The 117,702-nt window shown below is 42.7% G+C and overlaps 1 protein-coding gene, 1 long non-coding RNA gene and 2 pseudogenes across 2 annotated transcripts; 2 read left to right on the top strand and 2 right to left on the bottom strand.

The window, feature by feature from the left end:
• Nucleotides 1–2,500: 2,500 nt before the first annotated feature.
• LOC119841602 lies at nt 2,501–3,443 on the bottom strand (annotated as a pseudogene).
• Nucleotides 3,444–28,398: 24,955 nt separating this feature from the next.
• Nucleotides 28,399–46,807, top strand: LOC122456500. The gene is made up of 3 exons (XR_006275420.1): nt 28,399–28,497; nt 45,024–45,028; nt 46,796–46,807. It is a non-coding gene; the product is annotated as an uncharacterized LOC122456500 (long non-coding RNA).
• A 1,848-nt stretch (nt 46,808–48,655) lies between these two features.
• LOC119841600 (cytosolic phospholipase A2 gamma-like) lies at nt 48,656–81,969 on the bottom strand. The gene is made up of 14 exons (XM_043496162.1): nt 81,799–81,969; nt 79,492–79,629; nt 78,151–78,267; nt 77,024–77,166; nt 73,365–73,563; nt 72,614–72,731; nt 70,439–70,579; nt 67,308–67,361; nt 66,113–66,169; nt 65,569–65,625; nt 61,532–61,594; nt 59,290–59,310; nt 54,062–54,250; nt 48,656–49,199 (listed from the first exon to the last, which is right to left on the bottom strand). Exons 2-14 carry the CDS (start codon nt 79,513–79,515, stop codon nt 49,027–49,029), a joined length of 1,356 nt encoding a protein of 451 aa, XP_043352097.1. The 5' UTR covers nt 79,516–79,629; nt 81,799–81,969; the 3' UTR covers nt 48,656–49,026.
• Nucleotides 81,970–106,340: 24,371 nt separating this feature from the next.
• LOC119841599 lies at nt 106,341–107,274 on the top strand (annotated as a pseudogene).
• The last annotated feature ends 10,428 nt before the right edge of the window (nt 107,275–117,702 follow it).

Below are 117,702 nucleotides of genomic sequence, written 5' to 3'. Positions count from 1 at the left end.
CTTAGGATGGAAGAATCCAATGCACCGCTACAGACTAGGGACCGAATGGCTCGGCAGCAGTTCTGCGGAAAAGGACCTAGGGGTGACAGTGGACGAGAAGCTGGATATGAGTCAGCAGTGTGCCCTTGTTGCCAAGAAGGCCAATGGCATTTTGGGATGTATAAGTAGGGGCATAGCGAGCAGATCGAGGGACGTGATCGTTCCCCTCTATTCGACACTGGTGAGGCCTCATCTGGAGTACTGTGTCCAGTTTTGGGCCCCACACTACAGGAAGGATGTGGATAAATTGGAAAGAGTACAGCGAAGGGCAACAAAAATGATTAGGGGTCTAGAGCACATGACTTATGAGGAGAGGCTGAGGGAGCTGGGATTGTTTAGTCTGCAGAAGAGAAGAATGAGGGGGGATTTGATAGCTGCTTTCAACTACCTGAAAGGGGGTTTCAAAGAGGATGGCTCTAGACTGTTCTCAATGGTAGCAGATGACAGAACGAGGAGTAATGGTCTCAAGTTGCAATGGGGGAGGTTTAGATTGGATATTAGGAAAAACTTTTTCACTAAGAGGGTGGTGAAACACTGGAATGCGTTACCTAGGGAGGTGGTAGAATCTCCTTCCTTAGAGGTTTTTAAGGTCAGGCTTGACAAAGCCCTGGCTGGGATGATTTAACTGGGACTTGGTCCTGCTTTGAGCAGGGGGTTGGACTAGATGACCTTCTGGGGTCCCTTCCAACCCTGATATTCTATGATTCTATGATTCTATGATCTAGGAAGAGCTGGGAGAAGTGTGCTAAGGTGGGCAAGACTCAGAGGAGATGGGGCAGTTTGGGGTGTAGGAAGCTGGAGGGAAGATGTCCATGTTTAGTTTTGAATTTAAGTTAATAAATTAAAATAAATGAATCCTAAATGGGGACTGTTGTTATGAGACTGGACAAACCTGTGTGGAGTTTATTTAGGGAACAAAGAAGGGAAATTGAGATGAGGGGCTACATTCATGCCTGCCCTAATGCCTCTAGAGGATGCCTGAAGGGGCCACTCATCTACTCTGACTGGTTGCAATTATACTGATGTACAACTGCAGATATCAGTATAGTTGATCCCCCTATGGGAAGGAGAATAAGCTATACCAGCATTAGGTACCTCAACACTGGTAAACTGTGTTCATACTAGAGGTTGTACTGGTAGAATGATTTCCATAACAGACTCACACCACTAACCAGAATAGTTATACTGGTGCAAAATCAGTGTGGAGACCTTGCACAGGTGAAGATACATCAGTGCATTCATGGCTTTGAAAAGTACTCTGGTAATCCAAGGAAACTGGATTTGCCTTAAAATGGAATGCTTTTAATCTACGCTGATTAGCCAAGTCATAAGCGGCTGACTGTGATGGAAAGAGGCCTGAGTGAATAATTCACAGCTAGGCACTTGGGGTATGTCTACACTGCAGTGGTGGGGGTGGGAGGCGGGGAGGGAAGCATTGAATGGACAGTAGGCATCATTACTGTAGCTCTACTTTAGCTAGCTTGCAAAAAATACAAGTGAGGAAACCACAGTATTGGCTTCAGGGCCGGCTAATCAAGCAAGAATGTGCCCTGTGCAACCAGATGTGCTTGAGCAGCATTGCTGAACTCTGCATTGTGGTTAGCAAGGGTGAGGGAATGAGAAAAACACACTTCACTGTATAATGGATACTTGGGATAGCAGAGAATGAAGGCTGGGAAAGGGGTGGCTATGGTGTATAATGGGCACTATGGAGAAGCCAAGGTTAATATGGTCAGTGTTCTATGTATTCTTTCTTATGATCATTAGATGGCAGCTGATGATAAGGAATTACAAATGGACAGGAATTAATACAAAACCTGTGATTTCAGTAAAAAAAAAAATTGCATAAGTGACTAAGAGTCAATAAACTTGGAACTAAAAATTTAAGCCACAGTGTGATACAAAATCTTAATACAATATGGTTCTCAAATATTTTGCATACTCCACTGTTCCAAACTCCCTCCCCCCCCAAAAAAATCAACCACCTAACCAGTAAAGCAAAACAGAGCAAACAAAGAAACAAAATTGAGACAATCAAGCAAAGAAACAATAATTTTTGTATCCCAAGCAGAATTTTTATCCCCAAATAGAAGAGCCAGAGACTCCAGAAAGTCCACTAGGGACTTTGTTATGGCTACTCATTTTATGTACAAGGTGCTCAGATATTGTGGTGATGGGTGGCAATATAAAGTCTTAGATAGAGTTGATCATATTTAGCCTGATGTAAACATAGAATAACTCCAATGATTTGAGTGGTGGTTCTCTGGATATTTATTCCTCCCTGTAACTACCAGATTGTGAAAGGTGGAACTGCAACATTTCTTGGTCAGAATGCATTTTCTGCAGAACTTTTTTTTGTGCCAGATATAAATTCTGCATGTGCGCAGTGGCACAGAATTCCCCTAGAGGTAGATTATATTTATAACAAAACACAGAATGAGTATATGGTCATGGAATAAAAATGGACATTATATTCCAGGGGAACTGCTTCAACCAATCATTTTTCAAAGGGCAGCTTTGATCTCCTTGTTCCTTGTGCTGTAAATTACTGGATTCACCATTGGAGGCACCAGGGAACAGAGAACAGCCATTGTGACATCCAGAGCTGATGTTGAGCTGGAGGTGGGTTTCATGTAGGCAAAGGTGGCAGTACAAATAAACAAGGAGATCACAATGAGGTGAGGGAGGCAGGTGGAGAAGGCTTTATGCCAGCTCTGCTCAGAGAGAATTCTCAGCATAGTTTTGAAGGTCAGGACATATGACACAATTATTAAAACAAAGTAGATTAAGGCTAAACATGCACTAAAGACAATAATCCCAGTTTCACCAAGATCTGAATTAGAACAGGCAAGTTTGAGTAGCTGGGGGATTTCACAGAAGAACGGATCCACTGTGTTCGCACCACAAAAAGTTAACGCAAAAGTGTTCCCAGTGTGCAGTGGAGTGTAGAGAATTCAACTGGTCCAGGCACTGGCTGCCATTTGGATGCAAGTTCTCTTGCTCATCACAGTCCCATAGTGCAGTGGCTGGCAGATGGCCACATATCTGTCATATGCCATGATGGTGAGTAAGGGAAGCTCAGCTGCAGGAAAGATAACAAAGAGAAAGACTTGGGTGACACATTTAGAATAGGAAATAGATCTGGTGTTCATGAGGGAATTCACCATGGATTTGGGGACAATGACAGTGATTGGGCCAAGATCTATGATGGACAAATTCATCAGGAAGACATACATGGGAGTGTGAAGACGGTGGTCAAGGACTACAACCATAATGATGAGGAGATTCCCTGTCAGGGTTGCCAGGTAAATTACTAGGAACATGACAACATGTAAAATTTGCAGCTCCCAAATATCAGAGAATCCCAGGAAAAAGAACACAGTCACAGTGGTTCTGTTGGACATTTTCCTCTGGAGTACATCATGTGCTGCCTGTGGAGGGAAGGAGAAGGGCAGTGGTCAGGATTAGAGTGATGTGAATGTCGGAGGCTCACCGCACACATCACTTCCATTGACAAGGGATGGTGAGTGCTCCCCTGACAATCAGAACACTACTCTGGCGTGTTTTCACACAAGCGTACATTGGTATAGCTCCTGGAAAGTTAATGGAGCAGAGTATATTTATACCCTCTGAGGATCAGATGTGATCAGGCTGTGGCTTGATCAAATGCAATATGAAGGATTGAACAAAGTACAACCCAAATCCAGCAACGCTAGTCAAGCTGTTTCTCCTGTGGTGACAAACAGCAAGCTGACCACTTTGGCATGAAACGATGATACTAAACACAGCCTGATTTACAGGGAAATATGGCACGGACACATGAGCACCCTACGTGTCAGGTCATCTGCGATAGTTCCACACCAATGACACATAGATAGCCTGGTGCCTGGTGACAAACTGATCTATGGCACTGGATCCCAGCTACACTCCCCTCTCTGGGTCATGATTGGTTAGGACTATCGCTCATTTAGTGCTGTTTTATCATTTTCCCTCTATGACTTAATGTCTGTGCTGTGCAGGTCAGAGGCTTTCAGGAGACTTGGGTTCTGTTCTTGAGACTTGGGTTCTGCCCCGACCTGCTCTGTGACCTTGGGCCAGTCACTTTTCCTCTCTGTGCCTCTGTTTTCCTGCCTCTCTTTCTCTGCCTTGTCTCCTAGAACTGTGAGCTGCTTGGGGGATGCTCTTTGTCTTAGTTTTGTATGTTCTGTGCATCTGTCAGCAGCATTTTTATTTTGCTGGCAGCAGTGTGGGACAGAGGATATGGTGCTTTGACAGGAGATCTGGGTTCTAGTCCCATAGACCTCCTTTGTGTTCTTGGGCAGGGTGAGGATAGACAGGCTTTGGCTGGGGGCTTCATCTCTCTGTGTCTCATCTTCAAGGCACTTGGATGTTTAAATATATATTCTGTGGGGAATCAACTTTCCTATGTACTCAATTTTTCCATCCTGCAGCTGCCCTTTGAAACAGACATCAAAATGGTTGCAAAAGAGTGAATGGGTTTGAAATTGTAGTGACATTGGACAATATCAATGGTCCTCAGCCTGGCTTAAAACTAAATTTCCAGTTTGGAGTAATCAGATATTTTCTGCATTAATTATTTCAAAGGAAAACTAGGTTTTCAATTTTCATTTGAAGTCTCTCCTATCCTCAAAAAACCTATATATATATATATATATATATATATATATATATATATATATATATATTACAAAACTTAAACCTATTTTTACTATGGCTAACTCCCCTCCCCCCCCCCCCAATTTTCAGCAGTTTTTAGCTGAATTTGTTTGGTTCTCAGTTCCCAGATACCATTTTTTTCCTTCTGAAAAACAAAACATCTGAAAGGCTTTAGGCATATTGATTAAATTGACAGTAAAAGTCTTAAAGAGTTCCAATTGCAATTCATATTTGAACTCTTAAATTTTCCCAATTAATTCCTGAACATATTTAATTGAAATAGCAAACTTACTGTGGTAGTTTTTGTGGAATTTTTCCCAGTTTATAACACATTTAATCCTCCAGTACTACGAATCATTGGTCATTATCTCTGTCTCTCATGAACACATCACTGTGTTATCCAGCAGCTGTTTCCATGTCACGTCACCAGTTTTCCTGGGTCTCTCTGCAGTTGGACCTCTACATTCCATCCAGCACAGCTTATTTTACCAGCCATTAAACAAAAGGAAATCAATCTAACGCATTTCTAGCTAGATTACTTACTAACTAACAGAAGTTCTGAGACTGCATTCCTGATCTTTTCCTGGCAAAAGCATCACACAGACAGGTGAACCTTTCCCCCTCCCCCCCCCATTTGAAAGTATATTGTCTCCCTATTGCTCATTTTGGTCAGGTGCCAGCGAGGTTATTATAGCTTCTTAACCCTTTACAGGTGAAAGGGTTTTGCCTCTGGCCCGGAGGGATTTTATAGCACTGTATACAGAAAGGTGGTTACCCTTCCCTTTATTTTTATGACACATGTGATCTACAATAGCTCAGAGCCTAGCAGCACCAGAAGCACAACTGGCCTGGAATAACCTCTTCTTCATTAATTCCACATAATTACTGCTGGGGGAGGAGAGATGTTTTTCTCCTACATTGCATCAGCAGCTCTTGGGATGCAGCAGAAACCCACAGCTCAGGCTGCTCTGGCTGTTTGAGATGGTTACTTAAGAGGTACCCAAAGGCAAACACTAAAAATAAAGGGTCATGTCCTGAACTGGTGCAAATTAACACCATTCTATTGACTTCAGAGTAGGTAGAGCTATTTATGCCAACCAAGAATCTGGCTTTTTGATTTCCATGGAACTACAGCTAATTTACACCAGCTGGGGATCTAGCCCATGAACTCCAATGGAGCTATGGCTGATTAACACCAGCTTGGGATCTGGCCTGCCATGCAGTTTCAAATCCATATTCTTTGCCTGTCAATCTGAAACAAAGATGGGACAAAAATTCCTAAACAATCCGCACTTGGTTAGCTCTTTGTCCCATGGGATTAATTACAAGAGAGTAACTGTTAATGGTTACTGAATAGTTCATTCCCACTTGGTACAGAACTTTGGAGGAATTCAGTGTTGGGGAGATTTTCTGTATCTGATCTTCAGCTTTTGTTAGGATGAATGGCCCAAATTTATTCTCTTTCTTTCTTTCTTTCTTTCTTTCTTTCTTTCTTTCTTTCTTTCTTTCTTTCTTTCTTTCTTTCTCAGCAGCTATGTGAGACAGACTGCACAAATATGAAAGGCTAGTCAGATCCCCAGCTGGCATAAACCAGCCATAGCTCCACTGGAGTCAATGGGTCAGCTCCTTAGCTGTGGAAATCGGCTGTACTTTTGTTGAACTCAGTGGTACCCCAAATGCTATGCCAGTTTCTATGAGCTGAGTATCTGTGTTGTGATATCAATTTTTAGGTTTGTTCCTGTATCTGAGATTCTTATTGTTTAGCACCACCATCCCATTTTAATACCCATGGAGGATTCTGAGATCTTAAGATTGTGGTTAACAGACAGAAATCTGCAAGATGTGCACACAGTAGGAAACGGACAAATGAATATAGAAACACAAGGCCTTGGGCCACTAGAAATTATACCAGGGATGGAGAGGGAGCAGAGACAAAGACAGGACCCAGCAGAAACACCTACCCAGGGGAAGGACTTACTCCAGTGGGATGCAGACACCTCAAAGGCACCACAAGAGAGAGTGGGGAAAAGTGGTGTCACTTCAGTAATAAACTGGGTTGTATCACATGTAATTACCCCATCACTGATGGTGAGCGCAGTCCCGAAAGGGCAGCCTGTACCTCAGTCTTATGGAGTTAACATTCTCTCTAGCTCGGGCTCTCTGCAGATTCAACTTTCAATGCGGCATTGCTCACACTTGTGGCAGCTCCCCCACTCGCAGAAACTGACTCAAGCTATCTGCAGACTCAAGCAATATCACTGCATTGGTTACAGTGGGGACAGCTCCCCCCACACCAGCAAGTGGATCAGGTTCTCTGCAGACTCAGGCAGATCATAGAATCATAGAAGATTAGATTTGGAAGAGACCTCCAGAGGTCCAATGCTCTGCTAAAACCAGGACCAACACAAACTAAATCATCCCAGCCAGGGCTTTGTCAAGCCTCTAAGGATGGAGATTCCACTACCTCCCTAGGTAACCCATTCCAATACTTTACCACCCTCCTAGTGAAATAGTGTTTGCTAATATCTAACAATATGCAACAAACTGCAACTTGAGACCATTGCTCCTTGTTCTGTCATCTGCCACCACCTAGAATAACCAAGCTCTATCCTCTTTGGAACCCCCCTTCAGGTAGTTGAAGGCTGCTATCAAATCCCCCCCTCACTCTTCTCTTCTGCAGTCTAAGTAAGCCCAGTTCCTGCAGCCTCTCCTCATAAGTCATGTGCCCCAGCCCGCTAAAAATTTTCATTGCCCCCTGCTGGACACTCTCCAATTTCTCCATATCCTTTCTGTAGTGAGGGGCCCAAAACTGGATGCAGTACTCCAGATGTGGCCTCACCAGTGCCGAATAGAGGGGAATAATCTCTTCCCTCGATCTGCTGGCAATGCTCCTACTAATGCAGTGTAATATGCTGTTAGCCTTCTTGGCAACAAGGGCACATTGCTGACTCATATCCAGCTTCTCATCAACTGGAATCCCCAGGTCCTTTTGCAGAACTTCTGCTTAGCCAGCCTGTAGCGTTGCATGGGATTCTTCCATCCTAAGTGCAGAAGTCTGCATTTGTCCTTGTGAAGCTCGTTAGATTCTTTCGGCCCAATCCTCCAATTTGTCTAGGTCACTCTGGACTTTATCCCTACCATCCAGCATATCTACCTCTCCCCCCAGTTTAATGTCAGCTGTGAACTTGCTAAGGGTGAAATCCATCCCATCATCCAGATCATTAATAAAGATGTTGAAGAAAACCGGCCCTAGGGCCAATCCTGGGGCACTCCCTTGATAGCAGTTGCCAACTAGACATTGAGCTGTTGATCACTGCACCTTGAGCCTGACAATCTAGTCAGCTTTATATCCACCTTATAGTTCATTCATCCAATCCATACTTTTTTAGCTTGCTGGCAAGAAAACTGTGGGAGACCATATCAAAAGCTTTGCTAAAGTCAAGATATACCATGTACACTGCTTTCACCACATCCACAGAGCCAGTTATCCTATCATAGAAGGCAATCAGGTTGGTCAGGCATGACTTGCCAGTGGAGAACCCATGTTGACTGTTCCTGATCACTTTCCTCTCCTCCAAGTCCTTCAAAATGGATTCTTTGAGGACCTTGGTTTTTCCAGGGACTGAGGTGAGGATGACCAGTCTGTAGTTACCCAGGTTCTCCTGCTTCCCTTTTTAAAATATGGGCACTATATTTGCCTTTTTCTAATGGACTTCCCCCGACCGCCACAGGTTTTCAAAAATAATGGTCAATGGCTCTGCAATCACATCAGCCAATTCCCTCAGCACCCTCAGATGCATTAGATCTGGACCCATGTAATTGTGCATATCCAGCTTTTCTAAATAGTCCTTGACCTGTTCTTTCACCACTGAAGGTTGCTCACCTCCTCCCCACACTGTGTTGCCAAGGACAGCGCTGACCTTGTCTGTTGACTCATATTCAATTTGTGATCCACTATATCCCCCATATCCTTTTCAGCAGTACCATCACCTAGCCAGTTATTCCCCATTTTGTATTTTCATATTGACTTTTCCATCCTAAGTGTAGTACTTTGAACTCTTCTTTACTGAATTTCATCTTGTCTATTTCAGACCAATTTTCTAATTTGCCAAGACCACTTTGAATTCTTATTCTCTCCTCCTAAGGCCAGGCCTACACTATAAACCTACTTTGGTATAATTATGTTGCTCGGAGGTGTGTAAAATCAGTCCTACTTTGAGCGACATAGTTATACTGACATAATCCCCGGTGTAGATTGTCAATATGAGGGCATCTCCCATTAATAAAGCTACCACCTGTTGTAGAGGTGGATTAGCTGCGCCAACAGAAGTTCTCCTATAAGCACAATATCAGCTTCCCTGAAGTGCTACAGTGGCGCAGCTGCATCTGTGTAGCTGCGCCAATGCAGTGTTTTAAGTGGAGACCTGCCCTATGTGCTAGCAACCCCTCCCAGGCTGATGTTGTCAAGCTGTCCTGTCGTGGCTCAAGAGCATGCATACCGACCTCAGAGCTACAAATCAGGGCACAAACCCCAAATTGGCTGTGAGCTCTATACTTAGATTTCAACAACCAATTATCAAGTGTAAACGCCTCAACCACTATAACAGTCACAGACAGTCCCCTTGGGTACTCTGGTCTATCTTGCCATCCAGGCAAACTTGTCTTTGTGATAGATGGTGCCTTGCACCAAAAATCACAAGTATTGGTTATTTCCACTCCCAAAGGACCAATCACTTATTCCAGGTCAATTGCAACTTAGATGTCATACCAAAGACCACACCTGTAGCTAATCCTATAATAAACTATATAAAGATTTATTAACTAGGAAAAGGAAATAAAAGAGTTATTTACAAGATGAAAGCAGGTAAAATATATACATACAAATGAGTTCCATTCTTATGATTCGAAAATTAATGGGAGCTTCTATCATAAACAAGTTCTATATGTTCTTTAGGGCTAACCAGGCCAAGTACTGGGGATCTTTTGCTCATGCTGAGTAATCCTTGCCCCTCAGAATCCAACAACATAAAAGATACAGTTCCACCTTGTTAGGCCTTTTTATTCCTTCCTCCGTTCTGCTTCAAGTTGCAAATTCAGCTGTTATAAGGACTTTGCTTGCAGATCTGTTCTTTAGGGACATGGGGAGAGCAATCAACAAGTCTTTTGTCTTCAGATGTTCCACAATGATTAGTCTGGTGTTGATGGGCCTTCTTTGTTGAGCAGAAGATTACACTCCTGTTGGAAACTATTTAACACTTGTTAATGGTTCTCTCCTGTCTGGTGATTTACAGTTACAGAGAAAACACTTATATATTACCTTATATACAAATATTACAGGTGAGGTTAATGCAGGCAGCAACTTATCATGCATTTCATAAAGTCTAAACACTAAACACATTCTTATAATTCGAATGTCTATTTTAACAATACCAACACACAAGTGAGCCAGAATGGTTTCAGCTCTGTATTTGTCAGTTTTCACTTGAGAACTAGGGATCTTGAACACCACATGCAGGCTTGGTTACCACATCTCAAAAAAGATTAGAAATGGAAAAGGGTACAGAGAAGGACAACAAAAAATGTTTGGGGGTATGTTACATGGGGAATTATTAGTTGAATTGGAGAAGATGGGGATCTATATGAACATCAAAAGGTGGATAAGGAATTGGTTAAAGGGGAGACTGCAACGGGTCCTACTGAAAGGCGAACTGTCAGGCTGGAGGGAGGTTACCAGTGGAGTTCCTCAGGGATCGGTTTTGGGACCAATCTTATTTAATCTTTCTATTACTGACCTTGGCACAAAAAGTGGGAGTGTGCTAATAAAGTTTGCAGATGATACAAAGCTGGGAGGTATTGCCAAATACTGTGTGCAGTTCTGGTCTCCCATGTTTAAAAAGGATGAATTCAAACTGGAGCAGGTACAGAGAATGGCTACTAGGATGATCCGAGGAATGGAAAACTTGTCTTATGAAAGGAGACTTAAGGAGCTTGGCTTGTTTAGCCTAACTAAAAGAAGGTTGAGGGGAGATATGATTGCTCTTTATAAATATATCAGAGGGATAAATACAGGAGAGGGAGAGGAATTATTTAAGCTCAGCACCAATGTGGACACAAGAACAAATGGGTATAAACTGGCCACCAAGAAGTTTAGACTTGAAATCAGACGAAGGTTTAACCATCAGAGGAGAGAAGTTTTGGAATAGCCTTCCAAGGGAAGCAATGGGGGCAAAAGATCTAATGTGGTTTTAAGATTCTACTCGATAAGTTTATGGAGGAGATGGTATGATGGGATAATGGGATTTTGGTAAATAATTGATCTTTAAATATTCAGGGTAAATAGGACTAATCCCCTGAGATGGGCTATTAGATGGATGGGATCTGAGTTACCCAGGAAAGAATTTTCTGTAGTATCTGGCTGGTGAATCTTGCCCATATGCTCAGGGTTTAGCTGATTGACATATTTGGGGTCGGGAAGGAATTTTCCTTCAGGGCAGATTGGAGAGGCCCTGGAGGTTTTTCGCCTTCCTCGGATCATCCTAGTAGCCCTTCTCTGGACCTGCTCCAGTTTGAATTCATCCTTTTTAAACATGGGAGACCAGAAATGCACACAGTATTCTAGGTGAGGTCTCACCAGTGCCTTGTATAACAGAACTAAAACCTCCTTATCCCTACTGGAAATGCCTCTCCTGATGCATCCCAAAACCGCATTAGCTTTTTTTCACAGCCATATCACATTGGCAGCTCATAGTCATCCTATGATCAACCAATACTCCAAGGTCCTTCTCCTCTTCTGTTACTTCTAATTGATGCGTCCCCAACTTATAACTAAAATTCTTGTTCTTAATCCCTAAATGCATAACCTTACACTTCTCACTATTAAATTTCATCCTATTACTATTACTCCAGTTTACAAGGTCATCCAGATCCTCCTGTATAATATCCCGATCCTTCTCCGAATTGGCAATACCTCCCAGCTTTGTATCATCTGCAAACTTTATTAGCACACTCCCACTTTTTGTGCCAAGGTCAGTAATAAAAAGATTAAATAAGATTGGTCCCAAAACCGATCCGTGAGGAACTCCACTGGTAACCTCCTTCCAACCTGACAGTTCGCCTTTCAGTAGGACCCGTTGCAGTCTCCCCTTTAACCAATTCCTTATCCACCTTTTGATGTTCATATTGAGCCCCATCTTCTCCAATTTAACTAATAATTCCCCATGTGGCACGGTATCAAATGCCTTACTGAAATCTAGGTAAATTAGATCCACTGCATTTCCTTCATCTAAAAAATCGGTTACTTTTTCAAAAAAGGAGATTAGATTGGTTTGGCACGATCTACCTTTTGTAAAACCATGTTGTATTTTGTCCCATTTACCATTGACTTCAATGTCCTTAACTAATTTCTCCTTCAAAATTTTTTCCAGGACCTTGCATACTACAGATGTCAAACTAAATGGCCTGTAGTTACCCGGATCACTTTTTTTTCCTTTCTTAAAAATAGGAACTATATTAGCAATTCTCCAATCATTCGGTACTACTCCTGAGTTTACAGATTCATTAAAAATTCTTTCTAATGGGCTTGTAATTTCAGGTGTCAATTCCTTTAATATTCTTGGATGAAGATTATCTGGGCCCCCTGATTTAGTCCCATTAAGCTGTTTCAGTTTCACTTCTACCTCAGATATGGTAATATCTACCTCCATATCCTCATTCCCATTTGTCATGCTACCATTATCCCTAAGATCCTCTTTAGCCTTATTAAAGACTGAGCCAAAGTATTTGTTTAGATATTGGGCCATGCCTAGATTATCTTTAACCTCCACTCCATTCTCAGTGTTTAGCGGCCCCAATTCTTCTTTCTTTGTTTTCTTCTTATTTATATGGCTATAGAACCTTTTACTATTAGGTTTAATTCCCTTTGCAAGGTCCAACTCTACTCGACTTTTAGCCTGTCTCACTTTATCCCTACATGTTCTGACCTCAATTAGGTAGCTTTCCTTGCTGATCCCTCCCATCTTCCACTCCCTGTATGCTTTCTGCTTCTTCTTAATCACCTCTCTAAGATGCTTGGTCTAGAACTCCTTCCTATGACTTTTTTCCGCTTTCTTGCGATACAGGCTTCTGATAGGTTTCAGAGTAGTAGCCGTGTTAGTCTGTATTCGCAAAAAGAAAAGGAGTACCCGTGGCACCTTAGCGACTAACAAATTTATTAGAGCATAAGCTTTCGTGAGCTACAGCATCCGATGAAGTGAGCTGTAGCTCACGAAAGCTTATGCTCTAATAAATTTGTTAGTCTCTAAGGTGCCACGGGTACTCCTTTTCTTTAGGCTTCTGATAGCTTCTGCAGCTTTGATTTAAAGTAATCCCAGGCCTCCTCTACCTTTAGATCCATAAGTTCTTCAGTCCAATCCACTTCCCTAACTAATTTCCTTAATTTTTGAAAGTCAGCCCTTTTGAAATCTAAAACTCTAGTTGCAGATTTATTTTTATTAATCCTTCCGTTCAGTTTGAACTGAATTAGCTCATGATCACTTGAGCCAAGATTATCCCCTACAACCATTTCTTCTATGAGGTCCTCGCTACTCACCAAAATTAAATCTAAAATGGCATCCCCTCTAGTCGGTTCAGCAACTACTTGAAGAAGGAAACCATCAGCTATTGCATCTAGGAAAATCTGAGCCCTATTATTATTACAAGCACTGGTCCTCCAGTCTATATCTGGGAAGTTAAAGTCTCCCATCATCACGCAGTTTCCATTAGTATTTAGTTTATTAAAAACATTAAAGAGGGCTCTATCCATATCCAAATTAGATCCCGGAGGTCTATAGCACACCCCAAGCACTATCGTAGGAGAGGCTTTACTAGTTATCTTCCCCAATGTAATTTTTGCCCAGACGGACTCTGTCTTATCCATTGCATTGCTTCTTATTTCTTTACATTCTACCTCATCATTGATATACAATGCTACTCCACCCCCTTTACCTTTGTTTCTGTCTTTCCTAAACAGCACATACCCTTCAATACCTGTAGTCCCAGGCATGACTACTATTCCACCATGTTTCTGTTATCCCTATAATATCTGGTTTCACTTCCTGCACTAGTAGCTCTAGTTCCTCCATTTTGTTATCTAGGCTCCTTGCATTGGTGTACAAACATCTTAATTTTTGCTGTTTGGCCTCGCTCACATTTTGTACCCTATTAGGCACAGTCATTCTACAGCCAGTATAACTAGTATAGACTAGTATCCTTGACTTGAGGGAGGCTTCTCTGCTCCTTGAAGTCTTTAAACCACGATTTGAGGACTTCAATAGCTCAGACATAGGTGAGGTTTTTCGTAGGAGTGGGTGGGTGAGATTCTGTGTCTGCGCTGTGCAGGAGGTTGGACTAGATGATCAGAATGGTCCCTTCTGACCTTAGTATCTATGAATCTATGAATTTCCTTTTCAGACTGGGACCCGTCTCCTCAGTTTAAAGTCTTTGTCTTCCTAGCATTCTTTTTGTCTTCAGCGTAGGTGGGGAGGAGATAGGTTGCCTCATGATGCCACTATTCCTTATTTTATACTCTCAATTGATATCCGAGGAAAGATATCGGCCCAGGCAGGTTAATGGCTACTCCTTTTGTGACATGTCCCAGGGCTCAATGGATCTCTGCAGAAGGAGAATTTCAAATGCACAATGGACAGTTTGGTGCCTTCATCAATTGAAGTTGGGCAACAAATGTCCATGTGTGCCTTAGAAAATAGAAAATAGATCACAGCAAAATAAATTTATTTTAAACCTTAACTGAAAGATGAACATTTGGTAGCCTTGATAGCTTTGATGTGTCAAGTAGCAGGGTGAATATTGGCCCATAGAGGAAAATGTCTCCTACTGAACCATTGTGGGTCAGTAATGTCTTTTATTGGACCAACTAGTGTTGGTGCAAGAGACAAGCTTTCGAGCTTATACAGAGCTCTCCTTTGAGTCCTACTGAATCACTCAGATCTATCCCTGTGGAACAGCTATGGGCTGCTTTGAATCTTCTAGCTCTGAGCTGGGGTATTGGACTCAATGTGCCATGTTTGATGCATGGTTTTGTCTGTAGGCTGAGATTTTTAAAGGTGCTTAAGTGAGTTAAGTGACCAGCTCATATTGGCTTTTCCAGGGAGGGAAAATCATGCTCTTTTAAGCTTTTCTGGGTTTCCTATGTAGATAGAAATGGGTTGCTACACAATTATTCTTCCTATTCCAAGAGCAGAGGGTATGGTTTCCACTGGAGGGCTACTGCTTAGTCAATTTATTAGAGGACTCAGAGAGAAAGTTAGACTTTTTGTGTTGTGAGCTACCTGGTCTTGAATATTTGACCTTCTGTGGACAGCAGTTATTTTAAATAAAATAATCAGGACTCTCCCTTATTCTTAGGCACTCAAGAAAGCTGCCAAATACTGTAAAGAAAACTGCCTGCCATTTCCTCATATAGACTAGAAATTGTTCTAAGAGCCAGATAACCCCTCCGACTGCTTCATCTTCAGAGGTGAGGGTGTAGCTACCATCATGCATTTCCTACTTTTAAACAGAGTGAATTTCCTATCTTACCCCAGAGCAACTTTAATGGGTAACTAATATCCTGGGTAACTTTAATTTCATGCCAACTTTCTTAAAGGCTCCTGAACTCACTCTAATTTCACTTGCTTGGGTAACTTAAATACAGCTGAGTCTGGTTTGCTCTGGGGTAAGATAGCAAAAGGGCATAGGGATTGAGATAAAACTTCAGATCAGTCTAGTCCAGTGCCTTATGTTAGAGGGTATCCAGTGATAGAAACTTAAGTGGAAGTTAGGAGAAATGACAGAGTAGGTAGTTATGGAGTTATCTGCCCATAGGGGATGTTCGTTACTAGCCTCTGGTTTTTGTTTTTTTGTTTTTGCTCTGATTTGTAAACCTTTTTGTGTTAAATTTTCAAAGATATTTAGGTGCCTACAGATGCAGGTAGGCACCTAGTGGGATTTACAAAGTGCCTAGGTGAATTAGGTACCTAACCTACTCAGGTCCATTGAAAATCTCACCTTTACACACCTCAATACATTTGAAAATCTGGGCCTATGTCCCTTCCATTGTTTTAATTAACTAATCACTACATGTGAATCTTCAAAATATTCATAAACATTCCTACCTGTGTTTGGAATCCTACCAGGCTCTTGGCTTTAATCATATGTGCAGTGTATTTCACAAGTTATTTTCTATTTTTGCTTTTATGATTTTTACATTTGCAGATTTTCAGTTTCATCAAATGACTCCTTGAGCTCAGAATCAGGCACCTTCTTTCTTTAGCACCAGTAAAGACACAGGGGCCAAATCTTCTCTCTGTTACACATGTAAAGTCAAAGGAATACTAGTAGATTTGTACTAGTACAATAAAGAGATTAGTCTGGCATATTAGGACAAATTCAGAGAGGAATGCAAATGAGTCTAAAAGATAGTAAACGTTTAACCTTCTGTCAGCAGTCTGGGCATGTAAGTTACACCAGCTGAGACTCACATACATTCTGCATAAGTTCTGTTATTCTTCATCCACTATGAATGCAGAGTGTCACACCATTAGGTGTTTGGCTCCTATAATGATTGGAGTCTTATAAGAACTTAGGAGCAATATTTTTAAAGGAACCTAATGGAATTAGGCATCCAAACACCATTGTTTCCATTGAAACACTTAGGTAGATAACCTAGTGTGCAATCTATCTAGCTAATTTACCTTAGTGAAAATGAACAGAATCTGCTCCTTGTTTTTCACAAACATTCTGGGTGTGGGACACTACACAGAAAAGGAAGTAGGGAAAAGAATAGCTGGGGGAGGAGTAGGAAATGGGGAAAATAGGAGAATGAGTTTGATAGAATTAAAGGAAAGTGTCTGAGTCTGCAGACAACCTGATTCAATAGCTCTGAGAAGTGCAAAGTATCCATTTCAGTTCAAGAGGTTGTTGACTCTTAACTATAAAGATGACGGCTAACCCAACTATATGAACTATGTCACTGATTGCTGATTGCTGTGGACAAAACAGCCAGATGCTTTGGGACTGGGAGTAGAGCATTTGTGAAACCCCTTTCCCCATACATAAGACTCACTTGATTCTTCTCCTTATGTCTCAGAATCAAGATATCCTTCTCTCGACTGCCTGGGAACCCTAGAATACAATCATAATGATAGTACTTGTTATTGACACTACATAAGTAATATTAATATCCTCATCCTAAAAATATATTCATATCTTTTCTCTTTGCTTTCAGCCTGTGACAGAATGGAGAATTAGATTCAACACTGTTCGCTTTTTCTACCATGAGGGAGATGTTCAGAAAATCCTCCAGTCAGCCAGACTGAATGTGTCGAATAATAAAGACAAGATCCTGCAAGAGATCAAACTCATTGTGGATCATGCCAACAAGAAGGCAAGGTCTTAAGGAGATTGTTTCATCTATGCCCTGCATATATTAAAGCCACCCTGTAGATTTTGTGAACTACAGAATTGTCACTTGGTTAGAAAATGTCATTATTTGGGATCACAGTGGGGAAGACAGTCTCAGCTTCTGCTATGAAAGCACTAGTACCTAGTTAGTGAGTTGACCCCATAACTTGACTGCACTTTAGTTCAGCAATTCTGATTCTGCACATTAATCAAAGAAAAATTCTCTCTTGGTATAAATCATTCTTTGCTTGCTGTTGTGAATTATTGCTCAATCACTCTCTGCTCTGTGTGATGCCAGATGCCTTTTGTCTCCTGATGCACAATTAATGTTCAATGAATAAAGCCTATAAAAATTACACCATTTGCACACAGTGCCTCCGTCCTAGAAATAGACTGCAAAAGCGCAAGCACCTAGCTTTTACCACAGGTGTTATCTCCCATAGATCTTATCACACTATAGGGCATTTGATACATAGAGACAGTGGTCCCCAAACTTTACCTCATGCCCCACATTTGTTATGCTTATAAGAAGCACAAGGGATCTTTTTCAGGGGAAACGGCAATACGCCACTTTTATTGAAGATACAATAATTAGCATATGCATTCAAATACACCCCCGTCCTGCCAGTCAATGTTATCATTATCAGTCAAGAGTCCAGATCAATCTAGTGGCCAGCTAGGTTGATCACAGGTAGGTAGGAGCTGGGTTCTGTTGGTTGCGACACGATGCTCTGGGAAAGTCTTGGCAGGACTAACCCAAAGTTCTATGGCAAGGCACCCTGTTTATAAAGTGATTTTCCTTAATTGGGACCAATGATTTTTGCATCATCATGCTGTAATCAATTGTTTTTTGACGAATGCTTGTTTTCTTAAATTGTCCTTCTCATCCTTTATCTTGTTCTTTTATCAAGTTCCTCAGGGAGTTATCCCATGCTGGTTTTGATCACAGCTATCTTGTCACCACTGATAGGTGCCTGTCTCATCTTTAGAGTCATCAATCTGCCCTCCGACATTTCAATGGGGGCGTGTTGCAGCCTCCTGGCACTCTTGTGTCTGTCTTCGGTTCCTCACTAGAACATCTGGTTCAGTGATGGCCTTCACACTTCTCTTAACACACACAATCCTCATTTTAAATTTGTTAGTCTCTAAGGTGCCACAAGTACTCCTTTTCTTTTTACATTCCTCATTGACACACAGAATAGAACTAATTTACACAGAACATTTTGAACAAGGAACATCAAATTGTAATGCAATGTTTTTAATCATTGCATTCTTTTACTTATTTTAAAATGCTAAACCTACAACAAAGTGATGACCCTAAAAGGTCTGTTACTGCCTTGAAATCATCGCAGACACAGGTTCTGGCTGATGCATCTTTACCAAATGGCCCATTAGGCCATTCCTTTCTGCTATTCAAAAAAGGTGTCTGGTAGAATATGGTAAAATCATACATCAATACATTTAATAATGCTACATTATTATCTTATTATCTTTATTCTTCATTCTAAATTATACAAAATACAAACATAAAATCCTACTACTACACCTTTCCCCTGTCTGTGCCTGCCCCACAGAGCTGGGAGTGGGGTCGCGGCTCCAGGGGGAAGGGCGTGGACAGAGCTAAGGAGCCTGAGGTTGGGGCCACAGCTGGGAGTGGGCATGGGAGCAAACACTCTTCCGGAGTCCAAGGCCTGCAGCCATGGCCAGGCATGGAGCCCCGAGCATGGGGCAGACAGCTCCCTTTCCGCCCCCTGTGAAAGATAGTCTGGCCCCCAGTCATGCCCCCCGATTGTTACTCTGCATCCCTCTAGTGTGGTGCACCCCAAAAACTTAAAACCTCTGCATAGAGGGATTAAAAATGATAAACTAGTTTAGAAGAGCCACATGTTGCAAACTCTCAAATTTCTTAATCCAGCTGGTAGAGAAGGAGCTAGCGGAGTGACAAATTGCTGGACCCTAGAGGGATTTGAACTGACATTGATCTGTGCTGCTTGGGACAAGCTTCCTCAGCTGGAGCATTGCATATCCCATGGTAGCCCTGCCTGGTTGTATGTCCCCTGTAGTGACTAGATCACATAGAAATGATGAGTCTTTTGAAGACTTTCAGCTATGGGAGCTGGTTCTTCAGCACCAGCAGTATGGCGTGTGCTTACAGATCTGGCACTGGTGAGCCAACACGTAGCTTTCAGAAACACCCTGTCAGCTGAATGAAATCTGTTTGAAAAGCCAATGAATAAAGATCCCGGATTGTTCTCAGGACTTTGGTATTTCAACTTATTTTAAACTGATCTCCAGAGGGGGATGGGGGGACAGATCCTTTCCACTTTGGATGAGCCCAGCCTGCATTGTGTTCCTCCAGGTAAAGCAGCAGGTGAGAGTGAGCAGGAGAAAATATCAAACAGTAAAACTGAGCATGTGTGAGACTCTTTTCATTGGACATAAATAAACCAGTAGTTAACTTCACTGAAACCAGTGGCCATGGCTCTCCTTTCACTTTGGCTGTGATCCAACATCCAATGAAATCTCTCCTGTTCAAGCTATTCCACTGTGGATAAATAAAATGCCTGTGTGCCAGAAAGAGAGACATAACCACCACTAAGAGATTTCCTGTAAGACCCCATAGGTCTGGACTCCAGGCCAGTCAGCAACTGTAACCAGCCTACGCTCCACTTCCCATGACCTGCTGTGAATAACGACCATGGGAAATCCCGCCTTAAGGGTTTGACAGGCATGGCTCCTGTTTGGTCCCTTCCTTATATAAAGCCAATGGGCTTTCTGGGAAGCATCCAGGCAACAGTGTGGATCTACTGTTGTTGCTAAGACTGTTTCTTCTCCTTACTCTAGAGCTCCTGGACTGACCTCGACTTCTTTCAGATTCTGCCTCGTGACTTGGACCCTGAAACCTAACTTGGACTCTGACTCTAGGTATCAACACTCACCTAGAACTAACTAGAAACTCCTCGGCTACACCTAACCTCAGGTTTGCCCCTGCTCTGACCCTTGGTCCTGACTGCCCTTGGTGGGATCCTGAGGCTCACTTAGAGCATTGAGGTGGGAGACTGGAAATCCAGAGCCTCTATACCAGTGATTTTCTTTTCAAAGTATTTTTCCACTGTGGAACAGCTTCAACAGGAGAAATTGAGAGAGATCCTTGCCCAGTCAGTCAGGCAGTTTCTTGAGAGGTGGCAGATCCCTGTTCAAATCTCTTTGGCTCCTTAGGCAGTGGGGGACTGAGCACCCTCACTGCAGGGTTAAAAGTTATGAGAGAGATTCTCCCCTTCTCACCCCACCTCCCATCCCATGGGCCTGTTTTTTGTGAGTTTGCATCCAGAGGCCAGTCTTTAAGCAAGCTCTGAGCATGCTTTCCTCATCAGACTTTGCAGGTTAATTAGGGGGAGGGATGCCAATTTTCCCTGGGTTCATGCATAACTGTGGGGCTTTGGTGTCCAGATAACATCTTACTGCAGAAATTTAGGCACCTAGTGTGTTTAGGCACTTACAATGTTAAGGTTGGAGGGTCGGTTGGAGGATCTCACTGTCTCCTCTAACTCACTCTTCCTTTGCTCTGACTCCATCTTCTCCCTCATCTGAGGGCTCAGGCCTTGCTGTGCAAACTGCCAGCACCTCCAGCTCTCTTGGTTCCCAGGAGTATGAGAGAGACATGCTGACACTTTCTTCTCTTTATCCCATACCCACAGCTGAACATTGCTCCTCTGCCAATCTAGCTGATGTGGGACAACCCCCTACAGCCCTGACCCAGACCAGCTGCCTCTCCCAAGCGTCCATGGAGATGGCTGTGGTTGCTCCTGGGCTCCTCCTTTTCCCAGTACTCAGAGTGAATCTCCACATGATTCTGAGACCCTTTGGAACTTTACAAGAATTGGGAAAGAAGCAATTATCCAAACCGTGGCAGCTATAGCACAGGCCTGTGCTAAATATGGCACCAGCCTCTCTTCTGCCTGACTCCCGTGTATAACCCATGCCCAGGAAAGTGGTACTGTTAAATGCCGTGGAGGTGTTGGTATAAATAAGGACTGCTGCAGTGAGGCTGGCTAGCCTGGACTGGGACATGAAGCGACTCAGTGTTACATTTCAGCCATGCAGAGCAACCAGCTCATCCTCTGTTGTACAACACCTAGAGCAATGGGATCCTAGGCCATGACTGGGGACCTTAGCTGATTGTACAATGCAAATACTAAATTATATTTGTAATGTCAGCAGTAAAACAAGCAGGAATTCTTTTGTCCCATAAAACATTTTTAGATCAAAACTTGAAATTTTAATCAAAATAATATTTGTTTCTGCTGAAAACTAAAAAACAAAATGAACGACAAAAATACCCCCAGTGGTTGAAAAGAAAAAAACTTTAGCTGGAAATGTATTTCTCACCAACCATTAGTTGAAAAACTAATTTTCAGATTCTTTTTTTCAGGTTTTCCAATTAAAAAAATCAAAATCTTTTGAGGAAAGCTGACATTTTGTATGAAATTGTTCATTAGTTAAGATTCCAAATTTTCTTCAGAAAAAGATTTCATAGAAACTTTGTGACCAGCCCCAGTCATGAGGTGTAAGCAGGGAGATCTCATGTGATTTAGAAAGTTGTCTGCATCAGGGCTCTTGTCTGTGCCATTGACACAGAGGACACAGAAATAACTCCCCAGACTCAGTCATTTAAATCTCTTTTACAAGCACTGTCAGGGGAGAGACAGCCTTCTCCTGAAAAGGTACAAATATGAGCAAGCATCTCCATTTCATAGGAAGCATGTTCCACCACATGAGAGTGTGGCTTGTGCTCATCATTAAAACAGTCATACAGCATCAGACCAATGGTCCATCTAGCTCAGTATCTGATCTTCTTGACAGTGGCCAATGCCAAGTGCTTCAGAGGGAATGAACAGAACAGGGAAATTTGTGTGTGATCCATCCCAGCTTCTGGCACATGGGGCTCTTTAGCACAACATAAAAAAAAAAATCATAGTTAAATCTGAGCTGTGACACCTGAATCCTGGCCATCAAACCCTGAGAAATGAGAGGTCTTCACTTCAAGCTGCAAACATCCTGGAGTTTCATGTAAGCACTATGCCCCCTACTGCTCCTGTTTAACATCCACGGTTACCAACCGTTATTTTTTTCCATTTAGATTTTTAATTTGCCCCAGGCCCACCTTATTTTGTATTAAGCAACAGATTTTAATCCATATACAGTTCATAGGTTCTTATGCCACGCTCATCACTGTAGCATCTATTAGAAGTCAAGGCTTGAGTTTGTCTGGCTGTCTGTTTTAATCCGGCCCTCAAGCGCCTGTTAGGGATCAGAGTCTGGGGCTTGCCCTGCTCTGGCTCTCCAGCCGGGGAGCAGGGTCCGGGGCTACTCCACGCGGCTCCTGGAAGTAATGGCATGGCCCCCCTCCAGTTCCTAAGCATAGGGATAGCCAGGGGGCTCTGCTCTGAACGCTGCCCCAGCCCCAAGCGTCGCCCCTACAGCTCCCATTGGCCAGGAACCACAGCCAAAGAGAGTGGCAGGGGCCATGCCTGTGGATGGGTCAGTGTAGAGCCACTTGGCTGGGCCTCCACATATGAGCCAGAGGAGGGACATGCCACTGATTCTGGGAGCTGCTTCACGTAAGCGCAGCACCTGCACCTATGAGCCTCTCCTCATGCTCCAACCTTCTGTCCCAGCACTGATCCCCCTACCACTCTCTAAACCCCTCCATCCCACCCCAAAGCCCACTCCTACACCTCAAAACTCTCATCCCCAGTCTGACCCCAGAGCATGCATGCCCAGCCAGAGCCCTCACTCTCCCATGCCTCAAGCCCCAGTCCCAGCCCTGATCCCCCTCCTACCCTCCGAACACCTTGGTCCCAGCCTGGAGCACCCTCCTACCCCCCAAACTCCTCATCCCCAGCCCCACCCCAGAGCCCACAACCCCAGTCAGAGCCCTCACACCCCCTCTGCCAGCCAGGAGATCGCTTCCGCACCCTGAACTCCTCATCTCGGGACCCACCACAGAGCCTCCAGCCCCAAACAAAGCCCTAACCCTCTACTGCACCCACCCTACTTTTGTGAGCGATCATGGCCCACCATACAATTTCTATTCCCAGATGTGGCCTTCAGGCCAAAAAGTTTTCCCACCCCTGATATAGACCAATGGCTTTCAAAGTTCCAGTCATGACCCAGTAATGGGTAATGGAATGCAAGGCACTGGATTGCCTTCCTCAGCACCCAGAGACCCTTGAAGCTGACCTCCCTACAGAGAAGGAGTCTGAGTTTATTTCCAGGAAATCACAAATATTTAAAATATGTATGTTGTTAGTGAGTAGGAAGCCATGAGATTTCCCCATATAGTTGTTATTGAAATATGTTGTGAGTTTGGGAGACACCCACTGCTAGCTCTCCAGTGACAACAAAGGTGATGACGCACACCCAAATAGGCGTGAAGTGACCACCATGCACCATTGACCAGCAGGGGAATTTTAAAAAATAAATTTAAAATTCTGTAAGAAATAGTTGTGCAAACACCACACAATGAGGATTGCTCAACTCTGTAACTCAGCAAGGCCCATCAGGACAGAAAGGACAGAAAGGGAGCAAAGAATCCCAGACCCTTCTAACCTGATGGGGAAATGTTTAGTAGGAAGTTGGTCAACACACTTAAGTCAACCCTAATCCTTTTGTCCCTAACCCTAACCCTAAGTAAAGAAAATAATGTTTTTTTAAAGATTCTAAATTCCTTTGTTGGACTCTTATCTCTTGCGGTCAGGGACTTTTCTGTCTTCAAACATGACCTGGCACAATGGGCCCTCAGTCCTAATTGGAGCAACTATAAAAATGGATCAATGATAGACATTACCTCAAATGAGTTTGCATGGCTATAGTCAAAGGAGAGGATCAGTTGCATTTTCCTGTCTGGGTGGAGAACCAAGGGGTAAGTACAGTTAATGGCTATTCCAGCATCAACCAAGGAGATGACTTTATCCCTATTCATCTTAGTGGAGTCAAAAGCAGCTAAAGGAATATATCCAAAAATAGAGTTTAGAATTTGCACTTGACCAGTGGCACATAGACAAGATTAATAACATTATTCACTGCAGCTGTGCTTTGGTAAAGGGTCTGTATCCTGTGCCCGTTCCCCACCTCCACCCTCTGCTGCCCCTAGTGCCCATTATACAGTATAGCTGCCCCTTCCCCACCACTCACTCTCTCTCTCTGCTGCTCCTAATGCCGGTTATACTGTATAGTTCATCCCATCTTATTCTTGATCCATCCAACCACAATTTTCTCATTCCTGAGCTTCTGCTCTCATCTATGGAACATAATTATAGGCACTAGTAGAATCAATACTGATAATTAAGGTTGCCTGACAGTTCCCATTACCCTGTTTTCAATTTTCTTATGAGTCCTGTGGAGAGGAAATGAGTAATCATGTAATTAAAGCTATATCATAATGCCTATGCAGAAGGCATCTTTATGACAATTTCATGGGGAAGTCTAATTCTGATCTGTCCTGACCTTTGAGTGCTTGCCTTTGCAATCTTAACATAGTATTTAGTACATAATACTTTGGCTTGGAAGTATTATATTTTTTATTGGTCAATAAACAGGGATTTCACCCGATATACACAAACCAATGAAAAACTATTTCCACTGATAATCAAAAGTTACTGATGAGCAAAATAAGAAAAATGCTTCTTGAGAAATTAAAGTCAAAATTCAGTGACTTAGCCTTTTGAATTAGAGCAGTTATAAAATAGATTAGTGAATGAATATTAAACACAGTTATGATTTGTTGATTTAAAAATATTTAGTGTGTATATTTTGACATGTGATGTTGACAATTTGTGTTTTAATGGTTTAAAGTTTAACTTTTTGACTCTCCATGTCTGCTGTCATGAAACAATCATTTGATTCTCCCCTAAGTGTTCAGATTTAAATAAAAAGAAATAAAAAATGCTTAAAATCCATAATTTCATGCAACTGTGAACATTTATATTTAAAAAAAATCTTAAAAATGCTTAAAATAAGCATTGATATCGTCTGTCAAAGTTAAAAAATTGAATTTTTCCAACCCTAAAAATACTGTATAGGAAGATGATTTTTTCCCATAAGTTTCTTTGTGATGTATTTGTTGGCAAAACAAAACTGAAGGAAAAGGAAACATGCACACCACAGACTTACTAACCCCTCTTTTAATTACAGCATCCATAAAGAAAGTTACTGTTGGTTCCCCACTTCCAGTTCAAGAGATATTGAGTGGTTTTTTTGCCACATCCTTGCTAAATCCACTGCCAAGCCTGTTAGAGGGCACAAAGCAGAATTAAAATATCAGATCTAAATACTTAAATATGTTCAGGAACTTCTGAAAATGAGCAGAGTTTCTCTTATTTCTTATTTGCTTGTGCAGACAAAGAGCTGTGGGGAAAATCCCAGTGTCTTGTAAATGGAGCAAAAACTGCAAAGCAAAGCTGATTGTGAGGAAAGTAAAGGGAACTCTTTACTGAGTCAGAGAGAAGCTGTGGTACTCTCAGCATCCTGGATTCCCCCACTATGCCACAGAATGACCCACACGTGCTTCTCTGGATTGAGACATGTCAGCTGCCAAGTTCTCCCCTGCACAGAACAATCGATGGAAGTAATAAATCATTTCCTACATTCCACCATGTGAGATATATGGCCCAGTTCTTTCAGCTGCTGAGTTGAGCTGTGCAGAGAACCAATTTTTTGATTCCATGGCCAAACAAAAAATTATAATGAAAAAAAAATTATTTTTTCTTTTAATTTTCAGTGTAGAATTAAATGTTTGATTTGACTTACAGTGAAAAACTGCATTTATTTTGAGTTTTTAAATGTTTAAGTGAAATTGAACTAAATTCCTAAATAAAAAGTTGTTTGAAACCAAAAAATCAAAACTTTTCACTTTGAAAATTTCTGTATGTTTTGTTTTTTTTAATTTGTTTTTGTTGTAAAATAAACAGTTCAGCAAATTCAACACATATTCATGACATTTTGTGTCTGCCCAAATCAGCTGAAAAATTTCACCCGCTTCTAGTGCTGAGTTCCCCTCTCTCCATTGGAATTGAATTAAACTGAGGAAACAATGTCAAGGTTCCTTCCCCACTCTGAACTCTAGGGTACAGATGTGGGGACCTGCATGAAAGACCCCCTAAGCTTATTCTTACCAGCTTAGGTTAAAAACTTCCCCAAGGTACAAACTTTGCCTTGTCCTTAAACCCTATGCTGCCACCACCAAGCGTCTTAAACAAAGAACCAGGGAAAAAGCTCACTTGGAGATATCTTCCCCCAAAATATCCTCCGAAGCCCTACACCCTCTGTCCTGAGGAAGGCTTGATAAGAATCCTCACCAATTTGTACAGGTGAACACAGACCCAAACCCTTAGATCTTAAGAACAATGAAAAAGCAATCAGGTTCATAAAAGAAGAATTTTAACTGAAGAAAATGTAAAAAGAATCACCTCTGTAAAATCAGGATGGTAAAAACCTTTCAGGGTAATCAGATTCAAAACATAGAGAATCCCTCTAGGCAAAACCTTAAATTACAAAAAGATACAAAAACAGGAATATACATTCCATCCAGCACAGCTTATTTTACCAGCCATTAAACAAAAGGAAATCTAACACATTTCTAGCTAGATTATTTACTAACTAACAGAAGTTTTAAGGCTGCATTCCTGATCTGTTCCCGGCAAAAGCATCATACAGACAGACAGACCCTTTGTTCCGCCCTCACCTCCAGATTTGAAAGTATCTTGTCTCCTCATTGGTTATTTTGGTCAGGTGCCAGCAAGGTTACCTTAGCTTCTTAACCCTTTACAGGTGAAAGGGTTTTGCCTCTGGCTGGGAGGGATTTTATAGCCCTGTATATAGAAAGGTGGTTACCCTTCCCTTTATATTTATGACACACAGCTTTCCATTGTTGTCAATAATTATCACAGCTGTTTGGAAATTTTGAGGACTATCCCACATATACCACTCAATACTTACTGGAATTACTGAGAAGTTAATTTGCCAAAGGTCAGCTGTGTTACCTTAGAGGAAGAATAAGACTCCTAAACAGAGCTGGGTAGATAGGTTTTTTCCCCATTCAAAAAAGCATTTTTCATGGCCCCAAATTATTTGCTGAATTCAGATTGAATTTGGCAAATAGCTTTTCTTGGGGAAAAAATGTAAAGAGAGTAAACATTTTATTTTGTCCATTTCAAAATGTTTAATTGTGGCTGTATGATTTTGAAAAAGTCAAAATATTTCATTTCAACTCATCTATCTGAAACAGCATTTCAATTTTAAATCTGATGAGTTTTAACACACACACAGCCAAAACACCTGAAATAGTCAAAATCAAAATAAAACTGACCCCCAAATAGTCATTTTGAGACAATCTAAACATTTTGGTCAATACAAAATGGGATTTAGATGCCTAAGTGCTTTTGAAAATACCATTAGGCACCTAGATACCTTTGCAAATCTAGTGCTAAGTGATTTAGACACATAAATCCCACTGCAAATCAACAGGGATTGTTCTCTGACCTCCTTTAAATGCCCTTTGAAAACCCCACCATACATCTGTCATGGTGCCTCAGATCCACATCTGCAAGGCAGGAATAATCACATTGCCAAAGCTGAAATGGACACTTTAAAAACACACATTCATCAATATTGGTGAAGGGGCTCAGAAAGTTTCATAAAGGGCATGACAGAAAACCCTGAATATATATAGGACTATTCCGGAATGGCTTTGTCCTCAGCAGACATTTGTCAAAAAAGGACGACATGAGAATTATTATTTGTGAGGCAGGGGGAACAAGAGCTGAAGGATTTGTTTAATTCTGAACTACATTGGGCCTGAGTCTCTTCTCACAAAGATGCCAATCATTCCTTATGAAGCCAGTGGGCAAGAGAGATTCAAACTCAATGCATGGGGAATTAGACTGTCTTACCTACTCCGCTTTTAATGTTTTCAGTAATTCACTTGTTCTTAGTATCTGAAAAATATATTTCGGTTATTGGTCACTGCACACTGTCATTGACAATAATGCAATCACCTAGAACACAACATTCAGGGTACAATGATTAAGGCCAAGTTAACATTCCCTGCAGGTTGTAAGTATCATAAGAAAGTAAAAAAGTGCTAGAAATGTACCATCTATTATACAGTAGACTCAATTCTTCTACTGGGCTGCATCAATATCTTGCCAATTTCTCCCACAGAATATATCTACAATGTATCCCTTCTAAACTTACTATTTGCCTAAAAGTCTTTTCCCAGGCTCCACCATCTCTCTTTGCATTCACTGTGAGCTTCTCTAGAGCTTTTCTAATGCACAGAGTGTATCCGCCCCCACCCCCCTGCACTACTCCCCAATCCCTCCACATTTCAGTTGCTAAAATAACCTTCCTTTGCTTTGCTTGTGGTTCTATTTTGTAATTGCCGTCCCTGAATCTCTCCACTGCAGCTGCCTTGCATATTACAGAAATAAATATTCTCTTCCTCACCCCCCCATGCCCCAATCCCCTGCCCCAGCCCTGATCCCCCGCCCACCCTCTGAACCCCACTGTCCCAACTCAGAGCACCCTCCTATACCCCAAACTCCCCTGCCCCATCACAGAGCCCACAACCCCAGACAGAGCCCTCCCCCCGCACCCTCCGTGCCCCAGCCCAGAGCCCCCTCCCGCACCCTGAACTCCTCAACTCTTTCCCCATCCCGGAGCCCACACCCCCAACCAAAGCTCTCACCCTCTCCTGCACCTCAACTCCTATTTTGTGAGCATTCATGGCCCGGGGATCAGGGTCGGGGGCCACTCCCCATGGCTCCTGGAAGCAACGGCATGGCCCCTCTCTGGCTCCTACACGTAGGGGTAGCCAGGGGGCTCTGCTCTGAACGCTGACCCCACCCCAAGTGCCACCTTTGCAACTCCCATTGGCTGGGAACAGCAGCCAAACAGAGCTGCAGGGGTGGTGCCTGTGGATAGGGCAATGTGCAGAGCCACCTGGCTGTGCCTTTGCTTAGGAGCTGGAAAAGGGACATGCCACTGATTCCGTGAGCCACTTCAGGTAAGTGCCACCTGGAGCCTGCACCCCTGAGCCTCTCCCCATGCCCCAACCCTCTGGCCCACCCCTCATCCACCTCCTACCTTCCAAACCCCTCGATCCCAATCCAGAGCCCTCTCCTGCATGCCAATCCTCTCATCCCTGGTCCTATCCCAGAGCCTGCATCCTTAGCTGGAGCCCTCATATGCCCCCATACCCCAATCCCCTGCCCCAGCCCTGATCCCCCACCTTGTTACCTGGGGTTCTTTCAACCCAAAGCTCCTGGTAACTTTTACTCTATGCAAGGTAGTGTCAGGAAATAAATCAGGGGAGACACAGTCATCCGACCGATAGATGTCTGGCACAAACAGGACAAGAGTGCTTTCACTTAAAGCCACACTTTACTTAGTCTCAAGCACTTACACATGTCCGCAACAGGTTAGTAAAACACTACCAACCCTAGATAATTACTAAAGCTGAGTGTGGCTCTCAAGTGGTACAGTGGCAGCCCGTCTGCCGCTGGGGACTGCAAGATATATCCAGAGTGAGAGTCCAGAAAAGTCCATCTACCTCAAACTTTTCCCCCTTATTTATACATTAGTAATAGAATGACATGTCCCTTAAAGAAAACTTGTTAAGTAAGCAGTTTCAATGGTCAAGCAAAGAGGTTCCTTCTGATTATTGATTAACCAGATGTGGGTTTTTCCAGAGTTTGCAGCTTTGAGGCCTAAGTAGACATTCCTGGGGCACCTCCTGCTCTTCTAAAATGCATGTATCAGCAACTTCAACACAATTCTTATCAGGAAGGACGCAGGGTCAAGCTGCCCTTTCTTGTGGCACCCAAAATCCCATCTCCTCCTTCCTTGTTAAGCTAAGAGTGCTGACTTGGCTGCTTTTAGCAATAGCCATAGTGGTTTCAGGCACTTTACTGGTTTGCTGACATCTTCCCATACAGCCTACCCTCTAAACCCCTCAGTCCCGACTCGGAGCACCCTCTGACACCCCAAACTCTTCATCCCCAGCCCCACTCCAAATCCCACACACCCAACCAAAGCCCTCACCCACTCCTGCACCCCAACCACAATTTTGTGAGCATTAATGGCAATTCATACAATTTCTATTCCCAGATGTGGCCTTCGGGCCAAAAATTTTGCCCATCCCTGATTAAGACCAGTGGCTTTCAAAGTTCCAGTCACAACCCAGTACTGGATTGCAGAATGCAGGGCACTTAGTTGCCTTACTCAGTACCCAGGGACCCTGGTGGCCGACGTCCCTACAGAGAAGGAGTCTGAGTTTATTTCCAAGAGTTCAAAAATATTCAAAATATGTATGTTGATAGTGAATAGGAAGCCATGAGATTTTCCCAGATAGTTGTTATTGAAATATGTTGTGAGTTTGGGAGACACCCACGGCTAGCTTTCCAGTGACCACAAAGGTGGTCACCCACACCCAAATAGGCGCGAAGTGATCACCATGCACTATTGACCAGCAGGGGAATTTTAAACAACAAATTTACAGTTCTGTAAGAAATAGTTGTGCAAGCACCACACAATAAGGATTGCTCAACTATGTGACTCAGCAAGGCCCATCAGGACATGCCTGTGCCAATATCTTTCCTGGGACATGAATTGAGAGTATAAAATAAGGAACAGTGTCATCATGAGACCACCTCTCTCCTCCCCCATCTACGCTGAAGGCAAAAAGAATGCTAGAAAGACAAAGACGTTGAACTGAGGAGACTGGTCCCAGTCTGAAAAGGAAATTCACCCTGGGTATTAAGAATTGTAATCGTCCTGCAACATCCAGTGGGTGAGAAAAGCTATATGATTCAGATCTTGCTTAGTCTAAAAGTTGAGCATTTAGACTGCAATTTTACTTTTATTTCTTTTACAGATACATAGATATTAAGGTCAGAAGGGACCATTATGATCATCTAGTCTGACCTTCTGCACAACTCAGGCCACAGAATCTTACCCACCCACTCCTGCAATAAACCTCTCACCTATGTCTGAGCTTATTGAAGTCCTCAAATCATGGTTTAAAGACTTCAAGGAGCAGAGAATCCTCCAGCAAGTGACCCGTGCCCCATACTACAGAGGAAGGCGAAAAACTTCCAGGGCCTCTTCCAATCTGCCCTGGAGGGAAATTCCTTCCCGACCCCAAATATGGCGATCAGCTGAACCCAGGGCATATGGGCAAGATTCACCAGCCAGATACCCAGGAAAGAATTCTCTGTAGTAACTCAGATTCCATCCTATCTAACATCCCATCATAGGCCCTTGGGCCTATTTACCATGAATATTTAAAGATCAATTAATTGCCAAAATCATGTTATCCCATCATAGCTTCTCCTCCATAAACTTATCGAGTAGAATCTTAAAGCCAGATAGGTCATTTGCCCCCACTGCTTCCCTTGGAAGGCTATTCCAAAACTTCACTCCTCTGATGGTTAATAATTCTCTGGTATTTATCCCTCTGATATATTTATAGAGAGCAATCATATCTCCCCTCAGCCTTCTTTTGGATAGGCTAAACAAGCCAACCTCCTTGAGTCTTCTTTCATAAGACAGGTTTTCCATTCCTTGGCTCATCCTAGTAGCCCTTCTCTGTACCTGTTCCAGTTTGAATTCATCCTTTTTAAACATGGGAGACCAGAACTGCACACAGTATTCTAGGTGAGATCTCACCAGTGCCTTGTATAACGGTACTAAAACCTGCTTATCTCTACTGGATATACCTTGCCTGATGCATCCCAAGACCGCATTAGCTTTTTTCACAGCCATATCACATTGGCCACTCATAGTCATCCTGTGATTAACCAATACTCCAAGGTCCTTCTCCTGCTCCGTTACTTCTAATTGATGCATACCCAGCTTATAACTAAAATTCTTGTTATTAATCCCTAAATGCATGACCATACACTTTTCACAATTAAATTTCATCCTATTACTATTACTCCAGTTTACAAGGTCATCCAGATCTTCCTGTATGATATCCCGGTCTCTCTCTAAATTGGCAATACCTCTCAGCTTTGTATCATCTGCAAACTTTATTAGCACACTCCCACTTTTTGTGCCGAGGTCAGTAATAGAAAGATTAAATACGATTGGTCCCAAAACCGATCCCTGTGGAACTCCACTAGTAACCTCCCTCCAGCCTGACAGTTCACATTTCAGTATGACCCGCTGTAGTCTCCCTGTTAACCAATTCCTTATCCACCTTTCAGTTTTCATATTCATCCCCATCTTTTTCGATTTAACTAATAATTCCCCATGTGGCACGGTATCAAACACCTTACTGAAATCTAGGTAAATTAGATCAAATGCGTTTCCTTTGTCTAAAAAATCTGTTACTTTCTCAAAGAAGGAAATCAGGTTGGTTTGGCACGATCTACCTTTTGTAAAACCATGTTGTATTTTGTCCAATTTACCATTGACCTCAGTGTCCTTAACTACTTTCTCCTTCAAAATTTTTTCCAAGACCTTGCATACTACAGATGTCAAACTAACAGGCCTGTAGTTGACCGGATCACATTTTTTTCCTTTCTTAAAAATAGGAAATATGTTAGCAATTCTCCAATCATACGGTACAAACCCTGAGTTTACAGATTCATTAAAAAATTCTTGCTAATGGGCTTGCAATTTCATGTGCCAGTTCCTTTAATATTCTTGGATGAAGATTATCTGGGCCCCCTAATTTAATCCCATTAAACTATTCAAGTTTCGCTTCTCCCTCAGATATGGTAATATCTACCTCCATATCCTCATTCCCATTTGTCATGCTACCATTATCCCCAACATCCTCATTGGCCTTTTTAAAAACTGAGGCAAAGTATTTGTTTAGATATTGGGCCATGCCTAGATTATCCTTAACCTCCACTCCATCCTCAGTGTTTAGAGGTCCCACTTCTTCTTTCTTTGTTTTCTTCTTATTTATATGGCTAGAGAACCTTTTACTGTTGGTTTTAATTCCCTTTGCAAGGTCCAACTCTACTTGACTTTTAGCCTGTCTCATTTTATCCCTACATGTTCTGACCTCAATGAGGTAGCTTTCCTTGCTGATCCATCCCATCTTCCACTCCCTGTATGCTTTCTGCTTTTTCTTAATCGCCTCTCTGAGATGCTTGCTCATCCAGCTTGGTCTACAACTCTTGCCTATGAATTTTTTCCCCTTTCTTCAGATGCAGGCTTCTGATAGCTTCTGTAGCTTTGATTTAAAGTAATCCCAGGCCTCCTCTGCTTTTAGATCCATAAATTCTTCAGTCCAATCCACTTCCCTAACTAATTTCCTTAATTTTTGAAACTCAGCCCTTTAGAAATCAAAAACCCAAGTCGCAGACTTATTTTTATTTATCCTTCCGTTCAGTTTGAACTGAATTAGCTCATGTTCACTTGAATCAAGATTGTCCCCTACAACCATTTTTTCTATGAGGTCCTCACTACTCACCAAAACCAAATCTAAAATGGCATCCCCTCTAGTCAGTTCAGCAACTTCTTGACGAAGGAATCCAACAGCTATCGCATCTAGGAAAATTTGAGCCCTATTATTATTACTAGCACTTGTCCTCCAGTCTATATCTGGGAAGTTAGTGTCTCCCATGATCACACAGTTTCCATTAGTATTTACTTCATTAAAAACATTGAAGAGGGCTCTATCCATATCCAAATTAGATCCTGGCTGTCTATATCACACCCCAAGCACTATCGTAGGAGAGGCTTTAGTAGTTATCTTCCCCAATGTGATTTTTGCCCAGACGGATTCTGTCTTATCCATTGCATCACTTCTTATTTCTTTACATTCTACCTCATCATTGATATACAATGCTACTCCACCACCTTTACCTTTATTTCTGTCTTTCCTAAACAGCACATACCCTTCAATGCCTGTAGTCCAGTCATGACTACTATTCCATCATGTTTCTCTTATCCCTATCATATCTGGTTTCACTTCCTGAGCCAATAGCTCTAGTTCTTCCATTTTGTTACCTAGGCTCCTCATTTTGGTGTACAAACATTTTAATTTTTGCTGTTTGGCCTCGCTCACATTCTGTACCCAATTAGGCATGGTCATTCTACAGCCAGTATGACCTATTAGACTGGTATCTACACTGCCCTTTCTCCTCATGCCCATTCTCCTACCCACGGCTATATTCTTTCTTACTTTGTTTTCTTCCCTCTCAATGCTAAAATCCGGCGTGAACATTACCTGGACATCTCCATCTCCCCCAAATTCCTAGTTTAAATCTCTCTTAATCAGTTGTTACAGCCTCCATCCTAGAAGTCTATTTCCTTCTCTACTCAGATGAAGTCCATCCTGAGAGAACTGTCCTCTGTCCATGAATGCCTCCCAGTGGCCATACATTCTAAAGCCCTCCTGATAGCACCACTGCCTAAGCCATTTGTTGATAGTCATAATCTTGTCACACCTTTGTTGCCCTTCTCTAGGAACAGGCAGAATCCCACTAAAGATCACCTGAGCCTCTTCTCCAGCCTAGCATAATCTCCCTTGATACATTCCAGCGAGAATCTACTGGTATCATTTGTTTCCACATGAAGGATAATTAGGGGATTCTTTCCCGCTCCCGTTAGGATCCTTTTCAACCTCAGGTCTACATCCCATATCTTAGCACCTGGAAGACAGCACACCCTTCTATTCTCTGGATCAGCTCTGGTTACAGTCCTGTCTATCCTTCTCAGTAAAGAGTCACCGATCACGTAGACCTGCCTGTGCTCTTCTCCAGACTCTCCCCTATTCTCTCTGGGTGTAAGTTCTTTCTATTCCTATTCTCCCTTGTAATCCTCTTCAACCCATCCTGTATCCTCCTGGGACTCATATTTGGTGTAGTCTCCATTGACTCTTCCCTTTTTCCTAAAGGACTAGCCGCTCTTCTCTTTTTTCTTGCCCTTCCACTGTCAGTGACCACCTGCTGAGCACTTCTTCATTTTCCAACTCTGCAAACCTACTTTTGAGCTCCATTTCTTCTTCTCTAGCCCGTTTTTTCCTCTGCCTGGTTCTTTTAGTCACATGCTTCCTCTGTCCACTTTCCTCACCCAGCAGTGTCCCTCAGAATTCCTCAGTCCTGCTTCCATCTGCAAGTCTGAGCTTTTCCCTTCAGCTAACTCATGTCTTTGCTCCATAATCTGCTTGAACCCCCTTCTAAACTCAACCAGACTTTCCACCTGCATCTCCAATCCTTGGATCTTTTCCTCCATCAGCTCTATCAGGTGGCATTTCATTCAGACAAAACTCTTTCCAGGTATCCCCTCCAGGCTCATGTACTTACCACAGCTTCCTCATCCAGTCATCTTTATTGTGTCTTCCACTACATGGGTTCTTCGCACTGCTGCCTCTGTATCTGTCATAGCCTTCCCATGTAAATCCTAGGTTTCAGAGTAGCAGCCGTGTTAGTCTGTATTCGCAAAAAGAAAAGGAGTACTTGTGGCACCTTAGAGACTAACAAATTTATTAGAGCATAAGCTTTCGTGAGCTACAGCTCACTTCATCGGATGCTGATGAAGTGAGCTGTAGCTCACGAAAGCTTATGCTCTAATAAATTTGTTAGTCTCTAAGGTGCCACAAGTACTCCTTTTCTTCATGTAAATCCTGTTAATCTGGGAAACACAAACCACACCAAAACCCTCCACCCACAGCAAAAGCAAACCCCAAACAAGTACCACAATAAAAACTCCCCTTTCAAACTCCCACTGAAACTCCCCTGTTTACAGCTCTGTTTCCTAGCCCATGTGTCGCTACAGCTGTCTGTAACCATCTTTTGTAACCATCTTTGTCCTACATACTTACCACTTATAATAACTTAAAATCCATCTTTCTGTAGTTAATAAACTTATTTTAATGTGTTATCTTAATCAAGTGAGTTTGTCTAAAGTGCTTGGGGAATCTGCTCAGTTTACAAAGGCCGGTGCATGCCCACTAGCCTTTGACAAAGTGGTGAATTAATTAATGAGCTTGCATTGTTCAAGAGAAGGTCTTGAGCACTGTAAGATGGTACATTTTTGGGGGTGCAAGGCTGAGGACTTGGGGGGATTTACTGGTGTTTCCCTCTGTGCAGTTCATGAGTGGCTTGGACAGTATTCATGCAACTTAGCTGGGTGTGTTTCTGCATTCTGGTGGCTGAATGATAACAGAACCTGGAGATTTGCTGCTTGTGATTAGCAAAGCATTGTGAGAGGCACCCCAGGCTGGAGAGTTAAGGGGGCACAGTGATCCCTCAGTTTCATGTTGTATCCTGGAGATCCCATCACACCCACACACACAGACAAACACCAAATGCTCCCCACTACACCTTTTTGTAATCATTATAGACAATACTGCATCCTGTCTGTCACCCAGGTGCATCAGTATCACTAAACAGTACTGCACTTTGGGGTTGATTGTAACATGTTTGCCTGATTTCCTCATCCACCTTCAGAAGTCAGAAACTTCCACTGTATGAATCCCAGCTCCTCACCCTATTTGTAAGCCAGAGGCTAGGGACCTATTACAGGAGAGGATGGGTGAGGTTCTGTGGCCCGCAATGTGCAGAGGGTCAGACTACATGATCAGGATGGGCCTTTCTGACCTTAAAGTCTATGAGTCTGACATTAACAATGTCACATTCTGTACCCCCAAAGCAACACCCTGGCACCCCACATTTACCATGGTGATATGATTATGATATGTTTTATACAAAGTCTGTCATGTAAGGTATCAATGATAAAGTTATGATTTGCTGAATATGATTACCATATTTGTATGTATGTATCATTTTTGTACCAAAAGTTATGAATATTGACTATGTACCAATATTTCAAGTGTGTTTCCCCTGGGTAACACCCACAAGGTAGTTTACATCCAGCCTAGCCAGCACATTGTGGATGAACCATTTAAGATAATGGCCCATTAAGAAACAGAATAGGCCTTAGAAGAAGCTTATCGCCACCTGATGGGTTTTCCTGTGGACACTTCAGCCAGTATATGGTAATGGCTGAGTATTGGGGTGGCTGCCCCATTCCATGAGAAAAAGGGCTAGAAAAGGCCAAAGAGCTGTGCAGACCAGCAGCCAATCAGCAAAGTCCTGTGGAAAGTAAATCAGCGCAGAGAAAGAGGCAGCCAATCAGGGCCAGGCTGGGCCATATATAAAGACTGCCTAGCAAAGGACAGGGAAATCTCTCCCTGACTAACAAGAGAGGAGGACTGGCTCCTGAGGTAAGCACCTTTGACAAAGCAGTGCTGGTCAGACTCGGGAGAGCAGAGGAGAGCTCTGGCCCATTACCTACCAGGCTGTGGCCCCTGACTAGAAGGGCCAAGAAGGTGCAAGGGGCAAAAGGGGAAGTGGCTCAGGGAAGATAGTCTGATAAGGGGAGAGAAGGAGAGCAGAGAGGCTGCTGCTAGAGGGTCCCTGGGTCAGGACCCAGAGTAGCAGGTGAGGCTGGGTTCCCCCTTTCTCTCTTGTTCTGCATCTGGCTGTCTCTCTCTAGCTGTGGAGGAGTCTCTCTCTAGCTGTGGAGAGGGAAGGACCTGTCTGCTTTGGAGAAAAGGGTACCTGGAGTGGTGCAGAGCTGGGGAAAGACCAGAGGCGCTGGGGAGCTCCAGCCTGGTAAACCCCCAGGCTGCAGGCCTTGTTAAAGGCCTACAAAAGTACCGAATGCATCCTATTAAGTGAGCTGTAGCTGTAGCTCATGAAAGTTTATGCTCAAATAAATGTTAGTCTCTAAGGTGCCTCAAGTACTACTTTTCTTTATACAAAGGTACTGGGGCTACAGAGGTGCAGCCTGGGAATAGAAAGAGGCAGTTGGTCCTAACCCCTTGCCAAGGATGAGTGACCATTACAGACTGCAGTCTGCCCCAGTGAGTGGGGGCTGGATGATGACTGGCTGTAGTCACAGAGGTAAGGTGGGTTTTGAGGGTTGGGGATTCCCCTAAAAAGGGAGACCCAGAGTGTGGGGGTACTGCTGGGGCAGAATCCTGAGGTAAAGAGGCACTGGGATCTGAGAGGGACACGGGGCCTGAGGCAGGTGAGCCACCAGCAAGCAGAGGGTCTGGAAAGAGCTAATTCCCAGAACAACCATCAGGAGACTCTGCACCAGTAAGTCTTGCTTCACTACAGGCTGCTATGAATCATCGAAGCATGCAAGCGCATGGGACTAGATCATGTGATATTGGACTCCATCTTGTGCCTGTACTTTTCCACAAAGTCTGCTGGGGACTTTGCTTGGAACAATGAAGTTCCCTCCACATGGAAGAAGCTATAAAAGGGGCAGGTGATATCATCACTTGGCCCCACTCCCCCTACAGCTCAACACCTGGAAACATCTTAGAAACAAAGACTGAACTAGTCTGGTCTGAGGTTGAAGGTATTTCTAGCCTGTGTATGGAAGATTGGTGGACTGTACCATTGGTGTACCATCAAGTTGAGACACTGCTTGATTCAAACCCTGTCTAGTGTATGGAACATAGATTGTGATTTTGTTTTATTTCTTAGGTAACAAACTTTGATTGCTAAGATATTACTTATAATCAATTAATCTGTAGCTAATAAATCTGGTTTATTTTTTACCTAAAACAGTATGTTTGAACTGTGAAGGAAAATCTGCTCAGGCGGTGCAGTGACCTCTCCACATTGAGGGAGGGGCGGACTGGAAAATAAACTTACACAGGTCAGGCTTCTGACCAAGGCAACACAGTACATCTCTGGGATCTTAGGCTAGGGAGTTGGCGGGAACTGTCTGGAGCCTCTCTATTGTTAGTTCTTGAGTGGCTAGGAGAAGCATTAATGTAACTGCAGTTGGGTATGTCTCTGGGTATGGCTGTGTCATAAATATAAAGGGAAGGGTAAACACCTCTAAAATCCCTCCTGGCCAGAGGAAAAACCCTTTCACCTGTAAAGGGTTAAGAAGCTAGGATAGAAGCTCGCTGGCACCTGACCAAAATGACCAATGAGGAGACAAGATACTTTCAAAAGCTGGGGGGACGGAGAAACAAAGTGTCTCTCTCTCTGTCTGTGTGATGCTTTTGCCAGTGACAGAACAGGAATGGAGTCTTAGAATTTAGTAAGTAATCTAGCTAGATATGCATTAGATTCTGATTTCTTTAAATGGCTGAGAAAATAAGCTGTGCTGAATGGAATGTATATTCCTGTTTTTGTGTCTTTTTGTAACTTAAGGTTTTGCCTAGAGGAATTCTCTGTTTTGAATCTAATTACCCTGTAAGGTATTTACTATCCTGATTTTACAGAGGTGATTCTTTTTACTTCTTTTAAGAAACTGAATGTTTTTTCATTGTTAAGATCCAAGGGTTTGGGTCTGTGGTCACCTATGCAAATTGAGGATTTTTATCAAACCTTCCCCAGGAAAGGGGGTGTAACATTTGGGAGGATTTTGGGGGGGAAAGATGTTTCCAAATGGATTCTTTCCAAATTATATCCCTGTTAGACGTTTGGTGGTGGCAGTGGAAGTCCAAGGGCAAAAGGTGAAATAGTTTGTACCTTGGGGAAGCTTTAACCTAAGCTGGTAAAAGTAAGCTTAGGAGGTTTTCATGCAGGTCCCCACATCTGTACCCTAGAGTTCAGAGTGTTGAAGAAACCTTGACAGGCTGTGTAAGTGCAGGACCTGGAGAGGTTTTCAGCTTGTCACAGCCTTGTGTGTACTGGGGGGGCAGACTGGTATGCCAGAGGGCTCTTCCCCCCTCTAACGGGGGGAAAGAAGGACTCGGATGCAAATCAGGCTTTCTCTGGGACTCAGGCACACATCTGCCTTTGCAACTCTCACCACAGGTACCTACTTCCGTAAGAAACCATTGGAAATTCCACCCTAAAAAGATAACATTGTATTGAAGTTTAACTTTGGATCATTCACAATCTATTGTACTTTTTGTTTAACAAATACAGCCCATGGCAGACAGAGATTGGGGAAATCAAATGTCTCTCTGAATTCATCCTGCTGGGATTTGGGAATCAACCTGAAGTGCAGATTCTTCTCTTCCTCCTCAGTCTAGTGATCTATGCTGTGACCATGGCCAGGAACATCCTCATCATTGTGTTACTGGTCGCTGATCAGCACCTTTGCACCCCTATGTACTTCTTCCAGGGAAACTTGTCCTGCTTGGAGACCTGCTACACCTCCACCATCCTGCCCAGAATGCTGGCCAGTCTCCTGACTGGGGACAGAACCATTTTACAGACCTGCTGTATGACATAATATTATTTCTTTAATTGCCTTGCTGGTACAGAATGCTACATTCTTACCATTACGTTGTATGATTGGTATTTAGCAATATGTAATCCACTCCCCTATGCATCCCTTATGAATGACATTTCCTGTCTCCAGCTCGGAGGTGGCTCTGGGCTAATTGGATTTCTAGCTAGTGTCATAACAACATTTTCATTATCACAATTAACTTTCTGTGGCCCCAATGCAGTCAACCATTTCCTTTGTGATGTTATCCCCCTAATAAGAATCTCCTGCAGTGATCACCACCTGATGAAAGTTTTGGTTTGCATCCTTGCATTGATATTCAGTCATCCCATTTCTACTCATCTGGTTATCTTAACATTTGTATCACCCTGAGAATCCCTTCCACCACCGGGAGAAGAAAGGCCTTCCCCATCTGCTCCTCTCACCTCATGGTGACAATTTCCTATGGGACTCTCTTCATAGTCTGTATGTTTCCAACAACTGATACACTGAGAGATCTAAGCAAAGTATGCTCTTTCTTCTACAGTCCTCACTCCCCAGGTCAACTGCCTCATGTACAGCTTGAGAAACAAAGAGGTCAAAGAGGACCTGAGGAAAGTTGTCAGTAAATGCACAGCTTTCCAAAGAGTGTAAAGCATCCTCGATAAGTGTTTTCTGAGGTTAAGCAGAGAGATATAACTCAATTTACTGATTCAGCATCCTGGTCCATTTGAATATTCCTGGGAGAAAGTGAAGTCACATTAAAGTTTTTAGAAATAGTACTTTGCACTCATTTTTTTAAAAATGATGTCACATGTACCCATGATCCTGAAGGAGCTGACAGTTAGGGTGGATAATTATGGCATGTTGACATAGTAACAAATTTAAGCTCAGCCATTGCAAAGGGGATGATGTTTGAAAATGTACAGGCAGTGACACAGATTGCAAAACTGAACATCCATCATATTAACAGGTGTGTCATATGTCAGACATGGGAGCTAATTTTCCTGCTCTCCTCAGCCCTGGCGAGGCCTCTCCTGGAGTATGGTTTCCAACTCTGGGCACCACACTTTAGGAAAGATGTGGGCAAATTGGAGAGAATCCACAGAACAGCCATGAAAATGATAAAAGATTTAGGAAACATAACCTAGGAGGAAAGTTTAAAAATCCTAGACCTGTTTAGTTTTCAGAAAAAAAGATTGATGAGAACTTGATAAGTCTTCAAATATGCGGTTATAAAGAGGACAGTGATCAATCATTCTCCACTGAAGATAGAAATGAACTAATGGCTTGATCTCCAGTACGGGAGAGTTAGGTTAGATATTAAGAAAAATCTTCTAACCCTAACAGTTGTTAAGCTCTGGACTAGGCTTACAATGGGAGGTTGTGGAATCCTTGTCATTAGAGGGGTTTTAAGAATGGGTTGGACAAACACCTCTCAGAGATGGTCTGTGTTTCTTTGGTCCTGCCTTAGATCAAGGGGGGCTGTACTTGATGTCTTTTTGATGTCCCTTCCCAACATACATTTCTATTACTCTATATACACTGGTCCAAAAGCCTATTGTATTAATATTGCTGTTTCAGGAACTGAAAAATCTTAAATTTCCAGAATTATTAATTTATTATAAAGAATTATTGGAAAAATCTTCTTAAAGAGGTAACTCTTACAATCCCATATTCCTATATGGGTAATCAATGCTGAAACAAAGATCACTATCTCTTTCTTGAATGGAGTAACTGCATTAACTCATGGCAGTACTTAATGGAGGTTATTTTGGTATCCTACAGGCACCCAAATCTAGAATTGGTCAATATAGTTTTCAATTGAAAGTCAAAAATTCTGGTTATGGTCAAAAATGAAATGTTTCATGAAAAAAGGTAATTAACTATTTTGAATGCTCTTTTTTAAATTGGAAAAAAATGTTGCAATTATTTATTGAATATATTTATTTACTTATTGAATAGTGGGAAAATTCCCACTTTCTTTGTTTTATCCCCCTCCAATCCAATTTTTTTATATTTGGGGGAAAAAGGCATAATTTTTTTTCAAAAATGGATTGAAAGGGAAAGGAGAAGATGGGAAACCCCAAAACAAAAACAAAAATCTTCCAAAAAATGAAAAAGTGAAAATATTTCAATGAAATATAAAATATTTTCTCATTATTTTTCATGGAGAAATTGAAATTGAGCAGTTTTGGTCAAATATTCCATCAAAATTCACCAGGAGCCAGTCACCTACTTCCTTTAGATTTCTTTCAAACTCCCAGCCCATATAATCATATCATAAGCAGCCTACTCTGCTCTGTGAGTGATCTTACCAAAATATGGTCGGTCTTCTACACTATCCTGATTCCGGTGGTCAATCCCTTCATATACTGTCTGAGAAACAAAGCTCTCCCTAAGGACTCCTTGACCTCTACCAGTATAGAAAGAATTTAGACACTTCAAGGATATTTCTTGTTGTCAGTTGAAATGGCTTGTTGATTATCAGCATTGATTTACTGAGCCAGAAGGGCAGTAGTGAGTAGCAAAAAAGAGTGTTGGACCTGGACCAATAACTCACAGCTGGCAGCTTGGATGGATCTTGAAAATCAACAAGATTTGGGCACCTAATTCCCTTAGGCAGTTTTTAAAATCACAGCCTTGTTGCAATTAGTATTCCCCTGTTCATGAATTGTCCATGAGCAGATCATGTCCATTTCGATCATATTTATTCTTTGAAATCAACACTGTGGGCTACACTGACAAAGGTATTCAGGCACCTAAAGATGCAGCGAGGTGCCTATTGAGATTGACGAAAAGGACTATGGAGGTTAGGCACCAAACTCTGGTTGAAAATTAATAGAGTTAGGTGCCTAACTTAGTTGGATGCTTTAGTAAATCCCACTTCCCATCTGCTCTTTTAGGTGCCTCAACACCTTTGGAAACCTGGCCATTTATCTGTGAATCACTCATAAAATGCTGATTGAAGTATTTCTCACATTGAGGTTGAGATTTCAAATCTGCCTTAGGGATTTTGATGCCTAATTCCTGTTGAAATTAGAACTGCTCATTCAGATCCTATGGGCATCTTTGGAAGTCTGAGTTCTAATAACTATATAATGTCTCTCTCCCACGTGGATTAGACTTGCAGAGTTTAAGGAACCATTGTGGTCATCTAATCTGGCTTCCTGCACATTACAAGTCATAGAATCTCATCCACCTACTCCTGTAACAGACCCATAGCCACTGGCTGAGTCACTGAAGTCCTCAAATTCTGATTGAAGTCTTCAAGTTACAGAGAATCCACCATTTATTCTAGTTCAAATAGCAAGTGACCCATGCCCCAGGCTGCAGAGCAAGGTTAAAACCCCCCAGGGTCTCTGCCAATCTGACCAAGGGAAAATTCCTTCCCGATCCCAAATATGATGATCTGTTAGACCCTGAGCATATTGGTGAGACACACCAGCCAGATCCTTGGCAAAGAATTCTCTGTAATAACTCAGAGCCCTCTTCATCTAATGCCCAATCTCTCGCTGTTGAGGATATTTGCTAATAGATGCCTGGGTGTAATATAAAAATCCTCAATTGAGGGGGTTCACAATAAAATTTTATTTAAAGCACAGGCGGAAAGGTCACTACAGATCAACCTTATTTACATAGGTGTTTTAATAAAATCTAACAGTTCAAAACACAAAAGCTATGTGTGATCATGAAGGGCTGAGGGAGAGAAATGATATAGTAATGAAGTGTGTTGCCCTACATCCCCTCCTGCTTAAAAGAAAAAAAGCAAACTCTTAATTTCTGCAGTGAAAGAGTTTTTAAACACAATACTAAAAATAAATAAAATGGGAACTGAAATCAAGTAATTCAAAGCTATATTATCATACATTTTAAAAATAACATAAGCATGGTTTAAATCCTAAAGAAATGCTGAGGGAGGAAAATTGTTAAGTTTATTTAATTCCCATAACTACATAATTAGCATCCCTGTGGCACAACTTAAATCAAGATTTTTAGTAATTTTTGTCTAAATAGTTTGCACTATTAGAACCCAACCTCCCCACCACACACAAACCTCCCATAAAAATAGTTAACAGGAAAGTAAACTGTGAAGAAATAAACTCCTGGGGAATAGTAATATTATACAAAACCTTCAGAAGACAGAATACTGGACTAGACGGACCATTGGTCTCATGCCGTATGACTGTTCTTATGATGAGCACAAGCCACAATCTTGGGTCATGTGGAAGACCATGTTCCTTATGAACTGGAGATGCTTGCTCATGTTTGTAGCTTTTCAGGAGAAGGCTGTGTTGTCCCCGAAAGTACTTGTGAAAGCAATTTAAATGACTGAGTCTGGGGAATGATTGCTGTGTCTTCTGTGTCGATGGCACAGACAACAGCCCTGACACTGACAACTTTCTAAATCACATGAGCTCTCTCTGCTTATACCTCATAACCAGGTGTAAAATATGATCACAAAGTTTCTGCAAAATCTTTTTCTGAAGGACATTTGGGATCTTAATCAAAGGACGATTTCAAGCAAATTATCAGCTTTCCTTAAAGGTTTTGCTTTTTTAATGGAAACCCTAAAAAAATACAATATAATTTATTATTTGCATTGTGCAATCAGTTAAGATCCCCAGTCATGGCCCAGAAGTCCGTTGTGCGAGGTGCTGTACAAACACTGGATGAACTGATTGCTCTGAATGGCTGAAATGTAACACTGATCCCTGTTACGTCCCCGACCCTGGCTCAATTGCCTCACTGCATCAGCCCTTTTTTACATCAGCACCTCCACTGCATTTCATAGTGCCACTTTCCTGATTACGGGTTACTTACAGGAGTCAGGAGCACAGGAGATGCTGGTGCCGTATTTACCACAAGCCTGATAAAATGGGGATCTGAGGAGCAACCACAGCCATCTCCATGGGCAGTTAGGAGAGGTAGCTGGGCTAGGCCAGGCTGCAGAGGGCTGTTAGGTCACCCATAACCAGAACCTTCTCCAGGGGTGCTTGGGAGAGACAGCTGGGCTGGGGCCAGGGCTGCAGAGGGCTGTCCCATGTCACTGATTGGCAGAGGAGTAGTGTTCAGCTGCGGGTATGGGCTAATGAGGAGAAAATGTGAGCATGTCTCTCTCTTGCTTCTGGGAACCAAGAGAGCTGGAGGTGCTGGCCATTTACCCAGTGAGGCCTGAGCCCTCAGACAAGGGAAGAGATGGAGTCAGGGCAGAGGAAGTGTGAGATAGAGGAGACAGTGAGTTCCTCTAGCCTTAAAACTGTAGGTGCCTAAATACTGTAGGTGGCTACATTTCTGCAGTAAGATATTCCCTGTGCAGAACAGCTGTTTCTGCTTGCACTGTAGGCACCTGGATACCAAAGCCCCACAGTGATGCACAATCCAGGGGAAGATCAGCATCACTCCCCCTAATTTGCCTGTGGGGCCCAATAAGATAAGCATGCTCAGAGCTCTCTTAGCAGACTGGGCTCTGGATGCAAACTCACACTCAAGAGGCCCGTGGCAAGGAGGGGGGAAGAGAAGAGGAGAATCTCCCTCATAACTTTTAGCCCTGCAGTGAGGACGCCCAGACCCTCACTTCCTAAGGGGCCAAAGAGATTTGAACAGGGATCTACCACCTCTCAGGAGAGTGCCCAAGTGACTGGGCCAGAGGCTCTCTTAGTCTCTCCTGTTGAAGCTCCATGGTGGATAAATACTTTGAAAAGAAAATCACTGGAGTTGGAGCACTGGATTTTTGGTCTCCCACCTCAGTGCTCTAACCACCAGGCTACAGGATGATCACCAGGATCCCATCCAGGGCAGTCAGTGCCAAGGGTCAGAGCAGGGGCAAACCGGACGCTGTGAGTAGCTGAGGAGTTCATAGTCATTTCCAGTCTGGGGTTGACACCGACCGTCAGAGTCCAAGTTAGGTTTCAGGGTCCTAGTCAGGAGGCAAAGTCCAAAAAAAGCTGAGGTCAGGCCAGAAGCTCTAGAGCAAGGAGCAGGAACAGTCATGGCAACTACAGAGATCCACACTATTGCCTGGACACTTCCTGGTCATGCACCTTGGGTTTATATAGGGCATGGAGCCAATCAGGAGTCACAGGGCTGCTGCCTGTAATACCATTAAGGTGAAACTTCCCGTGGTCGGTATCCACAGCAGATCATGGGAAGTGGAGCGCAGGCTGGTTACCGCTGCTCCTGGGTGACAGCCTGGAACTGTTAGCTACCTGGTAGCTCTACAGGCCTGGGCTCTAGACCGGTGGGGCCTTACAGGCATTTTTTTAGTGGCTGCTCTCTCTCTTTTTTGCCCACTGACACTTTCTTTATTTATCCACAATGGAATAGCTTCAACTGGATGTTGGATCATGTCCAAAGTGAAAGGAGAGCCATGGCCACTGGTTTCTGTGTAGTTAACTCCTGGTTTATTTATGCCAAGCGCAAAGAGTCTCACGCCTCCTCCATTTTACTGTTTGATATTTTCTCCTGCTCACTCTCACACACTTCTTTACCTTGAGTTACACAGGCAGGGCTCTTCCAACAGGGAAGGGATCTGGCACCATCCTCCATATTAGTTTACAGGGGTTCTCAAACTTGTTTTGCTGGGACCCAATTTGAAAATATTTCAGCTGTGATGACCCTCCCAAAATAATGACTACCCCCATATCATGCCACCCTTACTTCTCTGCTGCTGCTGGGCGCAGCGCTGCCTTCAGAGCTGGGTACCTGGCCAGCAGCTGCTGCTTTCCAGCTGCCCACCTCTGAAGAGCTTGGGCTGTCAGCCCCGTGAATGGCTGTCAGGCTGAGCCCTGGCATGCACGGGGACTCACAGCCTGCGACACCCACGTAATAACCTTGTGACACCCTGAGGAGTGACAACCCCCAGTTTGAGAACCCCTGGTTTACAATAATATGAAGTGCAAAGGTCCTGAGAATGATCTGGGATCTTTATTCATTGGTTTTTCAAATAGGGTTCATTCACCTCACAGGGTGCATCTGAAAGCTCTGTATCTTAACAATGCCATCTCCAGATGGACTGAACCCAGGAATGCCAGATCTATAAGCACACGCCATACTGCCGGCACTAAAGAACCAGCTATTGCAGATGAAAGTCTGCAGAAGACTCATCGTTAAAATTGTGAGTCTTTCATGGAGGTCACAGAAGTCACAGATTCCATGATTTTCCATGACCTCTGTGTCTTCTGCAGCAGCCAGTGTGGCTGATAGCAGGGCTGTCTGAGCAGCTGGGGAAGTCCTGGGGCCAGCCGCACTGGCTTCTGCTCAGGCAGCCCCAGGGGTTAGATGCTTGGGCAGCTCCGGGGCCAGTGGTACTGGCCACTGATCGGGCAGCCCTAGGCAGCTGGCCCCAGGGGCTGCTGGAGCAGCACCAGTCTCGGGCACAGCCCCAGTGCTGCAGCAGGCTCCTGGGCCACCCCTCCAAGCAGCAGTGAGATCCCATTCCACACAGTCCCCTGAGCAGCAGGAGCGGTGTCCCAGAGCCCCCCAGAGTTCCTAAGATTTAGTCATATGTATTTATAGTGTGAATTTTTGTTTATTGCCCGTGACCTGTCCATGATTTTACTAAAAATACCCATAACTAAATCTCAGCCTTATTCATCATTTATATGTGGTCTAGTCACTAGAGGAGACAAACAGCCAGGTGGGGCTACCATGGGTTGTACAATGCCCCTGACTGAGGAAGCTTGTCCAAGCAGCACAGATCAATATCAATTTAAATCCCTCTAGGGGCCAGCACTTTGTCACTCCGTTTGCTCCTTCTCAACCGGATGGACTACGAGGATCAGACTTGAGATTCTGCAATATGTGGCTCTTCACACCATGAATATTAGAGTCTTCCTGTTCATATTAACACCCAGCTCCCATAAGAAGTTGAAAATACTGGACAGGATTCTACTCCCCATTACACCTTTGGTCCTACTCCAAAGACTCCAGTGGAGCCTTGCTGTATTGGAAGAGGAAACTCGCCATTAATCATTCTTCTTGTTTTCATTTTTATCTCTGCTTTCAGAATCAGAATTTACCAGCAAAAAATTTTATCAAAATATTCTGTTGATCCAAAATATTTTCTCTTAAAAATATTGATAACAATTTCAACATTTTCAATAATGTTTTCACGAAAAAACCCACACACCTTTGGAATAAAAATGACCCCACCCCACACAAAACTAGTTTATCATTTTTCTAACCTGTCTATGTATCAAGTGTGATGAGAGCTAGGGGAGATGGCTTTTACCGTAGGTGTTAGGTGCTTGTGTTTTGCAGGAGATTTTTAGGATGGAGGCACTTTGTGCAAATGGTTTGATTTTATAGGCTTTATTGATTGAATGTGAATTGTGCATCAGGAGACAAGGGCATCTGTCATCATACAGAGCAGAGACTGATTGAGCAATAATTCACAACAGGAAGCAAAAAATGATTTATACCAAGAAAGAATTTTTCTTTGACTAATGCGCAGAATCAGAATTGCTGAACTAAAGTGCAGTCAACTCAAGGGGTTAACTTACGAGCTAGGTACTAGTGCTTTCATAGCAGAAGCTGAGACTTCTCTCCCCACTGTGATCCCAAATAATGACATTTTCCAGCCACGTGACAATTCTGTAGTTCTCAAAATCTACTGGGTGGCTTTAATGTATGCAGGGCATAGATGAGAAACTCTTCTCAAGAGCTTCCCTTCTTGCTGGAGTGAGCCACAATGTATTTGATCCCTTGAAAGATCTTGTCTTTGTTGTTTGACACATTCAGTCTTGCTGACTGGAAGAGTTTGGTGATGTCTCCCACATGATAGAGACAGCGAACTGGGGTGAATCTAATTCTCCATTCTGTCACATAGGCTGAAAGCAAAGAGAGAAAAGATGTGAATACATTTTTAGGATGATAATACTACTGTAGTGTCAAAAACAACTATTACTATTATTATGATTGCATTCTAGGGTTCCCAGGCCGTCGTGAGAGGAATATCTTGCTTCCAAGACTTAAGGAGAAGAATCAAATGAGGCTCATGTATGGGAAAAAGGGTTTCACAAATGCTCTACTCCCAATCCAAAAGCATCTGAATGTTTTGTCTACAGCGATCAGCAGTGACATAGTTAATATAGTTGAACTGTCATCTTTAGGGTTTAGAGTCAACAACCTCCTGAACTGAAATGGATACTTTGCACTTTTCAGAGCTATTGAATCTGGTTTTCTACAGACTTTTTCTACAGAATTTCCTTTAATTCTATCAAATTCATTCTCCTATTTTCCCTGCTTTCTACCCCTCCCTCAGCTATTCTTTGGTCTCCTTGCTTTTCTCATAGTGTTCCATATTCAGCATGTTTGTGAAAAAAACAGGGAGCAGATGTACTCAATGCTTTTTTTTGCCTCTGTCTTCACGAACAAGATCAGCTCCCAGACTACTGCACTGGGCAGCACAGCATGGGGAGGAGGTGACCAGCCCTCTGTGGAGAAAGAAGTGGTTTGGGACTATTTAGAAAAGCTGAATGAGCACAAGTCCATGGGGCCGGATGCGCTGCATTCGAGAGTGCTAAAGGAGTTGGCAGATGTGATTGCAGAGCCATTGCCCATTATCTTTGAAAACTCATGGAGATTGGGGGAAGTCTCGGACGACTGGGCTAAAAAGGCTAATGTAGTGCCTATCTTTAAAAAAGGGAAGAAGGAGAATCCTGGGAACTACAGGCCAATCAGCCTCATCTCAGTCCCTGGAAAAATCATGGAGCAGGTCCTCAAGGAATCAATTCTGAAGCACTTAGAGGAGAGGAAAGTGATCAGGAACAGTCAGCATGGATTCACCAAGGGCAAGTCATGCCTGACTAATCTAATTGCCTTCTATGATGAGATAACTGGCTCTGTGGATGAGGGGAAAGCCGTGGACGTGTAGTTCCTTGATCTTAGCAAAGCTTTTGACACAGTCTCCCACAGTATTCTTGCCAGCAAGTTAAAAAAGTATGGGCTGGATGAATGGGCTATAAGGTGGATAGAAAGTTAGCTAAATTGTCAGGCTCAGTGGGTAGTGATCAATGGTTCCATGTCTAGTTGGCAGCTGGTATCAAGTGGAGTGCCCCAAGGGTCAGCCCTCGGGCCGGTTTTGTTCAATATCTTCATTAATGATCTGGAGGATGGTGTGGATTGCACCCTCAGCAAGTTTGCAGATGACACTAAACTGGGAGGAGAGGTAGATACACTGGAGGGTAGGGATAGAGGGACCTAGACAAATTAGAGGATTGGGCCAAAAGAAATCTGATGAGGTTCAACAAGGACAAGTGCAGAGTCCTGCATTTAGGAGGGAAGAATCCCATGCACCACTACAGACTAGGGACTGAATGGCTCGGGAGCAGTTCTGCAGAAAAGGACTAGGGGTTACAGTGGACGAGAAGCTGGATATGAGTCAATAGTGTGCCCTTGTTGCCAAGAAGGCCAATGGCATTTTGGGATGTATAAGTAGGGGCATTGCCAGCAGATCGAGGGACGTGATCGTTCCCCTCTATTCGACATTGGTGAGGCCTCATCTGGAGTACTGTGTCCAGTTTTGGGCCCCACACTACAAGAAGGATGTGGAAAAATTGGAAAGAGTTCAGTGGAGAACAACAAAAATGATTAGGGGACTGGAACACATGACTTATGAGGAGAGGCTGAGGGAACTGGGATTGTTTAGTCTGTGGAAGAGAAGAATGAGGGGGGATTTGATAGCTGCTTTCAACTACCTGAAAGGGGGTTCCAAAGAGGATGGATCAAGACTGTTCTCAGTGGTAGCAGATGACAGAACAAGGAGTAATGGTCTCAAGTTGCAGTGGGGGAGGTTTAGGTTGGATATTAGGAAAAACTTTGTCACTAGGAGGGTTGTGAAACACTGTAATGCGTTACCTAGGGAGGTGGTGGAATCTCCTTCCTTCGAAGTTTTTAAGGTCAGGCTTGACAAAGCCCTGGCTGGGATGATTTAGTTGGGGATTGGTCCTGCTTTGAGCAGGGGGTTGGACTAGATGACTTCCTGAGGTCCCTTCCAACCCTGATATTCTATGATTCTCTCATTTGCACTAAGATAAATTAATCTAGAGTACAACCTATGCATCTACCTGTCCAGGGATTTCAAGGGAAACAATGGAATTTCGGTGCCTAATTCCATTAGGCTCCCTTAAAAATATTGCCCCTAAGTTCTTATAAGACTCCCATCATTATAGGAACAGAACATCTAATCGCATGACACTCTGCATTCACAGTGGCTCAAAAATCAAGAGAAACAGAACTTGTACAGAACATACGGGTATCTGAGCTGGTTTAACTCACATGCCCAGACAGCTGAGAGAACGTTAAAGGTTTTCCCATTTTTAGACTCCTTTGCATTCCTCTCTGAATTTGTCTTTATATGCCAGACTCATCTCTTCATTGCACTAGTGTAAATCTACATTTATTCCTTCGACTTCATTTGTGTAACAGAGAGAAGATTGGTCCCTGTGTCTAGACGGGAGCTAAAAAAAGAAGGTGCCTGATTCTGAACTCAAGGAGTCATTTGATGAAACTGAAAATCTGTAAATGTAAAAATCATAAAAGCAAAGATTTTTATTTATATAAAACAAAAAATAACCTATGGGACTCACTGCACATAATATTAAAGCCAAGAGTACAGTAGGATTCAAAACACAGGTAGACATCTTCATGAATATTTTCAAGATTCACATTTAAATTAGTTAATTTTTTTTTAAAAAATGGAAGGGATATAGGCCAGATTTTGAAAGGTATTGAGTTGTGGAAAGATACTGATAGGCAACTGGTGAGATTTTCAAAAGCAGCTAAGTAGATTAGGTGCCTAATTCACCTAAGCACTTTATGAATCCCACTAGGTGGCTACCTTCATCTGTAGACACCTACGTACATTTAAAAATTTGGCTTAAAATGTTTAGAAATCAGAGCCAATCCCACCCCCCACACACACATAGAGGCTAGTGACAAACATCCCCTATGGCAGATAACTCTGTAACTACATAATCTGTAAAAAGAAAAGGAGTACTTGTGGCACCTTAGAGATTAACAAATTTATTAGAGCATAAGCTTTCGTGAGCTACAGCTCACTTCATCGGATGCATTTGGTGGAAAAAACAGAGGAGAGATTTATATACACACACACAGAGAACATGAAACAATGGGTTTATCATACACACTGTAAGGAGAGTGATCACTTAAGATAAGCCATCACCAGCAGCGGGGGGGGAAAGGAGGAAAACCTTTCATGGCGACAAGCAAGGTAGGCTAATTCCAGCAGTTAACAAGAATATCAGAGGAACAGTGGGGGGTGGGGTGGGAGGGAGAAATACCATGGGGAAATAGTTTTACTTTGTGTAATGACTCATCCATTCCCAGTCTCTATTCAAGCCTAAGTTAATTGTATCCAGTTTGCAAATTAATTCCAATTCAGCAGTCTCTCGTTGGAGTCTGTTTTTGAAGCTTTTTTGTTGAAGGATAGCCACTCTTAGGTCTGTGATCGAGTGACCAGAGAGATTGAAGTGTTCTCCAACTGGTTTTTGAATGTTATAATTCTTGACGTCTGATTTGTGTCCATTCAAAACCCCTCCAACGCATCATCAAGGATCTACAACCTATCCTGAAGGACGAGCCATCGCTCTCTCAGATCTTGGGAGACAGACCAGTCCTTGCTTACAGACAGCCCCCCAATCTGAAGCAAATACTCACCAGCAACCACACACCACACAACAGAACCACTAACCCAGGAACCTATCCTTGCAACAAAGCCCGTTGCCAACTCTGTCCACATATCTATTCAGGGGATACCATCATAGGGCCTAATCACATCAGCCACACTATCAGAGGCTCGTTCACCTGCGCATCTACCAATGTGATATATGCCATCATGTGCCAGCAATGCCCCTCTGCCATGTACATTGGCCAAACTGGACAGTCTCTACGTAAAAGAATGAATGGACACAAATCAGACGTCAAGAATTATAACATTCAAAAACCAGTTGGAGAACACTTCAATCTCTCTGGTCACTCGATCACAGACCTAAGAGTGGCTATACTTCAACAAAAAAGCTTCAAAAACAGACTCCAACGAGAGACTGCTGAATTGGAATTAATTTGCAAACTGGATACAATTAACTTAGGCTTGAATAGAGACTGGGAATGGATGAGTCATTACACAAAGTAAAACTATTTCCCCATGGTATTTCTCCCTCCCACCCCACCCCCCACTGTTCCTCTGATATTCTTGTTAACTGCTGGAATTAGCCTACCTGCTTGTCACCATGAAAGGTTTTCCTCCTTCCCCCCCCTGCTGTTGGTGATGGCTTATCTTAAGTGATCACTCTCCTTACAGTGTGTATGATAAACCCATTGTTTCATGTTCTCTGTGTGTGTGTATATAAATCTCTCCTCTGTTTTTTCCACCAAATGCATCCGATGAAGTGAGCTGTAGCTCACGAAAGCTTATGCTCTAATAAATTTGTTAGTCTCTAAGGTGCCACAAGTACTCCTTTTCTTTTTGCGAATACAGACTAACACGGCTGCTACTCTGAAATACATAATCTGTGATTTCTCCCAACTTCCTCTTGAGCTTCTGTTACTGGATACCCTCTAACATAGGACACTGGACTAGATACATCTGACATTTTATCCGATTCCCTATGTCCCTTTGCTACCTTACCCCAAACCAAACTAGATGCAGCAGGCGTGACATGAAAGTTACCCGGACAATTCACTTTGTTGAAAAGTGGGAAGTACATGACGGTAGGTGCACCCTCTCCTCTGAAGATGTAGCAGTCAGAGGGGTTATCTGGCTCTTGGAGCAATTTCTCGTCTATCTCAGGAAATGGGATGCAGTTTTCTTTACAGTTTTTGGCAGTTTGCTTGAGAGCCTGTAAGTGAAGGGATCGTGATTATTTTATTGAAAAGAACTGCTGTCCACAAGACCAGATAGCTCAAAACAGATAGCTCAAAATCAAACTTTCTCTCTGAGTCCTCTACTAATTGACTATGCAGAAAACCTCCAATGGAAACCATACCCTCTTCTTGGGATACCATACCCTTCCTATCTTGGGATAGGAAGAATGTTTGTGTAGCAATGCATGACTGTCTACAAGGAAACCCCATAGCTGGGATTTCCAAAGAAGCTTAAAGGAGCATGAATTTATCTCCCAGGAAAAGTCAATATGGGTTGGACACTGAACTCACTTAAGAGCCTTTAAAAATCTCAGCCCACAGCCGTAAGCATAGATCAAACATAGCACATTGAGTTCAGTACCCAAGAACAGAGCTAGAAGGTTCACGGCACCCCATAACTATTCAACTGGGATAGATCTCAGTGGTTCAGTAGGACCCGAAGGAGCGCTCCATGTAAGCTCGAAAGCTTGTCTCTTGCACCAATGCTAGAAGGTCCAGTAAAAGAAATTACCTCGCCCACCTTGGTACAGTAGGAGACATGGGTCAATATTCATCCCCAGTATTCGACACATGAATGCTCAAGGCTACCAAAGGTTCATCTTTCACTTAAGGTGAAAAACAGATTTCCTTCCTTGAGATCACTATGGGGTACATTTTCTAAGGCACACATGGGAATTTGTTGTCCTACTTCCATTGATTAAGTCATAAAACTGTCCATTGTGCATTTGAAAATCTCCTCCTGTAGAGATCCATTGGGCCCTGGGACACCTCACAAAAGTGTTAGTGTTGATTCAAGTCGGCTGACCAACTTGCTACTTGGATGGTAGGATTCTTTCCACTAAACATTTCCCCAGCAGGTTAGAAGGGGATGGGACTCTTTGCTTCCTTCCTGTCCTGAACTGTTTTCCAGAAATAAAGTAAAGAAAATACTGTTTGATTGTTTTTTAAAGATTGTAAATTTCTTTGTTGGATTCTTATCTCTTGGGATCAGGGACAGTGTATTTTTCTGTGTTCAAATATCACCTGTCACAATGGTCCCTCATTACTAATTTGAATGACTGTAGAAATGTAATAATGATAGGATTTATTGGATTTATTTATTTTATTTTTTCCTTGAAAAAAAGAAAAAGGACACTAAGCTATCTAAACTACTATATGCCACAAGGGGCCACAACAATGGTTCCCGTAACCCACCCAGCAGTATTGTTAATCTATCCAACTATACTCTTAGCCCAGCAGAAGAATCTGTCCTATCTCGGGGCCTCTCCTTTTGCCCCTCCACCCCCACGAACATGATACAGTTCTGTGGTGACCTAGAATCCTATTTTCGATGTCTCAGACTCAAGGAATATTTCCAACACACCTCTGACCAACATATTAACCCACAGAGACCTTCCTGCCAACACTACAAAAAGAAGGATTCTGAGTGGACTCCTCCTGAAGGTTGAAACAGCAGCCTGGATTTCTACATAGAGTGCTTCCGCCGACGTGCACGAGCTGAAATTGTAGAAAAGCAGCATCGCTTACCCCATAACCTCAGCCATGCAGAACACAGTGCCATCCACAGCCTCAGAAACAACTCTGACATCATAATTAAAAAGGCTGACAAAGGAGGTGCTGTCGTCATCATGAATAGGTCGGAGTATGAACAAGAGGCTACTAGGCAGCTCTCCAACACCACTTTCTACAAGCCATTACCCTCTGATCCCACTGAGAGTTACCAAAAGAAACTACAGCATTTGCTCAAGAAACTCCCTGAAAAAGCACAAGAACAAATCCGCACAGACACACCCCTGGAGCCCCGACCTGGGGTATTCTATCTGCTACCCAAGATCCATAAACCTGGAAATCCTGGACGCCCCATCATCTCAGGCATTGGCACCCTGACAGCAGGATTGTCTGGCTATGTAGACTCCCTCCTCAGGCCCTTCATTACCAGCACTCCCAGCTATCTTCGAGACACCACCGATTTCCTGAGGAAACTACAGTCCATTGGTGATCTTCCTAAAAACACCATCCTAGCCACTATGGATGTAGAAGCCTCTACACCAACATTCCACACAAAGATGGGCTACAAGCCGTCAGGAACTGTATCCCCGATACTGTCACGGCTAACCTGGTGGCTGAACTTTGTGACTTTGTCCTCACCCATAACTATTTCACATTTGGTGACAATGTATACCTTCAAATCAGCGGCACTGCGATGGGTACCCGCATGGCCCCACAGTATGCCAACATTTTTATGGCTGACTTAGAACAACGCTTCCTCAGCTCTCGTCCCCTAATGCCCCTACTCTACTTGCGCTACATTGATGACATCTTCATCATCTGGACCCATGGAAAAGAAGCTCTTGAGGAATTCCACCATGATTTCAACAATTTCCATCCCACCATCAACCTCAGCCTGGACCAGTCCACACAAGAGATCCACTTCCTGGACACTACGGTGCTAATAAGCGATGGTCACATAAACACCACCCTATATCGGAAACCTACTGACCGCTATTCCTACCTACATGCCTCTAGCTTTCATCCAGATCATACCACTCGATCCATTGTCTACAGCCAAGCGCTACGATATAACCGCATTTGCTCCAACCCCTCAGACAGAGACAAACACCTACAAGATCTCTATCATGCATTCCTACAACTACAATACCCACCTGCTGAAGTGAAGAAACAGATTGACAGAGCCAGAAGAGTACCCAGAAGTCACCTACTACAGGACAGGCCCAACAAAGAAAACAACAGAACACCACTAGCCATCACCTTCAGCCCCCAACTAAAACCTCTCCAACGCATCATTAAGGATCTACAACCTATCCTGAAGGACGAGCCATCACTCTCACAGATCTTGGGAGACAGACCAGTCCTTGCTTACAGACAGCCCCCCAATCTGAAGCAAATACTCACCAGCAACCACACACCACACAACAGAACCACTAACCCAGGAACCTATCCTTGCAACAAAGCCCGTTGCCAACTCTGTCCACATATCTATTCAGGGGATACCATCATAGGGCCTAATCACATCAGCCACACTATCAGAGGCTCGTTCACCTGTGCATCTACCAATGTGATATATGCCATCAGGTGCCAGCAATGCCCCTCTGCCATGTACATTGGCCAAACTGGACAGTCTCTACGTAAAAGAATGAATGGACACAAATCAGACATCAAGAATTATAACATTCAAAAACCAGTTGGAGAACACTTCAATCTCTCTGGTCACTCGATCACAGACCTAAGAGTGGCTATACTTCAACAAAAAAGCTTCAAAAACAGACTCCAACAAGAGACTGCTGAATTGGAATTAATTTGCAAACGATACAATTAACTTAGGCTTGAATAGAGACTGGGAATGGATGAGTCATTACACAAAGTAAAACTATTTCCCCATGGTATTTTTCCCTCCCACCCCACCCCCCACTGTTCCTCTGATATTCTTGTTAACTGCTGGAATTAGCCTACCTTGCTTGTCGCCATGAAAGGTTTTCCTCCTTTCCCCCCCCGCTGCTGGTGATGGCTTATCTTAAGTGATCACTCTCCTTACAGTGTGTATGATAAACCCATTGTTTCATGTTCTCTGTGTGTGTGTATATAAATCTCTCCTCTGTTTTTTCCACCAAATGCATCCGATGAAGTGAGCTGTAGCTCACGAAAGCTTATGCTCTAATAAATTTGTTAGTCTCTAAGGTGCCACAAGTACTCCTTTTCTTTTTGTGAATACAGACTAACATGGCTGCTACTCTGAAACCTGTCTTTGTGCTCATTGAGAGCTCTGTGGGAATAACTTGTGAAAATCATACTCATCAGTTCTGGGAACATTCCCTACTTCCATGGCAGAGCTTTCTGATGTAGATGGATTTAAAAAAAACAACAACAACACTAAACTTTGGCCCTTGTGGAGGGAGGTCTCATTTCAGTTTCAAGAGTTTCCACATTTATTTGTTTTGTCTCCTCTACTACTCTGGCTCTACTAGGAAGCCAAACTAGGACTAATTTAGCCCTGGCTACTTATATAGCATCATATAAATGTAGGGCAGGAAGGGGCCTCAACAGGTCATCTAGTCCAGTTCCGTGCACTGAGCCAGAACAAAGTATTATCTAGACCATCCCTGACAGGTGTTTTTCTAAACTGTTCTTAAAAGCTTCCTGTAAGAGATTCCTCAAGCCCTCTAGGGAATTTATTCCTGTGTCTAACTACCCTGACAGGAAGTTTTTCCTAATATCTAGCCTAAATCTCCCTTGCTCCTGTCCTGTCCTCAGTGGTTAAGGGGAACAATTTATCAACCCCCTCTTGATAGCAACCTTTTACGCATTTGAAAACTGTTGTCATGACACCCTCAATCTTCTCTTCTCCGGACTAAATAAATTGAACTTTTTCAATCTTTCCTCATATGTCCTGTTTTCTACATGTTTAATTATGTGTGTTCTCCTCTGGACTTTCTCCGTTTGTCCATATCTTTCCTGAAGTTTGCTACGCAGTGCTCCTGCTGAGGCCTTAACAGTGCTGAGTAGAATGGAAATATTACTTCTTGTGCCTTGCTAACAGCACTCCTGCCATGTGCTTTGCGATTGCACATAATCTTGTGCAAAAGGAAGTTCTTGCTAAATATTTCCAGAGTACAGTCCCAGACAATGAAAATTCCACCTCCCTACAGAGAAGGAGTCTCTCTTTATTTCCAGGAACTCACAATTACTCAGTGGTGGCCGCCACATAGGACAGGAAATCTCTACAAAATTTTAGACTTTAAAGCTCTGGAAGTGGGCTGTGAACCCATTTGGTCTGAGAACCCATCAGGAACTATGTTCATAGATTTCAGAGTAGCAGCCGTGTTAGTCTGTATTCGCAAAAAAGAAAAGGAGGACTTGTGGCACCTTAGAGACTAACAAATTTATTTGAGCATAAGCTTTCGTGAGCTACAGTTCACTTCATTGGATGACGTGAGCTATAGCTCACGAAAGCTTATGCTAAAATAAATTTATTGGTCTCTAAGGTGCCACAAGTACTCCTTTTCTTTTTTTATGTTCATAGAGATTTAGATGTGTCACCTAGAGACGATGAGGGCGGGAATTATTGTTTTCTCTGAAGGACTAGAAGACATGACCGCCAGAGATCTTGGCAAAATGCAATGAGATAGATTCTTCCCTCATTTATTGATGGGTAAATCTATAGTAACTTCACAGGGTCCCTGCAGGCTTTCTCCCTCTTGAGCCTGGGCCCTGTGTTTAGGCTGGTATAATAAAGATTCTTCCATGCCTTCTTTTGCTGGATCACCCAAGTGTCTTTATTTACAGTGTTTGTGCAGTTCCCAGATCCCGCAACAGCTAGTGCCCCACAGACCCTCCCCAGGGTCTCCTAGCTTTTGAGGCTTCCTTCTTTGGTAAGGAGACAATGATACCACCCTCCTGTCTCCTCCCAGGCTAGCCTCCCCATTGAGGTTTGCCCAGGGCTCTTATAGCCCTCTCATGCCTCAGCCCAGATGTCAACACTTAGCTCAGCATGTTCCTCTGAGCCAGCGCTCCTTAGGGCTTGCAGCTGGGCTCTCTGCTGAGTACCTGTGTCTCTACCCCTGGCCTCCTGGCCAGAGAGCAGGCTGCAGCCAGCATTTGGCAGGGCCTTAAAGGGGTTTACCCCTGCCATACCACATAACTCCAATGACTTCCTCTTCCCAACGTATGCCACTGTTGCAGAGAATAGCATATGACTACAGAATGCCAAAGTCCTATAAGCTTCAGTATTCTCTCTATATATATAGATTTAAACCCAGCAGGGACCATTAGATCATCTAGTCTGATCTATTGTATAGCATGGGCAACACAATTTCATCCAGTTACTTTCACTGAGCCTGGTAACTTGTGTTTGACTAAAGTATCTCTTCCAGAAAGACATCCAATCAGACTTTGAAGCCAAAGAGATGGAGATTCCACCACTTCCCTTGGGAGTTTGTTCCAATGGTTAATTAGCCTCACCATTAATATGTGTGCCTTATTTCTCACTTTGCTTTGTCTCACTTTAACTTCCTGCCATTGCTTCTTTTTATGCCTTTCCCTGCTAGATTCAAGAGTATGCCTGTATTTTATCACTCTGAAAGTGCACCGGACCCTCACTAGAACACGGGGTTCGGGATCCATGAGTGATACCACGTTAACACGGGGGCAGCGTTATAGCAGAGGTCACGTTACCATGGATCCCAATTTAAATATTTAAATTTGGGATCCATTGCCGGGACCGCACTATATACGAATCCGCGCTATAGTGATGCGCGCTCTAGCGAGGGTCCACTGTATTTAAACACCATAATCTAGTCACCTCTTGGACTTCTTTTTCATATATTAAACAGACCTAACTCCTTAAATTTCTCACTGTATAAGACTTGGCATCATTTTTGTGACACTTCTCTGCATTCATCTCCAATGTCTCAATGATCCATTTTCAAATATGGCACCAGAACCAGAGACAGAATTCAAGTATCAATTTCAGGCAGTGGATTGGGAATCAACTCAAGCCAGTTCTACTCCTGCCTTTGCCAAAAGTTTTCTAGGTGACATTTGAGAAGTCACGTACGTTGGGATTTGTAAGGGATTAAACACTCATATCCCACTGAATATCAATTTTAATTTGTTGAGATACCTTTGAATTTCCCAACTTTATTTCTCATTGAACCTCAGTTCCCCATCCTGAATTTTTGAAAGCTTCTCAGATACTTTGGTGGTGACCATAAAAGAGTTGCCTATATTATTTAAGAAACAGGAGCTTCCCAGGAGGCTTTGGTCCTGAGCACACACTTAGAAAACAGAGAACATGAGCATTGAGACTATGTCATTAATAATCTGGATATGATTATCCTCTCAAGCAGGAGCAGATCAGAAGCAATTCCTCTATTGATAATGCAGTGGTGCTAGTCTGAAAATGTATTAGCAACCACTTTACTTGTAAGGGGTTTCCTGATCAGGCTTGTAGGCTATTGGACTCTAAGGGAGGCATGTGATATAGGTTTTTAAGCAGTCATTTTGAATAAAGCCAGCCTAGATCAAGGTGGGGAGAGTTTTGCCTCTCTGTTTTAGGGGGCAGCCTGCTTTTTCTCTCTCTGTTTTTATTCCTGAGTATTAAGGTTCTGGATTTTTTAAAAAAATAATGTAATATTACACTGCAACCTTCTAGCAAGATTATTTAATGTTTTTATCCAACTTCTCTGTTTGAATGCTATGAACAGAAAAGCAGTTACAGCTATAGGGTCAGAGTGAGAGTTCCAGAATTATACACACCTACCTGGTGAAAAGCCACCTGGTGAAGCTCCTGCTGGCTCACGCTGCAATGAGCCTTCTATATCACCTGAAAATGTCATAAGGATTTCCAGTCATTTCACACAGCCACAGACAACAATACGATAATTTAAGAACCAGTATTCAGGTTACAATGATGACATTTGCTAGTAGCAGAAGGACAAAAATATTAGTTGAGCTACAGCAGAATTGAGTTCCCTTTCTGCTACTGCTAATCTGCGGTTGCCTCCACATTTTTTCCTTTTCCAAAAATTGAAAAATTATCCTTTACTGTGTGTCCACAGAGCAAAAATCAGTGTTAAAAAGTGTTACAATTACATGCTATCACTTTCCTTGTAAGGCGTTTCCTGGTCATATTTGCAGGTTAAAGAACTTTGAGGGAAGCATGCAATGTGGGTGTTTCAGCACTCAGTCTACAAAGAGGCAACCTAGAGCAAGATGGTTGAGTTGTGCCAGTCTGCCTTAATGAGCAGCCTGCTTTTTCTCTCTGTTTTTGTTTCTTGTGTGGAAAGGTTCTGCATTTTCAGAAAAAAATGGGGATAACTCGCAACCTGGTAGCAAAATTATTCAATTTTTTAATCTAACTTCTCCATTTGAAATCTATGAACATAAAAGCAGTTACAACTGTAAGGTCAGGGTGAGAGATCCAGGAAGATATACACTTACCTAGTGAAAAGCCACCTGGTGCAGATCCTGCTGGCTCACATTATAATGCGCCTTCCATATCACCTGAAAATGTCATAAGGATTTCCAGTCATTTCACACAGCCACAGACAATAACACAAACTTCTAACGGCTAGTTTAAACTGAAAACTTAGATCAGTTTAGCTACTTCACTCAGGGGTGTGAAAAATTCACATCTCTGAGAGATGTAGTAAAGTGACGTAAACCCCAGTATAGATGCAGGTAGTTTGATGGAAGAATTAGCCTGGTTACCTCCTCTCAAGGGGGAACACTAACTACAATGATGGAAAAAAAACCTCCATCGGTCCAGGAAGTATTGACAAGACAGCACTACCGAGACACAACTGCAGTGCCATAGCTGTGCCATTTTAACATCTATAGACAAAGCTTAAGAAACAACACACAGAGTACAATGAAGATATTGTCAAGTAGCCCAAGGACAAATTTGTTAGTTGAAATGCCTTAGGATAGATTCTTCCCTACCTCTAGTCTGGGATGTCTCCACATTTTGCCATTTTTTTTTTTACTTTTCATCTGAAAAAAAAGTTATCCCTTCCTGTGTGTCCACATGGCTACAATCAGGGCTTGTCTACATTACCCACTGGATCGGCAGGCAGTGATTGATCCAGCAGGGGTTGATTTATCGCATCTAGTCTAGATGCGATAAATCAACTGCTGAGTACTCTCCCGTTGACTCTGGTACTCCACCAGGGCGAGAGGCGTAGGCAGAGTCGATGGGAGAGTGTCAGCTATCGACTTACCGCAGTGAAGTGCAGTACGTAGATCTAAGTACATCGACTTCAGCTACGTTATTCATGTAGCTGAAGTTGAGTAACTTAGATCAATCCCTCCGCCCCCGTAGAGTAGACCAAGCCTCAGTGTCTAAACTTTATTATTTCCTTTCTCAACTACTGCAGCCTCTTCCTCTATTGTCTCACAAAAAACATTCATTAATCCACCTCTGGTTGGACCAAAATTCTACCCCAATATCATCTTCCTCATTGTCTGGCAATATGGCCACATCAGTTCGAGGGCTGTTGGAAAGTTTTCTGTCAAAACTATTTTTAGCTGCAAAATTAGGATGTGGGGAGTTTGGGTTGTCGGGGACATTATTATGAATATCCCCAAAATGTCAATGAAAACAGAAATGTTATATATTTAAAATAATTCCATTTAATCAAACAAGTTATTTTTCACACACACACACACACACACACACACACACACACAACATGGTCTAGTTGTGGATTAGCACCATAATGAATTCCATAAATAAAAAATTCTATATTTACAAAATGGTTTCTTCTTTAGCCATCATCCTGGGGCTGATTTTGTTCAAATCTTTATTAATGATCTGGATGATGGGATGGATTGCACCCTCAGCACTAAGCTGGAGGAGAGGTAGATACACTGGAGGGTAGGGATAGGGTCCAGAGTGACCTAGACAAATTGGAGGATTGGGTCAAAAGAAATCTAATGAGGTTCAACAAGGACAAATGAAGAGTCCTGCACTTAGGATGGAAGAATCCCATGCACTGATACAGGCTGGCTATGCAGCAGTTCTGCAGAAAAGGACCTGGGGATTACAGTGGATGAGAAACTGGGTATGAGTCAGCAGTTTGCCCTTGTTGCCAAGAAGGCTAACAGCATATTAGTAGGAACATTGCCAGCAGATCAAGGGAAGTGATTATTCCCCTCTATTCGGCACTCATGAGGCCACATCTGGAGTATTGCGTCCAGTTTTGGGCCTCCCACTTAAGAAAAGATGTGGACTAATTGGAGAGAGTCCAGTGGAGGACAACGAAAATGATCAGGGGCCTGGGACACATGACTTATGACCAGAGGCTGAGGGAACTGGGCTTGTTTAGTCTGCAGAAGAGAAGAGTGAGGGGGGATTTGATAGCAGCCTTCAACTACCAGAAAGGGGGTTCCAAAGAGGATGGAGCTCAGCTTTTCTCAGTGGTGGCAGATGATAGAACAAGGAGCAATGGTCTAAAGTTGCAGTGGGGGAGGTCTAGTTTGGATATTAGGAAACACTATTTCACTAGGAGTGTGGTGAAGCACTGGAATGGGTTACCTAGGGAGGTGGTGGAATTGCCATCCTTAGAGGTTTTTAAGGCCCAGCTTGACAAAGCTCTGGCTTGGATGATTTAGTTGGTGTTGGTCCTGCTTTGAGGAGGGGATGGGACTAGCTGACCTCCTGAGGTCTCTTCCAACCCTAATCTTCTATGATTCTATGATCCTTTGTCAAACAGAGAATGTGAGAGTTAATATTTATTGGAATAGATAACCAATACTCACAACACAATTTGCCCAATTCAGGTAAAAATCAGAACCATCATTACTCTTGTAAAGAGAGTTACAGGTTTCCAGGAATATATTGTTATACTGAAACATATTAATGACTGCCAGCTGGTATGTATTTGATCTGAAGACACTTACAGACCTCTTCCATGCCAGTGGGCCTGTTATGCATACTTCAGACTCAGAAGGCTCATATAAATCAGCCTAGGTAGGAAATGGTTTTCCCATTCCGCAAAAATTTTGGAGATTTCCAAAATGTTCCTGTCTTGAATTGATTCAAATAGTCAAATCTCAAAATGCTTTGCAAATTGACATACCTCACCCCTAAAATCAGTTCAGATCAATTGAAATGTTTCATTTAAATAATGTTGAAGTTTTAATCCTTTTCTTTAGTATAAATTAAGTTCACTTTCAAAATGAAAAGTTTTTTAAACTGAAAAAATATTTGTTTAGTTTAAAGTATGATGAAACAGGATTTTTCATCAATTTCGAAATTATTTTTTCCAGCTTTTTTAGTTGGAGTGTTAATCGAAATTAACACTTTCCGATTGACAGTTTGAGTTTTGTCAGAGTGGCATTTTTCAGGAACAAAAAAACATTGTCAAAAAAATTCCGAATCATCTCTACAATTACACCCTTTTAGTGAAACAAATGCAAACAATGAGAGTATTTCCTGTGGCAGGTCAGATTTCAGCCATGCATACTGAAGGGTTTCCCTGGTTGTAGATGCAGAGGCTATGATATTTGTTGAAGGCTGGATATCATAGAGGCAGAAGGCCAAGAGATGGAGTTGTGAGCATGACCATGAAAAGGAAGCACAGAGATTGAACTGCTTGGGCACAGAGCTCTTCGAGTGGTAGACTTGCGGATTTCTGAGGAAGGAAACTGCTGGTTTTTTTGTTTCTACTCTGTTCAGGGAGACATGATTTACCTGACTTGTTTCATCTATTCCTTCCCAAAACAACATGGCCCTGAAGACCCTAACTATTGGCTAATGACGCAGAACAAAACAGGCAGCCATATGTATATACTTACCAGGTTCAGGTTCAATGGTGAGTGCTGGAAACCCCTTGACTATTCCTTCTGGACAACCTGAAAATGCCATTAGGATTATCAGTCATTTCATGGACAATCACATGATCAACTAGGAAGCAATTCACGTTACAAAGATCACGGTCAAGTCAATATTTTCAAGTTTCAAAAGGAACAAGATGTGTAGAAATTAGAGGAAATCCAATTTTTTTTAGTGGAAATAGTTTTTTAACTAAAAAAAAAGTAAACAAAATAAAATTTCTGCACAGAAACATTTCCGTGGGTTGAATATTTCATTGTTTTCATGAATTATTAGAATATGAAAACTGATTTTTTTCAGTAAATTTGTTTTGGTTTTGATAAAAACTATCATTTTTTAGCAAATTGTTAGTGAAATATTTTTGATTTCTGGTATTTCAGTGAACAACCAGTATTTTTTCCCTGGGGGAGGGGAAGGGAATGGCCCTTTATAGACATTAGCAGTAGTCACATCTGGTAAGTAATTCCACTTGTATCACTGGAGTGACCATGGACTATAAAGACCTACTTTTTTTAGATGGTGAATGTGATTCTTTTTCTCCCTTAAAGAAGCCAAAGAATATATCTGAAAAAAACCCAACCTCAGTTAGGTGAGTCAGTTATTTCACAATACATTGACAATAATTCAGTCCTTTAGAACACAACCTTTAGGCGGCAATGATTTAGGAGAAAAATATATTGATGAAATTATACCACATCTATTTCTGTCTACTCCCCACCAATCTTGTCACTAAATCTCTATCTTATCATTATCCCATATTGAACACCCACTTAGTATGGTGTTGTGTCCTTCTCTAGAGGTGCCTGGGACACTTACAGAAGTTTATGTCACCTCTATTTGTGGTTGAACTAAAGGGGAACAAAGTGACACTTGGAGTGGGAGTGGTTTATATATCCATTTCTGTCTGTTCATATGACTCAAACCATCATCTAGACCTTATTACTTCCCATTTGACTTATGTTTTTTTTAAAGTATATAAAACTAGAGCTGATTTAAACGTTTTGACCAACGTTTTTTCCTGTCTGAAAATGTGGCTTTGTCAAAGTTGAAATATTAAATATCAGTTTTGACCTTTTTTTAAAAAAAAATCGAGTAGGAAACTATAAAAGGAAACAAACAAAGAAAAAACAGTGTAAGATGACACTTTATTTCATTTTTTAGAAACCAAAACATATCATTTTTCTATTTTTGGTGTTTGAATTTTCACTGCATTTTACAATCTCTCTCTCCCTTTTGTACTCCTCATGCTCTTTTTTTTAACTCACTGGGGAAAGTGGCAGGTGGAGGAATATAAAAAGATGTCAGAAAAGTGGAGTAAATCCCAATTTTCAAACTTATTTTACTATTTTCCAACTAGAAAAAGTTGGGCATTTTTCCCACCAAAATTTGTGATTTTCTGATCTCCTCTAATAAAAATTAAAAACAGCCAGTCTAACAATCTTTGCCATGAATTAAAATAGAATAAATAACTAAATAAAAAAAGTCTGCAGAACACAAAACATCCTAACCTTCAGCAGCACACACAAAGAGATGCAGTTTGCCTTGTGCTATAAAAGTCCTTACAGCAGGTTATTTTAGAGCAGTGCAGGAAGCTAGTTCTGGAGTTAATGAAGAAGACTCCACTCTAGAGAGTCCCATCCAGAACAAACTTGAGGACCTGAGCTCTGATGCCAGTGTGCTATGAGGACAGAAACTGGCATACCTTTTATTACTTTTTCATTTTCTGTTTTGCTGCCAATGGCACTTCCCCACAAACCTGAAAACAAGAAGGAAAAGAATATAAAAGGATTTGAAGCTGTTTATTTAAACAGGTTCTACTTAGGGTTGATCATAACAGTATTTTCTTCACATTATTTTTTTATAGAAAATTGGGGTTTTTGTCAAAATGAAAATGTCAAGTAAAATGTCTGCTTTCATGAAAGGGTTTTTTTCATTAGAAACTTTTTTTATTTTTTATTTTATGTATTAATTTATTAATGTATTGGCTGAAAACTGAAATGTTTTTTGATTTTCAAAAGGATTTGGTTCTCACTGCTTTTGCGCGGAACATTTTTATTGTGACAGGGTTTCTTTTCCTTTCTTTTTTGAAAAGTCAAAAAATTTCCACTGAACATTTTCACAGTATTTAAAAAAATATTATCCCATTTTCCAGAGTGTGGGGAGAGATATCCCAAAATTACTAGTTCCATGGTAAGAACCATTCTGCTATGTAAGGAGGATTCTAGTTTGGGTCAAGAAATACAACCAAAGAAACACATACCAAAGATCATAAAATCCTGCAGTCATAGACCTTGACGCAGAAGGGACCATGAGATCATCAAATCTGACCTCCTACAAACCACAAGCCACAAACACTACCCAAGTTCCACACACTAAAATTAAACAACCAGAATTAAACGAAAGTCTCACAATCCTCAGAAGACCAAACTGTGAGAACATGTAATGGTTCCATACTGCGACCATATATAGGAGTGTGGTAATTAAGGTTATTCATTAATTAGATTCCTCACCAGTATCCAATGGGCTGTCCTCCAGATGGCCCAAAATGTAGCAAAGGGTCAAATTCTGACCTCAGTTACACCACTGTAAACCACAAGACTATCTATTCAAGTCAATGAAGTTACTCTGAGGTGAAACAGAGTAGAAATTGGCCCATTTTCTTTAGAGAGCAAGAAAAAATTACTGCTGGGATTTACACAGGAGCTTAAGGTAATTAGATGCCCAATTCCCAATGAAATTGTGATTTGGGCACCTAACTCCTTTTAAAATCCCTAGAAGGTAAGCTTGTTGGTGAAGGCTGGGTTTTCAAATGAGCAGAAAAGGCCAAGCAACACAAACATGGGTGATCAACTCAGGCTATATCTACACTATAGACTTTAGAGAGACACAGCTGTACTGCTGCAGCCATGTTGCTGTAAGGTCTCCCATGTAGCTGCTGTATGCAGATGGGACAGCTCTCTCCTGTTGGCATAAACCATGCCCAAAAAGCAGCAGTAGCTATGTCAGCAGGAGAGCATCTCCTGCTGCCATAGCACTGTCCAAACAGATAGTTTTGTTGTAGAAACTTATGTTGGTCAAAGGGATTTTTTTTCCACATCCTGACAGACAAAAATTTTACCGACAGAAGTGCTAGTGTAGACATAGCTTCAAAGGAGGCAGAACGGTCTACTTAATTGGGCACCACTCTGAGAATCAGGATACCTTGGTTCCTAAACCTTATCGCCCATTGCTGCACCGAGTGACTTCCCAGTTATGACTTGAGTCACTTCCCTTTCTATGTCATTTTTCCCCACCTGTACAATGCACATATTGATAATCAGAAAAAGTGCTTTAAGAGCTATGGATGAAAAGTGCTAAGTTGGTTGGGATTTTCTGCTGAAACACATGTGGAGAAAATTCCATTCGATCAAACCTAAACTGTTGATCGAAAAGAGTCAGTTTGGATGAATTTTTACATGATTTTTTTTAATAAAGTTTCAAATTGTTTCATTTTTACTTTTTTATAAACAAAAACTGTGTTTTGTTTTTTCTTTAAAAAGAACACTTTAAAATTTAAATTAATTATAATAAAGAAAAAGTAAAAAATAAAAAGAGTCAAAACTGAAACTAAACATTTGAAATTAATTGGAGAGAAATGCAAACTTATGCACTTTGCAAAAAATAATCCCAACTATATGTACAAAATTATGGGATCTAAATTAGCTGTTACCACTCAAGAAAGAGCTCTTTGAGCCATTGTGGATAATTCTCTGAAAACATCCACTCAATGTTCAGTGGCAGTCATAAAACCTAACAGAATGTTGGGATTTATTAGGAAAGGGCTAGATAAGACAGAAAGTATCAGATGACACTATATAAATCCATGGTACACTCACACCGTGAATACTGTGTGCAGTTCTGGTCCCTCCATCTCAAAAATATATATTAGAATTGTAAAAGGTACAGAGAAGAGCAACAAAAATGATTAAGGATATGGAACAGATACAGTATGAGTAAAGATTAAAAGGACTGGGACTTTTCAGTTTGGAAAAGAGGTGAATAAGAGGAGTATGTTAGAGTTCTACAAAATCATGAACGGTCTGGAGAAAGTGAATAAGGAAGTGTTATTTACCCATGCACATAACACAAGAACCAGGGGACACCCTATGAAATTAATAGGCAGCAGGTTTAAAACAAAAACACTTCACACAATCAACCAGTGGAACTTGTTGTTGGGGTATCTTGTGAAAGCCAAAAGTATTACGGGATTTAAAGAAGATTTCAATAAGTTCATGGAGGAGAGGTCCATCAATGGCTATTAGTCATGATGGGCAGGGATGCAATCCCATACTCTGGATGTCCCTAGCCTCTGATTGCCAGAAGCTGGGTATGGACAATAGGAAGACAAATCACTCAATGATTGACTATTCTGTTCATTCTCTCTGAAGCACCTGGCATTGTCACTGTCGAAAGATTGCATACGAGGCTAGATGGACCTACTAGTCTAGATGGACCTTTGGTCTGACCCATTGCGGCTGTTTTTATATTCTCATTGAAATGAAATATTTCGACACACCTGAACCAAAACATTTTTTTTTAATTTTCAGTTTGCGAAAAAAAATAATTTTGTTTTTTTGTTCTGATTTAGGAAAGGAATTTCTTTTGATAACTCAAATTATGGCTTATGAAAACTGGTTTTTACCCACCCAACTGTCTACATAAAAGCTCTCTAATATATGTAAATATTTCTCCATTTTAGTATTCCAAGGTTTATTTCCGATATCTATGTATCTAACCAGGCTCAGTTGTGTCAATTGTCTCCATCTCCTAAGAAGCAGGGGCATGATCATTCACCTTGTAGGTAACTCATGCTTTTCTCTTCTTTCTGATTCTTTAGCTCCCCATTCTTGTATTCACTTCGAAAGTATTCCATGGGTACACTTGCTCCATTGCCAAGGAAGCTGGCTTCATGGGGGGTGAACTCAAACCAGGATGCTGAAAAATAAAAAGAAAGAGTTTGGAAACAAAGCCCAGCAAGAGTTTTGAAGTTGCAGGTGAATCAGCAGGAAAGGGTGGCATGAGGTATCCGTAACTCAGGGGAATGAAAGCATGCCTCAAACAACATCTACATTAATAAAGTTTTATCCCATCCATGTTGTTCCATCTTCATATTCCTCCTTGACTCCTATTCACATTCTGTATGAAGCTATTGATCATCACCTCCCAGGCTCCAACTACAACCCCACACCACCTGTGTCTCAGTTCAGAGTTCTTACCACTAAAACTGAGCAAATAATGTAATTTTTAATTCAGGGGCTGAACCAAAAGCTCTGGAGAAATATCCAGTTTGATTCAAACTGAAAAAAAAACCAATCTAATTTTTCACCAAATTAAAAAGAGAATAAATAAATCATTTTGAGTTGACAGAAAATGAAACTTTGTTTTGTTTTATTCATTTCAAGTCCCTCAAAACATTTTAGTTGACTCATTTCTTTCCTCCTGGATTAATCTGTTTTCACTTTTCTTAATCATCACATTTGAAATTAAAAGACCCTTTGAAACCAAACAGTAAAAACAAAATGTTTTACACTTAAAATTTGTTTCCCCAACTGAAACTATTCATTATATTTGAATTCAACAAAAAGGGGCCTGAAAATGCATGTTTAGTGAAAAAACAATTTATTGAAAATATTGCTCCCAGCTTGACTTGATCATCCCCTTTGTTTTACCATTGAATTCCCTACTTCCTCACCTCCTACCTTACCTTCTCCCATTATCAACTTCATGCTATCTTCCAAGATGCCCCATAATGCAGAGTTCTCTCAGTGTTCCAGAAGGCCCATGTGATCCCCTAATTCATCTACAATTACTCCAATTGATTCTCCCCACATCTTAGTCCCTCAGCACCTCCCCAAAATGTGTGAGCTACCACCTCGTTCTAAACCCTGTCCAAAATATAAGAGAAATTCTGAGCACATCTAGGGCTGTGCAGAAGCTGTTATTTTCCATTTGGAGGGAAACTCCACATATGTGAAATTTGGTTTTGTTCTGAATTGGAATGAAAACAAATCTAAACTAAAAATTCCCTGCAAAAATAAGTGTTCAAGACAATTTTAGTTTGATCAATCAAAAAAGTTTCATTGTGATTTTGACTTTTTATTTCATGTTAATTTATTTTTTATAAAACCTAAAGTAAAATTAATTTTGAAGCAAAATGTCTTCTTGAAACTAAAAATTGAAAGGCTTAATTTTGGTATTTTTTAAATGATTTTTGGGGGTCAAAACTGACCTATACTCATGAAAAATTTTGACTTTGTTGGATCATTTTTGATCAGCTCAAGTCATATCTAAAAGTGAATGGAGTGATGGCTGGTGAGTTTCTTGTGAAATTATTCTTTCATGCTCCAGGAATTTTACTGCGTTATTAATGATGTTAGCTTCCTAGATGCTTCAAGACACATAATTTTATATTATTAAATCTAAATAAGTAAATAAGATAATAAATTAAGTGTGTCTCCACCTAGAAAGATTTTCCAAAATAGGAGAAAGGGAAAAAGAAAACAAGAGTAAGTTTGAATTTTTCTCAAAAAAAGTTTTTGCATGAACAAAACTTATTTCCAGCCGTAGCAAATATTACCTGGATTTTCCATGTTTTGTGAAATTTTCTGCCATAGTTTTACTGATATTTTAAGGAATTTTTTAAAGGTTTTGTTTCACTTACTCTTCTTTTCTTATTGAAAATCAAGATTTTGTTAAAGAAAATCAAATTAAAATATGTTTTGATAAAATTTCTAGGGGAAACAAAGAAAACAAGTATCATGCAACATGAAAAAGGGGCCCATTAATAATCCTGATGAACAAAAAAGATTTAAATTTTTTGAATTTTTTTCACAATTTGTTTTTTCATTTTCAATCAGCTCTAAAGACAACCTCAACATCTCTGCTGCCTCGAGGAGTTGCATGTAGGTGAAATAAATGACAGGCTTCTTTACACTGAGATTACCTATAGATTTGGTTGGTTGTTTTTACCTGAAGAGTATTCAGTTACTTTGGAAAAACTTTGCTCATCCACTGCTGCATAGATGGGGTAGGGGTTATGTCCGTTCTCAGAAGCACTCCGCTGCTCAGACAAGTGTCCCTTGTCCAGTTGTAAAGACAAGATTTTATAAATTCAGACAAACACACTCCTACTTTTAAACTGTGATTTTAACATTGCCTATAGTCCCTGCCCTGACAGCTCAGTCCAAGCCTGAGCTCAGGATGCCAACACATTTCCACATGCTGAGATGATAGCTAGACAGATGTGGAATTTGCCCTCAGTCACCCAAGTGTATAGATGAAGTAACTCAAGTAACTCCACAGAATACAGTGGAGCCACTCAGCATTTATTTATTTATGAGAAGAAACCTTCCTCAATGACTCAGTGGTCAAGCCATTAGCCTAAGACTTAATACCCACTTCTGCTGCAGACTCCCTGAGGGAAGTTCTAAACTCTACAGTAAGCCCAGGGTCTGACTCAGGTATGAACCCAAGTCCCATTTCTCTGCACACAGAAATCAGTGTGATTTGGCTCAGCATGCACTCAGGACCCAAGGTCTTAGGTCCTTAATAGAGGGGTGGGTCAGAGCTTGTGTCACACAGCAACTTGGGTCCAAGCCCTCTTGTTTTCCTGTGTGGACTCAAATCAAGGTGCAATCCCAAGTCATAAGGTTGGGTAGGTTGGTGAGTGGGGCCAGACGGGGACCTTAGAAAGTTACAAAAGGGAAAGTTTTTCACCCACCTCATGTAACATTCCATAGATCACAGTGTAGGCCCAGAACTCAGTCAGGGAGTAATTTTCATCTTTAGCTGCCTCGAGTAGCATTTTCGTTGCCTTTGGGATGCTCCAGGTGTATTTGGAAAGTCTAGCACACATACTTTCCTCCAAGGCCTGCAATTTCTCTGCCCAGTCCCCATTTTTGTAGAGAGATGACATACACCTATTACAGAGACAAAACACACATTGCAAAGGGAACAGGATATGGTAAATTTTCCCCAGCCCTTTCAATCTCTGCATAATTATTTATTAGAATATTTTCACTCATCGTTCTATCATGGCAATGCATTTGTAACCCCAAGGATCACATGGCTGTCTGGATGGCTGATGTGGAAAGCCACAGCATCAACAGAGATAAAATCCAAATCCATCAGGTCCTTACCAGGCTGAGCAAATGGGGAATCTCCATTAGCAATACACAGGGTCCATGACACCGAGTTTGAACAGCTCTGGTTACATTCAGGATATTTGTAACATCCACAGATCTGTCCCACCCCTGATGACTCTTTCACCCTAACATTGACTTCAGTGGGACTATTTGTGCAGAAAATTTGGGAGAGAAAGGATGGTTCAGTGGTTAGGACACTTGCCTAGAACTCAGGAAATATGGGTTCTGCTCCCTGCTCTACCAGAGATTGTAACCCTGGTTCCCCAGAGGAAAAGGGGGATACAGGCACTTTCCTAACTCATAGGGGTGTTATGGAAATAAATACAGTGGTGCTCAGATACTATGTCAATGTGGGGCTGATAAGTAATTATGATAATTAGGAAGTCGCCCACTGGTATCAGTCTCCCATTGAATTGCATCACCAACGGAATGCCTAACTCCCTTAGGATCCTCTGTCAACTGCTACTCATTGTGAGCAAAGCTATCAGTATGTGGCCCTGTTAGATTAGCTGGATGTTCTGAAGGACACAGTCTCCTTTCCCATTGAGAAACTAACTCTCCACCCTATCCTACAAACTTGCGACCATTGTTGTCTCTTTTCCACCTGGTTATCCCCATTTTGTGTTACACTCTGTCACTTGTTCCAGTTTAACGAACACCAGTTATCTGCATTTCTCACTATTCCTATGGCACAAACTGTTGTTCACACTCTGCCTCTCTTTAACCACAACTAAAATAACAGTCTCTTGACTGGAGAAAAAGAGACAAAGAAGGTAGTAGACACTGGTCTGCTATCCTGATTTCAGCACTAATGCAAACTACAAGTATGCCAAAAGTCAGGTCAGGTCACAGAAAATCCCAAGTTTGGCTTAAAAATCATGAGATTTATTTTAAAAACCTGGGTTCCTTTTACTTGCCTTCTGTCATTTGAGCTGGTAGGGTTCACATTTCCAAGCTTTTCTCCACAACACCAGAGACAGACATGTATGCTTCATAATATAATGAAAGCTGATGCCTGGTTTACACTAGACTGTTAGGCCAGCATGACTGTGTTGCTCAAGGGGTGAAAAATCCACACTTTGGAGTGCCATATTTAAGCCGACTTAAGTCCCTATGTAGGCAGCACTAGGTGGATGAAAGAATTCTTCTGTCAGCTTAGCTATGGCTGCTCAAGGAGCTGGATTACCTATACCGACGGTTTCAGAGTAGAGAACCCCTCCCCCCAGTGTAGGTAGTGTCTACACTGAAGCACTACAGCGGCTAAACTGCAGTGGCACAGCTGTGCCTCTATAGCCTAGATGAGCTGTGAGACTCACAAAAATCACATGGCTGATGGAGCTTGGGCTCTAAGGAAAACACCAGAATTCAAGAGATTCACAATGACACTGTAAGAGTTATAAATACTAAATTAGAACTATAGGGCTGGGCCCCTGTCACTTTTGCCCATGTAGAAATCTTAGAAGTGTCAGACTTAAAAGGCATGTACATACAGCAATGTTAATGTAAATCAGGTTAGCAGGCTCTGGATCTGTTAACCTGGGACTTGAGCATCTAGACTCATGTGTAACCCCAGATTTGGAATTGTTAAACTCCTGGTCACAACCTGGGGCTCTAGAGTCTACACTGCATTATGTGGGACTGAATTCAGCCACCCATATCCCAGACTTTCTAGCACCCTCCCAAAATGTGGCTACATTAGCCTTTTGTTCTTGCTTCACTGTCTACCAAACTTGACTGTCAAGAGGACAAAGGAAGTTGGCCTGTGGGACATCTTTAGTTGACTCCCAGAGCATGAGCCCAGTGAGACTGTGTATACACTGCAAAGCAATTAGACCTGAATCCTGGTCCTCACCTGACTCAGGCTCAGACCCTCCATCCTCATGGAGTCCTGAGATCCTTGCTCTGGGTTTGCATGATTTGTGTGTAGATGGAAGAGGTATTTAGTTTGACTCTGAGTTTGAACCCTGGGCTTACATTGCAATGTATGTGGGCCAAGGCCTTTCTGTAGTAAGAAGCAACAGCCATAGGACAACAGCCACCAGGAGCTAAGAACCAGGGAGTCATATCCCATCTAATTTGCGTCAAAAAATATAATATTGGGTTGTTAAGAAGGCACTCCTGTCCTAATAGTACCCATCATTATCAGATAACTAAACAGATCTTAGGATGCATATAAACAACTTTGTTTTACAGTATTTGGCAAGAAACCACTTACCAACAGTTGTGATGGTGAAATCTATACTTCTATTGTTTTGCCATTATGGTCCCTACTTCTCTATTGTTTCTCTCTATGGTCTCTGTCTATTTCTTTAATTGTTTCTGTATGTTGCATAAATAATTTTGAAAGATTTAAATCAACTAAGGTGACGGGGTATGATTGGTTAAATAATTGTTTCATAATGAACTAGGATTGGTGAAAAATACTGTTTAGTTTAAAATGATTGGTTTAGGTACAGGTAAGTAGGCCCCAAGTTTTAACTATATAAACTGGGGTCCAAAGGGAAGTTCTTTGGAACCTAACTCCAGGACACAGCTCAAGATCAGAGAAGACAGACCTCAGCACTCTTCTGACCATACCGTGCAGAAGCTGGAGCCCCAAAACTTCTAATCTTGACTGGCCATCAAGAAATGTTAATTTGCCTTATTAGGAGTGGTGAGAATTGTATGTGTAGCTTGTGTATTCTGTTTTGGTAACTGTTCATAAATAGAAGTTAAGGATATTACTGTGTAAGGTTCTTTTACTGGTAAAAAGGTCCCATAAGCCCACTGAAGATTATTTCCTGGGCCCAAGATGGGTAAGGGAGGGTACCTAAATTGACTAGGTTTCGCTCTGAGCCCAGGACAGATAAGCATGGGTGCCTTATCTCCCGAGCCCAGAACGGGAAAGGGTGGGTACCTGAATTGACCAGGTTTCACCCTGAGCCCAGGACAGGTAAGTGTGGGTGCCCTATGCCCCGAGCCCAGGATGGGAAAGTTTGGGGTGACTAAATTAACTGGGTTGTGCCTTGAGCCCATGGTAGGGTAAAGGGGCGGTGCCCTAGATTGTGCAGGTAACATGTTGGCATACTCACCCGTTCTCATCTCCTCAGGAAATGGACAGACAGTTTTCTCCTATTGGTAATGAAGTACCCAGCATATCCTTTCGTTAACAATAATAATAGCAATAATTTCCCCTGGTTGTCAGTTCTATAGCGGGACACACTTTCATTCACCACATCTCTTGACATGCACCTACCAAGTGGAACCTGAGACCCCACACAGGTACATGATGGTGTCCAAGAGACCATGCTTTTGTAGCTCCTGCAGAGTTCCATGAAGGGCGATCATGGCCCGCAGACCTCCACCAGCTCCCAGGATGGCGATATTGGGCACATCATCCCGAGGAAGGGAAAAGACTCAACAACATATAAACTGGGATTACTGAGGAACCACCATTGCTCATCTAAGTTACTTTCACAGCATCTGCAGTCAAACACCTGCGATTCCCACCTAGGATATCCCCCCATCATGGAATTTGAAAGAATATTTTGTAGGATCCAATTCTGCAAGCATTTACATTTGGGAGTGTCTTTATTTACATTTCTTTATTTACACTGATTTGAATGAGACAGCTCCCATGAGTAACTTTATTCACAAGCTTTCCTGAATTCTACTTCTTCAAGAATAACTCCAATAGCTGTTATACTAGATGATGTGTGTGTATATTATGTATTCCATGTAGCATAACTACTGTTAATTATCAGAATTGCTGGAAAAATTTTGACAAGGTTTTTGTTTGTTTTGTTTTGTTTTGGCGTTTGGGGGATGAAAAATGTCTTTTTATTAAAAGGAACATTTTTATTGATATTTGTTAGGGTTTTGCCCAAAACCTGGAAAAAATCATTGTTTAACAATAAAAACCTGCAATATGTATATTCGCACACACCTCATACAATATACTTAGTTTTAGGAAACAGAAAACATCAGGTTTTAGGTTTTAAAAGAATCTGTGAAAAAATTCAACCAAAAATATTTTTTTTTCTTTTTTTTCTCCGAAAGTAAAATATATTTCCCAGCCTGTTCTATCCATCATTTATATTTAAACGTGTATTTAAGTTCATCCCAATTCGGCAAAGCACTTAAACATGCACTTAATTTTAGCCACTCACTTAAGTCCCATTTATTTCAGTTTGTTTTATTCTAGAAGCCTTTAAAATAAAACCAGAAAACAAAACAAACAAAAACATAAAATAAAATAAAAAACCCAACAACACATAACTTTTTGATGAACATAGTTTCACCAGCTCTGTATGAGTAATCGTTACCATTATCAATGTCCTATATATTCCTCTGCAATTCTATAAGACATTAATTGACTCCTACCAGATTACAGGGAATCCCAAGGCTATCCAGGCATTTCTTTACCCGCACCTTTCTGTTACTTGTTCCTAATTTTTCCCCTTCTGAGAGCTCACGAGAAATTCGGATCTTACCTTCACTCTGTGGAAAAAAAATGTCAAGAGAATATATCATCTCTCAAAAATCTGTAAGAGATGGGACAATCTACAGAGATCCAGAAAATCCACCGAAGCATGTTCCAGGTGGAACCCAGAGCCCATTTAGAGAGATTTCACACATTTCTCCTACACTGGAACAATATGGGGGGGGGGGAAACTCTGTGAGGAGAAAGAAACACAAAGTGGGTAAGGGGATATTTTTATTGGACCAACTTCTGTTGGTGAGAGAGACAAACTTTCAAGCTCCACAGAACTCTTCTTCAGATCTGGGAAAGGTACTCAGGGTGTCGCAGCTAAATACAAGGTGATACAGCTTGTTAAACATAAGGAGTTAACATGTTACCAGAAATTATTCAAAATCTAATATCCTGGGACCAACATGGCTACAACTACAATGAAAACAGCTGAGAAACTCATAGACACTTCCGAACACTTGAGCCCTCCTCATCCAGGCCAGACTGAGCTGAGCTGTTTCTTTTTATCTGCTCCCTCCATTGGAAGCAAGCCCAGCAACAGTGAGGGGGCGCAGCCTCTTGGGCTCAAAGCAGTTTCTTAACCCCCACATTACCAGTGCTGGGTTGATACACCCCATCGCACAGGGTAAATAGGAAATAAGTACTGGTCAAAATGAATCCTACAGTTCAGAGGATGTATTTTAGGTGCTCCCAAATATAGCAAGATTGGGCCCAAGTCTGTATTGCATAGCTACAATGAAACAATGTTTTTTTTTTTTTTTTTTTTTTTTTTTTTTTTTTTTTTTTTCTTTTTTTTTTTTTTTTTTTTTTTTTTTTTTTTTTTTTTTTTTTTTTTTTTTTTTTGGGCGTTGTCTTTGAATAATGGAGCAAATGAACGTCAGAATAGTTTGAAAAAAAAGCTGGAGATGAAAATTATTTGGTCACCCTTCATATTATAATTAGTAATAAATGATTAATAGATGTTATAAGCTCATGAAAGACAGGAGTAGTGTGCATTAAGATAAGCACATCAGTAAAAGATATATGGTGCTTATACCCCATGACTAAAACCATCTGTTGAACTGTTGGACTCTATAATAATTGATTAGCCATTTATTTAAAAAATCTGTTTATCATTTATGAACTCTTTATGAGCTGTTTGTGAATGTACCCTTCATATGAAGTGTGATCAAGCATTTCCAAGACAATAGGTAGTGAAACTGCAAACTGCAACTGTAAGAGGAATGGTATACCTTGTGTTTATGAAATATTTCCATCTTGCTTTCCTGTTTGCCCTGTAATTTTAAATTCCTCTGCCAGTGAAAAGGAAAACTCCACCTCTTTCAGGACATCCAAAAGCTTAGGCCAACATCTAATTATTCTTCCTTTACCTTAAAGTATACGAGAGAAAATGAACATTTAATATAGTGACATAGGAAGTGCTGAAATACTAGATAAGACTCTAGGTTCTAATTACCTGAATGATATTGCTTAATGATTGGAGGTGCAGGAGGATAGATAGATAGATAGATAGATAGATAGATAGATAGATAGATAGATAGATCGATCGATCCTGGGATTTTCAAGCCAACCTAATTAATTTTTCCAGACACCAACTGCTTTTGAATTTAAACTGGATTTGGGTTCCCATTTCTTATAGGTTCTGCTGAACATCTTGTCATGTTACTAATGTATTTTCCTCTTGCTACAAAGGAACAGAAACATCATACATTCACACAGCTCCAATTCCTTTAAAGTTAGCTATAAACAAATAAAATAAACCCACTCCAATGTTGTCATTGGCACTGTTTTTTGACAAATCCTCTCAAGAGAGCATACGCATGGAATTGACCCGAGAGGATTGTGGACACAGCTGGCACTGTTCATTTCAGGGATGTCAGGATGATTTAGTGGGTGTTGGTCCTGCTTTGAGCAGGGATTGGACTAGATGACCTCCTGAGGTCTCTTCCAACCCTAATATTCTATGATTCTATGAAACACATCTATAATGATGCTGTAACCTGAAAAATAGGCTTTGGTGCCTCTGGAATAGCCTGCCTATCATCCTCTTAATTTGCCTTTCCCAAGGTATGGGCCTCCAGAGTAGTCAAGGAAAACACTTGGAGGACAGGGGAAGGGATAACTCAGTGGTTTGAACAGTGGCCTGCTAAACCCAGGGCTGTGAGTTCAGTCCTTGAGGGGCCATTTAGGGACCTGGGGCAAAAAAATTGGGGATTGTGCCTGCTTTGAGCAGGGGGTTGGACTAAATGATCTCCTGAGGTCCCTTCCAACTCTGATATTCTATGACATGTATGACAGGTTTCAGAGTAGCAGCTGTGTTAGTCTGTATTCGCAAAAGAAAAGGAGTACTTGTGGCACCTTAGAGACTAACAAATTTATTAGAGCATAAGCTTTCGTGAGCTACAGCTCACTTCATCGGATGCATTCGATGAGTGAGCTGTAGCTCACGAAAGCTTATGCTCTAATAAATTTGTTAGTCTCTAAGGTACCACAAGTACTCCTTTTCTTTATGATATGTATGTAACCTTCTGATAAAATGAATAACACAAGCAGTATTCCTTTCAAAACAAAGTATATTTTTATTAATGTAACTCAAGGGTCTCAAACTCAAATGACCACGAGGGCCACCTGAGAACTAGTACATTGGCCCCAGGGCCGCACCACTGATCACTCCCCACCCACTGCTCTGGCCCCGCCCCCACTCCATCCATTCCGTGAGGCCACACCCCTGCCCCGCCTCTTCCCTGCCCCCAGGGGGTGCAGGAGGGGTGCAGGGTACAGCAAGAGGCTCAGGGAAGGGGGTTGGGGTACAGGAGGGGTGCAGCATGCATCAGGGGCCTCAGGGCAGGGGGTTGGGGTGCAGGGTGGGGCAAGGGGGTCAGGGTGCAGGGTGCGGCAGGAGGCTCAGGGCAGGGGGTTGGGGTGCAGAAGGTGTGTGGGGTGTGGCAGGAGGCTCAGGGCAGGGGATTGGGGTGCAGGAAGTGTGCAGGGTGCAGTGGGGGCTTAGGGCAGGGGGTTGGGGTGCAGGAGGAGTGCGGGGTGCAGCAGGGGGCTCAGGACAGGGGGTCGGGGTGCAGGAGGCATGTGGGGTGTGGCAGAGGACTTAGGGCAAGGGGTTGGGGTGCAGGAAGGGTACGGGGTGCAGCAGGGGGTTCAGGGCAGGTGTTCGGCTGCAGGAGGAGTTTGGGGGGCGGGTCCGACCTGGTGCGCACTGGGGGCAGGGCAGGCTTCCTGCCTGCCTGCCTGCCTGCCTCTCCTGCCCCTGCACTGCTCCAGGAAGCAGCCAGGACCTGGGGGTGCACAAGGGTCTGTGTGTTGCCCTGTCCACTCCTCCAGGCACCTCCCCCGCAGCTCCCATTGGCCGGGACCTGGGAACCGCAGCCAATGGGAACTAGCGACACACAGACCCCTGTGCCCCCCTCCTCCAGGTCCCAGCCGCTTCCCAGAGCAGCATGGAGGCAGGGAAGGACTGTAACAAATCACTGACCACAGTTCTTAACTTTTATGATAATACTATAATTCAAAACTAGCAGGCTTACTCTATCCTTTGCTTTGACATTATTTGCTTGTTCCTATCTGCTGCTTGCTTCTTCTGCTTCTTCCTAGTCAGCTCTGGACAGTCAGCTCCGCTCCTCTGTCTGCTGTCAGATCTCTCAGGAGCCTTTAACTTCTTTCCAGCAGCTCTTCTGGCAAGCACCTGCTTGTCTTCTGTCTGTCGTAGTCTGCCTTTTATACTGTCCTAGGCTTCAGTTCTTTTATATGATCTATTCTTAACCTTAGATAGCACATGCTCACTGTCAGGCATTAACTCATCCTTGGATGCTGCCAGAGGTCCACATATGTTTCCCATTGTTTACTTCAGAGCTATGACCTTCCCCACCGGGCTTTTTGTCAAGGCACCATCTTGGAACCCCTTGGCTTTTTGCTAATGACCTTTAGTAACCCTGAGAATCTTCTACTTGGCCTGCTCTGCCTAGAAACACTTTGTAGCTGTACCTGATTCTACTCTCAGCTCTCAGCTCTGTGACCTATACCATCCAATGGTAAGTGACTGCAGCTTATAGGTGGCAAGCTGACTCCTGCTTATTCCAGAGAGAAACCAGGGACACAAAATGGAGGTTAAGAACACAAAATAGAATCTGGGGCATTTCTCCAGTATCGACACCACTCTACGTGGACAGCTGCTCACTCTCTGTATATATTGTATAGTGCAAGTGCTGAGTCAGATTGCTATCCGTTAGTTTTGATATATGCCGTGACATATCTGTTTTAATATGTTTACCAACGTGTTACATGATAACAACTCAGCATGGTCAGCAACCGTAGCTAACTGCAGAACATAGAATGCAAAGATTCTGGTGCAGTTTATGTAAGGTAGGATCATAGAATCATAGAATATTAGGGTTGGAAGAGACCTCAGGAGGTCATTTAGTCCAATCCCATGCTCAAAGCAGGACCAACACCAACAAATCCATCCCAGTCAAGCTTTGTCAAGCCAGGCCTTTCAAAACCTCTCAGGATGGCGATTCCACCACCTCCCATTCCAGTGCTTCACCACCCTCCTAGTGCAATAGTGTTTCCTGATATCCAACCTAGACCTTCCCCGCTGCAACTTTAGACTGTTGTTTCTTGTTCTGTCATCTGCCACCACTGAGAACAGCCTAAATCCATCCTCTTTGGAACCCCCACTTCAGGTAGTTGAAGGCTGCTATCAAATCCCCCCTCACGCCTCTCTTCTGCGGACTAAATAAGCCCAGTTCCCTCAGCCTCTCCTCATAAGACATGTGCCCAAGCCCCCTAATAATTTTCGTTGCCCTCTGCTGGACTCTCCAATTTATCCACATTTCTTCTGTAGTGGGAGGACCGAAACTGGACACAATACTCCAGGTGTGGACTCACCAGTGCTGAAAAGAGGGGAATAATCACTTCCCTTGATCTGCTGGTAATGCTCCTGTTTATAGAGCCCAATATGCCATTGGCCTTCTTGGCAACAAGGGCACACTGCTGGCTCATATCCAGCTTCTCATCCACTGTAAACCAACCATGCTGCGCTACAGTGGCTTCATACCGCCAAGAACAGTAACAAAAAACTTCAGTGGAGTTCAGCTCTCCAGGATTGTGATTTCAAAATACGACACATTTCAGGAACTTTGAACAAAGTGGCTGATGCACACTCCTGTGAAAGTTTCCCAGAATCAACTAGTTAAAATTGTCCTTGAGATGAGGAAAATATTGTTAGTCTTTATACAGTTAGTAGTATATCTAAAGATTCATTTGTCTTATAAATTCTGTTTTCTCCTAGAGCTCCAGGAAGAAATCACAGCCAGTGTGGAACCCGCTGTCCGACACTACCTGTGATTTGGGGGGCGTGTCATAAATATAAAGGGAAGGGTAACCACCTTTCTGTATACAGTGTTATAAAATCCCTCCTGGCCAGAGGCAAAGTCCTTTTACCTGTAAAGGGTTAAGAAGCTCAGTTAACTTGGCTGGCACCTGACCCAAAATGACCAATAAGGGAACAAGATACTTTCAAATCTGGAGGGGAGCAAAAGGCTTTTGTCTGTCTGTGTGATACCTTTGCTGGGAACAGATCAAGGATGCAAGCTGTCCAACTCCGGTAAAGTTAGTAAGTAATCTAGATAGAATCTAGCGGTACCTGCCAGTACCCCTCGGTTAAGTCCAAGGTAGAGATGAATTGGGCCCGTCCCATTTTCTCCAATAGTTCATCTGTGCATGGCATTGGATAGTTGTCTGGGCGAGTTACTGCATTTAGTTTATGGTAGTCCACACAAAAACGTATCTCCCCATGTGGTTTGGGAACTAGAACCACTGGAGCTACCCATGCACTGCCAGAGGGGCGGATTACCCCCATCTGTAGCATATCCTGGATCTCCCTTTCTATAGCAGTTTTAGCTTGAGGAGACAACCGATAAGGTTGGGCTCTAATTGGGTGAGCATTACTTGTGCCAATGAAATAGTATGTCCGTTCAGTCAGTCCTGGGGTGGCTGAGAACATCGGTGGATAGCTAGTGCACAGCTCCTTGATCTGCTGTCACTGCATATGCCCAAGGGTCATGGAAAGGTTCACCTCTTCCACGCCACCATCACTTTTACCTTCATAGTCAACACCTTCAGGCCACTCAGCGTCATCTCCTCCCTGGGCTGTAAACTGACAAACCTTTAATTCTCTGGAATAAAAGGGCTTTAGAGAATTAATATGGTACACCTTAGGCTTTTGGTTTAAGGTGGGGAATGCTATGAGATAATTAATAGCTCCCAGGTGCTCTTGGACCGTGAATGGCCCTTCCCATGACGCTTCCAATTTATGGGCCTGGAGCACCTTTAAGACCGTGACCTGGTCCCCTACCTTGAAGGAATGCTTTCTGGCATGTTTATCATACAGGCTTTTTGCTCTTTTTGAGCATCTTTTAGGTTTTCTTTAGCAAGGGCTAAAGAGGTTCAGAGGGTGTTTTGTGGGTTGGTTACAAAGTCCAGAATGTTAGTTCCTGGAGAAGGTGTAAACCCCTCCCATTGCTGCTTCACCAACTGTAATGGTCCCTTAACCTCCCGGCCATACACAAGTTCAAATGGTGAAAACCCTAAACTGGGATATGGTACAGCTCTATAGGCAAAGAGCAACTGCTGCAACACTAGGTCCCAATCATTAGAGTGCTCATTTAAAATTTACGTATCATGGCCCCCAAAGTTACATTAAACTTCTCCACCAGGCTATTTGTTTGATGGTGGTAAGGGGTGGCAACAAAGTGATTAGTTCCTGCATCTTTAAGGATGTTGGAGGGCCAACCTACCTTGGCAAAAATGTCTGCTAGTGCCTGGCATACACTTTTAGCCCTGGTGTTGCTTAGAGCTACTGCTTCTGGCCATCGGGTGGCAAAATCCGTGAAAGTCAGTATGTACTGCTTTCTTCTGGGTGTCTTTTTCGGAAAAGGATGCAGAATATCCACAGCTACTCACTGAAATGGAACCTCAATCATGGGGAGTGGCTGAAGAGGAGCTTTGACCTGATCTTGGGGTTTTCCCACTCTTTGGCACACTTCACAAGATCGGACATAAGTAGAAACATCCTTGCCCATTCCCTCCCAGTGGAACGACTTTTCCAAATGGTCTTTGGTTCTAGGATGATGATGATCATGGGCTAAGCTTAAGAGCTTTACCCAGTACTCAGTTGGAACTACCAACTGTCTCTGAGGATACCAGTCTTCCTGGTGTCCATCAGAAAGTTTCCTTGTATTAAAGTCCTTTTTCTACAACAAACCTGGATCAAATTTGAAGAGCTGAGAGGCGGTGGGTTGCTCCATGCTGCTGTCCAAGTTTTCTTAAGGTTTTCATATGCTTCCTGTTCAGTCTGTAACCGTTCCCTTGATGGTGGAGACATCAGTTCCTCATTGGATTGTGGACCTGGGCTTGGTCCCTCTGGAAGTGATGTAGGTGATGGGGCTGTTTCCATGGATTTTCAACCGCTCTCCACTGGTGCACTATGTTGGGGTTCAGGCTCCGGCTGAGCCTCTTGTGTAGGGTTATCTGCTGCTGTTCCTAGTGCAGGCTTGGTGGTGCCCTCTGGTGTTGGAGCTGTAGACGGGTTTGCAAGTGCTGGACTCAGTGCTAGCAATGGTTCTGGTGCTGGTTGCTTTGCCATTTCCAGTTCTGGGACTGGCTTTGGTTGGGTTTCTGTGACTGGCTCCACTTTGGCTGTTTCAGTCGTTGGCAGGGGATCTGGTTCCACCATCTCCATGTGAGTCTCTGGTAACACAGACGGGGCACTGGTAGAAAGCTCAGGAACAGGGATAGATTTGGAAGCTTGTTTAGCCTGGCTGAGGGTGAACATTCCCACCCTCTTGGCTAGCTTCACATAGTTGGCCAAGTCTTGCCCCAGCAACATGGGAATGGGATAATCATCATAGACTGCAAAAGTCCACATTCCTGACCAGCCTTTGTACTGGGCAGGCAACTTGGTGTAGGTAAGTCAAAAGAGTTTGACTGGAAGGGTTGAATCGTCATTGGACCTCTGGGTTGATTAAGTTGGGGTCCACTAAGGATTGGTGGATAGCCGACACTTGTGCTCCGGTGTCCCTCCATGTGATAACCTTCTTCACACCCATACTCACAGTTTTCCTCTGCTCTGAGGGTATCTGGCAGACCTCTGGTGTGGTTCCGGTGCAATGAACTGTAATCTGTTGGTATTCTTGGCACAGTTAGCCTTTACATTCCCTGTCTCGTTACATTTAAAACATCGCCCAGCTGACTGGTCACTGGGGCAAGGTGGATTGCTGGAGAACAGTGTGGTGGGACCATAAGGTGTCTGGAGTGTTCCTTGGGGTGTAGTTGGGGCCTTCGGTTGGTAGTAGGGTGTGTTCTGAGGGTGTCCCTTGTGGTATCCACTCCAACTGTGACCAGGGTTGTTCCTCTCTCCTCCCTCCACCCGTTTTGTTCCGGTTTGCCCCACCTCTCTGGCGGTCTGGGACTGCTCGTATTGATCAGCATAAGAAGCAAGATTTTCTGCTGAGTCGATTTTCTTATCCCATAAACACTGTTTTACATCATCCTTGGACATATTCAGGAATTGATCCTGTATCATCAAATCCCACATTCCTCCAAAGCTAGTTACATCCCATCCTTTGAGCCATTTATCAAACAGATCCTTCATCTGGTTTACATAAGCCACATTACTTAGTCCAGGCCCTCTCTTAAGGGTTTGAAATTTTACTCTGTAAATTTCAGGTGTAACTTGAAATTGTTTTAAAACCAAATTCTTGAATTTATCATAGTCAGAAGCCTCGTCAACAGGCATCTTGTTGAATATGTCCAGAGCTCTTCCAGTCAATTTTGCGACCAATGTGGTCATCTTGTGAGCGTCAGGAATTTTATGGAGTGTGCACAGTCTCTCAAAGGTGAGAAAATATTCTGCAATATCACTGGATTCATCATACTGTGGACATAGTCGCTCCCATTTGTGGATTGTTGGGGAAGGATTGTTAGGGTTATTCAGTATATTCTGCTGAGCTCTTGCCTTCTCTATCTCCAGTGCATGCTTCCTCTCTTTTTCCCTCTCCTCCATTTCTTTTTCTTTTGCCTCCATAGCTCTTCTGTGGGCAGCTTCTTCTGCTTCCACCCTGGCTTTTTCTGCCTCCCTAGCAGCTTTTTCTTTAGCCGCTTGTGCATCAATCTCCATCTGTCTGAGTTCTACCCATCTTTCATGTTCCTTCTGTCTTTCCTCAGCTTCCAATCTGGCTAATTCCAGTTTCTGTTGGATATTGCTTTCTGTCATCCTAACCTCTCTGTGTTTAACCTAGATATACCCAAGAGTTAGAAAAAAAACACAACCTGTTTGCGAATTCCCAATTTGCTGTGCTGTAACCTGGTACCTTTGCCTCTGATAAATGTTCTCAGCCTACAGAAAAATCCTTTTGTGAAAAAACTAACACCTCTGCCTCCAGACAAAGAGACAGAAAACCCTCTAGCTGCTGTCAGTAAAAAAAAAATCCCAAAACTTTTCAGGTCTGTGCTTTTGGTTCAAAATGATCTCTGGTTCAAAATGATCCCACCACTACCACCATGTCAGGGTTCCTTCCCCACTCTGAACTTTAGGGTACAGATGTGGGGACCCGCATGAAAGACCCCCTAAGCTTATTTTTACCAGCTTAGGTTAAAAACTTTCCACAGACACAAGTTTTGTTTTGACTTCAACAGTATGCTGCCACCACCAAGTGATTTAGACAAAGAACAGGGAAAGGATAACTTGGAGTTCCTATTTCCCAAAATATCGCCCCAAAGCCCTTACACCCCATTTCCTGGGGAGGCTTGAGAATAAAGAAGATGAGCACAGACCAGGCATGGATTTTTAACACCCCAAAAAAACAATCAGATTCTTTAAAAACAGAACTTTATTAGAAGAACAAAAAAAGATAAGAGAACAAGTCTGTAAATAAGAATGGAAGATAATCTTACAGGCCATCAGATTCAAAAGATAGAGAATCCCTCTAGGCAAATCCTTAAGTTACAAAAAGACACAAAAACAGGAATACACATTTCCTCCAGCACAGCGAATTTCACAAGCCAAAACAAAGAAAATTTAATGCATTTTCTAGCTAGATTACTTACTAACTTTACGGGAGTTGGAGGGCTTGCATCCTTATCTGTTCCCAGCAAAGGTATCACACAGACAGACAAAAGCCTTTTTCCCCCCCTCCAGATTTGAAAGTATCTTGTCCCCTCATTGGTCATTTTGGGTCAGGTGCCAGCCAGGTTACCTGAGCTTCTTAACCCTTTACAGGTGAAAGGATTTTGCCTCTTGCCAGGAGGGATTTTATAGCACTTTATACAGAAAGGTGGTTACCCTTCCCTTTATATTTATGACAGGGGCCCTTAGCACAGGGTCAGACACGAGTTTCATTTTAACGATTTGGCTCTTTCTCTGGCCGCCGCAGCCCTGCACATCACAAATTCCCCCCACTCCCTCTTCTCACACCACTGCCCCCTCCCACCTACCCCCATTCTCCCTCAGGCTGCCATCGGACATTACATGTCTGTCTTCTCCAGGTCCAGGCACCTAATTAGTGGAGCCACGCCTGTGCGGCTCTACTAATTAGGTGGGTGGCCCTTCATTTATGTGCAACCGCCCAGGCACGTACCTTAGAGGGGACTATCCGCAGATGAGATGAATGGAGCTCACTGACCACTGGTGGTCCGCAGACCACAGTTTGAGAACCGAGAGAACAGGCTTGTTTAAAGTTGCACAATGCTCCCTTATAATGTTGTTTGGTAGCCACCTGCTTTGTCCACGGCTTGCAGGGAGAGCAGCCCCTTGGAGCGAGGTGGGGGGCTTGGAACCAGGGTGGGCTGGCAGCCCCCCTATCAGCTCCCCTAAGTTCCCTGTGCCACAGCCGCCCAGCAGGCTGTCAAGTTCCTGGCAGTTCAGCAGTGCCTCCCCCCACTGACCTGTGCTGCTCCTGCCCTCTGCCTGGGAGCTGCTCCCGGGAGCTCCTCCTTGCTGTGTGTGTAGGAGGAAGAGGGGTGCTAATGTCAGGGTGTACCCCTCCCCTCACTCTGCCCCCCACTCCTTTACTGCATCCACAGAGTGGTGGGGGGACATGACATGCCAGGGATCAGGACGTAGGATGAGAAGCTGGATATGAGATATTTCTTTGGCAACAAAGAAAATAACAGAACGCCACTAGCCATCACCTTCAGCCCCCAACTAAAACCTCTCCAACGCATCATCAAGGATCTACAACCTATCCTGAAGGACAACCCATCACTCTCACAGATCTTGGGAGACAGGCCAGTCCTTGCTTACAGACAGTCCCCCAATAAGAAATGGAGTCATAAATGCTAGAGAAAATGTGGAGGAATATCGGCCTGTCTGTATATATTCTGGCAATGCCCTAACATAATCAGACAGAAATAACACAACATTTTAGATGAAAATAAATAGATCTTTCAAGATTACTAAAATTAGACCACCTATTGAACTCATAGCTATAGTACAAAGATAGTTACTGACTCAGGGACGGACTGTTTCACCATCATTTCTAGTAGCCAGATCTGTGAGAGCTCATGTTTGGAGTAGGACAGATCTACCAATATTAGTAGCATGAAGAAATAAAGTCTGGGCAATCCTTCCAATGGAGAAAATGGGTCAAGGAGAATTCATTAGGAATTCATAAGGAATTAATACCGTGTTTGGAAGCTGAACAAAATGAATACAAACTTTATGCTAAAAGGTTGACCAAAACAATATTTTCCTAATGTCAAAAATAGGAATTATGAATGAAAAAAATTAATTGGATGGAAATTTCTTTCAGCTGAACCTGCCCAAGGAGGGAAGCAGGGAGTGACCATCTGTGAAGTGGATCACTTTCTGCTAGGAACTGCAGAGAGACCCAGCAACTCCAGACATCCAGCAAAGGTACATAGCAACTGCTGCTGGATAATACAGGTGGGAAAGAGAATATAGATAGATAGGTTTCAGAGTAGCAGCCGTGTTAGTCTGTATTCGCAAAAAGAAAAGGAGTACCCGTGGCACCTTAGAGACTAACAAATTTATTAGAGCATAAGAGAGCTGTAGCTCACGAAAGCTTATGCTCTAATAAATTTGTTAGTCTCTAAGGTGCCACGGGTACTCCTTTTCTTATATAGATAGATAGATAATGATTTCTAGCTTTGGAGGATCAAATGTGTCACAAGTTGGGAAAAATTTTGCAAAGACCTACACAGTATGTTTGCTCTTTCAGTTAAATATATTACGATATTTATATACAAGGTACATTTAAGAACAAAAATATGAATAACATTTGGAACTCAAGACTTTTGCTATCAATTCAGCCAAACATCTAGAGCCTTTCAAAATTTCATTTACAGGAGAAAAATATTATTTTCATAGAATTTCCTCCTACCAAAAATCCTCCAATGTTTATGCTTTGGCAATCGAGAAGCAAACACTATCAGCTAAAAAAACAGCAGCAAAAAACGGTTAATCAGTTTTACAATATAAATATAAATATTAATAATATGCATTAATAACTAATATTTAAATATGAGGATAGCAGAGACTTACTATGCAAATTTGTTTATTTGAAAACTCAATTTTCCTTTTAAATTAATTTAAACAGAATATTACTGACCACCTCTAATTGAAAGTTTAGCTAAAAGCAAATCTGGGGAACAGTAACACTGACTAATAGTACTATTATTTCCATTCAATTGCATCCTTTTTTATTTGTGTTTCAGAGGGATAGCTGCAGGATGGCAAAACTGTATAAGCAGCAAAGCTGATAACCTACAAAATATATCTCATACATACTAGCACTGCTCATGGCTTTGGAGATGGTCAATAGAACCAGAATCCAGACCTGCTGGTCTATCACCATATTCAGCGTACAACACTGCTACGAGCTGAGCACAAATGCTGTAAATGGATGTGCAAAACAGACACATAATCAGACACAGCCCATCCATCCAGAGATCACTGTCAAGTAAACAATGCAGAAAAAGAAAGGGAGGGGAAACTGAGGAAAAGGGAGGGGAAGGGATTGACCCCAGGTCACACAGCAGGGCTGTGGCACAGCCAAGAATAGCACACAAATCTCCTGATGGCCACTGACCCACACAGCACAGACATAAAGTCACAGAAGGAAATGAAACAACACAGAAGTATGGGAAGGATGCTACTAGCCCATTGTTGCATAGATATCGAAGAACAAGGAGTAATGGTCTCAAGTTGCAGTGGAGGAGGTTTAGGTTGGATATTAGGAGAAACTTTTTCACTAGAAGGATGGTGAAGCACTGGAATCGGTTACCAAGGGAGGTGGTGGAATTTTCTTCCGTAGAGGTTTTAAAGGTCAGGTTTGACAAAGTCCTGGCTGGGATGATTTAATTGGGGATTGGTCCTGCTTTGAGCAGGGGGTTGGACTAGATGACCTCCTAGGGTCCCTTCCAAACCTGATATTCTAGGATTCTAGGATTTCTAGTTAAGTATGACAATACAACAGCCAGTAAAACTCCTGTGTTTACAGCTCTCTTTAAAAGGCAATATCCTGACTGGCAAACGAAGCAGGTATAGCTACCAGTCCTGTGATGGAGACTTCTTTTCTTTGTCTGTCAAATGTCCCCCGAGTCAGGGTGTTGGCTACCCTAATGCCCTCTAGTCCAAAAGTCCCACGAAGGTCCCTCACAACAGGGTTTGGGGTACCCTGACTGATCTACAGCATCACAGGCCTCTTCAGATATTAATTGAGGGTTCTTCCTCTCAGTACATATGATATTCCCAGTAGTTATATCTCTTTCTCTCAAAGGAGTTACATGTTCCCAAAATACGCTCTGTGGTGTTTCATTACTAGTTTTCCTAATTAATATATTTGGAAGGGACAAGAAGGGACAGATCAAAGATCAGTTGAAGCATACTTACTCATCAATCATTCACCTGAGCTGTTACGGTGGTGCCATCCTAAGGGGTCATCTTGACCCAGTTCACTTAGTACTAAGCTCACCGTTCACATGCTTTCTGTGCAATTACTTAGTGAGCTGGCCATTGACTGACCATGACCAAAGTTTCAGCTAAAATACACACATAGAGAGCCTCTGATTAACCATTCATAAACCATAGTGCAAATTTCGATGCAAATGGTCTAATGCTAAGAGAACCCTGTTTCTGGAATCCTTTAGCAAATTCAGATATACAAAGCCTTACTATATTCATGTCAATCACAGTAATTCATAATAATTCAGCACCATCTCAACACCTGTCTCTCTCACTTACCCCTTCAGGGAGGTGAAGCATGAGTGTTGTTCTAGGATGAATCCCTATAAGGAAATGAGGATAAAAATCATGTGCAGCAACAATTGCTATGCCTACAGAGAAAGATCAGCCTACCCTGTATGGTCCCTACCTTCCATTTCTTCCTAGTATACAGAGCTGGTGGAATCCTACCCATACCTCCTGCCCACATGAACATACCCCTTTTGGGGTATGAAGCACTTCATTCTGGATGCGTGGACACAGTATGAATGGGAATGCAGCTCCATTCACCCTCTCCCCATCTTATTGAAAAAATTCAGCTGCTTACAGCTGTCAGCCAGATTTTGGAAGGGAGCTGTTATAAATATAAAGGGAAGGGTAAACACCTTTAAAATCCCTCCTGGCCAGAGGAAAAATCCTTTCACCTGTAAAGGGTTAAGAAGCTAGGATAACCTCGCTGGCACCTGACCACAATGACCAATGAGGAGACAAGATACTTTCAAAGCTGGAGGGGGGGAGAAACAAAGGGTCTGTCTGTCTGTGTGATGCTTTTGCCGGGGACAGATCAGGAATGGAGTCTTAGAACTTAGTTAGTAATCTAGCTAGATATGCGTTAGATTACGATTCTTTAAATGGTTGAGAAATTAGACTGTGCTGAATAGAATGAATATTCTTGTCTTTGTGTCTTTCTTGTAACTTAAGGTTTTGCCTAGAGGAATTCTCTGTGTTTTGAATCTAATTACCCTGTAAGGTATTTACCATCCTGATTTTACAGAGGTGATTCTTTTTACCTTTTCTTATATTAAAATTCTTCTAGTAAGAAATTGAATGCTTTTTCCATTGTTCTTAAGATCCAAGGATTTGGGTCTATGGTCACCTATGCAAATTGGTGAGGATTTTTATCAAGCCTTCCCCAGGCAGAGGGGGTGCAACGTTTTGGTGAGGATTTTGTGGAGAAAAGACGTTTCCAAACAATGCTTTTCAAGTAAGCCCAGTCAAACGTTTGGTGATGGCAGTGGAAGTCCAAGGGAAAAGGGTAAAATAGTTGGTACCTTGGGGAAGTTTTAACCTAAGCTGGTAAAAGTAAGTTTAGGAGGTTTTCATGCAGGTCCCCACATCTGTACCCTAGAGTTCAGAGTGGGGAAGGAACCTTGACATTGTGGCAGAGCGGTGGGAAGGATTTGAAATCCATTGAGATTTTTTGAACCAGAAGCACAGATTTGAAAAGGAAATATTTTTTTTCCCTTTGGGCTGCTGGAAAGCAGGTTAAACTGAAAACAGTTAGAGGTTTTTTTTTCTCTGCTTTGGGGCCAGAGCAGAGACAAAGGAGAATTGTCTTTTGTGAGGTGGAGTTTCTTCTACCTAAAGGCAGGATATTTAACCTCCTGCAAGGAAATTCAAAAGTTTTTTTTTTTCTTACCTAAGAGCAACTAGAGGAGTTTTCTGCCTATTTTCCTGGAGACAAATGTATTAGTTTTTGGGTTTTTTAGGATTTTGATTTTTTGAACAAGGAGCACAGATTTGAAAAGGAATTTTTTTTTGTTTGGGCTGCTGAAAAGCAGGGTTTTGGCTGAAAGCAGCTAGTTTTTTTTTTGCTTTGGGGCCAGAGCAGAGACAAAAGGGAATTGTCTTTTATGAACTGGAGTTCTCTACCTAAAGGCAGGATAGTTAACCTCCTGCAGGGAAATTCACCAGTCTTCAAGACTGAAAGTTTTTTTTTTCCCCTAAGAGCAACTAGAGAGGTTTTCTGCCTATTTGCCTGGAGCCAAAGGGTTAAGTTTTTTTTTATTTTATTTTATTTTTCTGTAGGCTGACAATCACTATCAGAGAATATATGTATCCTATTACAGCACAGCAAAATTTTACAAGCCAAGTGTTGTTTGTTTTATTTCTAACCCTCGGGTGTAAAGTTAGTAAAAAAGAGAGAGGTAAAGATGACAGAAACCAAGACACTACACAAATTGGAGTTAGCCAGAATGGACGCAGTGAAAGAGGCAGAACAACACCAAGTGGCTGCCCACAGGAGAGAAATGGAGGCCAAGGACAAAGAAATGGAGGCAAGGGCCAAAGAACTGGAGGAGAAGGAAAAAGAGAGGAAGCATGTGGAGAAGGAGAAGGAAAAAGAGAGGAAGCATGCACTGGAGATGGAGAAGGCGAAAGCTCAACAGAATATATCAACAAACCCTAGCAATCCTTCTCCAGGTACCATTTCCCACTGCAGAAAGTTCCCCACCTACAAGGCAGGCAATGATACTGAGGCCTTCTTAGAAAAATTTGAAAGGGCCTGCCTTGGATACAGCATCTCTACAGACCAATACATGGTAAAGCTGAGGCCACAGATCAGTGGACCCTTAGCTCAGGTGGCGGATGAAATGCCTAAGGAACGCATGAACCAGTATGAACTGTTTAAAACCAAGGCAAGAATCAGAATCTCTGAACCTCTTTAGCCCTTGCTAAAGAAAACCTACAGGATGCTGAAAAAGAGTAAAAAGCCTGGTATGATAAATATGCCAGAGAGCGTTCCTTCAAAGTAGGGGACCAGGTTATGGTCTTAAAGGCGTTCCAGTCCTATAAAATAGAAGCGTTGTGGGAAGGGCCATTCATGGTCCAGGAGCACCTGGGAGCTGTTAATTATCTCATAACATTCCCCATCTCCTACTGAAAGCCTAAGGTGTACCATATTAATTCTCTAAAGCCCTTTTATTCCAGAGAATTAAAAGTTTGTCAGTTTACAGCCCAGGGAGGAGATGATGCTGAGTGACCTGAAGGTGTCTACTATGAAGGGAAAAGTGCTGGTGGCATGGAAAAGGTGAACCTCTCCATGACCCTTGGGTGTATGCAGCAACAGCAGATCAAGGAGCTGTGCACTAGCTAAGCGCTGACTTTCTCAGGCACCCCAGGACTGACTGAACGGGCATACCACTCCATTAACACAGGTAATGCTCACCCAATTAAAGTCCAACCTTACTGGGTGTCTCTTCAAGCTAAAAATGCTATAGAATGGGAGATATGCTACAGGTGAGAGTAATCCGCCCCTCTGGCAGTGCCTGGGCATCTCCAGTGGTTCTAGTTCCCAAACCAGATGGGCAGATATGTTTTTGCATGGACTACCATAAGCTGTAATGCTGTAACTCGCCCAGACAACTCTCCAGTGCTACGGACAGATGAACTATTAGAGAAACTAGGACGGGCCCAGTTCATCTCTACCTTGGACTTAACGAAAGGGGACTGGCAGGTACCGCTAGATGAATCCGCCAAGGAAAGGTCAGCCTTCACCACACATGTTGGGCTGTATGAATTTAATGTACTCTCTTTCGGGCTGCGGAATGCACCCGCCACCTTCCAAAGACTTGTAGATGGTCTCCTACCAGGAGTGAGAGAACATGCAGTCGCCTACTTGGACGATGTGCCCATATTTTTGGATTCCTGGGCAGAACACCTGGAACATCTACAAAAAGTCTTTGAATGCATAAGGGAGGCAGGACTAATTGTTAAGGCTAAGAAGTGTCAAATAGGCCAAAACAGAGTGACTTACCTTGGACACCTGGTGGGTCAAGGAACTATCAACCCCCTACAGGCCAAAGTGGATGCTATCCAAAAGTGGCCTGTCCCAAAGTCAAAGAAACAGGTCCAATCCTTCTTAGGCTTGGCGGATATTACAGGCGATTTGTAGCACAATACAGCCAAATCGCCGCCCCACTGACAGACCTAACCAAAAAGAAACAGCCAAATGCCGTTCAGTGGACTGAAGAGTATCAGAAGGCCTTTAACCAGCTTAAAGCGACACTCATGTCTGACCCTGTGCTAAGGGCCCCAGAGTTTGACAAACCATTTCTAGTAACCACAGATGTATCCGAGCGTGGTGTGGGAGCAGTCTTAATGCAGGAAGGAATGGATCAAGAATTCCATCCTGTAGTGTTTCTCAGCAAGAAGCTGTCGGAGAGGGAAAGCAACTGGTCAGTCAGTGAAAAAGAATGTTACGCCATCATGTACACTCTGGAAAAGCTACACCCATACGTTTGGGGATGGCATTTCCACCTGCAAACTGACCATGATGAGCTACAGTGACTTCATACTGCCACGGGAAAAAACAAAAAACTTATTCAGTGGAGTTTAGCTCTCCAAGATTTTGATTTCGACATCCAACACATCTCAGGAGCTTCTAACAAAGTGGCTGATGCACTCTCCTGTGAAAGTTTCCCAGAATCAACTGGTTAAAATCATCCTTGAGTTTTGGAAAATATTCTTAGTCTTTATATACTTGGTAGTATATTTAAAGGTGCATGTGTCTTAATAACTCTGTTTTCTCCTAGAGCTCCAGGAAAAAATCACAGACAGCATTTCACCCTATCTGTGACTTGGGTGGCATGTCGTAAATATAAAGGGAAGGCTAACCACCTTTAAACCCCTCCTGGCCAGAGGCAAAACCCTTTCACCTGTAATGGGTTAAGAAGCTAAGACAACCTCGCTGGCACCTGACCAAAATGACCAATGAGGAGACAATTACTTTCAACGCTGGGGGGGGGGAACAAAGGGTTCTCTCTGTCTATGCGTTTTTTTTGCCTTTGCTGGGACCAGAGCAGGAATACAGGTCAGAACTCCTGTAAAGGGTTAATAAGCAATCTAGTTAGATATGCGTTAGATTCTGTTTTGTTTAAGTGTCCGATAAAATAGGTTGTGCTGAATGGAATGTATATTCCTGTTTTTGTGTCTTTTTGTAACTTAAGGTTTTGCCTAGAGGGATTCTCTATGTTTTGAATCTGATTACCCTGTAAGGTATTTACTATCCTGATTTTACAGAGGTGATTCTTTTATTTTTTCTTCAATTAAAATTCTTCTTTTAACAACCTGATTGTTTTTTCCTTATTCTTAAGATCCAAGGATTTGGGTCTGTGTTCACCTATGCAAATTGGTGAGGACTTTTATCAAGCCTTCCCCAGGAAAGGGGGTGTAGGGCTTGGGGGGAAAGACATTTTCAAGTAGGCTCTTTCCTGGTTATATTTGTAAGACGCTTGGTGGTGGCAGCAATAAAGTCCAGGGACAAAAGGAAAAATAGTTTGTACCTAGGGAAGTTTTAAGCTAAGCTGGTAAAAATACACAAAACTACTTAATATTCTGCTGTTATTGTTCTGATCCTTTATAGTGTAAATCTAAATTATCTCCTTTTCTTTAACTGGAGCTAATCAAGATACACACAGTTTACACTTAACCTCTGTTTTAATATCAGAGATGCCCCTGTCTTCCTTCGTGAGTTTAAGGAAATCACTTAGGAAAAATGGTTGCAAATGCAGGCACCTAAAGGCAGCCAGCAAAAATCCTTATTAATCAGAGTAGCCTTCCCTTCAACACAGGGAGCATCTGCTTTGCTCAACAACAGGTCTGGGACTTATGGCTGCCCAGAAATCCTGAAAATATCAGGTTTAAATAGAAACATTTAACCTTAGGTTTTCAAAGTGCCAAGGCCTTTGGATGGGGATTTCTATTCCTTTCAATGGGAATTGGAGGGACAAGTACAGATACTACCGAGAATCAGAGAAGCGGAGATGTTCCTAGACAACCAGATTTGGGAAACACCAGTAGCCCAGGTTCAAGGAAGAATGGAGCTGGCCAGCAAAGAGTCAGAGATATAGGATGTCATAGAGGAGAGCTGGCAGTTCATAACCACCAAGGGCAAGACGTCACAGTGGCATTCTGTGAAGCTGGAGATGGATAAGGATGGACAGGCTGTGGCTACCAGAGAGAAGAGGACCAGGAGAAATTCTGCACAACTACAAGTTTCCAATCAATACCAGGACCTTAATGTGGAAACTGTGGAAGAGATCTCTCAAGATCCAGCTGGTCCAAGGGAAGAGAGATTCATATTCATAGATTTCAAGGCCAAGCAGAACTATCTAGTCTGACATCCTCCATAGCACAGGCCATAGAACTTCCCCAAAATAATTCCTAGATGTACAGGACACACCTTTGAATGGCAGCTCAGCCCAATCCATAAGCAAATCAAATCTGCCTACAAAGAGTTCTCCAACAGTCTAAGACAGACAGACAATCCTTGTTTGGATTCAATACCCAGAAGAACTGAAAGAACATTTTGCAAGGCACATGTGGAAAACTGAGTATGGTGTACTGCCCTCCCAGAGCCAACATACAAGACATCAATGTAAGTTTGTATAGGTTGCTAAGGTCAACGGGCAAGGATCCATAAAAGCGCCAGTGACACTGCATCTCAAGATATCTCACAGATAGCAGGTGAGTTCAAGGAACTGGGAAATGTGCTGAAGAAGAAAAATGTTTAAGCAATCATTTCTGAGATCCTTCTTGTCCCACGAGTGAAGGAATACAGAAGGAAGAAGTTTCTAGAAGTGAATTGCTGGTAAGTGGTGTAGAGCATTGGTTGTCAAGCATGGGTACGTGTACCCCTGGGGGTACGCAGGGGTTTTCCAGGGGGTATGTCAATTCATCTAAATATTTGCCTAGTTTTACAACAGGCTACATAAAAAGCAAGAATGAAATCAGTACAAACTAAAATTTCATATAGACAGTGACTTGTTTAGACTGCTCTATATACTATATTATATACAGTAATGAAATGTGCATATACATACTGTATTAGACATGCATTTTATGTCATTTACTGAAGTGTGCAAGCATGTTAATGAGGTTGAATTTGTCCTGGTGTGTATGCTGTAAAAATGATAGATTTTAAAAATAAAGAAGTGGCGTGTGATGCTATATTATTGAATATGACCATTTACATCACTGAAATTGCCACGGTTATACAATTGCAACAAATCTTGCACACAGTATATCATGTAAGGTGTCAATGGAAAAGTTATACTTTTCTAAATAAGATGATCCTGTTTAAATCCATGTGTCATAAATATAAAGGGAAGGGTAACCACCTTTCTATATACAGTGCTATAAAATCCCTCCTGGCCAGAGGCAAAATCCTTTCTCCTGTAAAGGGTTAAGAAGCTAAGATAACCCTGTTGGCATTTGACCCAAAATGACCAATGAGGGGACAAAAAACTTTCAAATCTGGATGGGGGGACAAAGGGTTCGACGGTCTGTGTGATGCTTTTGCCGGGAACAGATCAGGAATGCAGCCTCACAACTCCTGCTAAATTAGTAAGTAATCTAGCTAGAAATGAATTAGATTTCCTTTTGTTTAATGGCTGGTAAAATAAGCTGTGCTGGATGGAATGTATATTCCTGTTTTTGTGTCTTTTTCTAACTTAAGGTTTTGTCTAGAGGGATTCTCTATGTTTTGAATCTGATCACCCTGTAAGGAATTTACCATCCTGATTTTACAGAGGTGATTCTTTTACCTTTTCTTTCATTAAAATTCTTCTTTTAAGAACCTGATTGCTTTTTCATTGTTCTTAAGATCCAAGAGTTTGGGTCTGTGTTCACCTGTACAAATTGGTGAGGATTCTTATCAAGCCCTCCCCAGGAAAGGGGGTGTAGGGCTTGGGGGGATATTTTGGAGGAAGATGTCTCCAAGTGGGCGCTTTCCCTGTTCTTTGTTTAAATGCTTGGTGGTGGCAGCATACGGTTCCAGGACAAGGCAAAATTTGTACCTTGGGGAAGTTTTTAACCTAAGCTGGTAAGAATAAGCTTAGGAGGTCTTCCATGCAGGTCCCCACATCTGTACCCTAAAGTTCAGAGTGGGGAAGGAACCTTGACACCATGTATCATCCCTATATCTGAAGTTACGAAGATTGGCTACGCGTCTGTATCTCAAATGTGTTTGTTCGTGGGGTAACCCCTACAAGGTAGTTTACATCCAGTTTCACTAGCCCATTGTGAATGGACTATTCAAGCATTATAGCCCATTAAGGACATTTCCGTAGACAATGGGCAATTGAAGAAATTCATGCTGCCCAGGGAGCCTGTCTACAGAGCCTTTCCTGTGGACTCTTGGCAAGTATATAGGTAATGGCTGCCCCGTGAGTCATCAAAGCATGTAAGGACATGTGCTATGCTCATGTCACCCTGGATTCCATTTTAGTCCAGTAACTTTCCACCAGCTGAGACTGTGAACTTTGTTTGAAATGGAAAATTTCCATGCACATGGCAAAGGGTATAAAAGGCCCCTGGAATGACTCCATTTTGCCTCTTTCCTGCTCTGAGTCTCTGGACTGTCGATTTACAACTCAAAGGAGTATCTTGGACTATGGATTGAGGACCTTCCAATCTTTTGGAAGTTACCAGAGACTTTACAAGCCAGGAGTCTATAACATCACTGCTACAAACCTGATATAAGAATATTGCCATTATTGTATGTATATGATATATTAACACCATTAACTCTGTTCTACTTTTCTTTTCTTAATAAACATTTAGATTTTAGTTACTAATGGATTGGCAGCAGTATGATTATTGGGTAAGATCTGAGTTCTGTATTGACCTGGCTACGTGGCTGATCTCCTGAGATCAGAAGAAACCTTTGTTTGATTAAATTGTTTTTCAGACACCACTTACCATAAAGTCTAGTGTCTGGATGGTGAAAAAGGGGCTGGAATGCCTAAGGAGACTGCATTTTTGACTTCTTGTTAACCAATGAGTTGAAACAGAAGTTTACTTATGTTACTGGTTTGGTATATCTAATGATAGAATAACCACCAATTTGGAGTCTGTCTGTCCTATTTCTCAGCAGTTTGTCCTGAATCTGGTATTCTCAGCTGTGACCCACTAAGGCATGGTGACACCCAGATGTTCTTTATTCTTTGGTGCCAAAGTTTTCATTCTTGCAGAGGTGGCTTATGACTGCTACACTGCCATATGTGACCCTATGCATTATATGAAGAAATAATTCTGCAGACAGTTGTGTTTGGTGAATGGCTGTGATAGGGTGTACCAGGCCTTTTGAGGCCCCCTGATGGTGCAGTCCTACCTCACCCTGCCCCAGAAGAGGAGCAGTGAAGGTGGGTCTTCCAGGACTGCCTAGAAAGACTGCAGGGAAGCGGACAATCAAAGCTCAGCAGGCTTAGATAAAAGGAGCTGCAGGGCCTGAGTGAGTCAGTCCCTGGCAGGGACCAGATGAGCAAGGAAGGTGCTTCTTGCTGGTGCCTGGAGCTCAAGGGTGTGCCAGAAGATGGGTGCTGGTGACATTAGCAGTTTATGAGGAAGAACTTCAGCCCTGAGGTAAGCAGGAAGAGGAGGGGGATATATGGGAAGTAGCCCAGGGAATAGCAGCAGCAACAGAGTTACAGGAAGCAGCATGTCATTGAGCCTCTCTTTGGCTCAATTAATAAGACTGAGATTTTTCAACCTGGAAAAGAGATGACTAATGGGAAATATGAGAGAGGTCTATAAAATCATGACTGGTGTGGAGAAAGTAAATAAGGAAGTGTTGTTTACTCCTTCTCATAACCCAATGAAATTAATAGGTAGCAGGTTTAAAACAAAAGGAAGTATTTTTTCACACAACAAAAAGTCAAACTGTGGAACTCTTTGCCAGAGGATGTTGTGTAGGCCAAGACTATATCAGGGTTCAAAAAAGAACTAGATAAATTCATAGAGGATAGGCCCATGAATGGCTATTAATGAGTGTAGCGAAGCGAGGACTCACTGCTGCAGCGCCTCCTGCTGATTGTCTGTGAATTAGCTCTTTCCAGCGTATGGAGCGCCCACTAGAGGCCAGTGTCTCAACTTCTGCTGCCCCCCATGTCCCTCCCAGACTCCGGTGCCTCTTTCCCTCAGGGTTCTGCCCCCAGCAGTACCCCTTACTCTGAGTTTCCCTTCCCAGGGGAAAGCTCAACCCTCTAAACCCCACCTTGCCTCAGTGGCTACTGCCAGTCATCACCTTGCCCCCATTCACTGGGGCAGACTGCAGTCTGTAATGGACACTCATCATTGGCAAGAAGGTTTTGGACCAGCTGCCTCTGCCTAACCCCAGGCTGCACCTTTGCAACCCCAGTACCTGTTTTAGGCCATGCACAAGGCCTGCAGCCTGGGGAGTTGTCAGGCTGGAGCTCCCCAGCTCTTCTTGCCCTATTCCCCAGCAGTCCCTTTTTGGGTCTTTAACAAGGACTACAGCCTAGGGGTTTACCAGGCTGGAGCTCCCCAGCTCCTCTTGCCTTCCCCCAGCCCTACCCAACTCTACTTTAGGTATCTTGGTCTCCCAGGCAGCCAGGTCCTTTTTCTCTACAGCTAGACAGAGCCTCCTCCAAGCTCTTGGCCCACAGCCCTCTTATAAGGGCCAGCTGGGCCCTGATTGAGCTGGCCACAGATGTGGCTGCTTCCCCACTCAGCTTTTCCCAGACACAGCCCTCTCCAGGACTTCTTGTAACCCCTGTTCTGAGGGAGTGGGGCAGCTGACCCACTACAGGGAGGATGGGCAGGAATGCAACACCATGCTCTAGAGTTACCCTAGACTCTGTTTGCCAGAAGCTTGGAATGGGCAACAAGGGATGGATCATATGATGATTACCTGTTCTGTTTATTCCCTCTGAAGCACCTGGCATTGGCTGCTGCCAGAAGACAGGATACTGGGTTAGATGAACCATTGGTCTTACCCAGTATGGCCGTTCTTATGTTCTTATGATCTAATACACACAAAAAATGGCCACCTAGCATAACATAAACCATCAGAGCCAGGCAGGGCAGCAGCCTGCAGATTCTTGGACAGATATCCTTGCATTTATTGGCAAAGGGCTTCTGATTCTGAGACAGACCTCAGCCTCCTAGGGAAGGTTGGTCTTGTCCTGTAATTGTCCTCTCTATGTATCGGAGTTTCATGTCTGTAAAACTGGGTAATAGCCTTTTCTTTCTCTGATTATTGGGGCAGGAAATGACAAGCTTTCTTGAAAATGAATGCAGAAAAATTAAAGGCCAAAGATTAGAAACCGTAAAATATAAGCAAATTATCTTTTATAATGAAGAGATTATCCCAGAGGAGTAGTACAGCAAAGAAAGAAAGAACAAACTTATATAGAACACTTTGGATCAGGTCCTAAATTAGATGCTTTCACTGTCCTATTTGATTCAGAAAATGTAACCAAAACACAAACTTTTGGTTGATTATTATCACATTGTAGGCAAGTTATCTTTCTACTAACTAATTCACTCATGCTTTATAGTACTAGTCCCCACAGTGAGGACACAGGGATTGTGTCATAGAAGTTTGATAACAAGTCTAGAGAAATCAAGACAGGATTTACTTTTTTTGGTAAGCAGATATTTATGCACACAAGTATTTCAGTAAATATATTGGGCAGATTCCTCCGCTGGTATAAATTGGTGCAGTTCCATTGACCTGAGAATCTGAATCATTGTGTCTGTCCTGCCTTGAAGCTTCTGCCACAGAATTTATTCCTATCTATACTCAGAACAAAATGGGTGGAAAATGATAACATTCAGATTTGATTGTGCTTTGTATAGAATCATAGATCCATAGAGTTAGAAGGAACCACAAGGATCATCTAGGCTAATCCCTAGTAAGATGCAGGATTTGGTGTGTCTAAACCATCCAAGACAGGTGGCTATCCAGCCTCCTTTTGAAAACCTCCAGTGAAGGAGCTTCCACAACCTCCTTAGCCAGTCTGTTCCATTGTCCTACTGTTCTTACAGTTAGGAAGTTTTTCCTGATATTTAATCTAAATCTGCTATGCTGTAGTTTGAACCCATTGCCTATTGTCCTGACCTCTGTAGAAAAAGAGAACAGCCTTTCAAGTATTTGAAGATCGCTATCTTGCCCACCTTAATCTTGTCTTTTTTAAATTAAACATAGTTCCTTTAGCCTTTGCTCACATGGCTTGCATTCTATCCCTTTGATCATTTTCGCTCGCCTCTGGATCCAGTTTTTGTAGCTGTGAATCACTACACAAGGTACAAGACAATATAGAATCAGGAAGTAACTAAATCTTGTCTCAGAGTAGCAGCCGTGTTAGTCTGTATTCGCAAAAAGAAAAGGAGGACTTGTGGCACCTTAGAGACTAACACATTTATTAGAGCATAAGCTTTCGTGAGCTACAGCTCACTTCATCGGATGCATTTGGTGGAAAAAACAGAGGGGAGATTTATATATACACACAGAGAACATGAGACAATGGGTTTATCATACACACTGTAAGGAGAGTGATCACTTAAGATAAGCCATCACCAGCAGCGGGGGGGGGGGGGGGGGGGGGGGGGAAAGGAGGAAAACCTTTCATGGTGACAAGCAAGGTAGGCTAACTAAGTAACTGCTGGAAATAGCCTACCTTGCTTGTCACCATGAAAGGTTTTCCTCCTTTCCCCCCCTGCTGCTGGTGATGGCTTATCTTAAGTGATCACTCTCCTTACAGTGTGTATGATAAACCCATTGTTCCATGTTCTCTGTGTGTGTATATCAATCTCCCCTCTGTTTTTTCCACCAAATGCATCCGATGAAGTGAGCTGTAGCTCACGAAAGCTTATGCTCTAATAAATTTGTTTGTCTCTAAGGTGCCACAAGTACTCCTTTTCTTTTTGCGAATACAGACTAACACGGCTGCTACTCTGAAACCTATGGTTGCCTTTGTTAGTAATGTGTGTGCTGAGGATTTTCATAATCAATCAGCTAAACAGAAAGAGTGCTTTGACAGGCATTCATACCTGATCACAGAACAACAGATTTTGGCCCTGGTGCTGCAATCAGATCTATACAAATGGAGTGCTGTACCCGTGAGGAACCCCATTTACCTATCCGCATGGGTGCAGGGGTCTATGCATGCAGATCCTGTTCAGTAAAATGGGCTGTGAAGTGCTGTTCTATTCTGCAATTTGCTTATGTAACAATGACACTTACTCTTCAACTAATCCTGTCCTTCAGCTCACTTCATCTCCAATCTCTTAGCATCTGCTGAGGTTACCAACCAAAAATGAGACTGAGAGACAGTGATGCTAAGGGAGTTCGAGATAGATTTTTCTCCCTCTTGTGTGTCATCAAACAAAATCTACTAATTTGCATTGAGATTGATTTTAGAAGTCAAAGGGGTTACACAGATTTGATTGAGGGCAGAAAGTGTGTAGACAATGGGGTCAAATAGGTATCAGAATTTGGCCTGATGAACCTGTATTGCTTATGGGGAGGGTGTTGGGTGTCTAAGGTTTTAGACACATTATTAATGTGTGATTTTTTTCAGACCAGGGTGCTGAAGATTCTCAAGTTAACAATCCAAAAATTGAAAAAAAAATCAAAATTACCACCTACTTTACAAATCTTGGCCTATAACATTATGCTAGAAGGAGAAAACACTTCCTGATTTTGGAAAAAAAACATCTTTGACTTGAAAACCTGTCACATATGGGACTCAATTCACCACTGCCCACTCCACTTTTCTGATGGGATAATTCTACTTAAATCATTGTAGTCGTTCTGGGGTAAAGCTAGAGTAACACAAGAGTTATGAGATCTATTTATGTCAATCACTGACATACAATTGAAACAAATATTCACTATGCCACTTTTACAAAGTTATCTGGCCAAACACAGCACTGACTGGAAAGTATTTTTCAATTTTGCTTCTTAATATTTTAATATTTTTCAACCTGTACCGTAACACAGAGCACAGGATGGATGATATGAGATATGTTTAGAAGAAAGGATTATGCAGGAGGTTATACATGAGAAATGTTTGAGACAAGATGGACAAGAAAATACCTCTGTAAAACTACATGGAATAGGATCCACTTAATTTTTAACCAACTTAGAGTGCTGAATTAGAAATGTGAATTTGTGCATCTAAGTCCACTTGGCTGTCAAAATATCACCTGGGTGATATTCTCTCTCTCTCGGCATTTCCATAAACCTGTTATTATATTGGTTAACTTTTTTTTTCTCTTCTTACAGGTCACTAAATGTGAATGGAAAAACAAACCAATGTGACTGAGTTCATTCTTGTGGGACTTTCGAATGACCCACAACTCCAAATTTTCCTCTTCCTGGTGTTTTTAATTATTTACCTAATCACCCTGGTGGGGAACATGATGATCATGCTGGTGATAAGGGTAGATCCTCACCTCAACACCCCAATGTACATCTTCCTGTCTCATTTGGCCTTTGTTGATATCTGTTATTCCTCAGCCATTGTCCCTGAGATGTTGGTAAATTTCCAAGCAAAGCACACAACCATTTCTGTCAATGGCTGCATTGCCCAGATGTTCATCATCATCTCTCATCTGGTACTGAAGTTTTCATACTCTCAGCGATGGCTTATGACCAATATGCTGCCATAAGTCATGCATTGCATTATGCGGGGACCATGAACAAACAAATCAGCAGCCAATTGGTGCATGGTTCATGGACAGTGGGACTCTTGTATTCACTGGTAAATACTGTCCCAGTGTCAAAGTTACACTTCTGTGGGCCCAATGAAATCAGACATTTCAGCTGTGAACTCCCTCCACTACTATAACTGTCTTGCACTGTGACCTGCACCAGTAAAAGAGTTATTTTTCTTAGGCAGTGATATTTGGTTTCAGCTCCTTCCTCCTTACGCTGGTCTCCTATATTTACATTGTCTCCACTATCCTCCAGATGCGCTCCATGGAGGGATGACGTAAAGCCTTTACCTGCAGCTCCCACCTCACTGTGGTGAGTTAATTGTTTCTGACAGCTCTTTACCAGTACATGAAACCCAGCTCAGTCTCTTCCCTGGTTCTAGATGAACTCTTCTCCATTCAGTACAGCATTTTGACTCCCATGTTAAACCCAATCATCTATAGTTTGAAAAATAAAGATGTGAAAACAGCTCTTGCAAGAATATTAGGGAAAATTCAAGTATCTCATGTAATGTAACCAGTGATGAGCTGCCAAAATCTTAACAACGGTTCCCCTCCTCACCTATGAGGGGGTCGTTGCCCACCCCACTCCCCGGGCACTCCTGCCCATCCAACCACCCCGCATTCCTTGACACTCCCCCAGGACCTCTACCCATCCACCCCCAATCCCCTGACTGCCCCAGAACCGGGCAGGAGGGTCTCGTGGGCCACCGTAGTGGGTTGCCATCCCATGTCTAAGAGTTCACAGGGGGCCTGCTGGGGGGCAAGTGGGGAGTCCCCCACAGTGCTTATTATGGGGCAGCCCCAAGAAAACATCCGGCAGTTTCCTCTGGCTCCTAGAGGCGGGGGAATGTAGCTAGGGGTGGAGTGGGGGGAGCAGCCGCTCCCCCCACTGATCACATCAAAAGTGGCGCCTTAGGCACCGACTCCGTGGATGCTCCAGGACTGGAGCACCCACGGGGAAAATTTGGTGGGTGTAGGCACAACTGGCAGCTCCCTACCCCCGTGCCTGGCCCTTGCTCACCTCACCTCCGCCTATGCCTCCGCCCCTGAATGCACCGCTCCCCCTGCTTCTCCATGCCGCCTCCCCCAGCTTCCCACGAATCAGCTGTTCGGCAGGAAGTCAGGGAAGGCTGACAAGCAGGCGGTGGCTTCCTGCTCAGGCTGAGGGTGGTGGAGGTGAGCAGGGGCGGGGAGCGGTTCCCCTGGGCACCCCCTGCAGTTACCTGCTGCAGCGAGGGTGGCCCTCCTCACGCCCCCCCCCAACTCACCTCCACCTCCCTGGGCCTGAGCGGGAAGCCGCCGCCTGCTTCTGAGCCTGCCTCGGCTTCCCGCGCCAACAGCTGATTCACAGGAAGCCTGGGGTGGGGCGGAGAAGGGGGGGGCGGTACGTTCAGGGGAGGAGGTGGAGGCAGAGCAGAGGTGAGCTGGGGCCGGGGGTGGGCAGGGAGCTGCGGTGGTGCTCCAGGGCTGGAGCATCCATGAAGTCGGCACCTAAGGTGCCACTTTTGGCCAGTTAAATTTAGAAGCCCTTTTAGAACCGGTTATCCCTCGCAGAACAACCGGTTCTAAAAGGGCTTCTAAATTTAACAACCGGTTCTAGTGAACCAGTGCGAACCAGCTCCAGCTCACCACTGAATGTAACCATATCAAGCTTTATCATTTTAAATAAATTATAATATATATCAAAAGTTGCAAGGACTGGACTATCTATTGTGTTCATGCAACTGGTTGACACTGGTACACAATTGGCAATCTATTTAGTCTAAATAAAAGCACTATTGTAAACAGCTTCTAAGGCCAAAATTTGTATGACGTAAATAGATATAGCTCAGTTGTCTTTCAAGGAACTATCTCAGTTTACATTTATTTCTACTTAATCAATATAAGCTTGGGGTTTGAGTGGTATGAATTTGAAATCATCACGTGAAAGACCCAACACTTGGGACTTGGACTGACTTCAGAAAGGGGCTGAGTTTAGTCTGAATGAAGGCATGCTTGGTAAACCCAAACTTTAGCCTGATTCTTAGCCTAGCTTTAAGTCAACCTGATAAATCAAGCGACATGATTTTATCCTGCATCTACACTAGGAAAAAGGTCAAGGTTAGATTGGGTATAGCAAGCATGTATTACTCCAGGGCCTTAACCACAAAGACAAACTTCCTAAAGATGTTAGGTGCTGAAATAGGGGACTGGATATTACAATGAAGGAAGCACATGCCAGACAAATGCATAGACTTGTCTAGGTGGAAACCATCAACCAACTGAAGGGAAGAAATGGAGTTCAAATTCTGTTCATTCTGTGAATACCCATATGTTGTATCTTAGCACCTCTCCTTTGAAAGGAAGAAAGGAGTATCTTGATGGATGCTGCAGAAATCTTAAGCAGAGGCTAAGTAGCTCTGGGTCAGAATCTAGCTCTCAATGTATTCCACTCTAAATCCAGAGTAACTGAATTGAAGTGAATGGAGAGGTTAGTGGAGTTAGAGTGATGTAAGGGGGGGTTTTCAAAAGTTCTTCCGTGTGTCTGGAGGATGACTGCCATTGACAGGTGATGGGACTTGTGCTCCTAACAATGTAGATGCTTTTGAGACTTCTACTTATTCCCTGAGGTCAGCCAGTGGGAGGAAGGGGAGTCCACCTAGCAACAACTAGAGCAGTGGTTCCTCTCAAGCCTAACCATTGGAGTAAGGAATTAAGGCCCAGTAGACCAGTCCTATCTGGGACATCCACCACTGCCCTTCTAGGATAGGAAGCACCTCCACTTCCTGAGGAGGAGGGGCTAGACACCAGGAAAGTTATTGTGACCATCCACCATGAGACCAGAGATTTTCAGCTCATTTCCAGTGACTGACAGAAACATTGACAACCCTTACGCTGAGTATGGGACTGATTATGTTAGTGGGCACTGAGAGTTTTGTTTGCAAGGTCTGGTCAGGCTTACTCATAGGAAAGCAAATAAATGTCATTCGTTAACCAATAGGTGGATGTGAAGTAGGTCTTAGGCTGTAATTTAATGTAAGAGAGATGCTAAAAGTGAAAGTTATAATAGATGAGAGCTAATATATGGATAGGTGCGCAACTGAGGATAGTATCATTATATTTAAAGGAACTAATGACTAAGCTAGGGTGACCAGACAGCAAGTGTGAAAAATCGGGACAGGGGGTGGGGGTAATAGGAGCTTATATAAGAAAAAAGACCCAAAAATCGGGACTGTCCCTATAAAATTGGGACATCTAGACTAAGCATACAATTTGGTCATAGATGTCATGGATTCCATGACTTTAACAAATCTCTGCGATTTGTTCAGCTTCAGCTTCAGCCCCAAAATAATTCCTAGAGCAGATCTTTTTAGAAAGTCATCCAATCTTGATTCAAAAATTCCATAACCCTTGGTATATTGTCCCAATGGTTAATTACTTTCTCTATTAAATCTTACATGTTACTTCTACTACTAGTCTCAATTTGTCTAGCTTCAACTTCCAGCCATTGCATCATGTTGCACCCTTCTCTGATAGATAGACTATCCCATTATTAAATATGTGCTCCCTGTGTAGATACACATAGACTGTAATAAAGTCACCTCTTAATCTTTTTTCTTTGTTAAACTAAATAGACAGAACTCCTTGTGTCTATCACTATACGCCACATATTCCAATCCTTTAATCACTCTCATGACTCTTCTCTGAACCTGCTCCCATTTATCAATATCCTTCCTGAATTGTGGGCACCAGAAATGGGCACAGTATTCCAGAAGCATACCTAGATACATTTTAATTCTTTGTCTATGCAGGGCCTGATCCAATTCTTAGTCTTTCGTCTGTGCTACGAATGGCCTATTGTGTGACTTCCTTGAAGCAACATTTATTTAGATACAGTGTGGTCTAGAAAAAAGAAAAGGAGTACTTGTGGCACCTTAGAGACTAACAAATTTATTAGAGCATAAGCTTTCGTGAGCTACAGCTCACTTCATCGGATGCATTTGGTGGAAAAAACAGAGGAGAGATTTATATACACACACACAGAGAACATGAAACAATGGGTTTATCATACACACTGTAAGGAGAGTGATCACTTAAGATAAGCCATCACCAACAGCAGGGGGGGGGAAGGAGGAAAACCTTCATGGTGACAAGCAGGTAGGCTAATTCCAGCAGTTAACAAGAATATCAGAGGAACAGTGGGGGGTGGGGTGGGAGGGAGAAATACCATGGGGAAATAGTTTTACTTTATGTAATGACTCATCCATTCCCAGTCTCTATTCAAGCCTAAGTTAATTGTATCCAGTTTGCAAATTAATTCCAATTCAGCAGTCTCTCGTTGGAGTCTGTTTTTGAAGCTTTTTTGTTGAAGTATAGCCACTCTTAGGTCTGTGATCGAGTGACCAGAGAGATTGAAGTGTTCTCCAACTGGTTTTTGAATGTTATAATTCTTGACGTCTGATTTGTGTCCATTCATTCTTTTACGTAGAGACTGTCCAGTTTGGCCAATGTACATGGCAGAGGGGCATTGCTGGCACATGATGGCATATATCGCATTGGTAGATGCGCAGGTGAACGAGCCTCTGATAGTGTGGCTGATGTGATTAGGCCCTATGATGGTATCCCCTGAATAGATATGTGGACAGAGTGTGGTCTAGTAAATAGAACACAGAAGACCTAGCTTCTACTCCTGGGCTCTGCTACTGACCAGCTCTGTGGCCTAGAGACAGTGACTTTCTCTCTTTGTGCCAGTTTGCCCCCTCAACCTTTGTCTTGGCTATTTAGATTGTTAACAGCTTGGGGTAGAAAGTGTTTCTTCCTATGTGTTTGTCCAGCACAACAGGGTCCTCTTCTCAGTTGGGGCCACTAGGCACTAGTGTAATACATGTAATAATGGACTATGTCCTGTTATATGTCTGTATAGTGGCCAGAACAATGGGCCCCTGATGCTCATGGGGATTTTTTGTCACTGTCACAATGCAAAGAATCATAATTGAATGAGGACAAAGATGTTGCTGCTGTTGTGTAAAATCTTGCCCCTGGATATTAATAAGGGAAGAATTGCTCAGGGCAGTACACAGCAATTTGGAAGATAATTGTAAGGATAGGATGTTCAATGGGGCCTAAGTGAGTTAGCCACCTTTGAGAATCCCAGCCGAAATGTCCCTTCAGGCCATTAATAGCAGCCATTTTTTCTAGCAATTATCTTCAAGGCACATGCATCCAGATCCACAAAGGGACGTAGGTGCCCAAGGATTTTAGGCACTGTTGCAATCCATAACCTCGCCCACACACTTGGCTGCCACCCAACTCTGTAGGTGCCTAAACACATGCAGCACCTACATTTTTGCTGTAAAAGTCCTCTAGGTACTTACGCTTCCGAGCATGCACACTGCTGCGTCAAGCAGACACCTGGACTCTTGTCTCATGCCTAAGCCCCAGCATACTGCTTCCACCAAGCGGTGATAGGCATTGCCATTCCTATCTGGCCTGCAGGGCCCGATCTGATACCACACCTAACTCCACACAAAATAGCTATGGTGGGGAGAAGGGAAGGGAAGGCAACTTCCTTCATAAACTTTATCCCAGTGGTTAGGGAACTCATCCAAGATTTTGGCTATTCCAGCTGAATTCCTCACTCTGCCCGAGGAGGAGAAGCCATTTGAATAAGGGTCCTAACCACTGTGCTCTGGAATACCCTGATGTGGGTATCTTGCAATTTCTCTGGTTGAAACTGTTCCACTTTGGATATATTATTAAATATGCGTTGAGCCAGAAGAATGCTGGGAATGATTCTATAGTCCAGTGCAGTATTCCCAACATTTATGTCATTGCCATGCTGACCTTGTATAAATAGCTTAGGCTAGGATTTTCAGAAGCGCCTAAGGGGATTAGACACCCAAATTCTATTGACTTTCAATCAGAATTGAGCACTTGGTGTCATTAGCTATCTAACCACAGCCTAAATAATTAATGTAAATAACATGCAGCAAAGAACAGAACTTAATTTAGGATCTTCCTCAGTTAACTTTGTAGATTAATAGATTTAAAGCCAGAAAGAAACATTATGATCATCTTCTCTGATCTCCAGCATAACACGGCCCATTTTATTTTACCCAGTTATTGCTTCCCTGAGCTTAATAACTTCAGCGTGATAAGTGAGTTCTTAAACTTCTCTTTAGTAAGATAAATAGATTGGGTTCCTGTAGTCTCTCGTTATAAGGCATGTTTTCCAGGCCTCTGTTCATTCTTGTAGCTCTTTTCTGAAGCTGGTGGGCACCAAAGGAGGATCTGTGTCTTAGGTAGACAAACATATATGGCATTAAGTGTTGATTAATTAGTGACACAGATTGTTAGGCAGGCTAAACTTCAGGGACCAAGTCTCAAAGGTGACAGAATGTTACATCAACCATTATCTTGGTAAAAGTGAGTTCTCTTTGACTAAAATAAAAGAAGAATCTTATTCATCTCAATAAATATCAAGTCCTCCTGTCAGATCTACATCCATTCCTATCCCTTCATATTAATCAGGATTTGCCTATTCAGGGTTAGACTTATTCGTCGTGCTTTTTTCAGGCTAGAAGATCTTGTTGCTTGAATGTATCCAAAAGCTGAACCTCAGTTTGAAATCCTCACATGATCTGCAGTCAGCAAAAGGACTTCAAGTGAGTTTAGTATTTTTTCACATCTGATTAATCTATTCATAGAATCCTAGAATATCAGGCTTGGAAGGGACCTCAGGAGGTCATCTAGTCCAACCCCCTGCTCAAAGCAGGACGAATTCCCAATTAAATCATCCCAGCCAGGGCTTTGTCAAGACTGACCTTAAAAATTCGAAGGAAGGAGGTTCCACCACCTCCCTAGGTAACGCATTACAGTGTTTCACCACCCTCCTAGTGAAAAAGGTTTTCCTAATATCCAACCTAAACCTCCCCCACTGCAACTTGAGACCATTACTCCTCGTTCTGTCATCTGCTACCATTGAGAACAGTCTAGATCCATCCTCTTTGGAACCCCCTTTCAGGTAGTTGAAAGCACCTATCAAATCCCCCCTCATTCTTCTCTTCCGCAGATTAAACAATCCCAGGTCCCTCAGCCTCTCCTCATAAGTCATGTGTTCCAGTCCCCTAATCATTTTTGTTGCCCTCTGCTGGACTCTTTCCAATTTTTCCACATCCTTCTTGTAGTGTGGGGCCCAAAACTGGACACAGTACTCCAGATGAGGCCTCACCAATATCGAATAGAGGGGAATGATCATGTCCCTCAATCTGTTGGCAATGCCCCTACTTATACATCCCAAAATGCCATTGGCCTTCTTGGCAACAAGGGCACACCGACTCATATCCAGCTTCTCGTCCACTGTAACCCCTAGATCCTTTTCTGCAGAACTGCTGCCAAGCCATTCAGTCTCTAGTCTGTAGGGGTGTATGGGATTCTTCCCTCCTAAGTGCAGGACTCTGCACTTGTCCTTGTTGAACCTCATCAGATTTCTTTTGGCCCAATCCTCTAATTTGTCTAGGGCCCTCTGTATCCTATCCCTACCCTCCAGCATATCTACCTCTCCCCCCAGTTTAGTGTCATCTGCAAACTTGCACCACACCATCCTCCAGATCATTAATGAAGATATTGAACAAAACTCGCCTGAGGACCGACCCTTGGGGCACTCCACTTGACACCGGCTACCAACTAGACATGGAGCCATTGATCACTACCCGTTAAGCCCGACAATCTAGCCAACTTTCTATCCACCTTATAGTCCATTCATCCAGCCCATACTTCTTTAACATGCTGGCAAGAATACGGTGAGAGACGGTGTCAAAAGCTTTGCTAAAGTCAAGAAATAACATGTCCACTGCTTTCCCCTCATCCACAGAGCCAGTTATCTCATCATAGAAGGCAATTAGACTAGTGAGGCATGACTTGCCCTTCGTGAATCCATGCTGACTGTTCCTGATCACTTTCCTCTCCTCTAAGTGCTTCAGAATTGATTCCTTGAGGACCTGCTCCATGATTTTTCCAGGGACTGAGGTGAGACTGACTGGCCTGTAGTTCCCAGGATCCTCCTTCTTCCCTTTTTTAAAGATGGGCACTACATTAGCCTTTTTCCAGTCGTCTGGGACTTCCCCCAATCGCCATGAGTTTTCAAAGATAATGGCCGATGACTCTGCAATCACATCCACCAACTCCTTTAGCACTCTCAGATGCAGCGCATCCAGCCCTATGGACTTGTGCTAATCCAGCTTTTCTAAATAGTCCCGAACCACTTCTTTCTCCACAGAGGGCTGGTCACCTCCTCCCCATGCTGTGCTGCCCAGTGCAGTAGTCTGGGAGCTGACCTTGTTACTGAAGACAGAGGCAAAAAAAGCATTGAGTACATTAGCTTTTTCCACATCCTCTGTCACTAGGTTGCCTCCCTCATTCAGTAAGGGGCCCACGCTTTCCTTAACTTTCTTCTTGTTGCTAACATACCTGAATAAACCCTTCTTGTTACTCTTAACATCACTTTCTAGCCACAACTCCAGGTGAGATTTGGCCTTCCTCATTTCACTCCTGCATGCCCGAGCAATATTTTTATACTCTTCCCTGGTCATTTGTCCAATCTTCTACTTCTTGTAAGCTTCTTTTTTGAGTTTAAGATCAGCAAAGATTTCACTGTTAAGCCAAGCTGGTCACCTGCCATATTTACTAGTCTTTCTACACATCGGGATGGTTTTTCCCTGTATCCTCAATAAGGATTCTTTAAAATACAGCCAGCTCTCCTGGATTCCTTTCCCCCTCATGTTATTCTCCCAGGGGATCCTGCCCATCAGTTCCCTGAGGGAGTCAAAGTCTGCTTTTCTGAAGTCCAGGGTTCGGATTCTGCGGCTCTCCTTTCTTCCCTGTCTCAGGATCCTGAACTCGACCATCTCATGGTCACTGCCTCCCAAGTTCCCATCCACTTTTGCTTCCCCTATTAATTCTTCCTGGTTTGTGAGCAGCAGGTCAAAAAGAGCTCTGCCCCAGTTGGTTCCTCCAGCACTTGCACCAGGAAATTGTCCCCCACACTTTCCAAAAACTTCCTGGATTGTCTGTGCAATTTTCATTTCTTTTTTTTTTTAAATCCATGATTGTTCCTGCCTTGTTTTCTTTGTCATTCATGCCTGTGCAAGGTGAATGCAAATTGTGTGAGAGATGCTTCCATTTGGACTCTAATTTTGATGCTTCCAGGACTCATCCTTTGCTGATATTGGGCACCTCAGGTTCTGAGTACACAACTTCATACACAGCTCCCACTGGCTTCAGCTAGATTCACTGGTGCTCAGCAACCCTGAAAATGAGACTCACAGAACACCAAGCTGGGCATCATAAGTTTATGGATAATTGTAAATCTGGGGTGATGCCATTGGGTTAATAGATCCCTAATGGGTCTCCTTCCATGGAGTTCCACTGGAAATACATTTAGTCCATTCATTTTTAAATCTCTGGATTATTGTGTGGTTTCCCACACTTCGTGTACTCAGTCTGCCACTTGATTGTGTATATCCTACCTCAGAGGTCATCAGATGGATGGTAGTTGCGGTCATCAGAGGCACCCACACTGGTTCCCCCTCATTCTAAAAGAGAGAGGGGGAGTTGGCAGGGGGTTCTCTGTGAGAACTCCAAGACTTTAGCACTTGCTCCCAACCTTGTCCAAAATAACACAAATTGGGTGATCTTCCAGGCATATTCCAAAAGACACTAGTTTGACAGGTGATGAAGAGATGGACAGGCAGAGAGGTTGCTGGTTGGCTGACTTTCTGTTGAAAGGATCACTTGATGGCAGCCAGTTGGGACTACTGATCCCCTGAAGGCTTCTTCCTGGAGTCACACACACAGAGAGCTGGCAAGAAGGAAGCCAAGCAGTGCAACATGAGCAAAGACAAAGATATTTCTTAGTGCTATTTCCTTCCTTTGGCCTGCATCAATTGACTATCAAGGGCAATGATCTGGTTTCATGCTTCAAGATGGGATTTAGGCACTCAGGCAATGATCTGGTGTCATGCTTCAAGATGGGATTTTCAAAGGGTAATAAAGGCCTTAGGTGCACAACTTCATTTGAAATTCAATGGGAGTTGTGTACGTATCGCCTTCCCACTGTTTAAAGAATTCTAACTTCATTGCCTGCTTCCCTGAACTCCTTCAGGTTTTAGACATGCATCAATTTCAGCCATTGTACCCAAAGCACTTGGAGCAGTAGCCAATAGCAGAATAATAGGGATTCAAAGCTGTTTCACTGAGGATTCTGCATTCAGATCTGTCAGCAAAAATATATAAGATTTTAAAAAAATATAGAGAACAATACTGTTTTTCCTACTAGTTGTAGCTTCTCAGCTTCGGAGAAAAGCCACAAGGTGATATAAAGAGATTTTTGGGGGCAATAACTTGGTGGGGATCTACATCCTTGTTTGCTGCTAGAACCTTAGGAACAGCACTGGTCAAATGTGAGTTGTTGGGGTTCCTCTCCCTCCCTGCAGGAACACAGAATCATAGAAATATAGGACCTTGATAGGTTATTTAGTCCAGTACCCAGCACTGAGGCAGCACTAAGTATTATCTAGACCATCCCTGACAGGTGTGTGTTTAACCTGTTCTTAAAAACCTCCAATGACAGAGATCCCACAGCCTCCCCAGGAAATTTGTTCCAGTGCTTAACCACACTGATAGTTACAAAGCTTTTTTTAAAAATCTAACCTAAATCCCCCTTCCTGCAATTTAAGCTCATTGTTTCTTATCCTTTTGGATAATCTTATCCTGATTGGATACGAAGAACAATGTATCATACTCCTCCTTATAACCATCTTTTACATACTTGAAGACTGTTATCACGTCCTCACTCTGTCTTCTCTTCTCCAGACTAAACAAACCCAATTTTTCATTTTGTCCTTGTAGGTCTCATTGCCTAAACCTTTAACGTAACAATTTAAAGACTAGATCAGACCAATAA

This window comes from Dermochelys coriacea, chromosome 13, assembly GCF_009764565.3.
Source record: "Dermochelys coriacea isolate rDerCor1 chromosome 13, rDerCor1.pri.v4, whole genome shotgun sequence".
Taxonomy (NCBI): domain Eukaryota; kingdom Metazoa; phylum Chordata; order Testudines; family Dermochelyidae; genus Dermochelys; species Dermochelys coriacea.
The sequence above is the reverse complement of the archived record's forward strand: the minus strand, read 5'-3'. Positions and strand labels throughout refer to the sequence as shown.

Excerpts from the sequence above, each read along its gene's own strand:
- LOC119841600 (XM_043496162.1), bottom strand. The coding sequence starts at position 79,515 with ATGGAAATATTTCATAAACACAAG. Across the intron at positions 77,167-78,150 it reads TTGGGATTCCCTGTAATCTG|GATGATGTGCCCAATATCGC; the intron begins GTAGGAGTCAAT and ends TCCCTTCCTCGG. Across the intron at positions 65,626-66,112 it reads ACATTCACCATCTAAAAAAA|GTTGTCCAGAAGGAATAGTC; the intron begins GTAGGTCTTTAT and ends TGGCATTTTCAG.